Raw genomic sequence first — 136,588 nt, forward strand, 5'->3', positions numbered from 1 at the left:
AATCATAATAAATGGAAAGAAAAGGGAACAGTAGAGTGGTAGAGGTAAATTGTACCTTGGTAGAACATTTATTTAGTTTGATTTTAAACAGGTTTAGTTTAAAAAATGCAGGTATTTGACATTTGCCTATTTTGTACCGACAATAAATGTAGATTACATTACTAAGTAACTGGTGAATTCATTTAGTTCCCCAAAAATGGCACACATTGGGCCAGAGTTCAGTTGGTGTAAGTTAGCCTAAATCCATTAACGTCAAGGGGGCTTCACCAGTTTACACCAGCTAATGATCTCACCCATTTGGCCCAAATTCAGCCTAGGATGAATTTTGACTTATTACCAGTATTTTTTTCAGGGCAGGTTTTGGACATCTGAGTGCAGAGCTATTGATAGCACCTTCATGCCGGGATGTACATTCCTCTCCTTCAGTGATCCTTATGTTTTGCTCTCTTTAAAACCATAAGTGAATTTAGTGCTGGATTGACAGCCTGGGAGGTTATAGTCCTTTAGCCAACAAAACAAATAACAGCACTACTGGCTCCACCGCCCTCCCCACCACCACCCTGCCAATGTGTCTCAGTGAAGCTCTGTAGGGACCACCTCTATGCTTGTGGGGATAATTCACTCTCAGTGCCCATTAAATCCTTAGTCTCTCCATTGAGACTGCAACAAAGGCTCCAATTAATGTCAACTGGAGTGGTGATTTATGTGCCAGGAAAACCTGCCCACCAGGAACTGAACCGAGATCTCCATCTAGCTCATAGAGTATTGTATGCATCTATGACGCTACAGTATAGAAAGAATTTCACAGGTTACCACACAGCCATCAGATGGTCACAACTTTCAATCATCACCGGATGTGAGCTAGAGTTCAACTGAAGGAGAATGGCTTTGTAACTGAGTTCCATTCCATGCAGTCATCTGATCTTTCTGTAGCCCTTCTCATAGAGTGGGGTTAACCATGGGTAGTTTTATTCTTGGCAAGCTCACAGGAGTCATCGCCTCATCTGTAACTATTATTTTATACAGATTTGTGGGTCAGCAGGCATAAGTTAGGCCCATGCAAGGCCAAAAAAGACTCTTGTTTCTTGTAAAACTAGCCAAAAACCATGTTCCAATAAAAATGAAATGTTTGGCTTTTTGCCTCAAATTGGTCAGGTTTCCACTATGTCAAGGAGCAGTTTGTTCAGGTGGAAACTCCTTTTAATATAAGTAAATGCCCCCACTTCTGTCTTAATGTATAGCAAGGCCCACAACATGCCCTTCCTTATCTCCTCCCATCCCCAGACTCTGTAGAACCTTTTCTGTAGGCTGAAGATCCACAAATGGACAGGGATGGACCAAAGGCAGAAGATGGGTTGGGGTCAATAGGGATGTACATCTTCTCCCCGGAGAGCCTGACAGAGATTCCAGAGCAGAGTTGTTATTGACAGAGTCAATAGTAACTTTGCTGTACAACCCTCCAAGCTCTGGCTGTTCCAAAGCAAGGCACCAGCTGCAGAGCCACTGATTCCACAGCAACACAGCTCCATCAAAGAGAAAAAAGTGGGATCTAGAGAAGCACAAGACATCCATTTGGAGCCACTAAGTTCCATGTGGTTTGGCGACAGAAATTCTACCCATTCTGTATGCAGGCAAACATCATCTGCTCTGAGAGAACACTAGAAAGGAAACTCCAGGAGGGGAACCTCCCAGAGCTTTCCTGCATCTTTGACCTCTTTCTGTAGGCCTCTCTGCTGGACGGGATGATCTACACATCAGATACTAGTGTTTGGATATGGAAATAAAAGAATACCGTCATTAGGTTCTGCATTTTATGGGATTTTTACTAGTATTGTATTGATGCCTTTCCTTTCAGGAGAAATTATTTGCAACATTAAGGTCATGGACAGTGATGTCTGTAAACAATCACAAAAAGCAGCAATATGTTCCTCCCAGCTCAAAATACATCACAGTCCCTAACCACAGTGACAGCAAGGCCTGCTGCAGAAATGCACTAGAAAGAAGTGCAGATTTTTCTGGATGCCAATCATCTCTCTCCTCATTGCATTTCCTGCTTGTTTGCATGAGAAGCACATGAATGGTGGATGCAAGAAAATTGTGAAAATCCTGGGCCAAATTCTGCTCTCAATTATATTCTCCAAACCCTACTAAATTTGGTGGGGTTGCACATGTGTAGCTCAAAAAAGAATTAGACCTATGATATGTAGAAAGGGGGCTTCTGGGACCATGAGCAAAACCTCAAAGCTGATAGCAGCAGCAGCAGTCTTCTTTCACCAAACCATGTGTTTTTAAAGATTTTTTTCCCATTATTATATATTATCTTTGTTTTTTACCACTTTATCTGATTGCAATGTAGACTTTCAGATCCAAGAAGAAAGTGAAGTCAATGTACTGAATGTATAGTTATCAAGCAGTTGTGTGTTTGAATGTTTGGAAGGTCTCAGAACTACCTTTGCTCTCTAGCGTTCATAGTAACTTAAAACCAAGGCCCTGATCATTTGCAGTCATTTAAAATTCCATGGCACTTTTTGCAAAAGAATGGTGTTGGTTCCAATGGCTGAGCTGTGTTGCAATTTGGGCAAATACATTATGCCTGTGTAAACTCCTCTTCTCCTTAAAGATACAATATTCTTCATTTGCTGTCCTGAGCTACTGAGCAATATTACTGTCTAAGGTTAAAGAGCTGCATCATTTCAACCCAGAGTTGGATGGGTTTCTGTGAGGAGGAAAAAGGATTCCAATTGCGTACAATCAGGTTAGAGAGTGAAAAGTTTGGGATCCATTTGAATGAAAGCCACAATTTAAATGTAGCACTGAATGAGCTAGTGGGCACATTCTCTTCCTCGCTCACTCAGATTGTTTCTAAATAGCTCTAGTTCTGCAATCCACAGAGCTGGCTGAAAAATTGTGAGGATTTTTCCACACAATGTTTTCCCTCCCCCCCTCCAAAAAAAAATAGTGGTTTTGATTTTCCGTGAAAATTTCCCAATTTCTCAATGAAAAAACTTTTTTCTGTTTTGAAAAACCAAAAAATGAAAACTTTCTGAGTTCTATTTTTGCATATTTTTTTAAATCTACTCTTTTAGTTCCCTTTCTTCCTTTTCTCTCCTCTATCCCCCTTCACTTTTTTTTTTTTCCTTTTTGCCACTGGAAACCAGTGAGAAAGGAATAAATGGAGGGGGGGGGCATTAAAAAGTTTTTTCCCCACCAAAAAAAACTGGAAAATGTAAAAAACAAACAAAAAAAAAACAAAATTGTCCATGAACACTTTCTTGTTTTCAAAATTTTCTTGATTTTTTTTCTCAAACAAAACATGTTGAGCATCTCTACTGAACCTCAGCAACCAGACAATGAAATAACATGTGGATGGCGTATTTTGAATGGTAAGTTGTTTGTGGTGAATGAATTGATTACATGGGATGAGACAAACATCCTTATCTCTACAAATATCTTTTCTTTCTGAAGAATTTTCATGCCACTTGAGTATGGCTCCAATGCTTGTCCACATTAGCGTTCGATACCTCCATACCAGATAGAAGAGAATTACCTGAAGAGCTCTCAGTTGTTACAGGCTGCGATTCCTAGAATAGTTATTGGTTTATTAGAAAAGGGAATGACATCATTAGACAACAGCTCAATTAAACTTCAGATTTCCACATTTCATTCTATAGTGACTGTTCCTCAAGACACTGTACACCATAGTCACTGTATGTGCATTGTGTTCATTTTCTCTTGCATAGTGCATCAAAGAACTAAATTAAAAGAGCAAAGTTTCTCAGGTTCATTTCTAGAGGTTATTTGCTCTCAGGTACATTTCAGAGGTGCTCACTAATCTTTAACACCTCCATTTTTGGGGAGCCAACTGATGCTGGATCCTCAGCTGATGTAAATGTTAATGTAGTTCTGTTAGTTTCCGTAGAGCTCTGCCAGTTTATGCTAGAAGAGCCCTTGTGTCTGATAAACAGAGGAGCTGAGGACCCACAGCCTCCATTAAAATTAATTGATCTCCCCAAAGATCCGTAGCAATTTCTTACCCCTTTCTTCACTCCAGTGGGTTCCCAGCCCCACTATTATTGAAGTACTTGTCCCCTATTGCTAAAGGTGCTATTCAATGTTACTCAATTTTCCAGTATTACTGGAACAATATGAAATTACCAGTGTGTCCGAAGTATGACAATTAAATGTATTCCTTTTCTTCCAGTCTGTCTGTCATAATCAGGTTCTTCTCCCATGTCCATCAGCATGGCATCTGACCATCTGTCTGTCTATAATCTAAGACAACTACAGAATGGCAGTACAAATATATAATTGAATGCATGGTGTAGTTACTGTATGCACCAGAATCTGAGTGGTATCATTCCATCATTCTGCTGTGATAATTACAGAAGTGCTGATGAATTAGGCATCTATGAGAATGAGATTCTATTTGGCAAGAAGCTCCTTAGAAAGATCAAAGATTTTGGAGGGTAAAATAAAAAAAATGTAATTGCTGAATATTGATGTTAGTACACACACCCAAAAAACATATCTATTTATACAAGAACCTGTCTGGCATGAAAGAGATCTGTATTTTTAACTTAGATTGTAACCACCTCAGGGCAGAGCCTTGTCTTTGTATAGATCTGTATGTCATCATGAGTCCATTTGCTGTTATGATAATGATAATAATAATAATAACAATCTCACCGGTACAAATGTCATATCTCTGCTAGCATCTCTCACAATTACAGTGCCATCTGTCTTGAAAAATTAATATTGGTCTTCTTTATTGGTCAGGGTATTATTGCATCCTTTCCTAAGGAAACAGGGCACCTTTGCTAGGATGAAAGGTTTGGTTTTTTTTGTTTTGAAATTATCACCTTAATAATCACGTTTACGTTGCTGCAATGTCCATTTGTAACATCAGCAACCAAATGTTTTATGTATTCTAGGGAATGATGTGACGGACAACAAGAGAATGTGCTTGTGTTTATTCTGTATTGTAAGGAGGTGGAGTTCTCTCAGTCAGAAAGTGCAAGGCTACTGAATGGTTACGGATGCATAACTGCAGTTTTCCCTTTAGTCTATTCCTTGCACTCTAGTTGTGGGTATATAAATTGCACAATGATTGCACAATTATTTTTCCAGTAACCATACGATATGTGGAGCCCTATATTCTAGCCATAATGTAACTGGTCAGAGTGAAAGGTTTTCCATAATCAGTTTATGGCTATGTAGTGCAGCACAAGTGGCCTCACTCCAGTACAGAGAGGGTTGGGCACAGCTAACCCTGCCCCCTTCAAAGGAAGTGCCAGGGCGGCACAGGAAGTATAAAAGCAGAGCGCTGTAGCTCAGTTGGGGCCGGACCAGGGAAGAAGGCAGAGCCTGCGACTGGTGGTGGGGAGAAGAGGCAAGCCACCATCTTGGGAGGCAGGTGACACCGTGGAAGGAGTGGAAGAAAGACTGTCAGACAATGACACTGAGAGCCAGGCCCCAGCAGTGACGGAACAGCTCCACCAAGAGCCAGTAGGAAGTAGCCCAGGGAAACGAGACTTTGGTCCTATTGTGCTGCCAGGGAGTGAGGCAGTGACTCCATGTTTCACCCGCTAACCCCATGATGGGACCGCCTGTCCCTCCAAGGGCCCTCGGCTAGCACCCAGTGGAGTAGGGCGGGCCTGGGTCCCACTACCCTTTGCCCCACATGTGAGGCTGGGTGCCCTAACCTTTAGGCCGGAAGGCCAGAGATAGTGACTGTTTATTTGTTCAGCCCTCTACCAAGTGGTCCAAGCTATTGACTGTGGCCAGCTCAGCCCTCATCCTAGAAGTCCTGAGTCATAGATTATTGTTGTTTGCTCCAGCTAGGAGGCTGGAGCTATAGACTGTTTCAGTGCTCAGTCTATCCAGGAGGCCAGATGGCATTGCTTAATCTGCCCTTCCCTGGGAGCTCTGAGCTATAGACTGTTTAACTGCTCAGCTCTCTACCCAGAGCCATAGACCATACAGGTGAGTCGCATCATACACGCATTTAACTTACATGCATTCAACTATACGTGCTCAGCAAAAAAAAGAAAAACAAGATACCTGTAAATAGTGCGGGCGATTCCACCCAATGAGCGTATGCCCTGGAGTGAGCGTGAGATGGGAGACGTGAATCTGCTGTTCCCTCAGTCGGTCTCAGTTCCCGCGTGCCTATCATACTATGAGCATCTCGCCACACTGAGTGTGATTCTAGTGTTTAAAGATACATATTTTTCATACAACATGGCCCCTAAATGCAAGCCAACTACTTCATCTGGTGCTCACCCGAAGAAACAGTGATCTGTTCCAATGCTGGAGGAAAAACTGGCTATGTTGGACTTATTGAGAGACAGTATGTCGGTTTCCAACGTGGCGCATAAATATGGCCGCAACGGATCTAGCATCCGTGCCGTCAAGATTCGAGAGAGAAAAATTCATCAAGCCGTGGCATCAAGTGCTCCAATAATTGCTAAGGTGATGAGCCAGATACGTGATAAGACTTTAGTGAAGACTGAAAAGGCATTAAACTTATGGCTGGAAGACATGAACCGTAAACATGTGCCTATCGATGGCAACATGTTGCAAGAAAAGGCTCTTAGCCTCTACACGCTTTTCAAACCTCCTGCCGAAGAGGGACAGCCTTCTGATAAGAAGGAATTCAAAGCCAGCCAAGGTTGCCTTAACAGTTTTAGGAACCGCTTCAACCTCAAAAACGTGCAGACTACTGGTGAAGCAGCATCTGCCAATGAAGAGACAGCAAAAGCCTACCCCGAACAATTAAAGAAAATCATAGAAGAAAAGGGCTATCTTCCGGAACAAGTTTTTAATGCTGACAAGACTGGGCTCTTCTGGAAAAAAATGCCCAACCACACTTACATTTTGAAATCAGAAAGACAAGCTCCTGGCTTCAAAGCAGCTAAAGACCATATGACTGTATTGTTTTGTGGCAATGAGGCTGGGCATTTAATAAAGCTGGGCTTGCTCTACAGGGCTGCAAATCCCCATGCCCTAAAAGGCAAGAACAAAAATCTCCTGCCTGTGTTCTGGCAATCAAATAAAAAGGCTTGGGTGATGGCAGCATTATTTCTGGATTGGATCCACAAATGTTTCATTCCAGAGGTAAAGCGGTACCATGAAGAGAAAGGACTTGACTTTAAAGTGTTGCTAATCGTAGACAATGCTCCTGGCCACCCTGCGGCACTCCAGTTTGCACATAATGACGTCGAAGTCATCTTTCTTCCCCACAATACCACCTCCATCCTCCAACCTCTCGATCAGGGCGTGATTCGCTGTTTCAAGGCCACGTACATGAGGCTTATGTTCTCACGGATAAGTGGCACTATGGATGCAGATCCCAATCTTAATGTGATGGAGTGTTGGAAGTCTTTCAACATTGCTGATTGCATCACTTATAGTGAACAGGCAATGGATGCAATCAAGCCTGAAACAGTCAATGCATGTTGGCGAAACCTATGGGAAGAATATGTGAATGATTTTAAGGGTTTCCCCACCATTGACAAAGAAGTGAAACGCATTGTTCAGGTGGCCAGGCAAGTGGGTGATGATGGTTTCATCGACATCCTTGGGGAAGAAATTGAAGAATTAATTGAGAGCCATAGAGAAACATTGACTAACGAAGAGTCAGAGGAACTGATAAAATCGTCTACAGAAGATGAAGATGATGATGATGAACAGGAAGAGCCAGCAAGTTGGAATCTTCATAAATTTGCTGAAGTGTTCCAAGCAACGAAACACTTAAATGGTTTAATTTCTGAATATGATCCCTCTATGGAACAAAGCCTCAAAATCACACGTAGTATTACAGATGATTTGAGACCATATCAAGAAATGTTTGAGCAGCTCAAGAGACAACAGCGACAGTTGCCGATCACCATGTTTTTCAAGGAAAAACAACCAGCAGCAGATGAGCCTACACAATCAACTTCTCGAGCTGAACCAGAGCCAACCACTTCGTCTACGACTCACTCTCCGTCACCTCCGTCTCCTGGGTCGACATCAAACCCTGACGGCCCCCTGTAATTACCCCGTAATTAAAAATACAGTACTGTAAAATTATATTTTGCATATGTACTCTTTATTATATACTGTATATTACTGTATACATTATCCATTTATACATATTACCATACAGGGTTGTATACACAAAACCATGTACAGTATATTGTACTTTATGGGCAATTTAAGGGATTTTCAAGGGTAATTTTGACTATACGCGATTTTCGCCTTACACACTGATTTAGAACCTAACCCCCGCATAAGATGTGACTCCACTGTAGTTGTTTACTCCAGTTAGGAGGCCTGAGAGACTGTTTAATCACTCAGCCCCCACCTAGAAGGCCAAAGCCGTAGGCAGCTTGACTGCGCAGTCCTCAGCCAGGAGCTACAAACTGCCTGTTTGTGTTGAACCCTCACCCAAGTGGTTTGAACTGCCATTTACGCAGTTGTGTCACCTCCAGCCAGGCCACCCAACAGCTTTGTCAGCATACTAATCCCCCACGCCACCACAGGGGGTGCCTTGGCCCTGAGCCCCTGGAAGGCTACAGGCTATTTCTTAGTCACTATACTGTGACTATGCAAATTCTGATTGGTCACTATAATCCCTCGATTCCAATTTGTTTCTTTGCCCTTTAATTTTCAAGTTGTTTGCCAGTGCCAATGAAGCTAAATCCATTTCTCACTCCCTTCAGCTGCGGCAGAAAAATTCAAAAATCTACATAAAAAAAAGAAGAGAAAAACCTACCCCAAAACAGTGAAGATTGGGCTAGTAAACCGTGGAAAGGAAAGTGATTTTTAAAAAATTTAATCTTTGGATTTATTCCCTCCTACTTCCCTTTCCTGCCTTTCCCGATCCGCTCCACTACCTTCCTTCCCTGAGGGCAAAACTCTTGTCCCCAGAAAAACTGGTCTGTTTGTGTTTCCTTGAGAGAATCCCTGCCCTATCCTCCCACTTCAGTTTAGATATGCAGTATAAACAGTAATATAGACAGCTACTCTGAAAAGAAAAGCTTTTCTGATCTGTAGGGAAGGTGCTCGGGAAGACACAAATTCAGCCATCGGATAAGCAGGGGCAACTCCCATTGACTTCACTGAATTTGGTCCTTGTAGCACAGAGCACCATGTACGTCCCCGCTGAATTTCGCCCATCGAATCTAATCAGCTTTGCATTACTGGTCACACTGCAACATATATTAAGAATGTGCACCAATTACACATTATAACCCACCCTGTTGTCTTGTTTTACCTACCTTTGTGTTAATTTCCCTGGGTAAAATCCTGATCCCATTAATATCAATGGCAAAATTCTCATTGGCATTAATGGGGATAGGATTTCACCCTATGAAGGTAGATAAATGTTTGTGGTTGATTTTCCTCTCACACCAATTTTCTCCTAGTGCTTCCCCATTGACTTCATCTGAGTTATTCTTAATTTACATGAGTGTGAAAGGAAAATCTGCTCTTATGAGTGTAGAACTAGTGGCGGTACCTGTCTAACCAATGAGTTTACTAAGAACACAAAGTTATTGTGATATTGAGGTCAGGGGTTAAATCTGAGATGGTATTTCAACCCTAGAGATAATTAGTTTATTTTTGAAAGACATATGGCACTGCCTTCAACTCCTAATGGTGTAAAAGGAGTTCATGTTCCAACTTTTGAGGTCATAAGTCAAATGTAAGTCATTTGTGACATAAAGACCTTTTGCAAAAACTCAAGGGAACATTATCTTGGAAATAATACATAGCATAACCTTCAACTCTTAAAAATCTAAGAACAGTACACCTCTGACTGGTCAAACAATCATACATTTTGATTCCCCACATTTTATTATGCCACAACAGACTGTAATCCATAATTCCTCAGTAAAAATCTACTTATCTCTAAAGCACCGATACATATTGTCAACAACTTTTTTGTAGAATGGCAAATTCTTACCACTTGCAGGTATGTTAATGGTTCTGCGACTCAGATATTTACTGATCTGCCTTAGGAAGAATTATGCTTCAGGCACAATTTTTACTTTATTGCTGTCTGTAGTGGGCAGATATTTTTCTTGCAAGGGATTTCCTGCTATAAATACCATTGTCATTCTGACTGCAGAAGTTGTTGCCTTGAAACACCTCGTGCTGAAATACTGCCTTTGCAAGCCATGATTATATCATTACCACAGCTTTTGACCAAGTTACACAAAGCATACAGGAGGCAGCTCTTTTATTTTCAGAGTTTCCAAGGAAAGGGCTAAGAAAAATGTTCTCTGGATGAAAAATGGCTAATTTAAAGCCACCCTTGAACAAGTGCAAAGGCTCTTTGAATTGTGAGCTGAGGCATCACCCACTATAGCATAACCCATGTTGGTCTGTGTTTTAGTAACAGGAAATCAATGAGCAAAGTACAGGAGAAGCATGAACGTGAAGAGTAAGGGACTGAGTTATACCCAATATCCACTGAGCACAGCAGAGCATGGGGTGGCCACAAAGAGACCAGTTGCAGCTTCCTGATTGTGGACCTAGTTCTACACTGGGATTGCTTTAAAGCATACCAGGCTCATAACAGCCCCCCCGCCCTTCAAAAGGGCCATCTGCCAGCTGAGAATAGTCGCAGTGTAGTACCAGTTAAGATATGCACACAATATGCCTTTGTCAGACATCGTATGCCAGAATCCTTGGAGTGGGGTGGAATAGGAGGCTCTACTTACTCTGTCTGCCAATGACTCCCCGATACCAGGAGATTCTCAGCTGAGAAGCTCTGACTTGTTACACCACTAGAGTAGCACAAAGGGAAAGATGCTGGCTCATATTCTCTTATTTTACAGGATCAGACCATTTCATTTTATATTTCCAACTTCTTATAACCTTTTCCGGGTTTTTTTTCCAAGTGGCTATTATTACTGTCTGTTTGTTCATGACTGCATTTTAAGTGTTTTTAAGCATGCTCAGTATTTTATAAAACGTGGAATACACTAAGAAATGAATAAAATTCCTGCTCTGAAGAGCTCACAATCTAAAGATGTGAATGGATACAATACAGTGAACTACAACAGAACGGTCTTTATGGAATCTAGTATTTAAATACAGTGAAAAATTAAACAAGAGTATATATAATGACCTGCTGTAAACTAAGAACTTCTTCACACAACAAATGCCTTTTCTCCTCTTCGAAAATCATCTCTAATGTTACCTACACTCTAGTTACTCACATGTCAAAAAGCAAAATTTAAGAAGTCATTCTAAATAGAAAATGGCCCAAAGCAAACTCCATGCTCTAAATATATCTGAGTTTTATGTTTGCAGTGTTGTAGGCATGTTGGTCCCAGGATATTAGATAGAGAAGGCAGATGAGGTATATCTTTTATTGGACCAACTTCTGTTGGTGAAAAAGACAGGCTTTCGAGCTTACACAGAGCTCTTGTTCAGGATTATAGGACAGTGTTGTCTGTGATAGCAGGGAATTGGACTCAATGACCCACAAGGTCCCATCAAGTTCTATGTCCTATGTTCTGATATTCAGAATCAAATTTTGCAAAGTGCCACAAGTTTACTATTGCAAAAATGAAATAAACAAAAGTTAATTAAGAAAAAAGAGGTAAGGTTGCTCAGTGGCAATAATTTACTCTAGTTACCTATCACATCATTTGCAAAAAAACAAACACTTCAAAGCAAGGAATGGAAAAGTGAAGGCTGTCCTAATCTTACACTGCCAACATAATATGGTGATTTACATTAGCTGAAGATCTATTCAGTCATCAAACGTAAAACTTTAACACGAACCCACTGATTGTGTTGGAATTTTTTTATTTATTAAATGTCATTTAAAGTATTAATATTGATATCAGAAAAAATATTCTAGGGACTAATGTTAAGAGAAAAAATATCATTATATAAATAATGCTGAAATTTTCCTCTTCATTATCCCCAGAAGAATTTTTTTCTGCTATTGATATATATATAACACTAAATTATGTATATTGGACAGAATTTTGGTAAAGTACTTAGAATTACTTTTCCTTAAGAATAATGTTGTGTACATACTTGGATAGGAAAGTTTAGAACATTAAAGACGTATGTTAAAATTCTGTATGTAAGTTTGAGGACTTACATTTGAGGCTGATCCAACTGGTATTAAACTGCACATATAAAAGGGTCTATCATTGGCTCCTGCCCCTACAAATTTAAAGGGGATAGAAAGGTACCTTAACAAAATAGCTAGGGATTCCCCCTTGCATGGAGAAATCTCCCAGTGTCACAAGGTTTCCATAGCTGGCTCTATGCCGCCATTCCTTTCCCCAGAGAGCATACAGAAAACATGTTGGGTGAAGGTGTGATTGGATGGTCTTGTGCTGTATCATTGTCCACCAATGTACCAGACCCTAGGTGGCCTTTACCCTGAGGACACTCTACTTTACACTGGGGGGTACTGGGGGCCTTGACATTCATGGGGTCCGGGAAGTACAATGGTGACTATAAGCCAACTTTTCTACTCACCTCAGGTCCTATACCATCATTTCACAGGGTACATCTACACTACAGCGGGGAGTCGATTTAAGATACGCAAATTCAGCTACGTGAATAGCGTAGCTGAATTCGACGTATTACAGCCGACTTACCCCGTTGTGAGGACGGCGGCAAAATCGACTTCTGCCGCTTTTTGTCGGCGGCGCTTACTACCACCTCCGCTGGTGGAGTTAGAGCGCCGATTCGGGGATCGATTGTCGCGTCCCGACGGGACGCGATAAATCGATCCCCGAGAGGTCGATTTCTACCCGCCGATTCAGGCGGGTAGTATAGACCAGGCCACAGCGGAGCCAGACCTGAAAACCTGGTCCAAAAGGGCTGTGTCTTTTTCAGACATAATAAGATGCATATTTTTAAGTGAGGAAAATTAACCTTTGGAAAAATTGCAAGGTTGTGATGGATTCTTCACCACTGGATTTTTTTAAAATCCAGATTAGTTGGTTTCCTGAAAGATATGCTCTATTTGAAGCAGGAATTAACTCAGAGAAGTCCTATGACACATGTTATACAGGGTGACAGACTAGATGATTACATTGGTTCCTTTTGCCCTTATAAACTGACTATATTGTGTTTCTATTTTGAGATTATTGATGAATGAATAGTATCTATTACACGTCAGAGTCAAAGTTGTCCTGTTGTGATGATATATGCATTTATCTATAGTTGGTAAGAGCAATGTGGTTGTATTTACTGTATGATTTTCCAATGACTGAACCTCAAGAACAGTCTGAGTATTCTCCAGTCTTTGCAAATATCTTCTTTTCTCTCTTTTGGCAACCTCCGGACCCAACCAAATTTCCAAACCAAAGTTATTGGGGGGATGATTGTAATAGACGCTAATTGCAGCCTTAATGATGGAAAAGATAAATCTTCTTCATAAAAATGTACCAGACCCTGGATCTGAACCCCACTGGGCTCTCATGGTGCTTGAAATCTGGATCTAGATCTGAAATTGTGGCTAAGTATGTGTGTCTTTGCAGTTGAAATTATGGAAACATGAGTAGGCTAGAGGCACAGCCAAAAGGTCTCTGCGCAGTGGCGATCCCCTGGCCTAAAACCTTTGGCAGGACTCATAGCAGCCAGCTCCAACCACTATTCCCTATACCTGGTGGTAGTACCCCTGCCCTAACTGTGCTCTATTCAGAGGACCAGAATGTTACACTTTACATCAACCAAATAGGTTTCTCATTAGTAGGCCCAACATCACGGCCAGTCAATCAAGCAGGAACTTGCATTTGGCAATGACTTTTATTTGTCTTTGGGAACTATGCTAAAAATTGTTGCCAAACTAGACAAAGTTTCCAACTGTCACTGAGAAAACCGCCTCTCTGGCTGCACAGCCTGAAGCACTGTTCTCTTCCCCCTCCACCTATTTGTTTCGGTGGGTATTAAATAACTTTAATACAGGATTTGAAAGTAATATCTTCTTATAATGCAACATGCGAAGGATGCTTTACCAGCCTCCCAGCGCTCATTGCAGTCGGCTAGTTTAATTTGTTTACCCAATGCTTCCTTCTTTTGTTTCCTAAATATAGTTTTCTTATTTGGATTGCTGAAGTTTAATGCTTTCTAAATAGTGGAAATCACCCCCTTTTAACCACATTTGTTATTAATAAAAGTTTCAATGACAGACAAGTCCCTGCTTAATGCCTCTTTATTTTACCCTGGGGAGACAGTTAAGATATATTGTTTGATTTGTATATATTAATGTTATGATAAGCTTGGGCATTTATATTTGAGTCAGAGTAGAGTTAAATCCCTCCCTGGTTCCTTATTAAACATTCATTCAAAATTTCTTATGAACACTTGATATCTCATATTTTCTAATTTCTTGACTACAGCTCTAAATTGTATTGACATTGTATAATCTCATTTACAATTCAAAATACAGAAAAAAATAACTCATGTGTCTGTTTTTTCCCCTAGCTTGCCCAATTCTACCAAAAAAAAAGTTACCATAGAAATACTAAATGCTCTTAAATCATATATCTAACATGCCTTAGTAATTAATTTCTTATCTCCCTTGAAAGTTAAGAATTGTTTAATCACCTGCCAAAGCCAGCATCAAGTAAAAAAACAAACCTCCGCAGTTTATTTGCGTGTGTGGCAACAAACAGGTGGGTTTTAGATGAGTCCTAGTCCAGTTCCCATTAAAGTAAACGGTTGGACTCCCACTGACTTCAATTCTGAGCATCTGTGGCTCCCCTTGGGTTCAGTGAGAGATGCAGGTGTTCGGGAGTTGTCCAATATTTCTCAGGATTTGGCCCTTTGTTAATTGCATTCTGCAGCCATACTGCCTTGAGCTATGATCTCTCAAGTTATGCAGTGCCCTGAAGATTGAAAGTGCTTGGATGAGTCATCCTCATGGAAAACTCAGGACACTGTAGGTAGAACAGGGGTTCTCAAACTGGGTGTCAGGACTCCTCAGGGGGTTGTGAGGTTATTACATGGGGAGTCGTGAGCTGTCAACCTCCACCCCAAACCCCACTTTGTCTCCAGCATTTATAATGGTGTTAAATATATTAAAAAGTGTTTTTAATTTATAAGGGGGGTTGCACTCAGAGACTTGCTATGTGAAAGGGGCCACCAATAGAAAAGTTTGCGAGCCACTGCTGTAGAAAGTGTTGGTGAATCAGTAGGTAGCCCTACCAAATGTCCTTTCCAGTTCCACATGGATATGATATTCTCCTTTACTTTCTAATGTTGCTTTGTGGTGTTCAACAGCTGCCATGTGCACCCAAGAGATAACTTCACTTCTGTTGCACTGATGGTGCAGTGGGGTAGAAAGGTGTTATTGGGATGGTTGCATTATTCACAAGCAGTTAAGTCAGGAGTCGTTTATGCTGGTTATCCTAAAGGGGTGCCAGTAAAACCTTCAGATCACCCCACAACTTTATGCATGCAGGGTATGTGACAAAGAAGCTGTGTTAGAAATATTTTAGTGTCCTTAAGAATTCTGTTGTGACTATTTTTGCAACCCTCAAATTGAACCTGCTGCAGAGGATATTCTAGACCCACCCCCAGGCTTTTGCCTGGCCTGCCCTTGCCACACTGTATTCGCTGTGCAAGGCGTGCACAAACTGTGCATCTCCCCAAATCCAGCCCCCCACTTGCCCAGCAATGCTGCACCAGTTCTGCTGCCAAGGACCTCAGCAAAGTGTGAAGGTGGATGCTGGAGTTGCTTCCTTAATGAACTATAAACATTCTATTTCTTTCTTTCTAGATAGATATAGATGAAACAGTGTGAACAATCTAGCTATATCTATATCAGGTTGCATTCTCTTGTGCTCTCTTATTGATGTGTGAGGACTGAATTCACATACAAAGCTAAGGAAGGTGTAATTGTAGTATGGTATTTAGTGTAGGCTCAAAAGAAACATAAATCTTAGTTCAGGCAGCTTTGGTGTCACTCCTGAGCTAGTCTTGTAGTTGGTTGCTAACAATCAAGCTAGTCTCTAGACACTTTCTTCTTTACTGTGCACCATTTTCCTGTGGCTATGAATAATTTACAGCATGCTCTGTCTCTTTTCAAATACATTCATGCCTAAATCTTTTATGTGATCTTTACACAGGTCTATGTATGATAAAAGCCAGTTTCCTTATATCCATAAATGTTTTCAGCCCATAAATAGCATCACTTTAGCACAGGAGACATTTGTACTCACTTGGTAAGTGTTCTACTTGTTTTCCAAAGCAGCAACATATTATTATGGAATGAAAATTCAAATATTTTTGCAGCACTTCTGATTCACACTGGTGACTTGGTATGTGGCTATTTCCAAAGGGTTTTTTGCAAATGAAGCTCCAAGGGTCAGATCATGCAATCCTTGCATAAGCAAAACTCCCGGTTGAACTCAAATCCCAGGCAAGAACTGACAGTCAGATCCTGAAAGTCAGTTCAGATAAATCAGAAATGATTATTACTGAGTGATGAAATAACTATTTTTGTGCAATGATACGTACACATTTGGCTGTTCTAGTTTTTGTAGTTACATTCACTTCAGTCAACTTGTTAAATTGAAAACAGATGCCAGAACCAAGTATTAAAGTTCATAAAGATGGATTTTCAGATTTCTTTTAGTGAGTTTTATCAATAATACACATGAAACAGATCTGTGAAGTTTTATTACATTAATTTAACTGCCATAAATCAACAGAACACAAAATACATTTAAATTACCACCTTTGGGCCAACATGGAAATAATGAAGTGCTATGTTCAAATCCTTACGATGGGATTGGTGATACTTTTCTTTTCAAACATGAATGCAGTGCTCATGAAAGGCACTTGGCTGACAGCCTTTGTGGCAGCTTGGCTCTACCTCTATTTATCTACAAACCAGGTAAAAGGATAGGCAGGAGCAGTGCATACCAACCCTGACCTAAGGGGATCACGTTTGGATGTGTAATTGCTTCTCCTTGTCCATTCAGCCCCTTGGACTCTCCACTGAGAAGGCCAACAAAGTAGTCAAGTGCAAAAGTGTTGTTTTGTTTGGTTTGAATGTGATCACATGTCTCCTAAGACCTGGATGTGACACCATCAATTTGTTTCAGACAAGACACTGAAGCACCATGAGATCGTAGTGACTTCTGATCCATGGATTCAGGCTACAGACCTAGAACTGACAAGCTTTATGCAATAACATCCTCAGAGCCAGATCTTACCCATTTTTCTCTCTCCCTCAAGCTGTGGTTAAACAGACTCATCAAGATGGTTGGAAACTCTTTTTTCCAGTCCCTTGAGACCTACTGTCTCTTTGTTCTCTATTTTCCACTTCACAATATGTTTTAGGATGATCCTCCAACCTTGTGTTTTAAACCTAATTGGGCAGGACCATCATCAGGGGACTATACAGAATGTCATGTTTTGTCTCTTCTCTGATCATTACCATATCCATCTGAAGGAACTATTTCTTTTGAGAAGCAGTATGCTAAAGAAGCACAAACGTTTGGGAAAGGAATGAGCTCCAAAGTGAATAGACACTTACCTCTTAGGCATATTTTGCCTATTTTCCTGTGCTTGTTTACTTGCAATAGTTTTATAAAAGTTAACAACAATTTTTTTCAGTTGCAGCCATAGCAACTGAGGTCATGATCTTTGTCTAATCTTATAATTTAGACAATATTAAGACTGGTCATTACTCGAAAGGGGCCCATTACACACCCAAGGAAAATCTAAAAATGTTGCCTATTCAGTAAGTGTCACTCTTCCCTATCACTTAGTGCTGAATTCATGCCCTAGCCTAGTTTTAAGGGAATACGTGCTGATAATGCTATCCCTTTTTATTAGAGTTGCACAAAACAGAGGACCAATTTGTCATACAATTTATCCATTTGTTTCTCAAAAGAAATTTGAAATTCACTGTTTGGAAAAAGGGGGGGAAATTCACAGAACTTTTCACAGAAAAATTGATCTTTTATCACTGAAAAAGGTTCACTTTTTTGACAAGCTGTACTTTTGATTGAAATACAAAAGCAAGGTCATGACTACTTATGGCCATTAAAGATCCTGTGACACTTTCCAAGGAGTTTAGAATACAGCTGGAGACCAATCCACAATGAACTATTTATCCAGTGAATTTAGACTTCAAATTGTCCACAGACAGAGAGTGACATCTACAAATTTGGAAGACTACCCATCATAAGGCTTTGTTTTCTGTACTCAGATAGTAGCAAAAACACAACGAACCTCTTTTTATTTTAAATAAGCAGACGGCTGGGCTTGATAGTTATTGAAGCCATTCAGACAAAATTAAAACCCCACAAAAAAAGCAGGATCACATTCTGTGATGCGGAAGGCATAGGAAAGTAGCAGTCCTTCCCGGGACTGATTAGTTCAGTAGAGGACTGCGTGGTGATGCTAAGTTTCAGAGGCTGTGTTCAATTAGTTTGGGAGCAAGAGAGAACTATAAGTTCTTTCCTATGTCCAACAGACTCATCCAATAATTTTTGTTACATTTATTACAGCTGAGTCCTGAGAGGTACTAGGTAGCAAAATATTCACATTTGGATCATCTGGATACAAACCCAAGAGCTTGTTTGGAAAAATCTGTTTGAAGAAGTTGAAGCACATTCAGATATTTTTTTCTAACGGTTTGCACAGAAGTACATAATATATATTCATATATTCAGCTTGAATGTCCATACAATGGATGGAACAGGCTAAGTAAATATATAACTGTATTTCAATTTTACACACCAAACAATTATTAATAATATTTACCAATAAATCATTGCCATTCGAACGATGTATAAAACTATTGTCATGAGCTTTCTTAGTCATATATATTCAGGGTGAAATCCTGAACCTATTGAAGTCAATGGGAGTTTTGCCATTGACTTCAGTGAGGCCAGAATTTCACCCTGGATGCATATATTTTTCATGACATTTAGTATGATGAAACACTCCTGGCTTTGATTAGTCCAGGGTATAAATAGCATCAGTCAACTACAGCAAAACTGAAATTAATGCATCATGCATCTTCACTGATGTTCTTTGTTTCTGCACATTCTGGGATAGTGAAGGGACCCTAGCTGGCTATTTTGAGTCAAGAACCTCTTCTAATTGGTCTCCCAGTTGGAAAGCCAGTTCTCTGTGGATTTGCTTTTGAATATAAATCAATGGTGTGCAAGAGAGAGAGCGTTTTAGTGGACACAAGTTGTGGAGGCATTTACCTTTGTCTCATGATCTACATTTTTCTAGAGTGAATTCTCCATAAATAGTGCCCTTTATGAGTTTACAATATGTTTCAGAACAGAGTATATCAGTCTCCACATTTATAACAACCATGTAAACAACAACGTTATAAAGAAATGTGCTAGCTATTTTGACAGGTTTTATTTTTTGACTATTTTATGCATGACTGTATGAATACATTTTAACCTGGTGTGTCACATTTGAATAAAAGTAGCTGTAAGAAGTTTATGCTATTGCCTGTCTTCTGGGACCATTCAAGAAATTGTTTACACATTGCATAGCAGAGAAAAAAATACTTCTAACTTAGCCCTACAATTTGGACACTACTTTTCAAACAAAACAAAAACATAATTGTTTGCATGCTGCAGTCTGGAAATATAGTGGAAGGACAGTTTAATAGATTTCATAAATATTCAGTGTCCAGAAGGGATCACTGTCATCACCTGTTTTCATCTTCTTCATAACTCAGACAGTAGAATTACACCTAATTATTCCTACGGTGATGGGATATATTCAGTAAGGTGGATTCTTGTAAACAAGAAGTTAGAAAGCTATTGCACCTTATCTCTCCACCTCTTTCTTGCATGGCTTTTGCCTCTCTCTGCTGGTCTTCAACACTGCCATTTCATGAATTAACTCTGTAAAGAATTTGGGGATACAGTCTGTTTGAAAGACACTATAAAAAAAATAAGGGCCTAATCTTAAGTCCTCATTCAGACAAAGCTCCCATGAGTATCTATGGCCCTTAAACTGTACAGTATGATGCAAGTCAAATTGTTTATTGTGTTCTACATAAAGGAGAACAAAGCCAACTCTCCCTGCTGGCTCAGCTACACAAAAGAACACACACTCTTTTCATCACACACTGTAACATTGGGCCCATTTCTGTTTCTACTGAAGTCAATGGAGACGGGGCAGGGGGAGGAGGTCCACCATCTCTGAAACCTTACCCTATGTAAAGGCAGACAGAGTGCCTATCAGACTGATACGTTCCAAGCAATGGGCCAGATGCAGAGGTGGTGTAAGTGACACGTTGTGTGTGAGAAGGTATAAGGAGGTCTGAATCTAAGAGAGTCTTCACTGATGTAATTTGCACTCAGAAGGAAGGTGAAATCAATGGGAATGTTCTGCCTAAAAGCTGATGACAGAATTGGACCCTTCATATGCATGCAAAGATATTCTGTTTTCCCATAAGTATTCTATGTTGTGTTACTGAAGGTATACATGTTATGTAATATTATACCCAAACATTTGCTTATTTGTAATGATGATCTGAATTAGATCCACAGGTAATATGGCAATTCACTTTGCTTTATAAGCTATCCTAGCTGCCTTGCTCACACATTCCGCATGGGAATGCTGCCTGCAGCCGGTAGCATTCTTGTTTTACCAGTGTTAAAATTCACCTTCTATCTATTTCTTGCTAAGTACAGGTAGACACAAGACTCTTGAGTCAATATGATGTAGTGTACTTGTGAAATGTAGAAGGAGGTCAACACACAACTTTTGAAAAGAACTGTTTAGGGTAATTAAGCAACACATCCCTAACATCAACAGTTTGTTTTATATTGGAAGGCATGTGGTTAGGGAAACAATAGCAATTCCCCCCGCCCCAAAGAATATTAATTAAATTGAACACCCCGGCAAACTGCAATGTTCTTACCACAACTATAGATCAGCGGTTCTCTTTGCTTAAAAGAGTGCTTTGCTATCGCAGTTGCACTGAACTGGTCCAGCCAATCAGTGCCAAGACACTCGCATGATGAGCACTTTAGAACTGCTGATCGGTGATAGATGTTAAAGTTGCAAGGCCAGATCCTGATATCATTTACACCAGAATAACTAAGCTCAAAACAGGGCCTATGTTGTTCAGAATAACACATAAATAATAGGAAATGAGCTTTTTTATAGATATTGGATCATGGTAGCACACCTAGAAGCCCCAGTCATGGGCCTAGATGCCATTGTGGTAGGCTCTATAGAAACACAGAATAAAAGATTTGTTTGTCAGTTGTATGTAGCCACTTCTAAAATATTTGTCAGAAGTCCAGATCCTGCTTGAATTATATGGTAACACACTGGGCCCCATTCTCGGCCAGCATAAACCCACGTTGCTCCATTGACTTCAGGACTTCAGCTCAGCATCTGAACCACTGCGCAGAATTTCTTTCCCTGCTGTCATCTGGGTAAGAGTTCTAAGTTGTCTGCATGACCGTGTGCTTTGAATCAAATTTGTATGGCTTTGTCTTCTGAATGATGCTATTTGTGTCTCACTCTGTCATGCTACTCACTAAGCAATCCTGCCATTTAAGAGTTATAACGATTCCACGGTGCTGCCCTCATCGAGTTTTTAAGAGCTGGTTATGCCAATGACTATCTTTCTGTTCACTTAATGGACTTTGAATCAGGTGCCTGATGAAGAGCTCTGCCATTTCCATGACATTCACACACATGCATGCATACCAATTCACTTCAAGGAACGTCACAAAGCTGCCACATACTGTGTCCCCCATTTGGGCCTTAACAGGTCAACAAGTGTGCATGTGTGGTATATTTAAGGAACCACACCAACTATTTACAAGAGTATGCTCACCCTTTGTTCAAATGATCAGCAGAGCAGTATCTTTGAGGGAGACGCTCCTTAAATGGGAAAGGTGCAAGAGACACAACTGATAATAGTCTTTCCAGGAAATGTTCAAGGCCTTGTATAGAGCACACAGCATAGGTCTGGACAGCAATGTAAGAGTCGAATAATCTGTAGAGTAGAAATAGCAATAGGTAGTTGGAAGTGGGAGGGAAGACTTGTGAATAGAAGCTTAAATTCCCCAGTGGTATGTCTGTGTACCATTAGCTGAAACATTCCCAGTGGCACTGCTGCCTTGCAAGGTCACTCACACTGCCACCAAGCACAGAAACACAAAGGTTTACTACACCAGTCAGGTCACAAGGCAGCTTCATTTATCACAGCTTAAAAGTCCCATTTATTAACACACAAAAATCAAACTTCTTCCACCCATCTCAGCGTGGTTGCTATTTGCTTTGCACAAAGTGTGTGCAGGTTTGCATGCAGAGATCACTTGCTGCATTTCAAATCACCCCCTTTGTTCTTTGACCAGAAGGGAAGGTTTCCAAAGTTTGGAACCAAGTTTCCATTAGAAATAGAGTTGAACTAAAACTAATAAATATGTGGTGACAATGGAGAGAAAAGTGTGTCATTTAGTGCAACCTTGGAATAAGTGCAATATACTGTGCAATGCTGACAAATTGTATGGTTTGTAAACATACACATGGTTCTTTTACATCTTTCAATGATCAAAATTAAAAAATATTTTGTGGGACTGTTTTTTTCTAGCATATAAATTCTCCCCAGGTTTTAATGGACTTTCAAATTCATTTAAAGAGTTCTACCTACACCTGTTGGAATTGAATTCTCAAATGTTTAATTGGTTATAGAAGAAATTACAATTATTTCTTGTAAAAGGGAAAATTTCAGAACAACAGGGACTTACTTCATTAGAGGGAGTTACTCAGAATTTTCAAAAACATTTAGTGTACCCTTTCAAGCCATAGAGTTATTTTTAATTCTCTCATTTGTTTAGTTACTGCTCTTGGACTCCCTCAAAAGATTCCTGATACTATGTTATTAAAGAAGGGGCCGTTTGGAAACTACAGCTGTTCGCCCTGCGATCAGTCATTTTATGGGAAAAAATGAGCTGTTTTTCCATGCTCATACTTTTTGACCCCTCCCACATGGCATTATCCATCCTAATGAGTTGAATAGGCTTGCTCTTCAGTTATATAACAAATATGGAAACAATGAAACCCATCTGTGTAATTTGTTCATGAATTTGGCATTAAGTTCAAGTAAGTGTACTAAGTTGCGTGTGTGTGTGTGTGTGTGTGTGTGTGTGTGTGTGTGTAGAACAGCCTTGTAACAAGCAAAAAGTCTTCACCTTACCTGCTCAAAATGTCTGTAAATCTCCTTTTATGTACCCTTTGCCTTCATTTCTCAGGGTTGTCAACTTTTCCTGAGTAAAGACCATAATTTTGAGTTTTAGGTGTGTATTAACAGACCTCATTTTTACCAATGAATTGTTCCTCGGTGTCAACTCCATAAAACTGGAGGAAGCTGGAAGGCTGGAGTAGAAGTACTGTATAATAAAACAAAACATGCTTAAAAGCCTGATTTTTCCCTCTCTAGTTTACTACTACAAAACACATTTTGCTGATGGTATTTTGTGTCCCACTGGCTGATAAATGATGGTTGTTGGTCCTACCCTGAACGCTCCGAAACATCCTGATGACTCTATCTGTTGTGATGTTTGGATTCTGTTTTGTCGTTCCTGTGGCTAGCTCTTTTTTTCAGATACAAAGCAGTATTGTGAAGTGATTGTTCTTTAAACAGTTGTTTCTGGTCTCTTTCTGTTTGTTGTTTACACCTCCAGCCATTGTGAGTGTTTGGGAAGGGATCCAGGCATTGTACAAAACCTTTCACCCAAGCAATCCCCCGTCTGTGTAAACTGGACAGGAATGAGCTAGACACTTTATTATGAATGAAGGAAAGAGCTTGTTTCTAGCCAAGTCTGGAGGCACCATAGAGAGTGCAGGCCCACACGTCCCTCTGCGACTTGGGCCTTTTCTAAACTCATTGGCTGAGAAAGTGAAAGTTTGGAGATGCTAAACAGTGCTCACTGCTCCACCGAGACCCCACGTTCCTCCTTTCCAACACACCGGTGCCAAACCCTTCCCTGATCCAAAAAAACAGGAGAATAAATTAAACCATCGGCCGTAAATTACACTCAGCAATTGGAGTAATAATCTGATTGAATGGAGACAGGTTCCCCCCTAGCAAGCCCTTCTCTCTTGTCAAGTTGAACATTAACAAGCTGGCCAGGCCTGAGATAAGGGAAAGACTATTTCTCCACCGTGCAGCTATTTTTCCCCTGGTGGAATGCTAGTGGCAACAGATTAACAGGTCACCGGACTGGGTCTGAGAATTGCTGCCAATTACCTTGTCTGTGCTTGTTGCACTACAGTCTAATGGCATCATTTAACATGCACTTTTCCTCCAACACCCCAGCTGGTGACACCCTATAAAAGCTTGATTGATAGATACGGGTGTGTATACACACACTCGAAAAGAACTCATCACTGAGTAGTCAAACAATCTTCTCCCACCACTTTCTCTGCCCCCCTCTCCACCCAGGACAGTATAATCAGGTTTATAGAAAGACTATTTGTTCAGGGTTCTTAAAAACCTCATTATCACGCTTTCAACCTGTTCAAACAATGAATCAGTGGCAGATAAATTTGGAGCCAGTTTATAGAATCTCTCTCTCCCTCTTCTCTCGTTCGGAAATGAACCCTCCTCTGGTCTAACCCCCTTTCCAACTTCAAATTAAAGGCCCTTCTCCCTCTCCTCTCCTCTCACCTACATTCTGTGTTAATAAATCAGCACCAAATCAGGGTCAGCTACAAGCCTGACTGAGGGTAGCCTGTGTTTTCCCCCCAGACAACAATTATGGAGAGAAACATCTGAATAAACACAGGCTCATTTCCTTAAAGAACTGACAGCCCTTCCACTGGAGCTGTTTTAAATTATTTGACGCCACTTTTTTGTTGCGTTTTTTTTTTCATAGAAATCCATAATTACGGTCATTTACCAAATTGAATCAGAAACGTCCCAGCGAAGGGGGGAGGCTGCGCTCAGGGCTTGCCAAAGAGCTCGGATCCTGCAGACGAGCCCTGCTCTTCCCTTCGCCTCCCCCCGCAGCACCTCGCTTTCCAATGGGTAGTTTGGCTCCAACCTTCCTCGGGCTCGTGGGAAATAAACATCTTGGTTTCAGCGGGAGGCTGCTGCCCCCGATGCCTGGTACTGATGCATTGATGGGGAGGGGAGCTGTCGGCACGAAGCTGCGTTTTCGCTGCAGAGGGGGAATCACTTGATCCCCTCGGGCGATCGGGGCCTGCGTGAGGACAGACCCGCGGATGTGTTAGGGGTAGGCAGGGCACTGGGTGAGTGAGCCCGGGATTGTCCGGTACAATGGAGCAGAGTTTCGCCAAAGCTGTCAGCTGCCCATGGGATGCGCCCGGCTCTGAAGCCATGGAAGGGTGGCTGGCCCAAAGGGGCAATCTCCACTCCCCCCATCATCTCCCACCCCAAACCTCTGAGTGTCCCGCACCACCCACGCTCAGCCGCGGCTTGCAGGTCTCCAGGCTGGAGGAACTGTAGAGCAGGGGAAGAGCGAGTCGGCTCCCTCCTAGGGGCAGCGCGCGGGGCCGCTACCCCGGGTTTGGGGACCGCAGTTAGTTGGCGTGCACCACTTCGGGGGAAAGTACTGCGCGTTTCCAGGGGCGTCAGCGTGCGTTGTTTTCAGATCTACTTCGTACCTAGCCAAACAGACAGATCCGCCCACGTAAGTCCCAGGAGTGACGCAACTGAAGCGCAGGTGTAAGGAGAAAACTGGGGCGCGTGTGTATTCCCCAGGGACTCGCCTAGTTAAAGAGCTGCGGTATTTCCAACGCCTCGTTTTCTTGCGGGTACCCTGCCTTCCGGGGCTTTGCGTCTGGAAAAGCGAGGCTTTAAACGAGAGAGAGAGAGACCTTCTTGGGCACCAGCAATGATCAAAAGAAGGAGCTCGGGAAACCTCCTGCAGGGATATTTCACTTTTAAACGGTGCGACTCCCCCGAGCGTTGAAGAGTCGTTCCCAATTAAATCGGTGTAAATGTTTCCTTTTACTCCTCTTTCATTTAAATCACTGGGGGGGGGGGGAGTGTGCTTTATGGTCGGACCAAAGAAACTCTAGCTCCCATCTCTGTGATCATTATTTTGGTCCTGGGATGTATACCTAGGCTGCCTTAAGGAAAGCTCCCCTATTGAGATCAAAGAGCACATTATTGTGATGGTCCCTGAAGAAGCTCTCGACATAATGAGTAAAGCGTCAAGGCGCCGCAGAGCGAAGGGCTGTGCCATGCTAAACGGGGGATACACACATCCACAGCCTGGCTTCTGCTCAGGAATGTATTTCATTCATTTTCTGCCTTTCTGGAAATCGCTCTTTTCCCTCCCACCTCTGTTGCAGCCCAAATATTGAAGCAGCCCCTGCCAAGGAATGGAATACACAATAAGAAGCCATAGACAAACCTTGGAGTGTGGAAGTTCAAATGATCCCAATTAACTGCATCCCCAGAGCTATGGAAGTGTGTGTGTGGGGGGGGGGGGGGCGGACAATCTCCTTGTGGAGTTGCCTTGTGAACTTCAGCGATTACATGGTTTATAGGGGTCTTCCTGGGAGCCCCCCAACTCATAAAACCCCTCATGTTCCGTCTCTTTTATATTTAGAGAAGAGAGTGATGGAACCAGAGCACTCTTCTGCGCAATGCCCAATGGAGTGGCTGTGGAAGAACGACAGCTGAACAGAGAGCGAGGACCCAGCAGGATAATCAGGCTTCCCAAGGGGAAAAAAGTGACTTACAACTGGGAGAGGTGCAGGTCTATTTCTTCTCCGGCCCCCGGAATGTAAGAAGTGGTGCAAGCAACGCTGGGTGGATGGGAGCTATCGCGGTGACCTCTCCAGCCCGAGCGTTTGCTGCAAGTTAAGAATGACATACAATACCAGAGGAGGGGAAGTCATGCTGCGGGAAACTTTGATCTGCATTTGCAATAGTTACCATGGCAATGTGTGTGCGGTTAACACAAACAGAATTTAAGATGATAACAAGAGAAGGCAAAGGCATATGAAAGTCCAGGGTGGGGAAGCCTATTTCGCCAGGGGCTGGAGGGAAAGGGATTTGCACTAGAGCCAGACCTGCTCGCCTTTGCAAGTGAGTCGTTGCCAACGGGGAAAGGCTAGCAGGATCAGGCCCCAGTGCAGCGCTCTGGTGATGTCACAGGAAAGGCTGAGGTGCACAGAGTCGACTTCCTCGCACCTTGATTCTAACAGCTAGGTTTTTTACAAAAAGTAAATGCCCCGCTCTGAGCCAAATCTAGCTCCCCTTGAAGTCAATGTGACTCCAGCTGGAGAAGGCTCGGGCCCATTGGCGTTTGTATAAGAAATATATCAGAGAGAGAGAGAGAATATTCTACTGCTTAAATGTGCCGCATAAAGAAACCCACGTGCTTCCTTAACTAGAAAACGGACCGTTTCTAAAATAGGGTGGCGGTACTGCAAATAAACACAGGTTATTGTGAAAAACATAGGCATGCATTATACTGGTAACATACAGAAAGTAACCACGATCCCTCTTGACTGGATACTTTTCACTCGTATCTCTCTTTCGTTCTTTATGTTAAGAGTCTGCATTGTGCTCGGGGCTGTACGAAAACACACGAAGAGTTCCTAACCCAAGTAGTTCACAGTGTATTACCCCCCCGCTCACACACACACACACACACACACACACACACACACACACACACACATTTTAAGCAGAATATTACAGAACTATACTAACTTACACCTTTCCCGAAGCTTTCCTAACTTTTTAATTACTTAGCTCACGATCCTTCGTCATATTCCCTGTGTCCGAGTGTTTCACGTTTTCACTTTTTGTCACACTGCGACCTTGAAGTGACCTTCCAGCCATGACTTTTAAAACAAACAAAGAAAGAAACAAAATGTCCGCTTGATATTTTTAGCAAAGAGTTGGCTTATTATTATTTTGCAAATGAAAGTAATCTTGTTCTTATAAAAGTATTAGTTTAAAACTATGGCCATTACGTTTTCAATATTCCTCATCTTTGTTCATTCTTGTTTTTTATAGCACTACAGAACAAAATCTACCAACACACTAAAGAATAGGCATGATTCGTATATTATGGACCCCTTCAAAGAGTTCAAAAATGTTCTGACAGTGTAGCGGTGAATATGACACGAGACGAAACCTCGCTGTAACAGGTTTACAATCTAACTTGAGTTCCAAACAACTGATAACAGGACATAACACATCCAGAGCACCAATATGCCAAGTAAAATAACTACGATTATCTAGATTATGAATGAGATCATAGAGGAGTTTATCTAGGAAGATCTCATTCTTGCAGCTCTCAAGAATGCACTTTCTTCCCTGGCTCTGATAGCAACTTGCTGATCTAATGACAGAATAATAATCACATTTGTATTCTTTCTGTATTCTCCACTGTCCGGCCTTAGGTGGAAAGTCAGGACTTTATGCATTCTGTGTACACAGCAAAATCACAAAAAGGTTGTTCAAACAATGTTAAGGCTATGAATGAAACCCACGAAAGCAAGGAAATTCTGACACTTCTTACTTCTTTGGTGTTAGATAGTCAAATACATTAGATTATCCACTGTTTCCAGCTCATTCAGTATCTGACAACTAAATTTCACATTATATCTAAATGATCTGTGCAGTGTGAGGTCACCTATCAGGTGTATCTGACATTATTTTGAAATGCAACCTTCAATTTATTTTGACTTTTTATATGCCAGAAGAGGGACAGGTAGATCGAGAACGCCATTAATAGTTAGAATGATTTGCTCCCTTGATTCTCATTGGCTCTGAATGGGATTCTTTAGAATGTTTCAGTGATGGTTATTATTTTATTATTATATTACAGATGATACAGACCCAGGCTTTGGGAATGTGCTAACGATGTGTAGGCATTACATTTTAAATCAAAATAAAGTTGCCTGCTTTTACAATCCAGTAGCAGAAGCGCGTTTGAACTCAAGGCAGTTCTGATTTTAGTTTGGAGCGAACCGAGTGGAATTCTTTCCAGAGTTAAAATTCACAAACTAGATTTTTAAAATTGAAACTGAGGGCGTGAGGTGCTTTTTTGGACTGAGATCTTCTTTGCCAAATATTTGCCCTGAACACATTTTAGAGCCAGGGTTTAAACTCCTGATGGAGGTTTACTCATATACCAATGACTAATTAAAAAAACAGTAAAGGTCCATCTTAAAACAACAAAAGCCAGGAAATTCAGATTTAGGACTGAAGCTCAATCCTTGGCTTTCCACTTTGTTCATAGGTCTTCTGTATGCACACATCCGCTGCTGAACCTAAACAGTGAGTGGCAACCTTTTTAGGTTAGCATTTCCTTGCTTTTGGACAGTTTAATTCCATCCTTTAATATTCAAACCTTTAATTTTGTATCTTACGTGTTATTTTTATAAGGGATGAAATATTTCATGAAATGGGATAAAGACTCTCGACACCAACTTCCCAAAGCAGAGTCACCGAGGAGTGGCCACTCTCCAAAATTCAAGTAATCGCTTGACAATCATCATTTGTGAACAAATCCTTTTAAGTTTTATGCTCCAGTGCAAAAATAAAAGCATTTAAAAGAGGATAACCTCTGCTATGACTAATTAGCGGGCAAAGAAGAGAGAAATCTCTCGAGTGCCAAGTATCATCAGCCCCTCGGAAAGTTTTCTTTTAACAGTAAGGCTCATATCACCTGAATCCCAGCACAAAAGAGACCCGTGGACACTGATGCTTGTCCAGTAAAAGCTAAACATTCTTTTAAATTCTTCAACTTCCTTCCCATTTCAAAGTTATTCTCTTGGTAGTTTCATTGCACTGGTGAAAAAGCCAACAGGGCTTTACAATAAAGTAAAGGACCGTGAGGTGAGGGTGGGGGGAGGGTTGAAACGTATAGAGTATTTGTGGAAAAGGGTGTTTTTTAAGACATCAAAAAGAAAAGGCATGATGGGATGGACACTACCTTCCAATGCATTTTACACGGCTGGTGACAAAAACCCAGGACATGCAGTGAATGCATAATTACCCCCAACCGAAAATTCCCTATCTAATTTGATATTTGGTGCTCCGCAGAAGCTAGCCTTCGTAAATAATATACAAAGTAAGAAACCTAATCCAGCAGGCTAGAATGTTTAATTCATCATTATGCGAGCTAATTGGAAGGTGATTATATGGTAATTGCTCATTAGTGGTGTATATTTATCGCTGTACCTTATGTCAAGGCCATGGGAATTGTGTAGAGTCTGTTCTCTCATTTCAAGGATCAGTTTCAGAAGCAGGAGCGAAGCAGGCTAGATCAAGTTCTTCCTGACGTCAGGTCCAGCCAAGTGCAATGGAGCCCTGGACTATAAATATGAGTCGGGCTCCCCTCGATCTGGACGGGTTAGACTTAGGGGCGCCGTTGCGATTGGCAGAAGAGCTGAGGGCACACCGGTCCAAAGGCCAACCTTGCATGGCCCATTGGGGTCTAAGTGTTGGCAGGGAAAGGCCTTTGTTAAAGGGCGAGGGAGGAAGTAGCTAGTCAGGGGTCTGTCCCACTAGAGAGAAAGAAAAAGGTGATAGCTATTGAGAGGGGGCAGAGGAGGAAAGGGACATTTTAAACGACCAGCCCAAGGGATGGGAAGGGTGTTAACGGGGTTCTCAACCCCCAAGCACCTGCGAATAAGAAAGCAGCTATCTGAAGACTTGGGTGACAGGACTGTAGTGTGCTGCTGGATCAGTGTGGTTGAAATAGAGAGTGCCTATTTGTGTGTGTGTGTGTGTGTGTGTGTGTGTGTGTGTGTGGATGATGATGATGTACAAAATAATTTTTAAGATTGAAGGTATTTGATATCCTAACTAATTTTCAGAACCTTTCTAGCCTTTCTACGACATGGGCTCCCCTATTTCTTGTTTTAAAAACTAATATTGAAAGAAGAAGGAAAAAACAAGAGCAAAATAAATCTCGTGCTGACTTGGACCGGGGCTGGGTCATATTTGGCCAACGGCTTTCTCCTGGGAGCGCTTGGGGACCCCCAAAGCGTTGGGAACCGCTCGGGTATTACCGCGATCACTCCCCTCCCCTCCGCGGGGCACACGAGAGGTTGAGTTCGGCTTCCTCGCTCAGCTGGAGTTGGGGGAAGAAGGAGCCCGGGTCACTAAAGCCGCGTGTGAGCGGGGCTGTGCGAGGGAGGATTGAATTCAGAGGAGGTGTCAATAACACCAGCCTCTTTGCCACCTTCTCCACCACCCCCGGGGTTAGAATTTTCCAGGTGAGTTTACCAAGGCGGCACGGGACTGACGTCCTTAGACAGAGGCGATCGGCGGCTCCCGCGAGGCGGAAAGAAAGCGTCAGGAAGGGGTTCCCCGAACCCCGCACCCAGGGCAGCCGCGTGGGGAGCGGGTGAACTGGTTCCGCGCCAAGGTGCGTCGCAGCGAGGAGCTGCGGGGCCCGCCCAGGCTCGCTAACTTCTGACCTCTCCTTTCCCCGGAGGCGGCTGCAACAGGCGATAATTACAAAAGGCCAATTTTAAAAAAGCGAGCGAGAGGAGATGCTGATGAATCGACCCTTTCGCTTTCAAGTGTGACAGGGCCTGGGTTTTAATGGCTGAGAGGGTCCCACCAGGGGAAGGTATCGCAAGGAGCGAGGTTACGGCTAGGGGTCAGTAGGTTCTCTAAACTCCCACTTCCAGCTCGCAGCGGGGACTATTTGGAGAAGTAAATCAATTGATATATTAGCTCTAAGTGGTTATGAAGCACTGGTGCAGAGGGAGCAGGGGATGGGAAAGATCCCGCTTATCAGGGAATGGGATCTAGATGGAGCTGCCATTTCTTTTCCATTTCCTACTAGCCAGGCGGGGACTTTTTGCTAATTTCCGACAAACTCTGCGAAGTGACAAAACTGTCCATCAACGGGGGGGACTAAACAGCGCTTAAATTAAACGCAAAACACAACTGCAGCTCCCAAGTCTTCTGCTTTCCCCTGGTGCAGCGCTCTGGGCATTTCTGCTGCCCGCCGCGCAAAGGGCTGAGTTGCAAAGTGGGTGTGCAAAGGGGAAATCACATACACTTCATCTGAACCGACGTGGGCTCCCAATACAGCCTAGGCCCGAGTTTGGCTCTATGGGAACCGTCGGGGTTTAAAAAAAGCGTGGGGCAGATTCTGACCGCAGTGACACCGGTGCAAATCTGATCCCGGAGTGATCCCAACGAAGAGAACCAAGAGTGACTCCGGATTTACACTGGTGCAACTGAGACCAGAATCTGACCTAAATGGCTCCTAAAACCTCTGCTCTGGGCAGCTTGCACGGCACTTTCAAATTCCTGCTGCAAACTATCCGCTGAGCCGCTTCCAACAACCGAAGAAAAAGGCACTGACAGATGGACACTGCCGGAGTTTCGGTTCTAGAGCAGCAGCTCTGGCCATGAGATGGGGTTTGCAGAGCCTTCATTAAAAAAAAAAAAAAAGTTTGTAGTCATCTCGATTGCTTGCAAAACCCACAAACCACTGCCGTGTCCGCACCCTGCGAAGTGAACTTGCCCTGAAATCACACGAACAAGGTTAGCTTCCTGTGCGCTGAAAGTTCTCCCTGGAGCATGGATAGACACGCGCACATGCGAGAAGGAAGGGCACGCCTGGTTAGCTCTGTGGTCTAGTATCTCGGTATATGTCCCGAAGTATTTCCAGACCGATCTATTTCCACCACACACACACCTGGCCAAATCACCGCCAGCGCTCTGAAACAACCTTCCCTGTAGCCTTTTTAAAAAATATTATTTGTCTCTATAGACTTTGGCACCCAAATATGGAATTCAATATTTTTCCCCTAACGATCAGGGCTAAACACAGAACAAATGTTTCACTTGAACCGATCTGGGAAGCCGTAACAAAAATCCTCTAGAGTTTCTGTTTCGCCAATACGATCCCCTTCCCTGAGCCATTTAATATAAAATATATTTTTAAAAGCCCGCTCGGATAGCATCTCACAAATATTTATATTTCAGTGTTGCCTGGCACCCAGCGTCCACATTAGACTCGCTAATCCTGCCACTTTAAATAGATGAATTAATAAAGCAAATGAGGGTCTAATAAGCTGACTGTCCTGCCTTTTGAGGCAGGGGGAGAGAGACTAGAAAGTGCGCCAAATTTGTTTGCAGTGGATCAAGGCTAGCCGCCTTTGCTTCACTTTCTTTATCTTAATTCCGACTTGAAAAGATATAATTATCTAGTTTGAACAGAGCTGCTATCAAATCCTTCTTTAGGCAGGGAAGGGAAAAGCTGGAGTGGATTGCAGTGTTCTGAGCCGCTCGGTGCTGCCTGAGATAGTGAGTAATGAAGTTGTGGAGTCCTGAGATACAAAGGGCATTAACCTCATTAGCATGAAACCTTTTCTTCTAACCATTGTGGGACCCTTTCAGACTCCTAATCCCCCCTATTTTCAAAGCTTGGTTTGTAATAAAGCTTTTAGGGTTTTTTTTTCAAAGCTAATGGCATTCTCTGAAGATTTTATTGCTGTTACGCTACATAGGACGCTTAAATTTTCTCTCTCTCTCTCTTTCCTTGCGGTGGAAAAAAAAGTATATAGCTCCTGCAGAAATAAGCCTTTTATCAAGATGGGAAACAATTTATAGAAAGGCCCAAGTCTGCTGTTTAACTGCGATCTGGCCCATTTGCATGGGTTTGAAGTAGAACTCAAGCGAAGTTGGGTGAATTTGAGGTGACAAATGCGCCCGGATTCATTTCAGGATCCGCACAACCAGCTGTTTAGGGGGGAGGATGTAGCGAGAAGTTTACTTGGGGACTAGCTCCCGTAAATAATGATCTTGGGTTAGAGATAGGGAACTGCATTGCGACATGCATCTCACCCTCTCTGGGCCTCTGATATTTGAATGGAAAGTCACCATTATTGAATAAAGAGCAGCGGTGTTTAAAAAATAATAAGATCGGACTTTTAAAAAAAAACAATGACATAGTACCCTATAGTGCCAACACGTGCCTGGAATGTCTAATCTTAAATTTTCAAGGCAGGATGTTTAACAAAGCTCGTATTTTCGCGATGCATTGTAACTTCGCCTTATCACAGCGTAAAGGGTAGTGAGATTGTCCTAAATTATGTCCAACTAGCCCCCCTGGACCCACGGATTAAGAGATTAAAGGAGACCACTGGGCAATGCCTCCTCTTTCCCCTTCATATTCCTGGTATGATAATTGCCTAAACTGATTTGCACTTTCACAAAAGCTTGCAGGATTCTTTGTAGCTCGAACAGAGCAGACGAGGTTTCTCTATCAATGGAAATAAAACTGATTAATGCAGTCTATCAGGCTAAGGAGCAAATGAAGCATGAAAAAAACAACTGTGTACCCCCAGAAAACCAGCTAGTTTCCTCAAGGATTGGTTGCAACTCCCCCTCCCCCATGCGTCCCCCAAAACACACACTTTAATGTTCGAGTTTTAACGTTTTCCCCAGAATCGGTCCCCGCGACAAACATACGACCCGCCAAATGGTCACTACATACATCTCTCGTGTCCTATTTTCAAAATAAAATTAAAAAAACTAACTTTTTAAAAAAAATCAGAAATCCCGCAAAAAAACAAACAAACAAACAAAACAGAGGATTCTATGTTGGCTGCAATTGGCTGAATTATTTATCGATTGCCCTTTCTGTATTAGAAAAAAAGTGGCTCTGATCTCTGGGTTATTTTGTTTTAACGTTCTATTTATAAGCGACTGAATTAATGAATAAAAGGCCAGTCAGTGCACCGCGTATGATGAATGGTTCATTGGTGCCGAAATTGACATGACTGTTTAGGGTGTGAAGTCACTACAATAATAAAAAATAAAAAGGTGGGGAAACGAATTTGCAAGGTTTAAAAAACGTGGAAAAATATTGCTTAAAAATTTAGGGCATATGGATAAATCTTTATTGACAAAATATTGACAATGACATACTTCTTGGAAGTATATAGTGTGTTAGAATTCTAACAAATTAAACACAAAACACAAAAATATTTACATTCTGGTATAGAAGACATTAAGGAAACATTTGTCACTTTTTTTTAGTAGCTCTATAATCTTGGAATATTATAAGCTCAGTGCTTGAAACTTGCCTCCAATAAAGATGGCCATTTAGTATCCATCCTTTATACAAAGTCCTTTACATCGCTACTGCCAGGTTTGGAAGTTTTGCCAATTGGGGACCCTATCATCAAACGTGGTCATTGGACTTAAACAAAAAAATTAAGCTTCATAATGGGACTATTATATTTTAAATGATTTTTTTTCTGCAGCAAAAGTCAAAACCATCCCCACCCCATCCCACCGTGTTGTCCATTTGGGAGGAACACTATGGTTACTGCTACTTCATTTAGCTTTCACAATCACTTTGACGCCAGAAGTTATCATAAAATGTTTACAGACGGCACATTTCTCGTAATATAAAATTAAAAAGCACACAGAACCTGTCTCAAAGGGAAAACAAATGACAATCCATTTCTGTCTTTAGGAACTTGTTTTTGCCCACACGGCTTTTACACATGCAATTCAAGTTTCTGAAACAGGTGTGGTTCTGGGCTGTGTATGGAATTCTCTTTTAAAGACTGGACAAACCGTGAAGTGCAATATGTCCTGTTAGGGTTTTGTTTTTTGTTTTTGTTTTTCTTTCTCTCGTTATTTTATTTTTAAAAGTGGACTGCGAGAAACGGAATACCTGTCAATCATCTTGTCTCGGTGGTTTGGCTTTGATTGACAGATCCCCCCTTTGCCAGACTTGTGCCAGCAGTGCCACATTTTGGATCTTTCGCTCGTTCGCTCTCAGCTGCTTCCTAGACGAGAATTGCATTTTGATGAAGCCTTTATGTATCTTCCCTGCAACGCCACTGTCTTGTATGTGATCCTTTTAACACTTTTTTGTTTGGTTGGCTGAAAGTCCAAGTGCCAGTTTTTAATCGTCTGAAGTGACGTCTATTTCTTCTGGACTGGCTTGTTTCGTGGCAATTCTCCACCGGTTAATGTGATGAGTCCCTTTTTTCTTCTGTTGTGAGTCTGAACCTTCCTCTTCCAACTTTTGTCGCTTGAACTTTGTCCTTCTGTTCTGAAACCATACTTTTACCTGCAGATGGGAAACAAAGTTGGGGATTACTTGGCTGGTTTCACTTTAACACCCCAGAAAATCGGTGAGGTCTTTACACTGATTCCATTTGAAGATTTCTGCCCCCCTTAAAGAATGTTGTAAGGGGGGGGGGAAATTAGGTCTATTTTCTTTCTCTATTTTCTCAAGGGGTTGAAGAAATCTGCTTAGAGGGGGTCCGGAACTCTGCGTCTATGTGTGTGTGTGTATATATACAACGTACGTGGGTATATATAGAGACAGACACTCGCTGTGTGGCATACAGTTTGCCGGTGTCTATATAGGGTTATATATAAAGAGAAAGTGTGTACGTCTATATACCCACACCCACAACGTATGACTACATCCAGGTATATAGACCCCCCACACATATATGCTCTCTCTAAACGCACGTAAGCTCTGTATATTACGCATGAGTTTTCCATACACCGCATTACACATGAAGTATCTTTGGGAAAACAACTACTAAATTCTACAACCAATTGCACATAATCTTTCAAAAGAACCAACTGCTCCAGTCATAATACAAACACATCATCAGAACTTCTATTTTTACATACCCCCATTTGAAGTGTGGAGTAGTAGTTAACATCTGGGACGTGACCATTTGAACGGCAATGTCTTTATTCAATGTAGGCCCGTTGGAACAGAGTCTTGGATAGATCGGTTTAATCGCATTTTGGAGGGGTGGGGGTGAACGTGTATTGGAGCATCGACTGTTCTTTAACACCCTGGACCGGCTGAACCTTGGAATAACTATTCTGAACAGTGAAACTGTTCAAACTCCTTTTAAAATTATATTAATTAAAAAGAAGAGATGACGATCCTTTTAAAATCCCACTAGGGCCTTTACTTTCCCAGGGGCGCAGGATTCTGACATTATAGAGGCGTCTCCTTGAGAACATTTCTCTTCCCCCCCACTCCCCACCCCCCGCCAAAAAAAAACCCCAGCAAACGTTACAAACCCGAAGCATTTGACACAGCGGTTGTTTGTGCCAGTGGCGTCCAGAAGCGATCGTATTAAAGCGAACTCTTCAAGTGCCGTAAAAAAATGCCTCTCTGAAATTTGTTCAGAGTCGAATAAATCTGACTTAAATGTACGCCAGATTACTTCAGTCATTTAATTACAGATAGTATTGATCCAGAAGTTTATCTCGAGAGCTGGCCACACTCCTTGGAGTGGCCAAAGGTAAACACGGGTGGGTTTTTTTTTTAAAGCAGTTCAGACTCTAGTTCTGTCTGAAAGTGCCTGATAAAGGCCGCAGAAATGGGGGGGGGGGGAGAGAGAGAGAGAGAACTGGAGCATTTTAATAAGCTGGTTTAACCCGCTTCGCTGGGTCTTCAGAACAGAGCTACTACCATGCCAGGCACACATCTCTGCTGCATTTTCATATTCTCCAAAAGTCTCCCATTAAAAAGCTGAGCGGGGAACAAGGGGTGAGTTTAATTTGCTTTTAGTTTGCTAATTGAAGAGGAGGACGGTTCATTTCTGCCCGCTGATCTCCAAAGGGGAGCTCGTTTGTAGGGAACGAGGGGTTTGACATCTGGACAAAAGACCCCAACCAGCTTCGGAATCAAGCAGGACAAAGACCACCTTAAATACAGCTTTCCAGTGGAAATAAGCCTGTGACCGGCCCCTTGTTCGGAGAACCTCATAAAAGTGGCGATCCCTTTTTATTGTTTTGTTAGGGAGACATTTTAAAACAAAAGCTCCAACCTCTTTATTGCTTCCCCCCGAAAAGAAAAAAAAAGTGTTACCACTTAATCCGCACAGAGAGCGTTACTGTTTACTGGGAACTTTGAACTAGGCTGCGACTGGAGATGAGTTTTTTCCTCCCTTAAATACAGTGCCACGTACTGTAGCAGAGACAATCCCCTCCGAAATTCCTCACGGTGAGTCTCCCGGACACCCCCCCCTCCACCCTCACCCCCCGAAAAAAACAACTCTCCTATGGCACTAACAAAACCGCGTGAAACATAAGAGACCTGAGCCGCAGAGTTCAGAAGAAACTAAAAATCTATATCTAAATAACCCATCTGGCTTTAAACACACGCCTTAGACAGTTCACATGCATCCTAAATGCGAAATGGCTCATCCACACCATAAACTCTTACGGCTGGATCATTAAGAAGCCTCTGAAGTAGAATTAGCCTTGCATATGCTTCAAGAAACCAATATGAGCTGTCTTGACAATTCTCAAACAATGCAATTATTCCAATCTGTTTCCGTCCAACATCTTTGATGCAAGCCCAAATCGTTCAGATTGACTGCAACAATCTGTCTGTGGTGTCATCGGAGGTACTGCTTGCTTTGCACACATACAACGGAAGATAGAGTTGTAATTGTCACTTGAAATATACTGATCAGCTAAACAAAATATATCCCACGTTCAAATTCTGGACCTCAGCCAACCGACACAGAGATATAATTAAAGTCATTTTTGGTTAGTAAGATGTCTATGCTTAATTTTTATCTTTATATCTCCGCTAGTTATATATCACAGTTTTGCAGGAGCTCTATACAGGGATATAGTGATAGAAAATTCGCCTTATAAACTATGTCTCTTTCCCTAAAATAAACCGTTTTAACCCAAATGTTACTCAAATTGGCACGAAAAACTCACACAATTGACCAAGAAGTTGTCCTTCGAAAATGCAAATCGAGATTTTTAATATTAACACTGATGTAGTAATTCAGTTATCATCTTAATGTATTATGTATACAGCGATCGTTTAGAACTGAATGACCACAGATAACCCACAAGGAAAAAATGAACTATGGTTTACTTTGGACATTATTCATAATAATAATAATTGTGACCCCTGTAATTTTTAACTAAGGTGGTTGTTTTAATAAATAGGACGTAGTTTAGATAAACCAGGCAGTGGAAAGCCATACTGAGCTAGACATACACCTCCACCCTATTTATATTAGATATGAATCCCTGCATTTGCAGAAACTTTGTATATCTTTTACTCTGCACCTTGCAGTTTGCCAACGTATTTTTTAGTTACATGATTAGACCTAACATTCCGGCCCCAGAAACTTCCTGTCTGGGTCCTTACCTGAGTTTCCGTGAGGCTGAGGCTGTGTGCCAATTGTTTCCTTTCTGCTCCTACTACATAGTGATTCTTTTCAAAGGCATGCTCCAGTCTCAGTAACTGGGATGGCGAGAAAGCTGTACGGATCCGTTTGGGTTTCCTGGCCAGTGCATTGTGCAAGAGGAAGCTCTCTGGGCTGGTTTCATTCCCTGGACAGCAGGGCAAAACAGAGATTAGCAACACACCTTTCCACAAACACACTCCATTCGTATTATTTAGCCCTAGCGTTACTTTCCCACTATTATCCGGTGGGGGAAATTCTTACTCGTTTTTTTTTTAAACTCCTTCTTTATATACTGTTTCCCCTACCATGCAGAAAAAAGGCGAGACTCCAGATCAGCACGAGAAATTAATCAATACAATAAAATCCACCTTTATGGGTGTATTAAAAACTAATGGATGGAGAGACCACCGCTGTCATATCTGTGTTACTTATTTATTGTAGTAGCAGTTAGGAATTCACAATTGGGTGTAGATTAAACCGATGGTTATATTTTAAACCTAATAAGAATGGCAAACTATTCACAATTCGACCTGTCCAGTTATTCCAATATCATATATTCCTCAGATGCGCAGGGGAGTGTGTGGTGATCTCTATGCAGAAGTCGGCTGTTTAGAGACAGCTCCATATTCTTCAGATCTGACCCTGGTTGACCCTCCAAAAACTACATTCCAGAGTTTTTTTGGTTATCCCCCCACACACTTTTTTTTTTAAACGGTGCGGTATCTTTTAAATAGTTACACACCCGTTTATAAGCCGGCACTACAGCAGTAACTACAGCATACGTGAAAAGTTAATGCCAGCGAGGGGCTGGTTACCCTGAAATCTCTATGTACCAACCCCTTGCGATTGCAGCAGCAGGACTAACACATTTTCATAAAAATAAACACACAAACAAACTTTAGGGAGCGTAAATCTGAATACGCGTTTTGCGGGCGTGAAGGGCTGGTCGGTTGGTTTGTTTCCCTAGGACGGATCGCCATTTTCGACTAAGTGGAATCGTTTCTTGCAAGGTTACAAAACCAATGAAGAACCAGCAAGGTCCTTTTCAGTTTTCTTTAAAGATCGCCCCATTAGGAGGTTGTGACTTAAACCAGTCTGTAGCATAACACTGGGACATTTCTGCCCGCTCTTTACCAATCTGCCGATAACTGGGACAAATAATTTGGTCAGCGAAACCTGTAATTTTGTTCTGAGAGGCTATAATCCGTTTTGAACCACGTCTCCCTTTCTTCAGAAAGGCTCTCGCTCTCTGCGGAGGGACATCGGGGGTTGCATTTTGCAGTTTAAAAAAACCCAGACTGCTGCTTTCAGAATAAATAAGATTGATTTTTTTTTAAACGGCTTGAACTAGTGAACGTCAAAAAACACACACACAAAAGTGAATGGGACATCGTAGAAAAGAAACCTGATCTTTCTTTGGGGGGAAACAAAGCTGTTAGCAAAGGGTTAAATTAACTGGGGCAAGGGGGGATTTGTTTATTGATTGTGTGCCATAAGTGTATTTCCCCTCAACTGGTTATTAGTCATTTGGCAACTCTAAGGAACTCTGTGTGAAATTCATCTTCCCCCCCAGAAAAAAATGTGCTCACCCTCTCTTTCTCATCTGCGTTCCTTTTAAGACAATAACAGCCCACTTTGTTTGATTGTTATTATTATTGTTTTGTTACTGTAAACAATAGGAAGTCAGGGATTTTTTTTTTTTTTTTAATAAACGGAAACTCTTCCTCGCGCCGGCTCTGCCTTGGCGGAGCTCATCTGGCTTGTCAAGGAAGAAATACAACGAAAATACGACGAGGTATATTGCGTGTCTAAAACGACGTGTGATGTTCCCCGCAGCCCTGTTTGGCTGGATGTTTCTGGCAGGCCAAGATCCGGAGCGGGCTTGCCAACTTGCGACAGTTTTTAGCGGCGATTTAAAAAAAAAAACACAACTTTTATGACTGATCTTTAAACCACTTTAAAACAACTGCTAACCCCCTGCCCCAGCTTGTCCCCCTCCCCCAGCCGCCCAGCGCACGCCGCTTCCGCTGACAGCTTCTCCAGTTCGATAGCGGGGCAAAGAAAAACAAGAAAACAAGAAAAACTTCCCTAACAAGAGCCAAACCTGCGCCCACTTTGAGGACTTTAGCAGAGCTCTGATCCTGTCTCCCCTTCTTCGACTTTTAAAAGGCGTCCTCCGTTCCCCACACCGCAGACCATAGACTGGGGTTGGTAGCCGTCAATTTCACCCCTACGCTTTCCAGATCCCCCCCCTCCCGCCCCACCTGGCCAGGGTGTGGGGACAGGATCGATCCGGCGCATGTTGGGTGCGCGGCTGACAAAGGAAGAGAAGTGGCACGTACCTTGGAACCGGTGGCCCAGATATCGGTATCTGTGTATTAGCCAGGGGTAGAAAGTGGAAGGGTCCCTTTGCTGCGAGGCAAACAGCGGGTGCGGGGAGTGAGAGGAAGGCAATGGGTGGGCGGCCAAGGCGTGGGGAGGCGGGACGGGGTGCACCGGCACGGCCGGGTTAGGCGGGTGGGAGACGGCCTCTGCAAAGACCAAGTCCGGGTTGGAGTAGACCCCTCTGCCGGCGGAGTGGAAGCCGTTGAGGAAAGGGTTCATCGGGCTGGAGTTGGCATAGCTGAGCGCCGCCGGCCGGATAGGGTCCTCGGAGCGAGACGCGGGCAAGGGGCTGTCTTTGGCCACCAGCGACTCGATGGTGAAACACCGCTTGGGTGTGGGCTGGAACATGGTGCGGCGGCTGGAGTCCCCCGGCCAAAGCTCTGTCTGTCTCTGGTGCGCGAGAAGCGGGCTCCGCAGCCCCCCAAGTCCGCCCGGAGCCGGGGAAGTTTGCAGCGGGGAGTGACTTCAGGAGGGCTAGATACACACATAAATAGACAGGGGCTGGCGGAGAGGAGGCGGCGGCGGCAAGCGGCACCCAAAAGGGAGAGAGAGAGACACACACACACACACACACCCAAAAAGTTGCTGGGAGAAGTTTCCCTCCTGCGGAATGCGGCTACTCTAAGTCCAAAGACAATCCATGGATGTGATCGGTCCCTTCACAAGTTGTGCAAACGATTTGTTAGTTCATGAGCCTAATTAGTGCTGGGATCACATAAACAGCTTCCTCTGAAGCCTGGTAAATGGCTTGATGATTGGTCGCTATTACTCGCCTGGAGGTTGAAAGGGGGAGACTCTTTAAAGTGCGTCAGAGGGGAGGCGAGCTCCGGCAGCTGGGATCCTGGAGGGATGGATTCAGGGCCCGGAACGGAGTGTGTCTCTCTCCACTCACTCCAGAGCGCTGGTGTCCCAGCCGGGCTCCTCACCTCTCCAGCCACTCAGCCGCAGATCCGTCCTTCCTCCAGCAACCCAGCCAGATGCAGCTAAGGTAGGTAGGAGCTCAGGGATTTTCCACCTCGAATGCTGGGGCGGGAGGTTATTCCTGATGCTCTAAAATCGGCTGAAGTGGATTCGCTCCGATTCAGCCTTTCAGAAGACTGATTGCATGTTCAGCGTTGTGTATCCTGCCAGCCTGGAGCATGCCCCGGACTCGCCCGCCTAGCCTCTCCCCTGATGCAAAGGTGTTTCCAAAATCCGATATACGGATGCCTTGATCCCCAAGAAGCCAATCAACCCTGGGAATGTCAGAGTCCCCCTGGGATGCCCCCACAGTTAGAGGCATCCACTTTTGAAATAGTTGTTTGCAACGAAAACGCCTGGGATGTTGGTGTTTTGTTTATGTTTGTTTGTTGCGAACTTCCTTATGGGCGATTACCTACTTACACTCAGTCCACCGCGGTGGGCACAACGGGGAGCAGCCCCGGGAAGATGCTTGCAGTATGCAAAACGAGGACACGCGGGGTTATTGCAAGGGGACAGGCGAGCAAGTCAGAAATTCCAGCCCTATCCGTATTTTCGAGATTACCTTTAGGTTTGGGGATGATTTTAGGGCCGAGTTCTCCCGCTCTTATTGGCTGGTGCTGTAGCATAATTATGATCACATCCTAATACTGCTGGCTGCTGCTTACTGTTTATTGGTAGTTAAGGATCTATTATCTATTCATCAGCCTCCTATTTTTGCCAATTACATTCTTCTAAAGTGAAGTACCAGCAGGTATTTTGCACATTTACAATTAATGATAAAAAAATCTGGCGTACTTAAATCTATTACGCTGCTGTGTAATTTATCTTAAAGATGCAGAATTGCTAATGTAAATGAGTGTTTCTGTTGAACTAGGGGTTGGAAAAAGCCTTGGAAAAGCAGCCTTAACATTTCCTTCTTTTCTTTTTCCTTTTTCTTTCTTCCTTTAAATAAAACTAATCATTTACTCTATTGTGTTAAAATATTTTACAGTCGTCATATAGAAATATACATGCTCCTTTCCCAGTAATTAGCAAGCTTAACTCTCTCGCCCTCCTCTTCTCCACTTTCTGTGTTAAATAGTCGATTATTTTGCAGCCAACTGATACTTTCAGGAGAATAGCAAATAGTTAGAATTGTGTTACATATATATATATATATATCAAACATTCAAGTGTCTGTGTATAAATATTCAAGTGTCTATATGTATAAATATTTACCAATGTATAATATATACTGTATAGGTGTACACTGTATATATAATTTTATATCTGGTGTAACAATATTATACACATATATGCCTTTATAAATGTGCTTGAATATAAAAACACACAGAAGAGTTTGCATGTCTGTAACACAATTCTACTATTAGAAGTTCCATCACTTATGTTAAAGTTACACATATTTGGATAAATCTCTCTCTCTCTCTCTCTCTCTCTCTCTCTCTCACACACACACACACACACACACACACACACACACACACACACACACAGATGTATACGTGTGTATAGATTATAAATATGCTGAGCTGCGTTTGTTTCAGAGGTAGATTTTTTTCTTCCCTAACCTAGTTGTGTGCCCCCGTGTTCTGTGCCCTTTGAATCACTATTATGTCGTGAGAATAAGTCTTTTAACTTTTTTAAAAAAATTAATTAATTAATTATGACCGTGAGTCTCTCTCTCTCATAATACAGTGCCATGGTGACTGTTACAGAGATCTGGGTTCCTTTTCTGTTTATTAAAATCAGTGTCGTTGACAGTGTGCACTAAAGATGACTGTGATTTGTCTGTTTAACTGAACGGGGGCTTGATCATTGTCACTGGGCATTCAAAATAAAAGGGAAACTTCCTCTTGCTCCTAAGACCAACTTTCCTCTGTTTTATGTGGGTGTTTTTAAAACCAATTCACGTTTACCTGAGTTTTCAGGCTGAATCTGCCTTTGAATGCTTTATCATTCTTCAACTTTAGGTTCTTAGTTCCATCCATCCTGACATAATCGCGAGGATATTTTGGAAACAGCATCAAAGACCTCAGCAATTTCTCTTTCTCTGTGTGTGTGTGCAGAATTCACACACAATAGAACCCTATCATGAATTATAAATTATCATCATTGTTATGTTATGACGAAGAAATGCTATTTAGTCCTAAATTCCTTCCTAAAGGGGCCCTTTTCTCCGCCGCTCGGCGAAGGAGGCTGTGTCAGTCTCTGCGGTCGATACCTAAAAGGAAACCCCAGCTTGGAAGGCAGTGGGGAATCTCCACTTTAAATTCCTGATTTCGCACAGAAAACCTGATTGTCTGGTCCAACAATCTTGAGGTCCAGTTTTCCTCTCCTTACTCACGCGAGAGGCCTCCTCCGTAGAAAGTCCGTAGGAAGCCTCGGGCGGGTAAAGTCAGCGGGATTTACTCTGGGATAGCGCTGCCAGATGTAATTCGCTTGCCATTAGCAACTGAGCCTTTTAGTTTTAAACAGACCGGAGCTCTGGGTACAGTGTGTCATTGACATTCTCCCGGGCCTGGCTTTGGAATCGGAGGGCAAGCTGTTCTGAAAGGCCACCGGCCTAGGCGATTATTTATTTGTTTTGTTTTATTTTATTTTACTTTGGGGGGAGGGAGGGAGGAAACCACCGCTAACACTTTCCCCTCCCCAAGAATTGTTTAAAACCTGGGAATAGTTTCCCTGTTCATAATCCTGGGCTATTCCTCGATTGCATCTTTATAAACGTTTACGGTCCAGAGTGTAGCGGCATACCTGCAAATTAACACAGGGCGGGTTTCAGATATATACTGTGCATATATGCACACTAAAGGCTACAGCAGTTTTGTGTGTATGTGTGTGTTTCTAAGGGCTACATCAACTATATATATATGGAGAGAGAGAGAGAGAGAGACTAGATGTAGTCCTTAGAAACACTTTCTGTGACTTCTGTGTGTAACCCCAACTCTCCTGGTAACATCTCGAAATTCCTTATAGTGCGGTTCTCTCTGAACTTCTCATATAGAGCTTGTTGCTTCTTGATTGACTAGTCTTGATGTTTTCTTGGCGGAGAAAAACAGAAAATCTGGCATTGACCCCGTGATAACAATCCACGATTTGCTTAAAATATTCTTTAAGGCAGAATAGCTCGGAGGGAGTGGTGCACTGGATTTGCAATCAAATTACATGTCTGGCCTCAACTGCATTAGCCTTGTGTTTCCAAAGTAATGCTCATTTCTCAAAGCAAGAGACAAAAGCGGGGTTGGGGGGAGGCCTCGGATCTTTGCCCTCTCTGGGGCAGGAGGGCTGTTTATGAACTGAGACCGGCTGAACTTTAGGAACGGGGGTCTGGCTCCCCGAGTATGAAGTTAGTTCTTCGTGTTCTCAGCTCAGCCCCGTTGGCGATCCAGGTTTTTCTCCCGGGAGTTATGTGCCTTTAGCTAGACGTTTCGGTGACAAAGTAAGTTGGCGGTGGCGGTGGAAGGGAGAGGACAATTAGTTGGCTAAACACACAACTTAAGTCGGTGATATGAGCCCTAAATATCGATAAATAGATTTAAGCGTGCTCCAAGCCCTTTAAAAGCACATTAAGCGGCGTAATCTATGGTAATTCATGCACCCAGAGCCTGTACAGTGGAAATAATATAGGAGAGATCACACGGGAAGGGGCCTGTGTCGTGCCGAGGAATAAAAGAGACGAGTTACTTATTAAAGGAGAGACACCGTTTGCAGGGGAAAGTTTAACACGCCGTGCGTGCAGTTCGCACGGGCTCCATGGAAATGGAGTTCGGGAGCTGGACTCTGGCCCCAATTGCTCTCGCTAGGTCGGTGGGTTTCTGGTTTCAATCCGCTCGGGTCTCCCGGTGAGATTCACAGCGAGCAGGTGGATTGCGCCGCCAGGGCCCTCCCCAGGTTGGCTGCTGGCCGTTTCAATGGGCCCTCGGTCCCTGTTGCGTGAGCTCTGCGTTCTGTACAGCGTCTAGGAGCAGAAAATAAAAACGCTGCATCTCCCGGCAGCACCCAAAGCGGAGCCCAGTGCAGTGTGATGAGGAGCCGCTCCGGTTTGGAGATGCGCTTCCGGTGCCCCATAGACACACACACACACACACACGACTGTTTGCAATGGGGAGCCATGCCAGAGGCCTCTATCTTGCTAGTTCCCAGGTCGCTGGGTGTAAACAAATCACAACCCCTTATATGGTTTTTATGCACAAAGTTCTGTTCTCCTGAACGTTGTTTAGGCCCGTGGAGGGTTATCTGGCGACGCTGGCTTGACTTCCCAAGCGATTCTGTATTGTGTTCCAGGTAATCGGACAACTCTGCTTAAACAGGCCTGCTCTGTGTGTGTGAATATTTACACCGAATAGTTTGAGGCAATGCTAATAAGAGCGCGCCACGAAACTACGGGGCCCTATCCTGTAGTCCTCGCTCCAGCAAAACCCCTATTCACTTGACTGCCTGTTTTCTCCCGAATAAGGACTGCAAAGACCCGGCTCAACCATGGTCCGTCAAACTATCCTGGGGGTCTCCATGAGTGCTGGCGAGTAAGGACTGGCGGTGGCCGGGGTGCTAATAGCTGATTTCATGCAAGACACCATAGTAAATGCGGGAAGATCCTGACTGCTGGAATTGCATTGCCGGGCACAGGTTTCACTGTGGAAAAGGATAAAGGGAGTATGTGATGATCTTTGATATGATTACATTGCACATTGAATAATATTTGCGCCCTTGCCAATTCACAGCCAAAAAGAAAGAAAGAAAGCAAGCATGCAAAGCAGGACATCTCATTGCACAGCCAAGCAGAAACATTAGCTTCCTTCGTTAATAAAAATATTCATAGTAATATAGACTAGTGCATAAATGCCTCGCTCAGGATCAGCGCCTCATTGCGCTAGGAACTGTACAAACACACACCCAGGCCCAAGAGCTTGCAGTCTTTATGAAACCCCAAAGGAATGTTTTACAAATCACCTGCCTCTGGATAACATTTTTGACTTGCGGTTTAAAATGCCATTAGTACCACAGTCAACTACCAACATAGCTGGTTCTCCAGCTTTACACGGGAATCCATAATCTGCCTTGAGTGCTACCAAACACTAGGTGAAGATAGTTTTTTAATGTCAACATATAAGGGGAGATGGGGGGGGGAGAGGGAGTATCATTTTGGTGTGAAAATAAAATGAATAAATGAATCCAAGCAGCTCACCGACCGAGACTATTTTACAAATGTATTCGGGGCTTAAATTATTTCTAACGTGTGTGTCTATGATCAAGTGTTTAAATAGTAAATAAATAAATAAATACTGTCTAGTAGTGTTTGATGTTCTGTCAATGGGCTCTTACAAGCAGCTTCGCCATACGCCAGTTTCTTAGAATCTATGTGTATGCAGCGCCACCTACTGGCTAGCTGGTGGGAAAGCGGCAACGACTATTTACCATTGACCCCCGCAAAGAGAAATCACGCTTAAAATGTCTGTTGTTTGATTTTAATGACCACCAACAAAACAACCCCCGTCCCCCATGATTTTCAAAACACATCCGGACCGATAAGTGGACGTTGCCTTACGAACGTCATCAAATGAATTCTAAAAGTAGATTATTTCCATTTTGGGAATTGTATTTAATCCGACTTTGTCCTAAAGACAAAAGTTCTAACGATATACAAATAGTATAAACAGAGTTTTGTTTATCAAGGAAATCTAAAATTTAAAAACACCTTCCAAAATTCGAATATATTTGACGTTATAGATTTAGGGAGATATTATTTTAAAGTGACGATTACCTATGAAAAGATCAGCTGTATATCTAAAGTGTGTAACTTCCAGAGAGCAAGAGACAATGCTTGGCCAGTGACACATTTCAGATTTTTCATAACTAATTACATATCCCTGCTATAGCATAAGATTCATGTAAAAATACAATCGTAGCTGTATTCCTGATGGGGGGGGGGGGATTTGAAGAAATGTCAGTTTTAAAAATTGTATCTCATCTCCCATAAATCCCACAGTTGCGGCCTATTTCCGGCAGTGTTTAAATACCGATATTGTTTAGCCTGGAAAGTGCCCTGTACCCCTACAACGTTGTATGAAAGAGAATTTACTCATTGTTTCTAGCAGCAGAAAGGCTCCCACAGTTTTTTCCCTAGACTAAAAGGCTTTCTGACTGTCCATCCACTGGGTAACTGATGGAGAGAAGACAGACATGACAGAGAGCGAGAGCCAAATCTGCTCTGTAGTGTGTGTTTCAACCACAGGAGGAGCGCTGTGTGACCCACCAGACCCAACAAATAAACGAATACCAGGGGCAGATTTCCAGGCCATAAGGAAGGTGCATTTGTGCTGGGATGCTCTAGACATCACACGAGACATTTGACTCTGTTTCCTATTAAATGGGCTGTATCTGACTAGGAGACACGAGAAAACACACTAACTGGTGGAGCGGAGGGGCGGGGGGAGTTTGCATTTCTAGAGAAGGAGCAAGCATGAGCGAGAACCTAGTGCACCTGGTACTTATTTTCCTGTATGGACGGGAATGCATTCAAATATAGAAGCGCATCGTTCCCTAGGTAAGGTTACAGGCACACAGTCCATCGCAGGATGAGCTGAACTAATAAATGCCTTTAGGGGCCCGATCCTGGAGTTCTCACTTAGGAAGTCCGCGAGCTCTGTTCCTCTTGTTAATTTCATCTCCTAAAGGGCAGCGCAATGCTGAGCCCTCGCTTTTGATGGAGAGACATTCCTCCTGATTTTGCATTTCTTCCCGAGTAATAATTGCCTTATCTCTTCGACTTTGTTCTCCCTCATCAATTAGCATTTCCCATCATTTGCATCCCCTCCCCCGGCCTGGAATACACATTCTCATTGCTTTGAATGTATATAACCTTCTGTTTTGCAAACGCCGCGCAGTCCTGTTTTCATGCTCTGGGCTGTACCATGCCATCATTTATTATTATTATTATTTATTATTATTTATTAAAAGTCCCGCGTTGAAATCAATGATGCGGAATGACTCTTGTCTTTCTGAAGATGGCCTGTAATAGCATGTTACTTTTCGAGGTGAGTGGCACCTGATTTTTTTTTAAGAGTTGGAAAGATACCTTATTTTCCGAACAGACTAGATTGAATTGCATCGGTCAGTGAGATCCCTGTGTAAACATTCTCCAGATCACATATGTCATAAAAAGGGGATAGAGAATAAGAAGAATATATTATTGCCCTTAAATAAATGCATGGTACGCCCACATCTTGAATACTGCCTACAGATGTGGTCTCCTCATCTCAAAAAAGATATACTAGCACTAGAAAAGGTTCAGAGAAGGGCAACTAAAATGATTAGGGGTTTGGAACGGGTCTCATATGAGGAGAGATTAAAGAGGCTAGGACTTTTCAGTTTGGGAAAGCGGAGACTAAGGGGGGATATGATAGAGGTGTATAAAATTATGAGCGATGTGGAGAAAGTAGTTAAGGAAAAGTTATTTACTTATTCCCATAATACAAGAACTAGGGGCCACCACATGAAATTAATGAGCAGCAGGTTTAAAACAAATAAAAGGAAGTTCTTCTTCACACAGTGCACAGTCAACGTGTGGAACTCCTTGCCTGAGGAGGTTGTGAAGGCTAGGACTATAACAGCATTTAAAAGAGAACTGGATAAATTCATGGAGGTTAAGTCCATTAATGGCTATTAGCCAGGACGGGTAAGGGATGGTGTCCCTAGCCTCTGTTTGTCAGAGGGTGAGGATGGATGACAGGAGAGAGATCACTTGATCGTTACCTGTTAGGTTCACTCCCTCTGGGGCACCTGGCATTGGCCACTCTCGGTAGACAGGATACTGGGCTAGATGGACCATTGGTCTGACCCAGTACTGCCGTGCTTATGTTCAGAGCTAAAATCTGAAGCAATACAGCGACTTGCTGAGCTACGCTGTTTACTGCTGAAGTAATACTCCACTTTTTAATATTAATGGAGCAGTTTTCATTGCCACCCCAGGCATCTTTTTTTTTTAAGTAACAAAACTGTTCACGCTGTTAATGCATACACTGGCATGGTTCTCTTTCTCTTCCTTGGGAGTTTTGCCGGAGCGAAGAGAGCAGCTTTGTGCTGTAGACGCTCACCCATCTCTTCAGCCAGCTCCAGTGTGTTTGTCGTTGTCATGGGTTTATTAACACCAGACGCAAATCCCATGCTGGTCGTACCTGATCCTCTACAGTAGTGTGTCTATAACTTCTCCTGCAGGAAGTTCTAACAGAGAAACCCAGCTGTACAGACAGTGCTTACCCGGGCGACAAGGGTCGATCGCTGGTCGCAGTTAGTTGGAGACTGGTCACTCAGCTGTGTTGACTTTAAAGTCAATTTCCAGCAGTGTTTGTGTTTGTTTAAATATGATAGAAATGCCCCCCACATGTCCTATGATTTAACTGCCCCCTCCCCCGCAGTTCAGAATTTCAGAGTGATCTGAACACTTAGATACTGTGTCTACTACATCTCATTTTTGACAAGTTTCAAACCCTAAAGAATGGCGTTGGTTGTGATGGGTGAAAACCCCCTCTTTTTTGCCTCCAAGCAACCTCCGTTTGAATTACCGGCTTCAGAAGGAATTTGGGGGAATGAGACAGAATAAATCTCAAATAATTCACCAAACTTCCAAAGTCGAGATTCAATATTAGCACATTAAAGTGTCATTTAGTATACTAATTATTACGTATTTCTTTTTAAATCGTGCATTTTTCAAGGACTTCAAGTGCAGAATTGCTTGCAGTGGCATCTTAGAATAGAAACATAAGTATTCTGCTTTGACACGCAAAAATTCGCTGAATTCTGTCTCTAGCTGATGTCTATTGCCAAATAGTCAAGAATCTACACGCTACAGAAGCACGTACCGCGTGTCATAAAACAACTCCTACAGCAAAGCAGCTGGTTCCTTGTATATTTCAGGCCTATAGGACCCCGTATAACATTTTATACACGCTTAATTTATGTAAAACACTATAGGGTTTTTCTTAAATTGGATGCGAATCTATCAGGTTACAGCCACGTTACGCTATGTTGTATGCGGCAACCTAAACAGTACATACACCCTACAGTATTGTCGGTGAGTGTACAGTCCATTTGTCTGAAGGACAAAAATCTGTCCCAGCCTTCTAGAAAACTTTAATTCTGAACACAGAGCGAGTCCCACATTAAGGAGAAACCCAGCTGAGAGGTAAATACTCCGGAGAGTGTTCCTAAATATGCTTTCTACATATCCTATTTGTAGGACTTGCTAAAGGGAGTACAGATCGCTAGACGTGTACAAAGATCTTATCGCAGGAGAGACAGAGGGAGAAAAGTCAGGGAACTCAAGGGTAGCCATAACAAAGTGTTTCGCCCACATTACTGTATAACCAGTCTATTCCACATGAGAGTGCCAGAGAGGACGCAAACAATAGATATTAAAGGGAATTTTGAATTCGGTGATTGAATTATTTCTAAAAACGGGAGGCCGTTCATTTTTTTTTAACCCAGTGATAGGATTTGATTAAATGAGCTTGATCTACCGGATAGTTGCTAGAACGTTAGTTTCTCGTAGTCAGAAACAGCAACATGGTTTCTATATTTGTGCCACGGCCGTTTTGCAAAAGGCATTGAAAGGTGTAAACTGATCAACTAGAATCAATTTTAATAAAATGCCTTTCTTTTCATTCCAAAGTTAGTGGCGGTTCTGATGGTACCAGATCTCTATTGCTACTGACCGGCCTTTGATTGTAACAGGTCATCATTAGCTGTCAGTGATCCGGTTCTGATTGTTCGAGATCACCATTGCGAACCGGCCGCCCTGCATGACGGCATTTGAATAAAGCAGATCTCCACTGGAGACAAATGAAAGAATACTCCCATCCCAAGGAGCATAATTCACAACAACTCCAATTCTTTGGCCACTGGCTCTACTCTGAAGAGAGTCAGGAATCTAAACTAGCCCTCTCTTTAACCTGGGCAGGATCTGGGCTGTGTGTAGTTAGATATTAGAATACAGCAAAAGTCTGTACTCTTGGTTAATGTGTTCCATATGGCTAACTAGTGCACATAACGTGTTTTCTCCCTCGCTCTGAATTTTCCTGCCTCCCACTTCTTTTCGCTTTCTATACTGGCTTTTTTTTTTTTTCCCCAAATCATACAGTAAAAAAGAACGTGTGTTTTCTTCAATAGTTCCTCGATCATTCTCAGGTCAGAGGAGGAGATTAAAACCTGGGTGAAAGGGCGCGTTACACACTCCTCGGTGGGTCCTTCAAAGAGGTGCGCGACCAACATGTGTACATTTTGCACCCAAGAGAGATGGGATCAGGGCTGCCCACGAAAGGGTCCTGAACCGGGATCTCCTGACGTATTTGTTTTCAATCTATATACCGGAGCGAGAACTCCCACCGAGGCAAGTACTCTTCAGGGGTGATACAGCACTCCGGATCTCTTCTCAGGAGTGTGTGTGTGAGGCTGGGGCTTCCGAGAGCTTGTTCCGCAACGCAAGGCAGCCTTGGATCCGTCTGCGGAACAAAATCCTGCTGCTGAAAATACGGTTTACAGCTTCCCATCCAGGTCCCACCAGAGCAAACCAGCCTCTACCTACACTGCGGCTGCCGCTGAACTAGGTAGAGCTAAGCAACAGAGGGTCCTGTGGCACCTTTGAGACTAACAGAAGTATGGGGAGCATAAGCTTTCGTGGGTAAGAACCTCACTTCTTCAGATGCAAGACAGTGCAGCTAGAGGCTGGAGAAGGAAGAGACAGTGCCGCTGTTCCCCAAAGCGGCCGTGCGAGTCAGAGTCGGTATGAACAGTTTATAGCATGGCGTTAATAACTGTGACTGGTAACCGTGTGGCTGATTTGAAGGTGACCCGTGGTGCGTTATTAAAACCTCATTTGCTTTCTATGCTCCCGGGGCGGTAGCGTGGGTACTTTAAACCCAAACTAGAAAATAGGAACAGGGGCGATCAGTTGGCAGAGTAGTGGATAGTTGTTTATTGGAAGATTGAAACTCCGCAAAGGCACCTGAAAGGATCCATTTGTATAACGAGACTAAACCCGAAATCTCAAAAGCGACACTAACCATTTCAGTCATTTCTTTAAAAAAAAGCAGCACCGCCCACCAGAGATATGAGTCTAAAAGAATTGCTTAAATATCCAATTAACTAGTACACACCACTCAAGAGGTACCTACACAGCATCTATATATGCAAGCATCTATAGGCAGATACCAAATCGGGCACTTCACATAGATACTTGCTAAATAATGTTCAAAATGCTCCAGGGTTTAATCCCTCAAAATGATGTTGGTTCTTTTAAAATACACAAGCCTTATGTGCAGGGGTTGTTTTTGAAAGAGTTGTGGGTCAGGCATAACGGTTTTTTGCTAGTTATAATTTAACTGTGAAATACTCTGCCTGGAATTACCCCTGACAGCCACCCGGTCGCAGTGACATTGTAATTATGGAAATACCACAAGTGTTATTGCTGTGTTTTTTGGAATTACTTCTCATTTATTTTTATTTTTTCCTAAATTACATGCTCACCTACCCAAAAGAGCCGGGCAAGGGATCTGTATACCCTGGAGCTGTAACGTGAGCGCGGAGATACTTGATCTCAGTGATTTTTTGAAAATGAAATTCTGGCCTCATTTTACACGGGGAAGCAAAGTTAATCTGGAAGGTATTGAGAATGAAGGGTGTTATTTCCTAGAGGGTAGGAATTTAATTTGTTAAATATTAGCTTTTAATTACAGCTTATTTTTTATATAAAATAATATTTATAGTAAAGTCAGGGCAGATAGTCGATGGAATTTTCAAACCATCCTCTGGCCATTCTTTGCACAACGGATGATACAAAATAGTCTATCCTGTAGGAGTTTTAAAAATTGGAGGTTTAAGAGTATATTGCGCGTCTCTGTGTGTGTGTGTGTACAGACACAGGACAAATGCTAATGTTTAGTACTAAGCAAGGGAGAGGAAGACTTAGAATGCCACAATCTTTACAACAATAGACTCAAGAGCAGGGATAGATTCTGTATCTCTTGCTGACATGGAGTAGGATCTTATTCTGCAAATTGTCCCTATGAAATCTATTGGACAATATGCAGAGTTAAGGTGCTTCTCAACCTTAATATGAATGGCAGAGTCTGGCTTTAGTAACAACACTATTGTCAGCTTGTCTCTTAGGGGGCCATTACTGCAGAACCCTGTAGTGTTATTTTTTACAAGGGTAAATACAAACTATGGGAAGGAGCAAAATTGCTCTCAAAACTGGTTCCCAATATAGTTTGAAGGGTTTCAATCGCAATACACTGAGGTAACTAGAAGGGGTTCAATTTGAACTGACCCCGGGCATCACAGACTGAATTGTTAGTGCCCCACAAGGTCATTGAGCCCAACCGTCTCTCCTCGTCCCCCATCCCAAATCTAATGTCAGCAGAACTGTAGTAAAATAGACAATGTGTGTCTTTGTGTCAATACACCAGCATCTGTTTGTCACTGAACTGTTTTGGTATGATGATGATGTTCTAAAACCTTAGACAAACTTTTTTGCCTATGTGTTTGAAACTCCTTTCCATGCTGTAAGAAAAGCAAATAGCTGGAGCAATTATCAAGCTGCATGGCTTGGATGTGCATATTTGAGCTATGATTTACTGCACATGTGGAGTGTTTCTCAGTATTTCTGAACAGCTAGTACTAAATTGTTCTGAGCTGTGAGGTGAAGAACCCAAACAAACCCTTATCTCTTAACAGACCCCTATGAATGAGCCAGTCTTCAGCTGGTGTAAAGCAGCCTCCTTGTATTGACTTGAGCTGACACCAGCTGAGGATCTGTGCATAAATATTTAAAGGTCTTTGGTAAGGAATATTTCTTTGTTTCATATGTAAAATGCATGATTCATTTTTCCTGAGCTCTTTTTCTCTGCAACTATCATGGCTCCAGTAAACGAAAAAATATCATTTTCTCTTTTAACCTTATTTTGAATATGCCCTTTTGCCAACAAATTCAAATGGATACACATTTTTTTAGGCAGCCATTTTGCAAAATTTCAGCTGGCTAGTTGATGCAGAGGTCTCTAGTTATCTGTGAATCACTCCAGACATGGGGGAGCTACAAACATCTACGTTATTTTCCATTCTGTTTTATCTAGATTCCTGTACTTGCGCCCATTCATGGTGGCACTGGAACTATCTTTATCGTTGACAAGATACAATACAACTTTAGGGGCCAAGCCAACAAATCCCTACTCCAGTGAGTCGTTTTTCCTCTTGTGAGTTGTTCCATTGCCTTGATCAAAACTACTTGCTTGAGTAAGAACTCCTTGATGGTGTAAGAGTTTGTAGAAATGGCCTTTGTTTTGTATAGCATTTTTCATACAAGCCATATCCTAATATGCTTTGCAAAGTACTAAAAATACAGGGCCAGATTCTCTACTAGTGTAAATGGGCACAGTTCCATGGAGTCCAATAGATTTTTGTCCACTGACACCAGCACGGAATTTGGCCTATAGATAAAATAATAGCAGAGGAAGAGAGAAATTCAGAAGTGTAGCTGAGGAAGAAGAATTTTCAGCTGAGAATGGAAAGGAGGTGGCATGTGCACTGTATAGAGAAACTTGTACAGAGTCACTAAAAGCATGGTAGAGCGGCTGTGAATTTGGCTTAGCCTGCTGTTGGCTTAACAATATCAAAAACTTGTGTTGTGAATTAAAAGCCCTAAACATCTTTCACTCCAAACAATGGAACTCAGTTTATTTTTATGTATTTATTTATTATGTGGGAGCAAGGGGATTTGTTCTAATCTTTAACCTCGGTAATGGATGTTGACTTTTATATCCAGGACAGCTCTTCTTTTTTTAAAAAACAACATTACATAAAGGCTGGGATCTAACCATCTGCCACGGGCACTGAATACTGTATTCCTGAAAAACAGATTTCTCATACTTGCCAGGGTGCCATTTCAGTTCCCTTAAGACCAATTGGATACAGAGGGCCTGATCTTCCTGTTCCTTACACCAGTTTTACACTGATGTGACTACACTGACTTCCATGTAGTTGCTCCTGATTTACACCAGTGTACAATAATGAGGGCTAAAACTGGCATCTGGAATAACACGTAAAGTTGCTTTTAAAATTGTAACACAATGTAACACATTGTATAAACACATTACAATCTTAGAAATGATGTGCTATGTTGTGATTGTCTCATTTGTGTTTTATAAGGGGGAAAAAAATCTCATAGGCCCAAATATTTCTGTCCTCCATAAACGGGTGTAATGAATTAAAATGAACATGTGTAGCTCAGCATATGTTTATCTGGATGTGTCCAGTAGATTAATTCCGGCCTTTCACCTCTAGGTCCTAAATACTAAATAAAAGGAGTCTATTCTGTTTGCAATTGCCTAACATAGGAATAAAGAGACCTTCTTTTCATTTACTGTCTCTCATTTAACTGTTTGGAGACCATAGCTAGAAAATATTTGCAGATAAGGAAATTATCATTATACGTGATCACTTGCAGTTCAGAATTATAGAACTATAACAACAAATCAATCGTCTGGACCAACGCTGTCTAAAAATACCACCTAGCCACCAGGAGCCTAGTCTGCTATACTGGACAGCATGGACAGTTTTAAGAAACTAAACTCCCAATATATGTTAAAATCAACTCTTTGAACATAACTGTGTGGAAGATTTATTTGCTAAAAACATTACTACTGGCTAAAGCATTTCAGCATCAAGAAATGGGAAACTTCCCGGTAAAGGCAAATTCTGCAGTCTATGTGAACAGAAACCGAATGAAGCATTAACTTCAATTGATGCACTTGAATGGTAGAGGAATGAACAGTTGGAAAGAGGTATAAAAGTCTGGTGCAGCATGCACTGTGAAAGTATGTTAGAAAAGTACATCCAGCAGTGACTATTTTGTAAATTAACGTTGACAAAGAAATTAGCATAATTTATACTTAAAATAGTTTATAATTATTGTTGCTACCGTATAGCAGGACACTTTCATTTTAAAACGTACCTACTAAAATATGAGGTTCAATCCTGCAAGGTGCTGAGCACTCTAGTCTGTTCAGTATGTGCTTAACTTTAGGCATGTGAATATCTCACAGTGGGACTGGGCTAGATCCTGGCTCACCCTGAGTAGCTGGGCAAGGCAAGAAAAGAGAATGCAAAAAGTCCCTGCATTAACCACAGTATGACCGAGAAGTTCAGTGCTTGTACATGGCGAGAACCATGGTTGCATCACCCACCCAAAAGGCATGGGGAGAGATAAAGGGAAGGCATACCCCTTCATCTCTATCCGAAGGTGACAGAGCCCCCAGTGTTGTATGTACTCCCCAGTAGGAATTCTTCCCCAGGAATGCCTGCTGCAGCCTGGTCCCTCCAGACATCCCATGGTTGTAATACTCAGCCTAGTCCACTCCGTGCAATCATCTACAAGCCAGCAGAGCTCTGAAGCCCTGGAGTCTGAAGATCCTTATTTTGAGTTGTTTGGTTGTTTATTTGCCTTGTGGTAGCACCTAAAGGCGCAGGCAAGAGCCAGGATCCCACTATGCTAGGCACTGTACGCATGTATAACAAATGACAGTCACTGCCCCCAAAGTTCTAGGGAAGATTATAATATGTGTCTTTAAAAGAAAGAGAGAAAGAAATTAAATGTAAAAAGTATGTTTTGAGCATGTTGAAGTTGCCTCTTGATGCAAGCAGGATATGGTAAAGTTAAGGATGAATGACCATCCTTAACTCTGTCTGCTCCTGCTCCCACTAAAGTCAATAACAAAATGACCATTGATTTCAACAGTGCAGGATCAAGCTCTATTTTAGTATGGTTAAAGCAGTCAGCTTCACAATCAGATATTAATTCTCATATAATACCGTCTAATAGCTCATTTTTTCCTGCAGTCTTAGATAGACCTACTATGTGATATTCTGAATATAGACAGAGCCCACCATGAAAGTCATTTACAGGAAAGTACAAAGCAAACTGTACTGGCACAATATATGATGGATGAAGCGTAACACAGAGTAGTAGTGAAAATGTGCTTGCAAATTGGTTTAGGAATTAAATTACAATATTAACTCTTCCCGTGACTACATCACTGTCAATTGTGCTTCATTGATACATCTTACTATGTAAATACTCTCTTTTTACTTAATATAACTAAATATTTAGCATCTAGAAATATGTCATCCACCAACAGCTATGTGAATTATTTGAGCTTGATATCAAAGTTGCTCTTACACTCTGGGTTGAGAATATTGTAGGTGTGAATTCTCATTCCAATGCTAGGGGAAAGTCAAAAGAAAATGTATTTTGCACAATTTTGGCTGATTCATAGAATCATAGAATCATAGAATATCAGAGTTGGAAGGGACCTCAAGAGGTCATCTAGTCCAACCCCCTGCTCAAAGCAGGACCAATTCCCAGCTAAATCATCCCAGCCAGGGCTTTGTCAAGCCGGGCCTTAAAAACCTCCAAGGAAGGAGACTCCACCACCTCCCTAGGTAACGCATTCCAGTGTTTCACCACCCTCCTAGTGAAATAGTTTTTCCTGATATCCAACCTGGACCTCCCCCACTGCAACTTGAGACCATTGCTCCTTGTTCTGTCATCTGCCACCACTGAGAACAGCCGAGCTCCATCCTCTTTGGAACCCCCCTTCAGGTAGTTGAAGGCTGCTATCAAATCCCCCCTCATTCTTCTCTTCTGGAGACTAAACAATCCCAGTTCTCTCAGCCTCTCCTCATAAGTCATGTGCTCCAGACCCCTAATCATTTTTGTTGCCCTCCGCTGGACTCTTTCCAATTTTTCCACATCCTTCTTGTAGTGTGGGGCCCAAAACTGGACACAGTATTCCAGATGAGGCCTCACCAATGTCGAATAAAGGGGAACGATCACGTTCCTCGATCTGCTGGCAATGCCCCTACTTATACAGCCCAAAATGCCGTTAGCCTTCTTGGCAACAAGAGCACACTGTTGACTCATATCCAGCTTCTTGTCCACTGTGACCCCTAGGTCCTTTTCAGCAGAACTGCTACCTAGCCATTCGGTCCCTAGTCTGTAGCAGTGCATGGGATTCTTCCGTCCTAAGTGCAGGACTCTGCACTTGTCCTTGTTGAACCTCATCAGGTTTTTTTCTGCCCAATCCTCTAATTTGTCTAGGTCCCTCTGTATCCGATCCCTACCCTCTAGTGTATCTACCACGCCTCCTAGTTTAGTGTCATCTGCAAACTTGCTGAGAGTGCAGTCCACACCATCCTCCAGATCATTAATAAAGATATTAAACAAAACCGGCCCCAGGACTGACCCTTGGGGCACTCCACTTGAAACCGGCTGCCAACTAGACATGGAGCCATTGATCACTACCCGTTGAGCCCGACGATCTAGCCAGCTTTCTATCCACCTTACAGTCCATTCATCCAGCCCATACTTCTTTAACTTGGTGGCAAGAATACTGTGGGAGACCGTATCAAAAGCTTTGCTAAAGTCAAGAAATAACACATCCACTGCTTTCCCCTCATCCACAGAGCCAGTTATCTCATCATAGAAGGCAATTAGGTTAGTCAGGCACGACTTCCCCTTCGTGAATCCATGCTGACTGTTCCTGATCACTTTCCTCTCCTCTAAATGTTTCATAATTGATTCCTTGAGGACCTGCTCCATAATTTTTCCAGGGACTGAAGTGAGGCTGACTGGCCTGTAGTTCCCCGGATCCTCCTTCTTCCCTTTTTTAAAGATGGGCACTACATTAGCCTTTTTCCAGTCATCTGGGACCTCCCCCGATCGCCATGAGTTTTCAAAAATAATGGCTAATGGCTCTGCAATCTCACCCGCCAACTCCTTTAGCACCCTCGGATGCAGCGCATCCGGCCCCATGGACTTGTGCACGTCCAGTTTTTCTAAATAGTCCTGAACCACTTCTTTCTCCACAGAGGGCTGGTCACCTTCTCCCCATGCTGTACTGCCCAGTGCAGCAATCTGGGAGCTGACCTTGTGCGTGAAGACAGAGGCAAAAAAATCATTGAGTACATTAGCTTTTTCCACATCCTCGGTCACTAGGTTGCCTCCCTCATTCAGTAAGGGGCCCACACTTTCCTTGATTTTCTTCTTGTTGCTAACATACCTGAAGAAACCTTTCTTGTTACTCTTAACATCTCTTGCTAACTGCAACTCCAAGTGTGATTTGGCCTTCCTGATTTCACTCCTGCACGCCTGAGCAATATTTTTATACTCCTCCCTGGTCATTTGTCCAATCTTCCACTTCTTATAAGCCTCTTTTTTGCATTTAAGATCAGCAAGGATTTCACTGTTTAGCCAAGCTGGTCGCCTGCCATATTTACTATTCTTTCTACTCATCGGGATGGTTTGTTCCTGCAACCTCAATAAGGATTCTTTAAAATACAGCCAGCTCTCCTGGACCCCTTTGCCCTTCATGTTATTCTCCCAGGGGAGCCTGCCCATCTGTTCCCTGAGGGAGTCAAAGTCTGCTTTTCTGAAGTCCAGGGTCCATATTCTGCTGCTCTCCTTTCTTCCTTGTGTCAGGATCCTGAACTCGACCATCTCATGGTCACTGCCTCCCAGGTTCCCATCCACTTTTGCTTCCCCTACTAGTTCTTCCCTGTTTGTGAGCAGCAGGTCAAGAAAAGCTTTGCCCCTAGTTGGTTCCTCCAGCACTTGCACCAGGAAATTGTCCCCTACGCTTTCCAAAAATTTCCTGGATTGCCTGTGCACCGCTGTATTGCTCTCCCAGCAGATATCAGGGTGATTAAAGTCTCCCATGAGAACCAGGGCCTGTGATCTAGCAACTTCTGCTAGTTGCCAGAAGAAAGCCTCGTCCACCTCATCCCCCTGGTCTGGTGGTCTATAGCAGACTCCAACCACGACATCACCCTTGTTGCTCACACTTCTCAACTTTATCCAGAGACTCTCAGGTTTTTCTGCAGTATCATACCGGAGCTCTGAGCAGTCATACTCCTCTCTTACATACAACGCAACTCCCCCACCTTTTCTGCCCTGCCTGTCCTTCCTGAACAGTTTATATCCATCCATGACAGTACTCCAGTCATGTGAGTTATCCCACCAAGTTTCTGTTATTCCAATCACATCATAGTTCCCTGACTGTGCCAGGACTTCCAGTTCTCCCTGCTTGTTTCCCAGGCTTCTTGCATTTGTGTATAGGCACTTAAGATAACTCAATGATCGTCCCTCTTTCTCAGCATGAGACAGGAGTCCTCCCCTGTTGCGCTCTCCTGCTTGTGCTTCCTCCCAGGATCCCATTTCCCCACTTACCTCAGGGCTTTGGTCTCCTTCCCCCGGTGAACCTAGTTTAAAGCCCTCCTCACTAGGTTAGCCAGCCTGCTGGCGAAGATGCTCTTCCCTCTCTTCGTTAGGTGGAGCCCGTCTCTGCCTAGCACTCCTTCTTCTTGGAACACCATCCCATGGTCGAAGAATCCAAAGCCTTCTCTCCGACACCACCTGCGTAGCCATTCGTTGACTTCCACGATTCGACGGTCTCTACCCCGGCCTTTTCCTTGCACAGGGAGGATGGACGAGAACACCACTTGCGCCTCAAACTCCTTTATCCTTCTTCCCAGAGCCACGTAGTCTGCAGTGATCCGCTCAAGGTCATTCTTGGCAGTATCATTGGTGCCCACGTGGAGAAGCAGGAAGGGGTAGCGATCCGAGGGCTTGATGAGTCTCGGCAGTTTCTCCGTCACATCGTGTATCCTAGCTCCTGGCAAGCAGCAGACCTCTCGGTTTTCCCGGTCAGGGCGGCAGATAGATGATAACCTTGTTCGGATTCTAGAGGAAGCTTTCTGCCATCTTCTTGATCCTGAAGAGAACAGTAATGTATAGGCCTGTTTATGCTAAGGAAAAGAATATGTCTCACAAAACCATGAGACCATCCTCCTTGGGTCAGAGACAGGTGGAAAACTGGCAATTCTTGCAATGAGACCAGTAAATATGGCTGAGATTGTGACCACATTGAAATCAATGGCAAAACTCCCAGTGACTTCAGTGGGGCCAGAATTTCAGTCTATAGATTTCCACCTTCAATAGTGGCTGTATATATCCTTATCTGTGGTCAAAGAGAGAAAAAATCAAACCTAGGATGGGGGGCAAAAAATGGTGCAGATTATTCTTTTGCTTTGGCCTTAATTTTTTTTTTTTTTTTTTTTTTGGTATTAGCTCCACTTTAGTAGTCATTAATGCCTCATCTTCTGTTATCTCTGGACTTGAGTGTCTCTGGGATTGGGTAATGCGGTACAGAACCGATCACTGTTTCAAATTCTACCTAGGACTAGCCAGAAGTCGTTAACAGCTAATTAGGGTCCTGTGCCTATATAAAATGAGAAGGGCATGCTATCCTGTGGATGGGTGTCCACCTAAGAACAGTCATCCATGTTGGCCATATCAGCATAGAAGCTAGTGATTGATAATTCTAACCACCTAATCTCCTCTCACACTGTCACAGGTATTCCATTTGCAACAGGCCAACACAGTTTGGCTGGGTGGTATGGAGAACATCACTGCTACTGCACTTCCTTAGAGTTGCTAGTCTGGCACCTTTTGTGAGCACTGAATCCACCCTGAACCTTGTGAATCTCTAATAAAAAATATACCACACATACATGCTCTGAAACAAAGTAAACAACCCAACAAAACCCCAATAGCCAAATACTTCAAAAAAGATGGTAATATTCATATGCTTAAAGTTAAGCACATGTTTAAGTGTTTTGCGGGACTGGGGCCTATATTAATTGGCCAACACATTTTACCACATGAGCAAGATACTTTATGTCAAAAATGCCAAAAGCACTCTGGGGTTATAATGATGGCTTCTTGTTGTGGTTTGGCAACAAATATAAGGTAAGAATGTGTCTTTTATTGTATTTATATGCCAAGGGAAAATATTTAGCATGGCTTTCAAGACCCCTTTTATTGTGACGTTATTATGAGAAAGAAATGTTTGTCAAAAAAAGAGGAAAAACTCATGAATCATAAAACTTTTCTGCTAGTTTCAAAATTGTCAAGGTAGATGATTTGGAATGATCACTTTTAAAGAATCCCCCCACCCCATCTATTCCAACTGCAATTTTTGGCTCAATTGCTTAGCACAAGTATCAGACCACACCATATTCATTGAGTCTTCTTGTCAAACATAGGCACAGAGCTCCTATTTTATGCAAGCAAATGCCAGATGTGTGTGTTCGAATCAGGTCAAGTTAGGAATCTAACTTGTTGTTTGTAAAACATATCCTGTAAAACTGCCTTTAATTTAGCTTTTTTTTAAAAGCATCATGTGCTTGAACTCTAAGTTGCTCTCAAGCATCTTTCTAAAAAAAAAAAAAAAGTGTTTACACTCTAAATGCATCGTGTTTAAAATCTGTGTGGTGTAATGTGTAAAACTTGGTAAAAGATACCAGTGCAAAGAGGAGATTAAACACATACACACACACACACAACTTTTTACTTAAACCATCCGTAGGGTCACACACCCAATTTGAGCAACCCTCATCCTTCTTGACCCTATCCTCTCCTTACTGATGTAACCCTCTGCTCACAATGTGCTGTGTAAAATTAGGTCCTGATTCTGATATCATTACTGGGTGTTAGTCCCACTGAAGTAAATGGGTTTCTCACAATAGTAAATATTCTTTCTGGCAGAAAGAAGTTGCAGGATTGGACCCATAGATTATCAGTTTTTCAGAGACCTTTGTCTTTTTATTCCTTCTGTAATGTACCTAGCATATATGGGCCACTACAAACTAATCATTATTATTATTAATAATAAAATACAGACTCTTCAGTAAATAAGGGCTGAATTCCACTTGTGGTTGCACTGGTGTGCAACTCTTATTGGAGTTACTCTGAATATTCTGTCTTTAGGCCAGTGTGGGGAGGGGCAGAATGTGTCCTGACTCAGCCATATTAGAGTTCAGTGATGCTGGATCCCTGCCGCACCCCCCTGACTTGAAGTAGTAATAACCAACAGCATATACATGGTTTCCATTATCAGCACCCCCACTGTAAAAATTGTTCCAGCACCCCAGTGAGAGTTACACGTCTCTTTCACTTCAAACTTCTCAAGATTTTTTTTCCTTTGAAAAGAACGGTTTTATTTTATTTTAAAAGGCAATAAGATTATGCTACATAACACAACTGATTACTTCATAAAGTTTTAAGATGGACTCTAATTGAGAAGACTTCATTCTCCCACCATTCTAGAAGGGAAATTGCCTCTAGGCATGTTAACACTAGAAGGAGATTACAATAAGAGCTAACGCAGTACCAAAGACATACCAGGCCCATAGACTCAATGGAAAGTCTGTCTTTCAATAATTACATAGTACGGATGCTATAAATAAAATCAATCCTACATTTTCCTGCTTTCTACTCATATATATTGATCTGTAAAACATTGCGTGCCTGAGGTGGATTTCACTATTTGCTATTTGAATGACTAATAGATCAAAATGATCACTTTTTAACAGTGGTGCTGGAACTGGGGGTGCTGCTGTACACCCTGGCTTGAAGTAGTAATAACAAACACCAAATACATGGGTTCCAGGGTTTCCATCATCAGTACCCCCACTATAAAAATTGTTCCAGCACCCTTGCTTTTTAATGTTTTTTTTTTATTTTGGGCCATTGATTTTTCCTTTTTTCCAGTTTTACCTACCTAGGAATTACTTTACAGATGTTCCCAGTTTATTATCGGGGGGTAGCCGTGTTAGTCTGTATCCACAAAAACAATGAGATGTCCGGTGGCACCTTAAAGACTAACAAATTTATTTGGGCATAAGCTTTCGTGGATAAAAATCCCACTTCTTCAGATGCATGGAGTGAAAATTACAGATGCAGGCATTGTTATACTGACACATGAAGAGAAGGGAGTTCCTTACAAGTGGAGAACCAGTGTTGACAGGGCCAATTCAATCAGGTTGGATGTGGTCCTCTCCCAATAATTGATGAATTATGTGTCAGTATAATAATGCCTGCATCTGTAATTTTCACTCCATGCATCTGAAGAAGTGGGTTTTTTACCCACGAAAGCTTATGCCCAAATAAATTTGTTAGTCTTTAAGGTGCTACTGGACTCCTCATTGTTTTTCCCAGTTTATTGTTAATCTAGCCCATTTAGGAGAACCATGCAAGAGTCTATTGCTAATACCATGCAAAAGCAAATACTGACATATAGGTCCTTTTCTTTTCTGTTTCCTTTTCTTCCTAGTTTGTTTTTTTTTTTCAAAAAAGCATTAACATAATAGACTAATTAAATACAATAATTACATCCAGTATGCACAGCATGCATGCAAAATATAATGAGAAGAATCAGGGGAAGCAACATGTACACACATGCATGCATCCTTAGTGAAAGTAACCATATCTTGCTTATGACAATATCTCAGACACAGATCATTTAGCATACATGATTTTAACACTCCCAATAAAAATGGGAGTGGTAAATCTTAAACATTGAACCTAGGCATATCAACCAACCCTTAATAATTAGTCCTAATCCCCAAAGAGAACTGACCAGACTCCTCCAACCTGTTGTTCAATTCATATATTCCCCCACTGGAGCTTATTAGCTCACTCATCCCTGTGTATTAGTGTGGTATGTTTAACCTCATTGTGGCGTGCTAGTTGTGTAAGATAGGTGCCTTTGCAATAATATAGGCTTGCAGTTAAAATATATTAGCCTTAGAATTGGTGTTTGTGGGCAGCCACATGACCAAAGATGAAAATCACTATATCTCAAAATGTATATAATTACATTGTATTTTAATATTTCCCTCTAGAATACTGAACTACTACTACTAATAATAATCTAATAATGATACTGCAACATGCCCAGAACATGTGAACCCATTGTGCTGTTTGAAGCCACATCTCTCTTTCAAGTATCTGTTCCCCACCCCACCCCACCCCACCCCACCCCTGTTTGCCATTGTCATAATGGATTTGTCAAGAACAAATCATCCCTTATAGCTTTCTTTGACAGGCTAACAAGCCTTGTGGATAGGGGGAAATGATAGATGTGGTGCAACTTGACTTTAGTATGGCTTTCGATACTGTCTCGCATGACCGTCTCATAAACAAACTAGGGAAACACAACCTAGATGGAACTACTATAAGGTGGGTGCATAACTGATTGAAAAATCATTTGAAGAGAGAAGTTGTCAGTGGTTCACAATCAAGCTGGAAAGGTATATAGAGTGGGGCCCCGCAGGCATCAGTTCTGGGTTTGGTTCTGTTCGATAACTTCATCAACGATTTAGATAATGACAGAGAGAGTACACTTATAAAGTTTGTGGACAATACCAAGCTGGGAGGGGTTGCAAGTGTTTTGGACGATAGGATTAAAATTCAAAATGATCTGGACAAACTGGAGAAATGGTCTGAAGTAAATAGGATGAAATTCAATAAGGACAAATGCAAAGTACTCCATTTAGGAAGGAACAATTAGTTGCACATATACAAAATGGGCAATGACTGCTTAGGTAAGAGTACTGTGGAAAGGGATCTGTGGGTCATAGTGGACCACAAGCTAAATGTGAGTCAACAGTGTAATGCTGTTGCAAAAAAAGCAAACATTGTTCTGTGATGTATTAGCAGGAGTTTTGTAAGCAAGACACGAGAAGTAATTCTTCTTCTCTACTCTGCACTGATAGGGCCTCAACTGGAGTACTGTGTTCAGTTCTGGGCGCCACATTTTTGGAAAGATGTGGACAAATTGGAGAAAGTCCAGAGAAGAGCAACAAAAACGATTAAAGGTCTAGAAAATATGACCTGTGAGGGAAGATTGAAAAAATTGGGTTTATTTAGTCTTGAAAAGAGAAGACTGAGAGGGGACATGATAACAGTTTTCAAGTACATAAAAGCTATTACAAAGAGGAGGGAGAAAAATTGTTATCCTTAACCTCTGAAGATAGGACAAGATGCAATGGACTTACATTGCAGCCAGAGTGGCTGAGGTTGGACATTAGGAAAAACTTCCTAACTGTCAGGTTGGTTAAACACTGAAATAAATTGCTTAAGGAGGTCGTGGAATCTCCATCATTGGAGATTTTTAAGAACAGGCTAGACAAATACCTGTCAGGGATGGTCTAGATAATACTTAGGCCTGCCATGAGTGCAGGGGACTGGACTAGATGACCCCTCAAGGTCCCTTCTAGTCCTATAATTCTATGATTCTATGATTCTTTGGTTTTACTTTGGATTTTAAAAAATGATCTTCATTGGAATGAATTAATTTCAGTTGTAAATCTATGGTGGAAGATATAAGAATAGTACATATCTGGATCTAAGTAAATCCCAGAGATCCCAGTCAGGATAGGGGCCCCATTGTGTTGGGTAGCTTATGAACAAAATATAAGACAGTTCCTGCCCCAAAGAACTTACAGTCTAAGGCCCAGATCCTGCAAAGACTTAAGCACATATTTCACTTTATGCACTGTGAGTAATCCAACTGAAGTGGGATTGAACACAATGAAGGGGGAACACAAGGGTCACAGTGATAGCTTGTAGAAGCCATTTGTGGTGCTGATGTTTGCAAAAGTATTGGCCACAATTATACATCACCCTAACACTCTCCATAGGTATGTGAGATGGGGTGTATTGACTGGCATGGCCTACCCTTAAGGGGGAGTTCCTGGCTCAACCATGCTATTCTTGGCCATTCAACCTTTTCTGCCTTGTTTCTGTGTCAGTGCATCATGGATTAATGCTGCTTAACCGCCTTAGCTTATGGGACATTTACTCACTATGTACACACCACACACATACACAAAGAGATTGCTGACAGTTGCAGAGATAGCATGTGCATGTAATGATGTCCCTGGTTGGATCATCTGCAGAGACTAAATTTGGGATTTATGGATCTAAAGGCATGTGTCTCAACTGCTTGAGCTAACAGAGCAGGTGCACTCTCTTGGAAGCAGTGGTGGACTCATAAATCTCTTGTATGTTCCAGCACTTGGTGGGGGGGGGAGAACGACAAAGGCCCATACTAGGTTACATGCAGTAACTGCCGAGCATGTTGACTACCCCCATCTGGCCATAGATCGCACTATCTGTCCACAGAGACATCCTGGATCCTTTTGAATGCTTTAGCAGTGAATGTAGCAAAGCACCGTATCATTTAGGCCTCAATCCTTCAAAGACTTGTCCATGAAGTCAAGGCTCTGCTGATGTCAATGGAACTATTCATGTATGTAAAGTTAAGCCCATTTGTAAGCCATTGCAGGATCAGAGCCTTAGCCTTTTTCCTCCTATGCAGCACCTTCTACATCCTATTCTGGCATAAGTTGCTGTTTTCACGTCCCCTCTATGGCATTCTAATAGCCTCTAGAATGAAAATGACAGTAATAATTTCATCAAATACTATAATTTGTCTGTTCTTTTACAATCCACATCTAAATTTCAAATGGCACTTGGATGGTTAATAAAAGCTATTGGGGTGGTTTTATTTGGAGACAATGGGCCTGATTCACTTACACTGGTTTTTGCTTCATTGTAACTTCTCTGACTTAAATGGAGTTACTCCTGATTTATACCAGAGTAAGTGAAAGGAATAAGGAAGGAAGCCAGGTCTATGGCTGATATGACTTGGTGTAAGTCCATTGAAGTCAACTAACACACCTGGAACCATAATGGGGATTGATAGTGAATCGTCACTAAGAAAAATATGAATAAATGTAGAGAATATTATACTTATCTTTAGTGCTGAACTCCTTATCAGTGGTGGTGACTGAAAAGATGATTTCATGGCATTGGAGTGAATCTGATAAAGTTTGGATAAGAAAGTTAAGTAGGGAATCCTTTTTAAGGTGTATCTGGAATATGGTTGGTGACAGGGTATGGAAGAAGACAGGGCTCCAGAGGAATTGTGGTTCCTTCAACAAGAGGTGTGTACAGAATGATGCTAGGACTCCCGCTTCATTGTTTCTGCATAGTGTGCGGAGAAGAGTGTTAATTGCACCTGATGTAATTTCTCTAGGGATTATTTTTGTTGTTATTTAAAAGCTCCTCACTCCTAGGAAGTTCCATGTTAACCTGCATTAAAATAACACTAAGACTGAAAAGTAAAGTTTAGAAATGACAACATTTGTTGTATGATACAGCACAGGCACCAACTCCATGGACCTGGAGCACCCATGGAAAAAAATAGTGGGTTCTGAGCTCCCTCTCTCCCCCACCAGCAGCCCCAAGGATCAGTTCCCCCTCTCCCCACCAGCCCTCCCGGCATGGGTGGGGGAGAGAGGGAGGGGAGTGGCAGGAAGGGGGTGAGAAGAGGCAGGGTGAGGTGGAGTAGGGGCAGGAAGAGGTGAGGCAGGAGTGAGGGCTTGGGAGAAGGGTAGAGTGGGAGTGAGGCCTGGGGTGGAGTGGGAGTTGAGCCCCCCCCCCCCCCCCGGAACTGGGTAAGTAGGTGCCTCTGTAATATAGTCTCTGATTATATGATCACGTATGTATGGTGAATGGTGAGTCAGGTAGAATTGGCCAGTCAGAGTAAATGAATTCGGAAGAAGCCTTGTTGGAACCACTACAGAGGTTGGAGGGTATATAGCAGAGGTGGCCAACCTGTGGCTCCGGAGCCACATGAGGTTCTTCAGAAGTTAACATGCGGCTCCTGGTATAGGCACCAACTCCGGGGCTGGAGCTACAGGCACCAACGTTCCAATGTGCCAGGGGGCGCTCACTGTTCAATCCCTGACTCTTCCAGAGGCCCTGCCCCCACTCCACCCTGTCCCACCCCCTCCTCTGAGCCTGCCATGCCCTCGCTCCTCCCCCCCCCTCCCCCACCCAGAGCCTCTTGCACACCACAAAACAGCTGATCGGGAGGTACGGGGCGGGAGGCGCTGGGGGCGGTGTGGGAGAGCTGATGGGGGGCTGCTGACGTATTACTGTGGCTCTTTGGCAATGTATATTGGTAAATTCTGGCTCCTTCTCAGGCTCAGGTTGGCCACCCCGGTGTATAGTGTATAAGATGTAGCCACCCAGCAAATAGCGAGGATAAAAATAAATACTGAACAGCTGCCTCATTTGCTGAGCACAATCCATCTTGTGCATTGAACAAGGATGGTTTGCTGTAGAGAAAATAGCACATGATCATATTAGCTATATATACACATACCACTCATAAATACATTAATATCAGGTACTTGGGGAGGTGGGGATATATTCTGGGCTCCAGACTCTCATAAGAATATAAGACATTTTAGAGTAAATTGCATTTCTGGCAACATAGGTTGGCTCACGAGAATTGTAAAGGAAGTAAATAAACTACTACTATTAATTTATATAGTTATAGCACCTTTCATGAGGATCTCAAAACACGTTACCACATATTAAGCCTCACAATACCACCGTGAGGCTGATAAAAAAAAATGTCAAATGGGTCAACTGAAGCACAGAGAGGTTAAGTGATTTACCAGAGGTGCCAAAGCCAGGATTAGTACCAAGAACTCCTGACTTCTCAGCCCATGTTCTAATCACTAGACCACCCTCTCTTCTGTAGAAACATCTAGAGATATACTGATTTTCACACTCTTGCAAGTCCCCAAAATCTAATCCAGCAAAGCACTAAAGCATAGACTTAATTTTAAATACAGGACTGCTGGCCTAAGCCTCTGAAAAGCATCAGAGAGAGAAATGTATACATTTTTGGAGAGGAAAAATATATGCTTGCAACACCATTGGACACCTTATCAACTGTGCCTAGAATTACCTGCATAACCAGGCTGTGTTCTGAGGATACCGTGGGGGCCTGGAAGGAATTCTCCTGCTGTAGGCTGTGGAGCAGCAACAAAGCATTTCTGTAGCCATTCATAGATTCAAGAACTGGAAGGGACCTCGAGAGGTCATCGAGTCCAGTCCCCTGCCTTCATGGCAGGACCAAATACTGTCTAGACCATCCCTGATAGACATTTATCTAACCTACTCTTAAATATCTCCAGAGATGGAGATTCCACAACCTCCCTAGGCAATTTATTCCAGTGTTTAACCACCCTGACAGTTAGGAACTTTTTCCTACTGTTCAACCTAAACCTCCCTTGCTGCAGTTTAAACCCATTGCTTCTTGTTCTATCCTTAGAGACTAAGGTGAACAAGTTTTCTCCCTCCTCCTTATGACACCGTTTTAGATACCTGAAAACTGCTATCATGTCCCCCCTCAGTCTTCTCTTTTTCAAACTAAACAAACCCAATTCTTTCAGCCTTCCTTCATATGTCATGTTCTCAAGATCTTTAATTATTCTTGTTGCTCTTCTCTGGACCCTCTCCAATTTCTCCACATCTTTCTTGAAATGCGGTACCCAGAACTGGACACAATACTCCAGCTGAGGCCTAACCAGCGCAGAGTAGAGCGGAAGAATGACTTCTCGTGTCTTGCTCACAACACACCTGTTAATGCATCCCAGAATCATGTTTGCTTTTTTTGCAACAGCATCACACTGTTGACTCATATTTAGCTTGTGGTCCACTATAACCCCTAGATCCCTTTCTGCCGTACTCCTTCCTAGACAGTCTCTTCCCGTTCTGTATGTGTGAAACTGATTTTTCCTTCCTAAGTGGAGCACCTTGCATTTGTCTTTATTAAACTTCATCCTGTTTAACTGAGACCATTTCTCCAATTTGTCCAGATCATTTTGAATTATGACCCTGTCCTCCCTCCCAGTTTGGTATCATCTGCAAACTTAATAAGCGTACTTTCTATGCCAATATCTAAGTCATTAATGAAGATATTGAACAGAGCCAATCCCAAAACAGATCCCTGTGGAACCCCACTCGTTATGCCTTTCCAGTAGGATTGGGAACCATTAATAACTACTCTCTGAGTACTGTTATCCAGCCAGTTATGCACCCACCTTATAGTAGCTTCATCTAAATTGTATTTGCCTAGTTTATCGATAAGAATATCATGCGAGACCGTATCAAATGCCTTACTAAAGTCTAGGTATACCACATCCACAGCTTCTCCCTTATCCACAAGACTTGTTATCCTATCAAAGAAAGCTATCAGATTGGTTTGACACGATTTGTTCTTTACAAATCCATGCTGGCTATTCCCTATCACCTTCCAAGTGTTTGCAGATGATTTCCTTAATTACTTGCTCCATTATCTTCCCTGGCACAGAAGTTAAACTAACTGGTCTGTAGTTTACTGGGTTGTTTTTATTTCCCTTTTTATAGATGGGCACTATATTTGCCCTTTTCCAGTCTTCTGGAATCTCTCCCGTCTCCCATGATTTTCCAAAGATAATAGCTAGAGGCTCAGATACCTCCTCTATTAGCTCCTTGAGTATTCTAGGATGCATTTCATCAAGCCCTGGTGACTTGCAGTCATCTAACTTTTCTAAGTGATTTTTAACTTGTTCTTTTTTTATTTTATCTGCTGAACCTACCCCCTTCCCATTAGCATTCACTATGTTAGGCATTCCTTCAGACTTCTCGGTGAAGACCGAAACAAAGTAGTCATTAAGCATCTCCGCCATTTCCAAGTTTCCTGTTACTGTTTCTCCATTCCTGCACTCTTGCTCTGCTGGGATAGGAGGGAAGCATGGCAGGTGGATCCACAGAATTGTATATCCACGGGCCTAGCCTGCTGCTCCCTGGGCCCCTCTCCACTGCCACAGAAAGAGAAGCCATGGGGCTTGAGCCTACCTCACATGGTGTGTGCAACCCAAGGTATCTTGGCCTTTTCCTCAGCCCCAGTGCACCAGAGTGTCACTGGCTGCACTGCAAAAAAAAGCCCTCTGAACACATGGTTGGTTTGAGTGGGCAGACTTTACTCATAAGCGTACAGTAGAAGAAATAACTTCTTGTGAGACTTGCCTCAGAGTTAAGTGAGCATGAATATCTAGTTAACTTTTACATCCACAGACTGGACAAGGGGGCTTCAAAGTAGATTGTGAGCTGAGTTACTTATTTAGATTTTTAAATTTGGCCGGGGTAAGGACTGTCTTTTTGTTGTGTGTGTACAGTGCCTCAACCTTGATTCCTAATGGGGGCCCCAAAGGCACTATCTCCATACAAAAAATAATTAATGAGGTAGTGCAGGAAGATAGTTGTTGTCCCATCCTAAAGTATAAAATGTCTAGCGTACAAATCAGCAAAGATCGCTGGGACCATAATCTGCCATTGAGTTTTAGCATAACTCCCATTAACTCTGATGAGTTTCAGACACACACAAAGCAATGGCACATTGCGACCCTTAGTTCCCCGCTTTGCCATTTCACTAACAGTGCTGCAAGCTTCGAACATTTTGAAGTTTACACACAATGTCTTGCAGGATAAATGTTAAATGTTGCCTCTTACACTCTTGCAGGGTCTGAAAGAATAAGACAGCTCTATAGACGGAGGCAAGTTTTATTACAACTACCTTATTAAATCTAAATTGTAATGGCATTCCAATTAGCTCATTGTTAGGAATCTTTCATGTTTGACTTTCATTTAGACTGATTACTGAAATAATGCAGACCCTGCATAAGTAATTGGCACAAAATAAAAGCATTTGAGCTGCAAAAACCCCTCTTGGAGGCTGAGCTCTTTAAAAAAAATATATAAATAAAAGCTTCCTATCTCTCCAAACTCATGAGCTGTCTCTGTTTGCCCCTAATAATGAGACAACCCATTGAGTCTCCTGTGGGTCTACTGGTATCACACTTGCTTTTTTACCTAGCCCTCTGTTCTCAGAAGCAGTGGGGAGGCCTCTTTCTCTTTTCTCTTCAAACTTGCATTCTCTGCTCCCACCACTGCAATCCTCTCTAGTGTGTTATTTATCCTGTTTAGTTGCGGATTCTCTCACAGCCAGCTCACACGCTAGCCTCGGTCTCTCCTTCTCTCTCCCATGCCTGTCCCCCCTCCCACAGCCACATGTTTAAGTCTCTCCAGGATCATGTAGGCAGCTGGGAACTTGCCTTTCAGTTTATTGGACTACTGTTCCTTGCAGATAAAGAATATTTTCCTTTGAACCTAGGCCTCCGTGAGCCTGACACAAAGCTAATGGGCAACGCTCGTTGCTAGTGTTCTGAGGGCTTGTTCCAAGCAGGATTATGCTAGTGCCCTGCACAGACCTCAAGATTGTGATTGCGTCCTGTGGCAGAAAGTCTGCCCGGAGTGGAGTGGAGTGGAGTGAAGTGACGAAAGTACCCACAACTCTTACTCCACAGGGGAACCCGGAGTCAGCCAGTCCAGCCCAAAAGAGGGTGATGCTGGTCAGGAAGACAGTCTGGCGAGGGCAGTCAGTGGATGTGCCACTGGCAGAGTCTCCAGGGGAATGCAGACTGCCATATGAGATGGATGGATAAACTGAGCCCTGAAGGCCTAGCCAATAGCTGGCTGTATATTGGATATGAAACGTATTATAAAGAACCTGCTGGCTCTGTGTTAACCATCAGGGCAACATCCAGCTAGTACAGGACTCCATAACTTCCATCGTATAGGAAAGGGAAGTTCTGTCAGAGGGAACCCGCATCTGCCTGTGACCAGGAGCAATTGGTCATAGGGAGAAGTCAGGGAACTAGCTGCAGAGGGAGGCCTAGCTATCAGGCAGACTGAAGGCTGGGACTGGAGGACCAGAGAACTTAGCAGAGATACACCCTATTGCTGGAACGGGGGCAGTGGTAGCCACTGCCGGAGGCCCCAAGGCTGTAATCTGCAGGCAGGAGCACAGTGTGAAGAGGTTACACCGGAACTCTGATATTTTCATCCTCCTGGACTGGACTGCCCATAGGGGCTGGGTTGGAAGGGAACTGTTGGTTTCTCCTCTCTTTTATATTTTGTTAAAGCAAGTCTGCCTCATGTGTTTGCACCTTCTATTTCTGGCAGCCTCAGTAAAGAAACCCTCTATTTAGTGTGAGAGGGTTTTGGGGAACTCTTTAAGGGCTGGAGTCTGGAAAGGCTAGAGCTTAGAGCACCCACAATGCCAGCCTTCAAGCTCATAGGACACTCAGCACACTACCAAATATCTAGGAGACTGCTGTATCACGGCATTTGCAGAGACACCCTGCACTGGGGTTGATTATAATACATCTACTGGGTTAACTATTGCTCTGATCATTCTGCTTGTGTGTTGCATCCCTGTCTCTCTCTTGTCTACTTAAAGTCTGAGCCAACTCCCATTGAAATCAGTGGAAAGTTTCCCATTGACTTTAGCAGCAAATGCATCAAGGCCTTCGACTTTAGAGTAGTGACTGTCTTTTACTAGGTGTATGTCCAACACTTAGCGCAATGGGGCCCAGTCTTGGTTGGGACCCTACTTTAGTCCACATACTAAATAATAAAGATTTACTAATAACTATAGCTCCATTTGAACATAGAGTGTTTTTGATGGGAGTTATTTCAAAATTGCAAATAATTAAGGTCCCAACTTAAGTCCATCCCTATTCCACAAAGCACTTAAACACATGCATAACCTTATAGTTAAGTGTGTGCTTAAGTGCTTTGCTGAATAAGGATGCTTTCCTGAACTGGGGTCTCAAGCTGTTCCATAGCTACAAGACATAACCACAGCTGTGTGTAAGAAAAGCCTTTATTGTGTGAGTAAGACAAATTCCCATGGATTGCTGTCTATTTTAAATTAACTCTGATTTTTTATGGGACTCTTTGAACCAGTAACCATCAGAGAAGTGTTAAACGAAGCTGGAAGTCATCTAGACATCTGTGTATTGTTGGGAATATTTATCCTGGCCACGTATTTGTAAACGTTTTATATTGGCTTGTCACGTTAAAATAACCAAGAAATCACTTTTGCATTAGTCGACGTTGCGTAAGTTACTCTGATCAGGCAAGTACAGATATGTTCCTTACTATCTGTCTGCAGTAATAAAGATGAAAAGTCTGAAGACATCCCAAACAAGTTGTAAACTAGCGCAAACAACTTTGAAATAACTAATTTCTTTTTAATGGGTAAAGGCTTGCTGGCGTCAGTGTGAATTAGCAACTCCGGCTGAAACCGCGGCTCTGTTGAAGTCAATGGGAGTTTTGAAATCTTCCTTCCTCTTCCCCACGTCTCAATTTTTCATACAAGGAGAGAGCACTGCCCCATGGTTAGAAGACTGGATCAGAATGAGGGCACCTGGATTCTAGTCCCAGCTATTGATTTATTTACATTACAGTAAACCGAACACCCATCCTAAGTTTTGGGAACCCTCAATAAACTTTAAAACACGTCTCACACAAAACAGTCAGACTCCAGCAGTTACCCCCAGATAACACTACCCTGGCAGAAACCTAAGTAAGAATTCAGGAAATCTCAATAACAAAATCACCGGAGTGCCTCTCCAGCCATTCCCTGGCGTTACCTATCTCCCAACTCCCTATGAGCCAGGATGAAGAACTGAGCTTTGAATCATGCCCTGAAAGTTAACAAGCTCAGGCTAATACAAACTAAAGTGGGAAGCAAGTTCCAAAGAAGAGAGGCCCTAACAGTGAATGCCCTGCTGGCAGGCTCCCATTTGTTTCAGACCAAATAGGTTCTAGCCTCTGCTGAAGGCAACTCAGAGGGAGAGAGGCAATCTCTTAGATAAGTAGATCCCAGGCCATTGAGGGCTTTATAGGTCAAAGCTCTGTGATCTTGAGTAAGTCACTTAAATTCTCCAGGTCTCAGCTTTCCCAAATGTAATAATTTTGCTCTGAGCAACTTTTTAAGTTGTTTTTCATCTTGCTTTCAAGATGCTCACTCGAGCTGGCTGAAAAATTAGAATTTTTTTAGGGGCGGGGGGTGGAATTGTGGAAATTTCAAACTTTTCAGCCAATGTTTTCTCCTTCCAAGAAGCTGCATATTTTACATTGCTCAGAAACTACTGGATTCCCTTTCGTTATTCTGTGCCCAATATCTTAGAATCACAGTGCATTATCACAACTTGGACCAAAAGCCTTCCCCACGATAGGCTTCCATTGTCCACATCATCGCAGTATCGGAGCTCCTCACAACCATTAATGAATGTATTCTCTTAGCACTCTGCGAGGTAGAGACTGATCCCCATGGTTACAGAAGGAACTGAGATACAGACTTGCCAAAGGCCAGAGAGGAGTCTGTAGCAGGGCCAAGAATTGAAGCCAGCTCTCCAGATCATTGCCTTAACCACCAGTCCACCCTTCCGACCTAGTTTCCAGGGCAGGAAAGACAACCAGTGAGTTAATAATCCATTCATATAGGGCCTGACTCTGCACGATGCTGAGAACTTTCAATTCACATAGGAATCAAGCTGGGCTTTGTGGCTGCTGAGAGCTCCCTGCCTGGCTGGAATGGGCCCTTAAAAAAAGAACAAACCAATGGACACACCATTTTAGGACTATAAAGCGGACATTTTCTTTTCCTTAATCCCAATACGCCTGGTTAGAGTCTCTTCAACCCTCTCCAAACAATTCCTTTCCCTCCTTGGTGTTTATATCCTCTGTGGTTTGGGAGAAAATTAAAGGGGGGTCAGTTGTTTTATACCCAACCTACACAAATTTCACTCTTTTACTATACCAGAGGGCTTCTCCTAATGAATACTTGGATCAGAGCAAGCTAGGGTGTAAATCTACCCCACACTAGACTAAGCAGCTGCGTACTAGGTATCCATATGGACCCTGCTGCCACGCACTAAAAGTTCTGTAGTGCGCTTTGATCTACACCGCTTTTAAGTGGGAGCAGATTAAAGCACATCTGGGAACATTTAGTGTGCGACAACAGGGTCCACACAGACAATTCGTGCACAGCAGGCTAGTTTGGGACATCCTTCTTCTCACAAACTATGTGTCCGTGTAAACAAGCCCAGAGTAAAAAAATCCATAGGTATCTTTGGACTTCATGGCTGTCACTCTGCTGCCCAACATGATTATTCAAAACTCCATTGTGACAGCACTGATAGGAATCATATTCTCCATGCTCCAAGAACACAGCTCCATACCATTTAAAGTAAAGAAGACTTTCCCTAGTTGTTAGCAGTACAGGGGCTATGACCACAGCTAATTTGTTCTGATTCCTTTCAGTAGAAGTCAATTGTACAAATAGCCAGACCATTATAATACTTATCTGCCCCAGTTAGTGTTATGAGGCCTGCAAAGTATTCTGATATAGTACAATGAAAGGAGTTACATAATGCAAAACATTATTATGTTTTTATATAAACAAAACCTTTATTAATGTCAATAGGAATTTTGCCTTCATAAGAAGAGCTGGCCTGAACCAGTCATCAATTAAATTTAATAACCAGATTTTAAAAAGTATTCTTGAGTCCATGAATCAAAAACAGCAAGTCAAGTTAAGCTGGGAAATGAAGGAAGATTAAGGTTTAGATTTCCAAAGATGACTATGGGATATAGCCACACAATTCTTATTGGAATGAATGTGAGCTGTGCAGCCAACATTTTAAAAATCTCAACCTAACAGTGCTACAGACAAAATGAATGCAGTTTCCATCTCTCTTTCAGTTTGTCATTTTGCTCTCCGGTGTCCTCACTGCAGACCCTCTGCTGCATGTGTTACGCATAAGCATTTACCACTAGCTAATTTCACACTTTGTTTTTGTAATTAAAAAGAGATAAAACACTGTGACCTAAATTAGGATGATTTTCTTTTGACAAACAGGAAACATCTGTGGAAATGTTTAAAGTTGGAATGATGGGTCTGGAAGAGGTAACTGGCTTTCAATTAAAAAAACTCTTCTGAACAACCTAGGTATGCTCCTACCTAAGTTTAATCAGAAAAGGAAAATGTATAAGGTTCTTCCTGCAAAATTATTCAGAGTAAATTCTCCCTGTTTAAAACTCAGAGGCTTTACAAAATGTATTTACATTTAATTAAAAAGTAGACACATTAGCCATTTTTCTATACTTTTTGCAGACCCTATGTTGGTTCAGAATTTCTCCATATGACGTTTAAAGATAATCTTTTTATAAATGATAAGATATTTAGACAGGGTTGCCTCTAACCCCAGGGCTTGATTTGCAAGCTTAATAAGTTCCAAACACATGATTAAGAACTGCAGAATAAGAAGGAAAAAGAAAACTGAATCAAGGAGTGTTCTGATATTTGATTAAATAATATACTGGAGCCATAGGGCTTCCATATTAAGAGACAAATTGTTTCCTTATTAATACACAGCATTGTCAGTCTCACCTATTTCAGAATTAGATCAGTTTCCTATCTATTGTGACAGACCCAGACCAATGGGGTACAGGAGTCTGGTAGAGAGCAAATATACTGGTCACTGGATGAGTAGTTTTCTGTTCCCTGAGTGACCAGCGCAGGGGCTGCACTAGAGTAATCAGGAACCTGCTAGAACCAGTTAAGGCAGGCAGGCTAATTAGGACACCTGGAGCCAATTAAGAAGAAGCTGCTAGAATCAATTAAGGCAGGCTAATCAGGGCACCTGGGTTTTAAAAAGGAGCTCACCCCAGTTTATAATGGGAGTGTGAGGAGCTGGGAGCAAGAGGTGCAAGGAGCTGAGAGGGAGAGGGTGTGTTGATAGAGGACCGAGGAGCACAAGTGTTATCAGACACCAGGAGGAAGTTCCTGTGGTGAGAATAAGGAAGGTGTTTGGAGGAGGCCATGGGGAAGTAACCCAGGGAGTTGTAGCTGTCATGCAGCTGTTACAGGAGGCACTATAGACAGCTGCAGTCCACAGGGCCCTGGGCTGGAACCTGGAGTAGAGGGTGGGCCTGGGTTCCCCCCCAAACCTCCCAATTGACCTGGACTGTGGGTTCTTCCAGAGGGGAAGGTCACTAGGCTGTTCCCCAAGCAAAAACATGGTGAATCTCTGAGGCAAGAAAATCCACCAATAAGCGCAGGACCCACCAAGATAGAGGAGGAACTTTGTCACACTATTTATACCGCACCCATCACCATGTATCAGTGCACCATACAAATTCTAAAAGTTATAGCTTAAATTTCCAGTAGTGACTAGTGATTTGGATGCCTAATATGAGATATCTTAAAAGGGGGCCTGAGTTTCAGAGTACAGATGCTCAGCCCTTCTGGAAATCACCCAGAATCACTAGTTACTTTTGAAAAGTAAAGTCCATGTTAATGAGGATTGTGGTTTATCTAATTCCCCCCGAATTGGGACCATTTATGTTTAACTAGTAGCTGAAAGTCCATGCTATTGTGTGGGTATCACAGTTGGGCCAAGTAATCCATCTGTGCAGTGTCTGACATACAATCAATGCAATTGTTGCATGCAAATTAGCTGGAAAGTAAGGGTGGTAACTGGCCGAGTTACCTCTGATATCACAATGGTTTAGGACTCTTAGCATGTCCTAGATATGTCCCTTGCAGCTGCAGTACACTGCATGGGTGCCATTTGTAAAGTCAAAATGGTTGATAACTTACAAATTGGGTGGTAAAGCTTGTGAAACCCAGTGATGATTGAAGCTGGTGATATTTGAACAAAAAGAGCCCTCATCCATGCTTGTAGCTTTTTAATGGCTTCACACTGACTCAGACTTTCTACGCTTCAGAGTGACAAACGGACTGGTCACAGTCCTGGAATCTTATTATATAGATAGTGGGAAAGCTCAGTCAAAGCGAATTTTACATTTATTTCTGAAACTAATGAGATTCATGGTCAGCCTAATCGCTATGGAAGTGAATTCTAGTCATTGGTCAAATACTAGGCAAGTTTGGTCTCCCACATTCACAAGTATCAACCCCAGTGGTTGGCAGCCCTGACATGGCACTTGTGGGAAGTCAGGGTTCCCCGAAATAAGGCAGGCTCTCTGATAACTCGCGCCGATTGCCAGGAAAGACTTTGGAGATTAGGATCGAAACCTTGCTCAGTGATGAGAGCAGAGCATTGGTTTGATGTGCTCTCCTCCGAGAACTACTTTGCTAAGTAAGCAAGTGCATTCTGAGCCAACAGAAGATTTTTAGGGTCAGTGTTTTGCAATAATAAAGCTTGAATGAGTTATCATTTTTATTAAAACACTAATTAATACCTAGATTACATTTTCACAATATAAGCACATACCCAAAGGGCCTCTGAGTTATGTAATACAGCAACAGAATATAATCTACAGTGGGAAAATAACAAGGTATTTTCATGTGGTGCACTGTGTGACACATGGTGCCTCGGGCAACCCTCACTGGAAATGCCAAGGTCAGGGCAGGCTGCTAAAGGGAGAGCAGATACTCCCAAGACTGGTGGATAACACTGAAGATAAACTCCTCAGCCAGTCACGAACTGAGCTTCTGATCCCACAGACTGGTTATCAAGAAGCAAAAGAGAAGTCACACAGCCCCCTTTCAAAAATCTTCCTGTCAGTTACAGATAATACAGAGGATTCCCATTTATACTTTTCTGGGACTGGGTTATAACATTACCCTGATTAAACATTGTTACCACATCATTATTAAACAACATACCAACATTCTGATAAACTGAAAAGACTCTATCTCCATCATTGATGTAGAGAGGAGCTGGGCTTCCAGGATAACACAGTTCCTGCTGTTCTATCATTTTAATTTGGAGTTTGTCTGGCAACTTCGGTCTCGGCTTGCAGCAGCTCCATTCACCTCCTGTGAGAGTCTCTCTCTTCAGTTTGCTTGGTTCTTTCCTCAGCTCGCCTGGCTCTCTCCTCAGCTGCTTTTTCCAGCCGGGCCAAGGCTTGCTTCTCTTGTATTCGAAGTTCTGCCATTTCTCGCTCATGCTCAAGACCCTGGCTCTCTCTCCGGGCTTGCAGTTTTGATTGTGGATCACTCATGGTGACTAACTTTAACCTTTAACACTCTCAGTTTTAAATTTCAAATTTGGAATAACGTGGGGTTCTGATCCCAAATCTGATTCTGTGGGTCCTGTTGACTACGCCAGTGTGACCCGTGGTGCCTGGGGCAGCCCGCACTGGAAATGCCATGATCAGGGCAAGCTGCAAAGGGGAAAGCAGATACTCCCAAGGCTGGTGGGTAACACCTAAGTTAAACTCCTCAACCAATCACAAACTGTGCTTCTGATTCCCCACATCAGTTATCAAGAAGCAAAAAGGAAATCACACAGCCCCCTTTATTGCATACCAGTTCTCTGGCTCCCAGGCAGCACCTAGATCCAGTACAATGAGAAATTATTAAAAAAAAACAACTCTGCTCACCTATACAAAATGTTCTTCTGACCCCAAAGGGGTCAGTATAGGTCTGGATCTGACCCCAAATACCACTCTGCCAGCCAATTCTTTTGTGTCTAAAACTAAAGGTTTATTATCAAGAAAAAAGAAAAAACAAGGAGAGAAATGCTAATTGGTAAAACAGTCACATACATACAAAGACTTCAAAGTCCATATATCAGGTTCCTAGCAGTACTGGTGAGTTTGCTGGCTTGAAAGTCCCTCTGGAACACATCCACAGCTTGGATGGGTCATTCAGTCCTTTGTGCAGAGCTTCAGTTTGTAGCAAAGTTCGTCCAGAGGTAAGAAGCAGGATCAGAGCCAATCCTTGGATACAGCGAATCGGGGCCACTGCCCCGGGCCCCGCACTTTGGGGTCCCGCAGGGAGGTGAGGTGGGAGTCAGGTGGGTGAGCAGGGTGAGGAGGGAAATGGGCAGGCGAGCAGCAGGTGGGCAAATGGGCAGGCGAGCAGAAGAATTGGTGGGGGGGGGTGAGGAGGAGCCCCCCTATCAGAACCTTTCCCTCCCCTCAGCGCCTCCTGCCCACTGGCACGCCCCGCTGATCAGCGCCTCCCCCTCCTTCCCAGCGTCTGCTGCAGATCAGCAGTTTCACTGCATCAGGAGGCACTGGGGGAGAGGAGCAAGGGTGCTGTATGTTGGGGGAGGGGGCGGAACGGGGCGGGAAGAGTTGGGCCAGGGGCGGGAAGAGTCAGGACAGGAGTGGGGCCTTGGGGGAAGGTGTGGCATGGGGATGGGGCCTGGGTGGAGCACTGAGGGATAGGTGCCAAGTTTCTAACGCCCCGGGCCCCACACCCTCCTAGGGATGGCCCTGAGCAGGACTGAACACAAAATGGAGAAGATGCAGTTGCCTTTTATAGTCTTTTGCCATGTGGCCTGTGCTTCCTTTGTTTCAAACACAAGCTGCCCAGCACATGGCTTGGAAGCCTTTTCTGCCCGTAGGCATGAGGTGAGTCATGCTGAGGCATGAGGTGTATCCCTTGCCTTCTTGCAATGGGTCAGTTTTATAGCTTATGGTCCTTAATGGGCCATCAAGCAGGCTAGGCAGTGCTGGTGCCAGACTGTCTGGGGGTGTCACCAGAAGCATAGGACAGGTTTGTAATACAGACTGACATACATATCTATAACCCCAAATACAAAGGTGATACAAACACCTATATGAGATTATCATATTTGGCAAATTATAACATTTTTGAAGATATCTTACAAGGCATATCTGGAATAACTCATTGCAGTTTTACAGTGTTGGTATTCATAATATCTTCAAGTGTCCCACAGATTCCATAGAGCATCATACCAAGACATGCCCATGTATTGTGCTTAAAGCTGTCCAAGTGATGAGTATGTGTGAGGGATATTGGACCAGAGCATCTCATAACAAAACACAAAATGACTTAAATTGAAAGGAAAGACAGGTGAGGGGAAAGGACAAATTGTTCATCTCTTGTTCCCAACACAGTAAGTCACATGTAAATTCAGAGATCAGTAACCTTCCTATGGAGATATAGCACCATAGAACAAGGGTCTGATGGGATGCACCTCTGCAAATGTGTAACATGATACAGTGCACATAATATTGTCTAAGTAATGTACCCACAGCACTGAACAACTCGAGGGGGTACTGGTGACATTTATTTAAGTACAATGCAATGATTGAGCAAATCATGGGAAATATATAGTCCTTGAAAGAAAGTAATTCACTAAAGTCTGTTTTAACTTCCATTATTTAGGTTGAAATCTGCTTTGGAAAAATAGTCATCAAGAAGGAAGGGGAACACTAAATTCATCACAGTCCTGTGCACTAAACACTCCTGTTTTTACCGATCAGCTAACACAAGCAATTATAACTCTCAGGAGTTAAGACCCAGCATTGATCTGAATATTTATGTCAAAAACAAAAAAGGGAAAATGTCTAATGATTTTCTTTTCCATTTTTGGTGAATTTTTTTGTCAATTTCAAAAGTTCTAAAAATGTTGACAAGCTCTAGATATGAAGTGTAAGTTCCACCGTGTCCAGGAAAGCTGGAAGGCAAGTTATGATCCTGTAGGCTTTGCTTGTGTAAATCACAACAAAGCTAAAGATGTGACATGGATTTGACTTTCCAAGGACAAGTTATGGTGGGTCTAGTTTGTAATGTGCCAAGGATGCACACACAAAATTAGCATCTACCAATCAGGGAAAACCAGGCCATAGCAGACCTGCTGTATGTACATTCATTGGGCAGTCACACATTTCATAGCTTGTGGAGGCTGTGCACACACCAGCTCCCTGTGTGTCACCCTCCCATTACCTTCTATTTCAGGGACTCCTTGCAACTCCATTCTGAAAAGGGTTCTGTGTATCTCCCATTTCTCCCATCTCCCATACCAGGGTCCCCCATTCTCCCCTCATACCAGAGTCTGTGTGCATGCATCCCCCATTACCTACCTTCCTCCATGTCCCCTCCCCTTTGTCCTCCCCACTATTATGATTTGTCCAGAAGACATGTCATTCAGGCTGTCACCATTTTAGGCCTGGTCTGCAGTAGAAAATTAGTTCACCATAACTACAGGAGTGTGAAAAATCCATACCCTGAGCAGCATAGTTAAACTGACCTAAGTCCCTGTGTAGACAGCAATAGATCGACGGAAGAATTCTGTGGACCTAGCTACTGTCTCTGGGGGAGATAGATTATATACGCTGATGGGAGAATCCCTCCCACTGGCATAGGTAGGGCCTACACTGACATGCTCCTACAGCACAGCTGCAGAGACACCCTTGTGCTACTGTAGCATTTTAACAGCTTGTCTACACCGTGCCGCTTTAGTGAAGACACTAGTATTAGTTAATTCACCTCCCTGGGGCTTGTCTTCACTACCGCGTGACATCGGCACAGCTGCATCGATGGCGAAGATGCACTGTGTTGACTCCACTTCACCGAGAGGCAGAAGCTAGGGGCTTGTCTACACTACCCGCTAGAACGATGGGCAGCGATCAATCCAGCAGGCATTGATTTATCGTGTCTAGTCTAGACGCAATAAATCGACTGCCGAGTGCTCTCCCATCGACTCTGCTACGCCACTAGGGCAAGAGGCGCAAGTGGAGTTGATGGGAGAGCGTCAACCGTCAATTTACTGCAGTGAAGACACCACAGTAAGTAGATCTAAGTACATCAACTACACTTTTCACATAGCTGAAGTTGCTTAACTTAAATCAATTTTCCCCCTCCCCCCCATCCTCCCAGTGTAGACCAGGCCTATGTCACTGGACAGCGTCTCCCGCTGACATAGTGGGATGTAGACACTGCTTTAAGGCGATGTCACTTACGTTGCTCAGGGTGGTGGTTTTTTCACACCCCCAAGCAACGTAAATTCCATCCACTTTAGTGGTAGTGTAGACAAGCCCTGAGAGGCGGTAGTTATGTCTATGGGAGAGACTCTCCTGTCGACATAGAGCTGTGTACAGGGGAGGTTAGGTCCATATAACTACATCGCGCAGGGGTGTGGATTTTCACAAACCTTGAGTGACGTAGTTATATCGATATAGGTCTGTAGCATAGACTTGGCCTAATTTTCCAGTGTAGACCAGGCCTAAATGTAGACAAATCCTTAAACTCTATGGGGAGGATAAGCAGCGATGAGATTAGTGTTCTGTTATGCTGTAAGGTGTTAATGGGAGCCATCAATCACTTGTTTGATCTATGGACAATTGCAGAGGTGCTTGAGGCTGTGGTCATGCTAACGAGCTGGCTGGGGCTGTAGGTGTTCCCCCATTTTCCCTCTTTTTTGATTTTCCCCAAAAGCAATAGAGTTCTGGCCCTGGATGCCTGGAACCTTTTCTGAAATCTGCTTCTCCCATCCCCACCGCAACGGGTGGAAGGGACTTCCTCACAGTTTGTGAGTGCTCCTCCAGTATTTACTTACCACTGGCAGCAGCCTCGCTGTAGCAACGAGGGCAGGGGGAATGGCAGGGCACAGTTGCTCCTGATCGTGAGATCAGTCCCACCTCTCCAACCCCAATGGCTGATATTCATATCCAGCCCATGCCCCTTCTTCCTGTAATCTGAGGCAGGGTATGTCTTGGTGCTGAGCACGGTAGACCAGCATGTGATCTCAGCAAAGCAGCCCTGCGGAGAATCCAGCTTGCAGGGTGTTGGGTCAGGGTAAGGATTTAGCTGCACAACTCACTTTGAGAGGAGGGTTGCATGCACAGCCCTTTAACTCCAGTGAGCTCTGAACCAGCCCCACGCGCCTTACTCTGCTGCGGAGCAGCGTGCAGCATTGCCTCTTTTCAATATGAACGAGAAACGTTTCCAAGCTACTCAGGCAAATTCATCTATTCACTTCAATGGAGTTTGGCCAGCGACCAGTCTCTGGCCCACTTTGAGCATCTGATTACCAAGAGTCGTAAGTAATTTAGCATGTGTCAAAGTGCAAATGGAGCACACATGGCCCCGCATCTCCCCCTGCCATGTGCAAACCCCAGCAAGGATACAGATGTCAGGAGATGCTCTGCTTTGGAGCCAGACCCAGTCTGCCAACTGGGCCCCGTTGGATGCAGTGTGTGGTATCAAGATGCATATATTAGTATTATTAACAAAACGTGTGTGCGCGAGTTGAGATTGCTGGAAAGCTTCAAGCAGATTAAATTTCAGAACCGGCAAGCCAATAAGGGAGAGCAAACTTCTGAATTTCCCTCGCTTCGCTTTCCCCAGAGAAATCCTGTGCGGCCGAGCAATGTGTGGAGTAAGGGTGACAGCCTGTGGCAAAACAGAAGAATTTCAATACCTTAATCCTATTGATTTCCGCTTTCTTTTGATCTTCTCCATACTTCCTGCTTGTCAGGCAAGATAAAGGTGGTAAAGTTTAGGTCAGATTCCGCCAGTTGCTACAAGGAAGCTCTGTTTCAAGGATGGAAAATTGGCCTCCTTTCCCACCCACTCCCTCCCCTGGCTCACAGATTACCACTTGCCTTCAGGCACTGGGTTATTTAGCAACCTGCTGGCCAAAGGAGTGCAGCATTTTCTGGCTGCAGATCTTGTGTGCACCTTTCCAATAAGCCTCCTGTAGTATTGTTCTGGTGACCTCTCAGCCTGCGAAGCGGTTCTCTGAGCAGCCAGGCTCTCAGACCCACGCTCGGGGTGCATTTAATTCTGCCCCGTTACTATTCTTCAGTGGCATAGGGCCTATCGGCTATTAAAGCCAATCCCGAGCTGAGGTCATCCGGTTAGCAGGGCAACAATCTGCTATCTCACCACTGAGGCAGCAGACTCTGCACTTCTAATAACATGTTAGACATTTTTCATTCCTGAAATGTCTATGCCGTTTCCCCCCCCCCTAGAGCAGTAGGACTTGGGGGGAACCCTATAGTCTCTCCATATTCTGCCTGAATTAATCAAATAAATCTTCTTTAAAGCGATGCTAAATGAGTCACAGATGGTTTCGCCTTTTTACAGGTTGCAAAAATCACCCATTACAGTTCTTTTAATTTATCAGAGGAGGAAAAAATAAGATGCCCTCTTGCTCCTTTTGCAATAATAATCAGAAACAGTCTATTTGGGGGTCTAATTTACCTGAAATATGCATTGATAGTTGCAAGGAGGAATATGTGACCTCTTAGGAAGTCACTCGTGGATGGAAGGTGGATAGCTTTTAGAAAACCACATTTAATAAAAAAGAGTGTTATATTAAGTATGTTTGCTGGTGTATTTAAGCATATGGTTCCCATATCAGGAGCTAAGATGGCAAACACATGCTTTACCTTCTGACTAACCTTTCTTATACTCTCCACCCCTTGCAAACAGAAAGCGGTGTGAGTTTTCTTTCTTTCTTTTTTTTTCAGCCATCATTATATGAAAACGCGCTGAAGAATTTTCATAAAGAATTTTCATAAATGCAGGCCTTTCTCACTTCCCTACTTATTCAAAGAGAGGGGGGAGGTGATATTTAGCTTGTCTCTGAGTCCTACCCTCATTAGCCCCCATTTACTCGGTATTTCTGCCAAACTGTGCAGAGTAACTGTCTCACCGAAGTACCTTCAAATCCTACCCCACCATTTTCAAACTTGCACGCTAAAGTTAGTCACCTAAATCCACATTCAATGAAGGGTCTGGTTCTCTGAGCACCCAGTAGCTTCCATTGCAGGATTTGCGGATGTTCAGCCGGTCATTGGTGCCTTCCTATGATCAGGCACCTACGTTTGAAGATTTTTGCCTTGATATTTATGTTTTCTGCTTCACTCATATGACGTACTTGACTTTGAACTCAAACTACAGTAAAAGTGTTAAAAGCAGGAACCCCAACTTGTCCACCAACCAAAGCCCCACATGTAATTAACCAGGCAGTTGCTGGAATGGGTGGCTACAGCCAACTGCAGCGTAGCTCTGCCAACGGGGATTGCAGTGAAGCGAGCATTGTTCGGGAGACAAGAGGGTTGGTTTTGATCGGGGTGTTTTTAGTTCTTCAGTTCCCTGGGCAAGTTCAGCCCCAGCGCGGAGAGACAATGAGCAGGGACACACTTTGCGCGAGTTGGTGTTACAGGAAGAATTGCGCGCACTGAGCGTTAAATGCTGGCTTTTGACACTCGCCTGGATAGCTGTTGCTTCGCCTTAGCGAGTAATAAATCTATTGGTCCCATTGCTTTTTCGTCACTTGCCTAATCCTGTGCCCTTCTTTTCATGTGTTGTAATGACTAACATCTGCTTTCGGAGGCTGGGCGGTGCGGACTTTGCAAAGGCAGTTTCTATCCAGAACAATAGCACCAGCTGTTTCATTTAGCCTTGGGCCAGCACTTCCTGTTCAGTCTACATCTGCCCTCCTGCGTCCAATTTATGTTCATGAGGGTTTTTTTTCCCCTGTGACCTCGCTCTATGTTTAAGAAGAATTTCTACCTTAACACTCCGGCTAGTGTTTCTAACATCCTCGATTATTAGATTGACTGTACTTAGGGAAGATACTTAGGGGAGATCAGCACCATACGCCTTGGCATTGGGTACATCAGGGCAGCCAAAAGGAAAGGGGTAGGTTGGAATAAGCGACTGCGATGCAGAACACTAGACAGGGGAACTTGGAGTGCGCCCGTCATAAATGTAAGAATAACGAGACGATCAAGAGGCAAACATGGGAATTACAGACGTGCTGGCTGTTAAATTGGGTCCCATTCTCCCCAGCACAATGCTGTTTGACTCCACAGGGGAAAGATAACGGGGAGAAGGAGAAACCCACCGAGAAAACGCTGTGACTGGAAAACATACAGACACATGTTGGAATGCAACTGAACCAAAATGGGCTCGCATGCGAGGATTCAAAGAGAATGAGCTTCCATTTTGCTCCCCTGGCAGTCAAGGGCAAAATTCCCATTGATGACCCCAAAACAAACAAAGAGACACAATCAACCGTGCCTTAATGGGAGCGGGATGATCCCTTAACCCGCAAAATACAATGCAGTTGCAATGCAAACCAGAGAGGCCATGCGCCAATGGAGCGAAAGCAACCGAGGGGATTTGCTTCACTCACTAGTGAGCAGAGCAATCTAGGGACCGTGCAAAACGCAGACGATTATATTTAAAAAACAAACCGGTCTTAAAAAAAAAACAGATTCGGATCCCGATTGTCTGGGAAATTGGGCGATTCAGTCCTTTGTGGTGGAAGAGCTGATTCCCCCTCACCCCCAGGTTAAAACATCCCCTTCCTTAAACACTGCCCTGACTTTCCCTAAAATCGCAGCGCCTTGCCGCCAGAGCTGCGGTGCCGCGAAGGATTTGGGACGGAAGATCTCATCTGGCGTGAGGGTGGGAAAGGCCAGAGATGGGGAGGGGGAGCTTGTTGCTGGGTCTTTTTCAAGCAAAAGTGAAATGAAATGGGCAAGTCTGTTTTGCGGGGCGAGGCAGCTGGTTCCTACTCCCTCCAACCCGCCCGGCGACCTGCGCCCCGCTCTGCTCCAGTCCCTGCCCAAGAACTCCTGGTTTCAATCTGCAGTATTTATTACTGTTTCTAATGACCGTTACAATCCTGCAGTCCACTGTAGCTTCGACATCCCCGAGATGGTTTCCTTTGGAAGATTCACATCTGTCCCTTCTTAGGGCAAGCAAGGAATTGTTAAGGGGAGAACATACCCCCCCCCTTATAAAAACTTCCTTCTGTTGACTCAGTGTTATCGGGAATCTTCATCGAGTAGACAACGGGGGCTGTCCCAGAGACAGCTGAGGGGGGCTCCCCTTTCCCTGAGGGCCAAGGGGGAGTGGGACCAGCCCTACACACGCAGAAAGCCGTGCCTCGGGCTGACTTGCATTTGCCTTAGCTTCCTACCATGCAACCGCCCACGAGACCGATCTGTCCCGGGTTGTCGTCGATGCCCTATAGAAGTGTATTGTGCAATGAAACGTCCTCTTGGGCTTTAGGAGTGTGGTTCTTTCTTTCTTTCTTTTCTGGTGGGGAGCGGGGCGGAGGAAAGAAGTGGGGAGAGGAAGGAAGAACAGAGACATCGCGTCACCTCAGGCTTTCCACTTTGCAAACCCTTTGTCGTTTCGTGCCCCCCTTTTCCCCATGTTCAGGAGAGGCAGAGCCTCCTAGGAGGTTGTGAGCTGAACCTGCCCTCGAGAAATCAGTGTAGACGCTCTGAACCATTGCTTACGTCGTGCACGTGCCAAAGGAGAACCTCCCTGCCCTTCCCCCCAGTTTGGCCTCCGCTCGCTGGCGGGTTGTTTGGGCCAGACACACCTGTCGTGCTGCTCTTGGGGAAAACCCCGCAAGACCCACTTCTGCGGGGTCCGCTCTTCTAGCGAGAAAGGGTCCCGCGGAACCTACCTGCCGCCTGTTCCGGAGAGGGGGAAACACCGCTCAGAATAACTCCAGCCAGGCGCAGGAGGACGCAGGGCAAAGCGAGTTGAAGGTGCCCGATGAAGAGGGTCGGGTGCCGGGGTCCAACCCCAGCTCCTTCTTCTAGTCCCGGGGCGCAGTCCTCACCGGGCTGTCCTTACAGAGGGGATCAAAAGGACCGAGATGCTAGTGAAATGCTCCTTTCAAGGACTATGCCTGGCCCTGGCCCAGCGCCGACAAGCAGCCCACTCTCAATCGGACTGCCTCGCAGAATGAGCTTTATTTTACCAAAAGAAACGCAGGACGGAGTTTCGGGGGGTGGGAAGCTTTAGACCAAAGTGCAAGGAACTCGTCCTCTAAATCCGATGGGTGACTCCCTGCAACCCAGTCGTGTATAACGTACGGTCATTACTCACAATCCGAGACCCCTTCATGACACACACCGGAGTCCATATTTATGTTCCAGGCTTTTGGCTTTTACCCAATCTCAATTTGCTCTAAACTTTGAAGTCGCGCAGTTTCATCTCCCGAGCGTGTGCGAATCTGCGGTTTGGAGGGAGCCGTGCTCCGCTTCACTATAGGAACTCATTAGAATTCACTTATGGATTTATCATGTCATTACACCAGTAGGAACTAACTTGATCTACGTTTTTGGTCTTACGCTGCTTCCAAAGGTTTCCCATCAGCACATAGATATTTACACACACAGCTGGGTCTCCAGAATATAAACTGCTTCTGCTCGCTCAAGTTTCAAATATACACCCTCCCTCCAGATCATATTTTTATTTCTCTTTGTTTAAATGTTAAGTAAGCGCTTCAGAGACAAGATGGGTAAGGTAATATCTTGTATTGGACTAGCTTCTGCTTTGGCGCTGACTCTGGGCTCTTCTTCAGGTCTGAGCCTTTCCTCCTTATAAATAACTATTCAGTACATTTTATTACACCAGGGTTATAAAAAATGCTGATTAGGAATGGCTGTATATATATAAAAAAAGACTTCGGGCTTAAGGTAATTTAATGAATTCCACCTACCCACACATCCAACCATCCTTCCAAACGAGGGTTTAATATAGAGTCTAGTGATACGCTAATCACAGCTAAGCGGAGGTCAGATTACATGATATTTTACTCGGAAAATGGTCCCTTTGGGGCCAGATCCTGCATTCCTTATAAACCTCAAACCCTCACTGTAGACTCCAGGGAAGAGCTGGGTGCACAAGCAATGCTGGACAGGTTCATTGCAAGGATACAGACAAAGCCCTTCTCTTTCTTCGGTTGTTTTCTTTTGCAGTGAAGCTGGATCGTGCTCCATCCCAGCCGGTAGCCTGAGCCGTTCCAGAGATGAGCGTGGGACCCAGTCCGGGGCAGAGCCCAGAGCGCGCTCCTAAAAGTTTTGTGTCGTTTTCCACCCTTGAATTCCGCACGGTTATTTGCGCCTTTCCCCGCGGGGTAGTTCTGGGGTGACTTTCCTAACCCTTCTATTTCCCACCCCCTTCTACGTTTCCCGAACCAACCCCTTTTACAAAGGAGGAGACCTGAGGTCCGAATCCAGGGCTGGACCCCGACGTAAGGTTCCGCAGTGTACAAAGCCTGTTGGCGTTGAAGCCAATGGGAGTTGACTAGACAGGATCGGGCCCCTGAGAACCTCACTTACATGTTCCCACCTTGCTCTCCCAACCGCGCCTGGTTTATTTATGTGCGTGTTTATGTAAGGCGCAGACTATTTTTAGCAGAGGTTACGGTAGTAAGGAAGACTCCGGCCGTAAAAAAAAAAATCAACTTGAAAGAAGGCACCTTTTGTGCGTGCGAGCACACACACCCGCCAGGCTGATCGCACGCCTGCAATTTCAAACCGATTCTGCGTTGGAAACACCTCCACTTTGCCATATTAAAAGTGATCAATCTTCAGTTCTCAAAGGCTGGAGACAATCCTTCATTATAATCCTCCTCTGATCCATGAAAAGGTCGGTTTTTTGTCACACACACACACAGAAAAGCACTCTCCCCGCTGAAGGATCAAGCCATTAGCGGTTGTCCCTGAATAAACAGAATTTCACAAGCCCCGTATTTCATCGAACACTGGTAGTTTGTGCGCGCTTGCTAAGTCGGCCCAGTTTTCCTTTAGCCTAATGATTATGTTGGAATTTTTGGACTCCTCTGGTTATTAACCCAGCTTTTCATGGCTTGCTAAGCTGCATGGCTGCTTGTTAGAGCTAGTTGATGAAGTGACCAATCAAACACTCTTTACTTAAAAAAAAAAATCCATTGACACCAATAGAAAATGTCTGCCTGAGTCAGAACTGCAGGATTGTGGCCCTAAACCCCCAGCGTTTTCTGAACGGCGTAGGCAGTAATAGGTACATAAATAACCGGAATGGAGACAGAGTGGCATTTTGTCAGGGAAAGGCTGGTAGCGGATCTGGATCCATATGGACATGTTGCATACAGATCCCTCCGGGGAATGCCATGCCAACAGCACTCCCTCCCCCCCGCCCCCCGAAGGGTTCCCAATAGAGTTCTTTGGAATAAAGTGCTACTCTGGCCTTTAAATGTATCTTGTATGTTTCTTTTAGTTTTCTCATTTGCAATTATGGGGCCCGATCCCGCTTCCAAGGCAAAACTCCCATTGATTTCAGTGGCAAGGGGGGAATCCAGCACTATGGGAACGTAAAGGAGAATTATTTTAGAGCCCGATCCTGAAAACACCTAGCTCACATGTTTAGATATTGCGTTCAATGGTAATCTTCACCTGAGTAAAGTTATTCACTTTAATAAGTGCCTACAGGATCAGACCTTCATGCTTCCCCTTTGTAACACAAATTCTTCCCTTCATATCCTTTTCTCTCCGAAGACTGTTGCATTCCCCCCAAGTTAATTGTATCTTTTCTCTGTTCTGAGCTGGGTAAGCCATATCTCATTAGAGAGGGAGAGAGATTTGAACTCAAAGCAGTCTTCTTGACGATAAAGACAAGGAATCCCTAATCAGCACCGTATATATTTTGTATAATTGCTCCTTGGCATTTCCCCCACCTCCTTTCCTTGCTCATTAAAGTGAAGGAAAACTGGAGGGGGGGATGTTCCAATGTGTTTTTACAGGACAAGAAAGCTGGTTTAGGGTTATAAATACATGACATTTTAAAGATCTGTAGAACCAGTTCTGTTAGGTACCCCCTGATAAAAATCATTAATTATTTAATTAATTAATTTTAGGTGAGAATTAATCAGATCTAAAGTCAGGGGTCAGATTCTCAACGGGTGTAAGTCAGTGCAGTGCCACTGACGTTAACATAGCAGTTTCTTTTTACAGTAGTTGACGTCAATGGAGCTTCGCCGATTTATACCAGCTGAGAATCTTGCCCCAGAACTCGAATACAATTAGAGCTGTGTGTTTCGCTGCACTGTTACAGTGTCCAAAGGCCCCTGGATCAAGATATTTTTGAGTAAACCTTCAATTTCACAAGACACAATAATACTTGCCTTCCAAGAGCTCCCTTTTATAAAGAATATGCCATTAAAAGGCAAACATTGGTGGTTAGACTAGATGACCATTGTGGTCCCTTCTAATGCTACGATTCTATGATTTTGGCTTAGTTTTTAGTTACTGCTAGTTATTGTAAGTGCTTTGGAATATTTTAAGTGTTTGGTTTTGTTCAATTTTAAATTGTTTCCATTGTCAGATATCTCTTAAAAGGCGATTCTGAATCTCGTTCTAACACACAGACACACACACCCATCACCTTTGCAAGATTCATGCATAGAGAAGACCCGCTGTGTGTAGATCTTCTCCCTTTTGCATGGAAAGGGGGCTTAGCCAACACTGCGGCATTGCATCCACCTATGTCCAGACCCCGTGGAAGCAAGGAGACTGGGTAGGCCAGAGTCAGGAGTGAGTGTCGCAGAACAGGCCCTTATGGCTGCAAATTGTCCCAGTGCTCCAGTCCTCTGGGCTATATATTTCTGTGGCACTCCCCTCTCCACCAAGGTCCTGTGGGGAGCTGCACCCCAGGGGAATTGTTAGTGGAATTGTATGATGGAGCTGCACTGCAGAGAGCCAGGAGATAGTTGGTACTCAGGGCCAGAACTGTTACACAGACACATGGCTCTGAGCATACAGATCCAGCCTCCTACCCATCCTTGAAGATCCACCAGATTGGGACAGAATTTTCCAAGGGAGAAGAGGGAAAACACTGCACCCTTGACAGGTTGATGTAGGGGGATCTCCCCAAGGAAGTCTTCATGGAGATTTTTTTCCCTTGACTCTCCTTCGCTTGGGTTTTTCATAAAAGGGGATCTGGGACTTGTATATCATACAATTAATATAATGGTTACCCTCCTACCTTCCAGTTTTTCCTTGGATAACTACAGTGTTGCCTGCTCTAGTGATTTTATCCCAATCTCACGATATTTGGTGTTTTTCCTAAAGCCCCAGCTCTTCGAGTCATGTGATTGTGAGAGCTCAGTTTTCTTTTATATATGGGCTAAAGTTTCTAACTCTCATGGTTGCAGAGAAAAGCTTGAAACCATGACCCCTAAAGGCTCACAACCCAGAAAGCAAATACAGAGAACCCCACATTTATTATTTCTTCTAAAATCTCATGATTATTTACACCAGTCTCATGAGTTTTTAGGGACCTGACTCATGATTTGTGAACATCTGGGGTTGGTAATACTGTAATTAGCTCATCCTTCTGCAGTATTTGTGCTACTCCCTTTCTTTCTCTCTTCTCTATATGTGAACACCGTGGTGATGTTATTCAGTTACAAAAGCATCTGAAAGATTTTAAGAGCAACTGTTCTATATTAGATACTTGAATTTCTCTGTATGGCACCATGCATCTTCATGGTGTCAGTATGTACTAATATTAATAGTGAGAGATTCAAGGTGGGTGAGGTAATATTTTTTACTGGACCAACTTCTGTTGGTGAGAGGGACATGCTTTTGAGCTCCAAAGACCTGAGGAAGAGGTCTCTGGAGCTCAAAAGCTTGTCTCTTTCACCGACAGAAGTTGGTTCAATAAAATATATTATTTCACCCATCTTGTCTTTCTCATATCCTGAGACCAGCACAGCTACAACAACACTGCAAATAAATAATAATAATAATAATAATAATTAATAAAATAACAATAATACAATAATAATGAAAATTATTATTATTAATTATTAATAAAGAATAATGTGCTGATGGGTTGCTAGCCATTTCTTCCTGCAGGTGATGGCAATATATTAGTTTAGTCAGTTTAAAAATATTTATGTCTAAGGTTCTATAATGACATTTCCTGGTGTCATGTGTGGGATGGTACATGGCACTACACAAAATTCTTCATATATCAACTCTCATTTGTTGTGTGCTCTTGTTTATGCAATATACTCACAGTATCCGGAACCAGATTGTGCCCCTTGTTCTCATGTGTGGAAAGCAAGCCAGGTCTTAAACCCTGCAAAAAACCCACTACGTTAGAGAGAAGGGAGTGGAGTCTCTACTGCTTCATCTACCTTGTTTCCTCCCTTGCAACCTCTATGGATCACCTCTGTGTGTTTGGGGCTTTGCAGTTCTGTGGGGGCATGAGGATTGTGAAGAGGATGGTGCTGGGAAAGGGCCACTCTATGGTATCGTGCCCTTCCAAACCCACTGGGATTTTCCCAGAAAAGATAGTGAGTGCTAAAACTTGCAACGGCACACACTCCATTCCCACTAACCTTGCTGAAGGGGTTATTGGCCCAAGCCTTGCAGGGGAAGACTGCGGGCATGACTCCAAAAGAATTAATGCTGCCATGGTGAACAGGGTATCCATAGAACAGTGTGAAGGCATTAACCTTTTGTGGACACCCTGAGATTAGGTTATTTCCATGGATTAGAAGAGTATCTGCAGAGCTACTCCACAGGGGGAACAAACTCTGCCCCCTGAAATACAAGCACATTACATTTTCCAGGTTTTTATGATTTGCACCTGAGATGCTTAGTCAAAATCTTTTTTTTTTTTTTTTGGTAATTGTAAAGATTCAAAGATAATGGGCTGAATCTTCAACTATAGCCAAGCTGTGCTTGGCACAGCTGAGGAGGGGTAAATGTGTTTCTTATGCCAACTTTATGCCTCCATTATCTGATCATGTGGCTCATTTGGCCATCAGTGCAACTTAGAGCAACCTCTGAACTGCTCTAAGTTGTGTTGGCTGGTAATGACCCCCACCCCACCCCTAAAGGGCCATTCTACCTGATGGAGATCATGAGTCCAATAGCACTGAAGTCATGCCACTTACAGAATGATCTCTATGCCAGCAATATGCCACCTGGGAATTCCCCCCCCCCCTATGCACATGCGCGCGCACACACACACACAAGCCAATGTAGTATCAAGGTGTGATTTTCTGTTGATCCTTGATGTATCCTGAAATTGTAGGTCTTGTCCTTGCCATGAGACTGTCAGTCTGAAATCTGAAGAAATGATATGCTGTATCTGAAACACAAAGTACTATATTGATTTACCCACATCAATTTTCTGTCTCTGTAAGATTTTCCATGGGAGAAAATGACTGGGTCTAGGATATTAGTATCATTTGCTCTGTAGCATTGTTTGTTTCACAGCTGATATAATTTTGGATCAAGTGGGGTTTATTTTAAAACAAATAAACACCTACTGTGTAACATATAAACTATGAACTTTGCGGTACTGTTTCAGTCCAGGAAAAATAAGTCATTGTAATAGGTATTTCATATTTTATTTATTGAATAGGTGCCCATGGCTGGCAATAACGGAGACTTCTTTTTATTGACAGACCATGTACAGTCAGGCAGCTGCAGTGTGAGTTTCCCTAAGCTGCCCTGTCAGTAACCTTAGTCTTGACCTGGAGGGACCACCCTCTGAAGGGGTCAGAGTTAGTTCATTGATCAGACACTAGCTCAGTCTGAGATTTCTCCTGAACCAGAGGCAGCCGCTTGTGCTGAATTGTATGATCACGCTTTGTTCTTATTGTTGACACCAGATCACAATGTTACACTATGTGAGAAACACAGAAGTATATTCAAAACTACTGGCCACATAATGGAATCAAGATAACTGGTTGCTGACAGATTTATGGTCATAGCCCAATTAAGATGCTGTTTATTGCTTCTAGAAGGGGTCCAAGTTTGTTTCTAATTTTAGAAGTAAGTGTGGGAAGTGACTAGTTTGGCTACACAACCTGTGGAAGTGAGATCTAGTAATTGTTTGCATTACTACATTATTTGTGGTTTGTATTGCTATATCAGGTAGGAGTCCTAACCCTGGAGCGGGACCCTATTGTGGTAGGCAGGGTACAAACAGAGAACATAAGGACCCTGCTGTAAATGGTTCCACTTCTTTCATTTTAATCTAGTTACATCTGTTTGACCCAAGGATGTCTCTTCAGTTCCTCTAGAAACAGCCCATTTCTTGCCGCACTGCCCTAGTGTTCTTCCTTTCTTTGTTTTAAGATCAGATGGTAGTAACCTCTGCACACCAGGCATTTTGTCAATTTCCCTCTGTGGTAGTGTCACTAGTAAACAAGTTTTGGCAGAGCCAAATGTACAGCCCTTTAGAGGAATAGGGGAATTATGCTTATGGTTGCCTGCAAATTCCTCCTGCACTGTGGGAACGTATTATATTTACCCATCTGTCTTATGCTGTGTAGTTTGTCATTTCATTATGCGGTAATTCTATGTGTCTTATCAGACCATCCATTCATCCTCCTTTTACACTGCCAAGCTCAAGCATACTTACTTCATTCCAAATGTGTTCCTTGTTCTGATTTGTCCCTTTATTTAGGACAGCTTGTAATGTGACCCCCTTCCCTCCTACATTCATATACTGCCATCTGCTGCCGTGATAGAGGAGTTACAAGCACACATATCAGTTTAATTATTCAGACAGGCATTTTTAAAAGTGCCCACTAATTTGGGGGCTTCAGTTTTTAGGTTCTCAACTTTACATGTCCAGGGGATGGTTTTCAGAAATGCCAAGCAACTGTTGTTCAGTTCAGCTGGCGTTCTCAGCACCTTTGAAAATTAGATGTCTCAGATTGGGCACCCAATATAGGAGGCCACCAAGGTTAATACACACTTTTGAAAATGTAGGTTTGAATAAATGCAATCATCATTTTAACCTGACATTATTTTAGGGACCACTCAACCATTTTCCCTGTTGTATGAGCTGTATGCTATTCCCACGAGATTATGCATTTTGACCTGCTAATTCCTTTTAGAGCATGCAAAGATTTAAAAAAAAAAGAAGAAAAGAAAAGGCAAGAAGCGTTTATGTTCTTTAAAAATGTTGAACAGTAATTTAATGCTGTGGATGTCAATGTGATTGACTGGATTAAAGTGGAAATCTGTGGATAAATTGTGATGACGGACATATGTGAACAACAAGCTGTGGTCAAGAGATTAGAGAGTCATGACTCCTAGATTCCATTCCCAAGTCTGTGCAACTTTGTTATGTGACTACAAGCAGGTCACTCAATATCTCAATTTACCTTTTATCTAGAAAATAACCTTTCCCAACTTGACAGTGTTGTTGTTAGCCTTAATTATTTAATTGCAAAGTATTTTGAGAGCCTTTGGTGAAAGTTCCCTTGTAGTTTATGAAATATTGGTTCCATTGTGTCCTCTCAGAAGTAAAGACAATATATTTTAAATAGAGATGGGCTCAAACCAAAGCATGGGAGACGTACATCTCCAAATCTCTGAGCTGTTTAAATTCCAAATGTGGATCCAAATTTTGCAAATGGCCCATCTTTATGTCGGGCTAAATAAAAACTCCACAGCCAAACAATGCTACACGTTAAAGTGTTTGAAATCTGGATGAGGATTTTGTAGTTTGAGCTCATCTCTAATCTAAAAAAAACCAAAACCCAAAAACCAACCCCAAACTCCTGATGGACTATAACATTCCATAAAAGACTTTCTTAGAGAGAATAAGGGAGACAAGTGTCAAAACATTTAAATTATGCCCTCTGCCTCCTTTGCCATGAATAATCCTGAGCAAAAGTCATTGGAGATTATAATCATAAAGCCAGGAACTGAAGAGATATCTGGAATTTAAAAAAGGATGTAAGGGAGGCTGACTCCAGCCAAAAAGACTTATATGGCAGCCAAGGCTTTTAAGGATGCTTAAAGATTACTTAGATTGTCACCTCTTTGAAGCAGTGACCATCTTTTTTATTATATATGCGTGTACAGTTGAACTGGGTGGAATTTTTTGTTCCTACAGAAAATTTTGACTTTTCATCAAAAAACAATTTTTGTTTGGCAGAACAGAAAATTCTCACGCAAAAACTGAACATTTTCAGCTAAAAATGGCTGAAAACCAAAAATATTTAATCTGAAAACTGATATTTTTTCAAGTTTTTAGTTTTCTGATAAAAGAAAGCAGAGGAAAGCAGACACTTTCCACAACTTTTTTTTTTTTGCTTAGTCAAAAAGCCAATTTTTCTCCTAACAATATTTATAAGGGACTTTTTTTTTAACCAACTCTAGTGTACAATGTCTCACTCAATCGGGCTCCAAACCCAGCGTGAGGCCCCTAGACCTGACTGGAGGCTTTAGGCACCATTACAGTGCAAATATTATTATTAATAATAAGAATAATTAGAGACGTCTGAGAATGCCAGAAGGGGGGAGAGAGAAATCAGCTCACCATTTTGCTTTAGCCTTGTCAGGACATGTCAATGGGTTAGTTGCCAAGAAGGTTAAAATATTAATGGATCCTGCCCAGACCACAGCAGATGGGAAAGGTCTGAGCTGAGCAAAGACATTTTTGTAGAAGGTTGTTGGATTGTCAAGTGAATTCTTTTCAGCAGCATAAAGCAGCCAGTGAAGGAGCATCTTGTCATGTGTGTGATATTTTGTATTTCCAAAGAAGAATGAATTATTATTTGTAATGTCACGGCTGTGTATTTCTGCCGATACACTCACTTTTCTGCCTATATACTCACTGTATACTTTTCAATGACATTTTTGTCTCAAAGGGATTTTCTTGCAAACTATTTGAAATAAGGCATTTCCACTGAAATCTGTGCCTAGCAGCTACAATTGTTTAGTAGATGTCACCGAGGGGAACAGTTTTAGGACTTCTCCATGTGCAAAAGATTTGGAGGAAGCAGGTGTGCTGGGGTTTTGTCAGCTATTTGGCGAAAGCTTACGGCAGCGGAATCTGCCAACCCAAAGCCCAGCTCTGGTGTCAAAGCCACACCTCCGTAAGCCTTCAAGAGCAAGTTCTGCATCACTGTAGTGCTTCAGTGTAGACACTACCTAGGCCAATGGAAGGGGTTTTCCCATCGGCGCAGATAATCCAGCTTCCCAAGAGGTGGCAGCTAAGTCATATTTCTAGCCATGCTCTCTACATCACATGTGCAAAATGGTGCACTTTCAAAATCCCACATGCCATCCTCCTGACATGGCCCATGGTCAGATATAGGGTGCAGGCATCCATGCAGCCCTCAGACACCCTGCATACAATGACTGCTGGATTCATCTGTCAGCAGCGATCACAGGGCTGTCATGACAAAGGGTGAAATTCACTCCCCTAGTGGGAGGCTGGCAAAAGAAAGGCCCTCTGCTCCACTTGAGCCTCACATAGGGAATGCATGGGAGGGGGGTCAAGCGTATGAGTGGTTGGGCCAGCATGTCTGCACATTCTCTACATGCTGTGGAACCAGTCTTGGCACTGGTCTAGGGAGGTCTACCATAAAAATGTCACTTTGGGGATGGGCGGGGGATGGATCAATGGGACTGACATAGCATTAAGGCAGCTCTGCACGTTGGCTCTTTGGTGAGGGGTTGGATTTCAGGCTTATTTGTCCAGGCTTTGTGTGTGCTGGGTGTGGTGGTGGCAATAAGGGTGTAGCATCATGGGAGAGTGCGGGAGATTTCTTTTGTAAATTATTGACTATCTTAGGTATGTTTTATTGTTATGGGGCTGGGTTATCTGCAGGGGTTATTGTTCCTGTATGAATTGGTTATATAGTTTGTTAAATGGTCAGGGTGTCTACAGAGTAGGAGAGGCCCTTCTTGGTTCTAAAAATAGCAAAATAAAAATATATATGTATCAAGTCTGCTTTAAATGCAGCGGTGCACAAACTGAGAGGCACACAAGAGGTTCTGGGGGGCACAAAGAAACTGGGAATCCACGGGTCCCACAGGACCTGGTGCCATAATACCAGGAGCAAGCTAAAAATAGAGTGGGTATTGCAAGGCAGGACAGGAGCAGGATTAAAAAAAATCGTCCTCCCATGCCACAAACAACATGCATGCCCCAGCCAGCAGCTGCCGCTCTCCGGTCGCCAAGCTCTGAAAGCAGCGCCACCACCAGCAGCAGCACAGAAGTAAGGGTGGCAATGGGGTGGGTGCATGACAAATTCCATGCATGGTAAGGGGGGCTTGACTCGAAAAGTTTGCATGCCACTGTTCTAATGCTCTGAACATGGACCAGGAGCCAGGACTGTTGAGTAATAAACCAGACTGTACCGCTGACTTGCTGTGTAGCCTTGGGCAAGTCCCTTACCCTCTCATGCTCAGCTTCCCTATCTGCAAAGTGGAGATAATAGGGGTGATGTGAGGATTGAGTAATTATTGTTTGTACAGCACTTAGGAAAGGTAGAGTGCTATAAAGTATTAAGGTATCCACAGGAAGGTAAATATTAGTTGGCATGTGGCGGCTAAAGATTTCCATTGAAATCTCAATACGAGCAAGTGGACAAGAGCAGACATCACCAAAGAGATAGGAGAGCTGGATGTGGGGGGTTCAGCTAGGAAGCAGGAGGAAGTGTTAACCAGAATGTGGATGTTTGAAGAGTTCCATTATGCTACTGTCAGTTTTTATTGCGTCGTGTCTCACATATATCTGTGTTTTCTTGGTAGCAGGTAAAGAAAATGATCCCAGGTAAGTATGACAGTGAGGCTCACACATGCCCTGAGTAAAGAAACCTAACACTGCCTAACAAGAATGTTTTTCACAGTTGGACATTTATGTGAAGACATCAACTTCATTTGGCAGGTCAGTGGATGATGGTTTAGGATCGGCTGGAGCCAATGGGACCCAGTGCTGGGCATACATGAGAAGTTATCTGAGAGTGTCCAAATTCCTGGGCACCATGTGTGACACACACAACTGCTGATAACAGACTGAATTTTATTTCCTGACTCAGTCATCTCATCTGACATGGATCAGGGTTCCAAAAGTCACTTCCTCTCTCACATGATTGTTGCCAGTATCCACTGATTCCTAAGGCTACTGTTACACCTGGCAATTGTGTAGTGTTCCTGAGTTAGAATTCTACAGCCCAGCCTCTTTGTGGTGCCTACCAATTGTGGGTACAAAATAAGAAGGGGTTCCACTTTGTGCGTGTAGTTATTTGTGGACACAAATGATGTCTACCTGCCACATTGCACCCAAAACCAAATGACATAAATCCCTCCCACAGATAGTTGTAGACGCAAAACCGTATATGCAGAAAGGGAGTCTAGGCTAAAAACTACGTCTTCCGTTCAAAAGACTTCACACACATTCTCTGCTTAATTTTCAAAGCAGCCCCACACAGTAGGCAAGTCTGACTCATTATCCCCATTTTATAGAAGGGGAAACCGAGGCAGAGTTTAAGTGATTTATATAGAGACACAGAGAGTCATGGTAAGAGTCAGGGTTAGAATTCAAGAGTTTTTAATTAGCAGCAGCCCTGTGATCAATCCTCTGCCTGCTACCTCTCTTTGAAAACTCCTATGCAGACTGTAAGCTCTTTGGGGCAAGGTCTTTTTGTCCTGTTGTGGCAGAGTGCAGGAAGTTAACAGGTGATCCTATATTCCCATAATTCTGACACCAATTAGTTCCCCCTCCCCCCTCCCCCCCGCAGAAGGCTGATTTGGGTAATAGCTGTTAGTGATCTAGTCAGGTGTGAGCAAAAGAGCCAATTATCCCATCAGCTCAAGACTGATCAGAAAGATGCACGAAGGAAGTGCAGGAGGGAGGAGTAGGGCTAACTGAGCCCAGCCCCAGAGAGCTCCTTAGAAAGGGAGAGTTCTTCTCTGGCGCTGGGGAAAGGACAGAGGATACAAGGGACATTGTAAGTAGTATTGCTGCACAAAACTGTAAAGGTGTTGGTGGAGGGAACTTAAATGAACAGCATGGTGTGGAGATCCAACCAGTGGAATCTGAGCAGGTTTCTGTGATGCAAGGTGCAGTCTGCTCCTGCCTTCTTGCACCATGCTTTGGGTCCAGGTCCAGCACTGGGGCTTCTCCTAGTGCTACAGGAATCGAAACAACTAATAGTTCTGAGCTGACAAAGATCTCCTATCTATCAGTGTTGAGGTGTATCGAGAAATAGTAGTACTGAATCAATCTGACACGTGGAGTATGGAGACCTGTGAAAAGCACAAAGCTTTAACAGTGTCACTGAAATCAACAGCCCTGATTTTCTTATGCCAACTTTATGCCTCCATTACCTGATCATGTGACTCATTTGTGCAACTTAGAGCAACCTCTGAGCTGCTCTAAGTTGTGTTGGCTGGTAATGACCCCCACCCCGCCCCTAAAGGGCCATTCTACCTGGTGGAGATCATGAGTCCAATAGCATTGAAGTCATGCCACCTACAGAATGATCTCTATGCCAGCAATATACCACCTGGGAATTCTCTCCCCCCCCCCTTTATGCGCACTTGCCCTGATTTTCTAATTTTTACAGAAGGAGGGCTGGGCAAGACTGAGGTCTGAAAAAAAATCTCTCACACACACACACACACACACACACACACAGAGCAGGTGTTGTGTTAACAATGTCTGTAACCAGGATCAATCAAGATTATTGGAAAAAGTCCACATGTTCAGAAAGAGTCCATCTGCTTTCTTATTCCAAATTGTCTTCTGCCTTTCCTGCTGTGTTTAATTGCCCCTCTTATTATGATCATATTAAGGGCATGTCGTGCCATAATGATTTAAAGGCCCCTACATGTCATGATATAATGCTGAAAGTTTCAGACACTGCCATATGAAATAAAAGCATCATTGTCTCTGCATTTTTATTTGTTCTATAAATGCTGGAAACACTATGAAAGCTTTCAGAAAGATAAATTGGCATTTGTATTAAGTGAACACTTTACAGTTTTTCTTTCTACTTTAACTTGGCAAAAAACAGTGTACAAGGTTCAGAGGAGGAAATATTCCATTACTATACTAGAAATAGGAAACTTCTAGTAAAAATTGCTGTAGTACAATATCCTAATACATCATTAAAATTAGCTTCTGAAATTGTGAATTAAAATGAATTTTAGAAATCATGAATGTTCTGGAAAGGACAGCCTTTCTCTAAAAAAGAGACTCAGTGTTGCCAAGTCTATGAGTCTTGCAATATTTGGTATCTTTCTTAAAGCTCCAGCTCCTGGAGGCATGGGATTAGCTGAGAATCTGAGTTTTCAAAAAAGTAAGTTTCAGTTAGAGAGAAGCTTGAAAATGTGAGCATACCCCGAAGGCTCCAAAGTCGGAATGTGAATAAAAAGAATCCCACATTTATTTTTAAGTTTCCTCATTTTTCAAGCCAATCTCATAAGTTTTGGAGACTTGACTCATGATTTTTATCACCCTCCGGGCTGGCAATACTGAAGACTACCTCTTTCTATGGTACAATGGAGGCGGAGCAGTCTCATCAGTGAGCAGGCCTGGGCCCTTCCAGTATTATGATGGGATAGATTTTTTTACTCATGGTGTGTACCTGCACAGGGACCCAAAGGGGATTAATAACCCCAATTACACCTCTGCATGCCCGTTCACTACACTCCAGGAGCAGGTGAGCAGGAGAACATGGGAAGAGTCTTGGCTCTGCCCCTAAATGCACTAGTAAACGCAGATGAGCCAATGCGGGAGGGTGGGTAGTAATTTACCACTGGTACAGGTCAAAAGAATATTACTACCTCCCTGAAGGAAAGGAGGGAATTGTGGCTCCCCACATCATAGTTCCTTCCCTAGGCTGCTTGTATGGTGCTGCAACAACATACTGCCCTTTATTACCGGCTGTGTCACAGTGACACAATATATGTATTTTTAGAACTCTTGAGCTCTTTAATTAGGATCGTTAAAGTTTATAGAGCTCATTTTAAGTGAGAGTATTATAGGCAAGTCAAATTTGCTAGGGATTGTTGAGGTTATTTTTACAGGTTTCCTATGACCTCTTTAAAACAAGGAACGTGCATTTGGACTGTGTTACTATGTATTTATTATATACTGTTAGAAGTTTGCTGCTTGCTTCTATTGTAGGTGAACTGCTATTTAATGACAGGTTTCAGAGTAGCAGCCGTGTTAGTCTGTATCCGCAAAAAGAACAGGAGTACTTGTGGCACCTTAGAGACTAACAAATTTATTAGAGCATAAGCTTTCGTGGACTACAGCCCACTTCTTCGGATGCATATAGAATGGAACATATATTGAGGAGATATATATATACACACACATACAGAGAGCATGAACAGGTGGGAGTTGTCTTACCGACTCTGAGAGGCCAATTAAGTAAGAAAAAAAAAACTATTTAATCAAATTATTAGCTTGAAGATAGTCTCCTGGGTCAACATCTCCAGCTTCTGAAATGCAGTTATTATGATTATCAACAAAATCTGCAGAAAACTGGATATTTGGGACATTATAAGAAAACTGAATTTAATACCAAAACAAATGACACAAGGGACTGCATGACAGTTTTAGTCCTGTTCGTATTTAATTCACTATAATTCTGTATTTCTCAGTTGATTTGAAGCTGTTGTAGTGTTTACATCTTGCTGCAGAAGTAAGCCCCTGAATGCTGCATGAACCAGAGGGCATGAGTGCAGAATTTAGTCCAGTCTTGCCACACTGAATTTGTGGCTTGACTATGAGACTCCATTACAAAGCAGTTTTTCTCTTTACTGTAATGTCATGCAGGTACGGAACCTTGGGAAAGAACAACCTACTTTAAGTTTAGAAAGTTAATAGTATTAATCTATTCAATTGGGAATGTAATAAACTGGTTAACTCCACGGCTTTGGAAAGGTTAATGTCTCCTTAAAGGAGGTGCACGTTGACAGCTCTTTTAGGGACAGCAAAAGGGAAGCAGAGGACAGAAATGCAAGCAATGCGGAGGGAGAAGTCATGTGACTGATCAGCTACTCAGTTGTGCCCAGAAAAAGGCCAAGAGAAAGCTTACACAAGCAGATAACTGAAGTCCTTTACAATGAGGAAAATCAAGGACAGGAAGTGGAATAAACAAAGCTGGAGGTAAAAAAGGAATAGCTTGCACTGAGCCTGTCCTACCTGATCGGAGCCAAATGAGGGGAGAAATCCTGTTTGTAACTCTCATGACAGAGAAATCTGGATAATAGTGAAAATGCTCTCAAGTTGTTCTCTGGAAAATGTCAATGGTTCATGGGTAAGGGTGCATTCCTTAGCTCTAAGAACCTATCAACACAGTATTACTGAGGCTTGCATACTAGTCATATGATCTGGGACTGCTAAATTGAGTTGTCCAGTTAATAAAGGAAGACATGTTGGAACATCTGCAGTGCTGGATTGATCTTATGTATTTAAAATATAGCATGTATGTGACAGCGTCAGAAACAAAACTGCTTTTATTACTGTCTGAGAGGAAGTAAGTGTTCAAGCTGCTGTTGGAACAATAAAGAGGAACTCTGTCATCCTAACTATCAAATGGGTGCTTATTTCTGAAGGAAAAATTGCAGAAACCTGGAAAGGAGGCTTGCTGAGGTTTAACGTATTGTCTATAGTATTGGGGTTTTCTGAAACCCAATGCTTTGAGAGCCTCACCATTGCTAACATGGCAGGAGAGAAGGTATTCTAAGGGGTGATTCTGATCTCACCTCATCTTAAATCAGAGGTAGTGCCATTACTCAGTGGAGTTACACAGGTGTAAATGGGGTCATACGTGGGGCCAGGTTGCATAATTCCGTCCTATGGGATGATGATGACAGACCTAAAACTAGCAAAATAAATGAAAATTTTAGAGATGTTGCATCCCCAAGTTTAAAACTGGAAGTGGAAAGGCAGAAATCACAAACTGGTTGTAATAATGGAAAGAAATGAGTCTTGAGGAGCCATGTGTGGAAACATGTAAATGCAAACAAGCCTTTTGAGCTTTGTGATACAGCTCTGAATCTGGACATCACAATGGTCCTCCTGCATCTCCCTTCCCTCCACTCTGACCAAATAAAACTGGGGCAAAGTGGAGAATCAAAGACCTGGTCTTAAAATCCAGTCTAAAAATGCGGAAGCCAGGAAGCAAAGGAGTGTTTCAAAGATTCATGGGTGAATTCATGGATCTGAGTAAATGCATCCAAATCTTCTCAGACAAGCTCTCCACTTCAAATCTATATTGAAAAATAGATGGGTTGGCATTGCTGTACCCCAAAATCAAAGCTTTTAGGAATTAAAATAGGTGCCACAAGTACCCCTGGAAGCATGTAAATGCAAATAATCCTTTTGAGCTTTCAGTGGGTATGAGTTCACATGGCTTTATAGCAAAGCTGCTGCCAGAAGGCCACTCATTAGCATCCACTTCCATGGGGTCACAACAGAATTATACAACAGTAGAGAAAATAAAAAAAATTGTTGGTGACCATGTGGTTTACCATATCTTAGACTTTGATTGCTTTCTGGACGCAAATATATCTATAGAATCTAAATAGACCGTTGCCCATCAGAATCCATTTTCAAAAAAGAGCTGCATAAAACAGTCTTTTCCCAACTGGTGTGCCATCCGGCCTGAACAGGTGTGCCATGGAATTTTTAAAAAAAACTACAAGGGGGGGGAAAGCCGCCTTCTGATTGGCCATCTGCCTCACTGCCCTGACTCCTCCCAGGGCAGAGCAACCAATCAGAGCTCAATCTCCCTCTGCTTCCCTCCTGTGAGAGCAACCAGTCAGCTCCTCTGCCCCTCTCCTTCCCTCCTGCAGCCACTGGCCAGGGGTTGGGAGAAGAGCCCCTGGAGCTTGAGATGTGCTGTGGCAGAGAAAAGGTTGGGAACTACTGCTATAAAGTTCCATTATGGATACTGTTATTTATTCACTGACCACCCAAGAATCTGCTAGATGCCAGCCAAACATCTGAGAAAGACACTGTTCCTGCCCTGGAGAACTTGGTCTAAAGATTTAGACAAGAGGCAGTGGGAGAAAGCAACAAACAATAAGCTGGAAATAAGGAGAGGCAATGGACAAAGGTGATACTTAGACTGTAAGCTCTTTGGGACAAGGACTGTCTTTGTGTTCTGTTTGTACAGCACCATGCACAATGGGCCTGTGACTGGGGCTCTGAGGCACTACAGTAATACAGACAAATAAGGTCAAGCAGTATCCTAAGCGCAAACTGTTATGTGCTTGGGGTTATTATAGATGGGCACAGACACAGGTGCTTTGTACATAAAATATGGATTATTTCAATTAGTTTTTAAAATAGTTGAAATAAACCTCTGGGGATTGGTTTCTTTGAGTCTGCAGCAATATTTACTCCACATGTACTGTAAATATAACATTTATGCTCTTTGCTGCATTATTCTGTTAAAGACTGCCTTGTGTACGTTTCTTTAATCAAAAACCTGTTTTATTTCAGATTTCTTTCTACAGTGACTGGATCTGATCTTGCTACTGTCCTCCAGCAAAGTGAGGAACTTTTTCCAACATGGGCTTAAGGGTAGAGAGACTCTTACGCAAAGGAATATAAGGACTGCCATACCAGATGGGGCCCAATGGTACGTCTAGACTGGAATCCTGTTCTGACAGGGTCCAGTTCCAAATCCTTCAGAAGAAAGTGTCATCTCCCTGCGGAGCTCTCCTGCCCCATACACACCTAGTGTGCAATTATGCAGTAAATGCTTATGTGTTAATTTACTGCCTGGTCCTTATTAACTTTTAGACTCAAAACCATCATGTTATGTAGCTAGCCTACATAACATGTTTATATCACTGCTACCCCTGTCTTCCCTACCCCTTTCCCCTCTATTTGCTCATTGTACCCTTGTTGCATCTTGTCATAAATTTATATTTGTACAGATCTGGCACAATAAGTGCCTGATCCTTGAACATAATAGAAGTCATAAATAATAGTAATAAATTAGTATGACTGTGGATGATATTCCTACTATCTATATAATGTCCCTCTAAGCTCTTTGGCTCTGTATCTTGTAGCAGTGAGTTCCATAGGTTGATACATTGTGTATAAAAGTATTTGGTTTTTCAGCAGTTTAATTTTCTTCATATTTAGGTCACAGATAGGTAAATGTTAAATCGTTTTCAGTCATGCAACATATAGGAAATCAACCTGAAGACAGCAAATTGTTAAACAGGTGATCATGAAAGAGCTAAATAACAATAACCGTTCAGCAAGCTCCCAAATGCATCATCATGGCACAGAGGTCAAGCATGTTAATAAAAAAACAACTCCCTGCCCTCCCGCTTCCCTCCTCCCCCAAACACACACACCTTTTCAGTTACTAGCTGCATGGTCTGGCTATTACCAGTTGTCATTTAGTTTAAAATTCCTTCTTGAATTAGGATCAATACAATACAAGCACTTAATTGTAAGTGCAAAATTGTGCTTGGGAAATTGGAGCCCAAAGTAGGATAAATTCTCCATAGAAAGAGGGTAGGTCAGGATAGGATAGGCTGCAGCAATGATAGAGAATGGCTGTGCAAGGGTTAAGTATTTGAAATGTGTTCTATGCTTTAAATTGAAACAGAGGGCCGTTTAAGCCATAGAGGAGAAGCGTTGAGATGGCCTGTAAAATGCATAGGCCCTCATTCTGTAAGCAATTCCAGGTGGGTGGACCCCTGCAGAGCGCCCTTTCCATGATCAGGGCCTAAATAAGAACAATAATGTATTCCAATCCACGGGAACTCCTCCTTGTCTAAAATCCAGTAGTTGGATGTGCAGTTTCCTGAATTAATATGCTGAAGGTAACTTTTGAACAATGACAGATCTTATATAGTTAATAAAAGTAGCTTTCTTTCTGGTTTCCCACTGAATTGAACAGTTTCCAAAAAAACAAACTAGTTGAGCAAAATGGAATTTTGGCCTAGTTTTGCATCACATTTTCCCCTGACTGATTTGAAGTGGATTATTGTAATGATACTAAATTATGCTATTTGTGAACAGAGCAGCTCCTCGCTACTCAGTGTTGTCTCCAACAATATCCCTTGATTCAGCACCACTACTGAAACTCCCCGGCTAGACTTTAGGGCCATTGGTCACAGAACTAGTTCATTTTGTACCTGTTTTATTTTGCACGATGGAGGCCAGTTGCAAATTTGCTCTGGTTTTTTTGTATTACTGGACAGCTGCTATTGGGAGAGAACAGCAATGCCCTGCTAGCTGGCTCTAAGGGAGAGCATTGTATTGGCAGTGGTGCCCCAAGAACTCTTTGTTGCCAACTGGCCTCTCGTCTAAGTGACCCTGTCCAACTCCTCCCTCTTGTTTTTACTTATTCTCATTTGTTTTATTAAGTCTAAACTCTAGAGGGTAAGCTTCTTGAGGCAGGGACATATCTGTTTGCTCTGTGAGGTACCTAGCATGCCTTTGGGTACCGTACAGATACAACAGCAACTATTAAAATGTCTTGGATCAGTCCTCAGCTTAAGCTAGACAAGTAAGAGTTGGTCTCATGCAGCTGGGGGAGCAATGCGGAGACTGCAGAATGGGAAAATCTGCAGCAAAACTCTTGTCCCCCCCCACATGATTGCCACACTTAGCCTATTCAGCACATCTGTAGGGAAATAACTAAGAAGATTTCCACCTTCAGATTAAGTGATCTCCAATGATCTCACCCACAGCAAATCAGCAGGGAGCAGGCAGTCAGGGTAACTATATTTTCTGTAAAATGGGGGTAGCAGGGCACGTTCATTTGAAAATCATCAGCTAAATTAACAAAGGCATGAATGTGCATTAAGCTAAAACCTATTTGGCTTATTAAAGGCTCCTCTCTCAGATCACTTCCTTCTGCATGTGCCTCTTTATGTATTTTCTTTGTGTTTTACTTCAGAGCCTTTTCTGTTTGTCGTTTCCAAAGTTAAAAACAAAGAGATTTGTATTTTTTTTTAAAGGGCAATTCCCAGCTTCCAGCAGTAAGAAACAGTCAGCCTAAGATGCTATGTATTAGGAAGATTAAAGACTACATTGTATAAAGTTAATATAACAGTATGTGATTATAACTGTATTAACTAAAGAAAGTTTACTTAATGATGTTTTACTTTCTCTTAGAAAAACATCTACAGGAATCTTTGTTTGCTCGGGGTTATTTTACTTTACTGAGGAAAACATTTAACTTCAATTAGTTTGACTCTCATTGTCAGTTACTTTGACTGCCATTGACCTCACTGGGCTTTGGGATCAGGCTAGTGTGACCAGACAGCAAGAGTGAAAAATCAGGACAGGAGGTGGGGGGTAATAGGAGCCTATATAAGAAAAAGACCCAAAAATCAGGACTGTCTCTATAAAATTGGGACATCTGGTCACCCTAGATCAGGCCCTGATTGAGGAAACAACCTTTTTTCTTTTTCTAAATTCTCTCTTAGCATAATTCTCCTATCTAATGAACAACTGTAGAGAATGGACACAAATTTGATCAAGGAAATATTGTAGCAACAACTGCAGGTGATAGAAAATAAAGAAGCTACAGTCAATAGAATATAAGCCATTTTCTGGGAGAAACTAGTAGATTTTTCTACAAAATCACAGTTTTGCTCCTAAGAGTTTGAAACTCTTACATGAATTATTCAGATAAATTATAAAAATCGGATTAGCACAGAGTGAGCTACAAACCCTTCTATTTTCCCCATTTACAGCTACTTAGAATCCTAAGAAACACTTGTATTTGGATTTATTTGTACTGAGACTGGTAGGTGGGATTTTCAAATGTCTTTCCAGAGATGGCTTACTGCTGCTCCCATTAAAGTCAATGAAAGTTTTCCCATTGGGCCATCACTGAGTTCTTTGAAAAATTCACCCATAGAAGTCAATGGGGACTTTTCAATCCCTGTCCCCAGTGCTACAACTAAAGTGAAAGGAATGGGTCTGTGTCTGGGCAGAGTGGTCTGCCATGCAGAGGGATCTTGCCCATTGCAGTACCTGGCCCCAGGAGAGTGAGTGATGGATCCTGGACCATTCAGGAATTCTACTCTAGCATTTCATCTCTACGAATCCTCCTTTGGTAACATTTTTTTAAAATAGCGTCATCCTTGTCAAACTCCAGCTTCTCCTTGTAGTTTGACACCAAACCAAGAAAAAACCCTCTAAGATAATCTATTTGTAATTGATACTTTCCCTTTATTTTAGTAAAACAAGAGAGCTTTCCTACAAAAACAAGCTTTAGTTATTCAGGTGTGACTAGTACTTAATCACCATTTTACCTCTTCTGTGCAATAGTGCACTCATTTAAAAGCTCATTTTTAGAATGTCTTCTTTTGCTGACACTTAATATTGTTACTCCTGTGCAAAATTATAAGAGTCCAGGTGTAAAAATATTACTTATAATAATGATTCACTGTCCATTAACCTTTAAAGCCCATAAAGGCTATCATTAATGCTCAAAATTGAGTGGACTTGCTAAATTTAAACATTTATGAAGAATCATCTAATTTCATACTATTTTTTTCTATCAAGTGGTACAACGTAGTATAAAACCAAGTAAAGCTTATGTCCTATTCATTCCTCTGCTGGTGTTGGTATTTTTTTTTTTTATAGTGCCGCCTTTTTAAAGTAACAGAACAAAGAATTTACAATCTAAGGTGTAAGAGTTGGCCCATAAGGTGGTTGCAATAGGAAAAATAGGTTATGGTATAACTGAAGATGCGTTATGTGTGTATATATAGAGACTTTCAAAATGTTCAATACTTTGTAAAGCTAAAACAGCTTTATAGGGTTTCCTTCTCTTCATTTTCAGAACGTCTTCCTTTTAGGATCCTCTCTTTTTCTGCAGTCTTGTAGCACATTTGGTTATTTTATATTCCTCTTTATGCAAACAGATGCTGTTCTTATTTCTGCCCCAATTTCTCTCAGAATGTTTCTGTACTCTATGTGTTATCTCTAGCTTCAGTCTATACATGGTTGCTGGGGTTTGGGGGTTTTATGTCCTGCTGCACTGTAAGCGGTTTGAGTGGTTGTTTCTCCTCTTCTGTGTTTATCAGCCTTCACGAATGAGATTCCTGTATTGGCCCTTTTCTCTCTGGCTTCTCATTGCCTTCTGTTTTTGCTCTGTGTGTGTTTTATTCCCCCCCCCCCATAATTTGAGAGTTTTTTGCATTATTTTCTCATATTTTTACTTTATTGAAATGTGGATTTTTCCTCCCTGTATTAGATTGTTAATGCAAAAAATGTTGGCATTTTTTATCAGATGAGAAAAAATCAAAAACAAGTAGGAACATTCTAAGAATTTAAATTCCAGTCTTCTTTCTACCACAAGAAACCAAGAATTCCTTTTCTTTAAGACAGTCACAGATTTTTATCACCATGACTGGTTTCCATTAACTTTTTAAGTAGAAAGACATTTAGTAAAGCTGAAAGCTGTCTCTTATGTGATGACAGAATTGTCTGTTTTAGTATTTTTACTGGTTAACTACAAAAGCCCAAGTCTATCACTGTCTACAGCCAATATCCAGTCCTTACTGATCCTCTGGCAGCCCATGCGACTTCATCTTCCAAGCTAAGCTTTTATGAAAATATACTATTTTGTTTTATTAAAGTTTTAAAATGTGAAAAGAATTGCTCCAGCAAGGGACTTCCTCATCTGGGTACATCTCATTCAATCAATTTCCTACCACTGCAGGGGCCTCAGGCACTGGTGTACCTTAGTCCTTCCTGTTCTTTGCTTGACACACAGTAGTTTAGTCTCCTGAGGTCTATAAAGCACTGATCTAATGCTGGTGGATGGGCTTGGTGGGGTGACAACTGGGTGACGTGTACAGACCTGTGATATACAGGAGATCAGACTACATGATCTGGTGGTCCCAGTTGGCTTTAAACTCTATGACGTAAGAGACAGGAACACAGAAAAATTGTAAGGGTGAGATGGAAAGTTTGATTTGCCATATAAGGCCTTGATTACACTAGAAAGTTGCACTGCTTTATATATATTGGAATAGTTAAAGTGGTGCAACTGCCCCTACTGTGGTTGTACTTATACCAGTATTAACAATACTTTATCCTGGGATAGCTTATTCCCATATGAGAAGGGGAAGAAACTATGCTTGTCGAAGGCACCTTTAGACTGGTACAAATGCGTCCACACTAGGGTTGACATGGGAATAACTATTTCAATAACGATTCATACCCTTAACCAGTTTAGTTATAGAGGTACAAAAACTGTGTGCAGACCAGTGAAAATGCCATGCTGGGACACAGAGGTAACGAGCATGCTGCTATTTCTGATAGTTAGGGCCTGCTCTTGCTCCCATTGAAACCAGCGAGGGTTCTGTCATTATCTTCAGTGGGTGGAACAGGGCCTTCTGGACCAGTTTGTCAAAAAAGCGCTGTACCCATTGAAGGCACCTGAATGAAGTGGTCAGATTGTCAAAGTGCTTGGTATGCAGCAGCTCCCACTGGCCACTTCATTTTGAGTGACAAAATGGGAGCGGTGCTCTATTGAAAATACGGCTACCTGACTTTGGAAGAGACATCTAGGTACATCACGTGCTACTTTGGCTGTTCTCACATCTGTTTCAATCCCTGGTAATTTAGATTCTACATAGAAAGAGCTTCCTTAAAACTTCTCTGATTTACTTCATAGTCACACTAAGGGTATATCTATACTACAAAAAGAACAGGAGTACTTGTGGCACAAGTACTCCTGTTCTTTTTGCAGATACAGACTAACACGGCTGCTATTCTGAAACCTATCTATACTACAGGTGCTACAGCACCAGCACTGTAGCTATGTCACTGTTGCACCGTAGCGTAGATGCTTCCTACATTGATGGAAGGGTTTTTTTCCACTGATGTAGGTAATTCACCTCCCTGAGGGGTGGTACCTAGATTGATGGAAGAATTCTTCCATTGACTTTGCAGCCTGTACAGTGGGGGTAGATCAGCTTTAACTGGAGCTCAAGCGTGTGAATTTTTCACACCCCCTAAACAATGTTGCTAGATTGATCTAAATTTTAAGTGTAGACCAGGGCTCAACCTTCTTCATCACATTCTTTCCCATTCTTATTTCCCATTCTTGCTCTGGTAGGATTGTACAGGTATGGTATGATAATAGACATGAGGCTTAATATCACCCATTTGCCATCAGCTGACTGGTGCTAAAGAGGGATGAATTTGGAGTGGACACAGGATCACTCCCCCTCAGCCCTTTTCTTTAAATGGATTTCTGTTCTCTGTGAAAGAAACCAGACTGGTAGGTCTCTTTTTATCCACAGAACATCTACAGTCTGAGCAGTGGCAAGGAAAGTCTCATAGTACCCTACCCATTCCGCCCTGCCAATGTACTTCAACCCTATCTTGGAAGGATCATATATAGAGGTCACATATAGTAGTTCATTCTCTATGGCTCATTCAGTTCTTGGTTTTTCTGCTGAGACTGCCAGTAAGGAGGTCAACTGGTGTCAGGTCTAGCACTGGTGATATATGGCATATGTGTCTCCTAGGAGCTCAAATGCGACCACCCCAATTCTCCTCAGATAGGTCACCAAACAGCTGTCAGATGATAACTTTAGGTTACTAGCAGGCTAAGATAGATTGGAACAGGTAGCCTAGAGGGAAGAGGCTCTTCCCATTAGACATTTCCTAACTGTACAGCTTTGTTCTAAGTTATTTGGAAGAGAACTATTGCCACAAAAGTTTCCATTAAAATTCTTCCCCACTCTGTCCCTGTCCCCCAGTAGTTGTACTTCTGACAGACTGCTCTTACAAAATCCAATATCATGAGTTTCAAAAATCAAGACTTGAGTTTGCAGATGCATGATCACCATGGCCAAGCCTGTGTCCGATTTGGAAAGCACACAATTACTCACCAGTCACAGGGAGAAGTAGATAACTTTTTTCTGCAACTTAAAAAAAAAAAAAGTCTCGGATCTACCCCTCCTGTAGAAATAGTTACAGGAGGCGGCCAAAACAATAAACATTCTAACGGCAATGGCCTTCACTAGCTCACCCATCCCTTTTGAGTCCATGGGGGAACATCTGGGTCCAGGGGGCAGGCCAGGAGTCCCCTGCTTCATGAGTAAGGCTACAATTTTAGCCCAGAAGCTCTTTAGTAAATTTCACAGCAGAGGCGTGGAGGGAAAGCCATAAGTTAGGGAAAGGTCTCAAAATAATGCAGTTTTCCTTCCATCAACATACACAAAAGTATAATGGGGGTGCTGAAAGGTGAGGCCTAGGGAGGAGAGGGGTTGGACAGTGAGCCCCTACCCCTACCCCTACCCTCACTTCACAACAGTGGCTCCTGTCCTGCAGGGCTGGGCCCAGCTCCCTGCTCTGGTGTTGTGGCCTACTGCATGGGATTGCAGCACCCCTCAGTTTTGGCCCACCCACCCTTCCACAGAAGGCCTGTGGACACAATAGGCACCATCTCACTACGCCTGTACTAAGTGTGAGGCATGCAGAGGGAACTTAAAAGGAAGAGACACAGCTCAGTTAGGGGCTAACCAGGAAGGAAAGCAGGGCTCTGCGTCTTCCTCAACAAGAGAGGCCTGGCTCCAGCCAAGAGCCTGGGACAGCTTGCTACCTGGGCAAGCCTCCCAGTGAATGGGCCGGTGCAGCCCAGGAAGATTAACAAAAAGGATTGGCTGCATGGAGATGAGCCCTGAAAAGGAGGGCAGGGTCCTGGTGACAAATCCTTTTATTTTAGACTTTAATATCTCGCGTGTGCTATAGCCAGAGGGCTAAGGCACTACAACGCCCAACATCTGGGACCCGCAGCTGGGTGAGTCACGCCCTGATGAGCCCCAAGAGAGTGCTGCCTAGGCAACCCGATTCCATAAGGCAAAAGGCTGCACATTCAAATTGGCGTTGGTAGCGTGACACGGACACATAGGGGTCATAATCTCACACTGAATTAATAAATTGTACAGACCTATTTTCAAATCGTTACGGGGGGTGAGGGTGGCTTTCTTCCCTACTCCCTTCTCTAAAAGAAGCAAATACATGGAGATCCCCATGGAGCCACACAGTCAGCTGGAGAAATATAGCTCAGTAGTGATTTCAGGGCCCCTGGCAGGCAGCATAGCTACATTAAAGCCATGCTGTTAGGATTTCCTCATCCAGTGTTTTCCCTAGTAACCCTGTCTGAAGAGGCATACCCCAGCACAGCAGGACTCTGATAAAACATAAATACAGCCCCAGTCTGTCCTGCCTGGCACCAGGTTTGCTACTGGGTGTCAGGGATGATGCATGTCCTTGCAGCACTCAAATGCACAGATCCCTGGCCCTACAGAGAGACCTCAGCAGACTGGTAATGGTGGTGTCATAAAGGTGGTGACCCTCCCTCCTCACACTGTGGCACAAAGGCAAGATCTCTGAGTCCAGAGTCCACTCCATACACAGATTTAGAGGGAACAATTGGGCTCAATATTATCTAACTTTTCTCTATGCTCTATTAGCTAGCATTTAATCCCACGCATTTACTTGCATGCAGATACAACTGTTGCTAATTTCATCCTTAGTTTATTATTGGAGAAAACCTCACATAGTTATTTATTAGGAACAGAGAATCCATGATATATTCAAAGCAGTGAAAACTGAATCCTGGATAATTTTTATTCCCAGAGGAAAGTCATCATGACTGATATATTCTTTCAATTAAAAACACCCATTTAGTTTATTTTTAACATTCCTTTCATTATGTTATGAGCTCTTTAAGGATAATGAAATAATTGCTTGTCTCTTTGATCTTTGTTTTGAAAGGAAACTTTAATAGTGTTATTTCTAGAGCAGGCTTACAGTATAAAACAATTAAAGAAAAAAAACACAAAATTAAAACATATTGAAGTACACGTTCCAATAATTAGGCCTCTAATTCCAGTTAGCTGGAGGGTTCTGTGGAGAGAAGTTCAAGCTAATGTTTATTACAGATGAATTACAATTATTTATTGTTTGTATTGCGGTAGCACGCAAAGGCCCTGTGAGCAGATGCCTTTCCCACTCTGCTCTGAAACACAGTGTGCACATTATGTAGAATCCAAAATCACCCCCTTCTTGGGTTTTAATTTAATACTGAAATTAACAATAAAGTAAAAAAGGTCATCTGAAACCTTCTCCCCAGGACTGACTGTTTCTAAGGTTCCTCTCACAGGACTGCTCTGCCCACACCCTAGATCTTCTCTTCCTAAAGAATTCTGCCATCTTTTTTGTACCCAGCTGGGAAACAAGACATCTGCCTCACTGAGTTAACAGAACTCACTTGCTCCATTCCCAGCAGGATCAGCCCTGAGAACAAAGTAGGTATTTCGTTATCAGCATATACAAACATTCAAAGCACACAAATATTTCAGCTTTCCTGGGACAGATTCTTCTCCTCAGCAAATATCCATGTGGATTCTTGGCTGCTGGTGTTTATGTCCCATTTTTAAAAAGGTATTTGTTCACATACTAATCAATACCCTGGCTTTAGGGCATATGTGGTCATTTGCAATGTTCTGCAGATTGCTACTCTTCGTTAATATCATAGAAGTGCCTCCTCAGGACACCTTGCTTATTGTAAATAGATATAGGCTAGATCTTCAATTAGTGTAATTCCATTGACTGCCATGGAACTGATTCACGCCTGCTTAGGATCTGGCCCTATATTTGTACCCATACATAGGAAAAAAAGCAGATGTATATTTCATGGGCATTTTTAGCTGCTAAAGATGTTCAGGAATAACACATGTACCAATTGAATTAACGTAATGAATGTTACAGGAAAGTATTGCCTATAGTCTGTGATATAATTCGTCACACTGTACACAGGAAATCTCCTTGGAAAATGCTACATTGAGGAAAATTCCACCACTTTTTATTACACAGTTTGTTTGTTTTCCAGGTGATTACTGACATATCATCCGTCTGTACAACCAATTTTCCAGAGGGGAATGACAGAACTGCATCAAGAATGAAAGAAGAAGTTGTATATACTGAAGGTTGTGTAAACCAGAAATACCTACTCTGTTTGAGATGTTGGATAGATACATGTGGTAGACAGTAAGTGCAGAGAAGGTAAGACCTGCCAGTATAGGTTACTGAGCTGCATGGATTTTTAGTAGAAGTCCTTGTGTAGATGAATATGTGAGTAACCTCTCTAAAGTCACTCATCTTTTGCTAACTGTAATGGTCCTTTTCTTGCTGTCTGCTATGTATCTGCTGCCGTGGCAGATTGGATGTAAAGATGTACTTTATGAATTGTAACTTTTCCAAACTTTATTCAGCCAAGAAACAGAGAGAACCCCTAAGGTGAAGTGTTCATTAACATGCTAACAGAAGCTGTTCCAAAGAGGATATATGCTCAGACATGCAATGGGAGGTGAGGGTGCTTTAAAAGGCTCCAAGGCGTTAAAAGTAAAATGTCTGGTCTTCTTAACTAGTGTTTCACAAGGCGTGCATACATGGCTCTCGCTGTTTAGACAGGTTCAAAGACTTCATTATCATATGGGCAGAAGAGCTTTTGTAAAGTGTAGATATGCACCAATGCAAGATAGAAGATGGAAATGAAAAGAATAGAGATACTCAGCCTATACATATTTGGCATGACCTTGAAATACAATTATCTTTGTGTATTAAGGTCTGGACTACAGGATGCGGTAATACATGAACATTTAAGACTGGGAAGGCAGTATGGCCTAGTGGATAAGCGCACTAGACCAGGACTTAGGATACTTGTGTTCTATTCCCAGCTCTCTTGCTGGGTAACCTCGGGCAAACAACTCTGCTGCAATTTTCCCCACATATAAAATGAGGATGATCATACTTACCTCATTGGTAAAGTGCTTTGAGGTCTACTGATGAAAAGCGCTATTCAAGAGCTATGTATTTTTTATTATAAGAAAACTGAGGTAGGAAAGCTTTTTTTCCCTTGCTGGAACTTTTCACATATCTTTCTAGGACACTGAAAGACAGACTGGCAGCAGGTGGCTGAGACAAAGGACATTTTAAGATACAATGTTTTCACCTTTTTGGTTTGTTTTCTCGGTAACTTGGCTTGGATCCCAGCTAGTTAAGGTTTAAGTCGGATTTAGTCTAGTTGTGCTTACATTCAGCTTAATGTTTTGTGATTTTTCACAAAACCCTATACCAAATAACCTTTGCTTTTATTTAAGACCCCTGAAATTACTCGAACGCACTGCTAGCTTGGCCAGAACCACCGCTGGACAAATAACTTGTCTTCTGACTTTAAGGGATGTGGAAGCAGAGGTGAGGTAACAGATTTGAGCTCTCTGTCTACAAACAAGGGAGTTATGACAGCTCTTCTGAATTGTCCTTCTGATGGAGATTGCATAGGCCAATGCGGGCATAAGGAAAGCTGAACATATGATGGGTGCTTGGCTTGGTAACAATTTACTTTTCATTCAGTGGGATCCCAAAGTGCTTTAAAAGTATATGGGGAAGATCCTCAGTTGGTGTAAATTGTTGTAGCTCCTTTGAATCAAGCTCTGACAATTTTACACCAGCTGAGAATTCTGTCTTTATATGAATAATTCCACCAACCACTGAAATGTGGCAGTATCAGGGGGGAAATGTGGTAGCAGTTGTACAATGCACTGCAACATCACACTGCAGATTAGGACATGGAATGAAGAATTCCTTATCCAATTGAAAATACATAGGAAATTTCAGTAGTGTAATTACCCAAACAGGAATTTGATCAGGATACCAGGTTTTAACATTTCTATTCTTGAGGTCCTGAGCCAATGGTTCAATATGGACTCTTTGGAAAAAAATGCCTGCCACATAATGACTCATCAATACCACTTTCTGCAGCCATTTAATTTTCTGAACAGGCGCAGCTCTGCTTAGTTTATGAGAGCACAGCCCAAGGTCATGTGGCTACAGGTGTGTGTTGAACTAGCTTTTGAAGGCTGGGACAATCCGGACTTGAGGTTCACACTGAAATAGTTCCTGTACTCATTTTCCAGGATTCCAATAAGCCTGAGTTAGTAAATACAGATGATGGCAGTTGTGACTTTGGGGGAATCTTGGCATATCAAAGTGGGCCACATACCGATCTAGAACTTTGGTAAAAGCAGAGACCTTTATGGTCAAGCTGAGAGAGAACATCTTGAATCTGTTTATGGATATATGAAAAATTAATTGAATCTCTATGGGCTGGATTCTTTCAGAATGATAAACACTCAGATGGTTTTGGTACCCTCCATAAAAGGGATAGTCTGTTAAGTTTTTTAAGTCATAATAACTTTAAATGCAGGATTGTGGAGCACATGTAATGAAATGTCAGCACAATAAGCAGCTTAAGAGCTTTGTCTGTGAACTAATTTTTAGCTGCATTGAGACAGCTATGGAGCCACTTGGACTTATTCTAAACTGTTGGGTGCTGAAACGTAGGGAGTTTCCTATTACCTTACTGACAAAGCCCGGGTTGTAAATATTAACCCCATTTCTGGGCTCAGCTGATGTTTCCAAAGCTCAGAATTTGATCTCCATGAAGATAGTGCTGTGTGGTCTCTGGATTCTGACTGTGAAGTATGTTCTATGGCAGTTGAGCCAGGGGAGATTTAAGGAGGATTAACAGACCAAACTGTGGAAATGATGTATCGTTTTCTAATAAAGAGAGCCCAAACCCAAAACTGTGTGCTACCAAAGCAGGCAATATTTTGTTGTAAAAGCAGGCCTCTTCTGGACAGCTGGCATTCTAATGACTCAACTTTGGCTCATTTGTGGTTCAGGATCCAATTTTGACTCATTTGGGGCCAAAGAGCTTCTACGACTGATGGGATGACGGAGGCTCCTAAGGCCAGCTGGGGGATTGGGAACCCTGCTGAACCTTCTAAGGTTCACTGTGGGTAAGAGCGGAGATGAATTCACAAGCAAGGAAAGAGGTGGTTCCTCCATGAGGTTTGAGGAGCTGCAGGAGATATAGGCAGGTGGTTTTTGCCCCTCCTTCCCATATTTCCTGCAGATCTTAGAAGGAGAGTCCTAGTCCTTCAGACGTAAAGCCCTGAGAGAGGGCTAGGTGACTTGCCCAAGTTCACACAGGCAATCTGGAATAAAATCTAAATCTCCTAGTCCTGTTTTAACAATATCCTTCTCAAAAAGCAAAGTATCTCGAACCAATCTTGTAAGCCTGACATCCTTCATGTTATATAGGTGCCCTCTTGGCTTGGTCACTTTTGGTCATTTCTAGGTCAAACACTTTATTCTAACAGATAAAACGGTTGGTCCAAGGTTTCAAAGAATGGATACCTAGAATTTGACTCCTAGGACCTTATTTAGGCCCCTAAATAAGTAGCCTTATTTTCAAATGTGCTAATGACCCAGCAGCTACCACTAGCATAAATGAGAGCGGCTGGGTGCTCAGTGCTTTTGAAAATCAAGCTTCTTATTTAGGTGCCTATATAAAGACTTTGGGCTTCAATATACAAAGGTGCCAAAGGGAGTTAGGTGCCTGACTCCGACTGAAATGGGAGTTGGGAGTTTAACTCCTTTTGGATCATTTCAAAACCCCATTCCACGAACCTAACTTTTAGACACCCATTTTTGAAAGTCTTGGCCTTAATGTGTATGTGTATGGATTACTTGGACAGATTTTATCCATTTGGCATTAAGACACCTAGCTTTGTCATATAATCCAATAGGAACTTGCAGTATTCAGTATAATGTGTGTAGTCTTTCTTTTGAAAATAAATCACTCATGTGGAAATATTCAAATAACTGGGCACATATCCAGATGCAGTGTGCCTAGCTTAGTGGCAGAAAGTTGTGGCACATATCCTATATTATCAAGGACAGTAAATGTTTTGGCTGCCCTAATAGAAAAACAATAATTCAATTGGGTATTATAAAGGAATTTCCTGGAGAAGTTTGGCCCCACTCAATCATCCTGTTAGATTTTTCCTTAATATGGAAGAGTGGCACATTAAATTCATTAAATAAATTGGCCCAGCTACATTTATTTCCAGATGGCTTTTCCTAACGGGGCTTAAAGATTTAAAATTACAAGTAATGGAAAATGGCTTTTTGAAGAAGCCTTTCTGTGTATCTCATGTAGGATGATAATGATACAATAAGCAAGAGAGGGTCCTGTGGCACCTTTGAGACTAACAGAAGTATTGGGAGCATAAGCTTTCGTGGGTAAGAACCTCACTTCTTCAGATGACTTGCATCTGAAGAAGTGAGGTTCTTACCCACGAAAGCTTATGCTTCCAATACTTCTGTTAGTCTCAAAGGTGCCACAGGACCCTCTCTTGCTTTTTACAGATTCAGACTAACACGGCTACCCCTCTGATACAATGATACAATAGTTACACTATTGTATTTGCAATATTTCTAATCAAGGATGGATCTAATGTAACTGGTTTTAAATGCTTTATAAGTCAATAGCAAAGGGTGCAAAATAATTGAAACCTCACCGTTTTATTTTGCAGGGATGCAAAATAAGGCTAGGGTATTGTACAAAGACAAAGAGGGGGCATGTGGGGAAGCTGTCTTGCTGATAGCCTTTGCCCCTTGGAGTAAGCTTCTTAACACTGCACATATCCATGCTTCATCAGTGGCGCCAAATGATCTACACCTGTAGGTTCCAGCGTGTTACATAAAAAAACATTTTGTATCTACAGTGTATTAGGGGTGGGATTTTCCAAAGTGCTCTGCTTTGGATAACTTTGCTCCCACTGAAGTGTATGGGAGTTTTACTCTGGATTTCAGTGTGGACAGAGGTAAGCCAACGTTGAGCACTTCTGAAAATCCCACCACAAACTTTCTTTATTTACAACTGATTCTAACACAAGAAGTTTGACCTTGCTAGAATGGTCTGTTTTAGCTCTACTCATGAGTGCAATGCTGATTAGACTATTGAAAAGGTGTGTGGGCCCTACTCTTCCATCACAGGATATGAGTAACTTCCACTGAAGTGGTGAAAAGGAGGCCCTCTGTGTGAAAGTAAATAAGACCCATCAATTTTGCAGTGCAAGATCCCTTTGCATCCTTTTCCTTACAATCTTAAACAAATTCCCTTTTCAAAGACCAGAATCCTCCTACACTTGTGAAGACTGTCCTGAATTACCTAAGCTTCTCCCATGGGCAAGGTCCCAACTGCCATCACATCTATTAAGCCTTTCCTTAGTCGTCAGTTCCTACACAGCCATAAACTTTTACTAATCATTTAAAAAAATCCATAGAATTTCCAAGTGGAAAATATTCACTCTGGTGTTAGGCCCCTTTCCACCTCACTGAAACTGACCCAGACAATTAGCTTGATCACAACCTACCACCTAGTTGATATTAAGTGCAACAACTCATGTTAATGCAAAGCTAAGGTTGAAATGTAATATATGTAGTGAGTTGGCAAATGAAAAAGTGGAGTTTTCTCTGCAATATTAACTGACTCGGCACATACTGTACTCGGTTTATTAAGTTACATGTTTAATAGTTTAACTATGTATCAAGAATACTGTATGCAATGTGGAAGAGCTAATATTGACCGTAATGAGACCCTTAACTACTATTTCATGATTTTTGTATGCTTTAAAATTCTGATTATTATTTTAAATTGAGGATTTGTCAACCACTAGAAAGTTGTAATCCTGTACCAGTATAGTTACAGTGGTACAAACCTTCTAGGGTAGATGCAACCATGCTGGTATAGCTTATTCCTGAACAGCAGAGGTTCTCAAACTGTGGTCCGTGAGATCCATTCAGGTGGTCCATGGATAGTTCCCTTTCTCTAAGGTGCGTGCCTGGGCGGCCACACACAAGAGAATGAAGGGCCACCCACCTAATTAGTGGAGCCACGCAGGCGCACCTGCGTGGCTCCATTAATTAGGTGCCTGGTCTCTGGAGAAGACACACATGTAAGGTGAGGTGGTGTCCTTGGCGGGAGAAGGGGGTAGGTGGTAGGGGGCAGTGGGGTGAGAAGAGGGAGTGGGGAGAATTTGGGATGTGCAGAGCTGTGGCGGACAGAGAAAGAGGTGACTTTCCCCAGCTCCAGGGCTGTGACTGCCGTGGAGAGATGGCCCTTTTTCCCAGCCTGAGCGATGTGGCTGCTGTGGTGGGGAAGAGACCCTCCTTCCTTCCCAGCCCCATCTCGGGGCCTGCCGATGTAGGGGAGAGAGGGCACATCCATCGCATTAGAAAGGTAAGACTACTGATATTAAAATATGAGTTGTGGGCTTTTATTTGTAGAACAAAAAATGTTAATTATTACTAAGGGTTTTTTTATATAGCGCTTTTATCCAAAGCGCTTTACAATGGTTAGCTAATGGTACAAACAACATTTGGAAAGATCATTAAGTGGTCTGCAGAGACCCTCAGCAATTTTCAAGTGGTCCGCAAGAAAAAAAGGTTGAGAACCACTGCATACAGCATGTGATGTGGAATAAAATATACTGCAATAAGGCACATTTTTACTGTTATAACTTCATCCACACGAGGGATTGTACAAGTGAAACTATTTCAGTTAAAAATCACACCCCTAACTAAAATGGTTATACCAGTACAAAAACCATGTGTAGACCAGGCCTTGGCTATAGTCCATATACTGTAGCTACATAAGAAATTTAGCAACAGCACTAAATTTGGCACAGCTACTTATCACTGCAGGCAGTTGTGATAAAACAGTATACGGCCCAGGTCAGACCAGGCCTATGACCAGGGCCCTCAAGAAGGACATTGATAAATTGAACAGGCTTCAGAGAAGAGCCATAAAACTGATTAAATGATTAGAAAACATACCTGATACTAATAGATTCAAGGAACTCAATCTATTTAGTTTAACAAAGAGAAAGTTAAGGGATGACTTGATCACAGTCTACAAGTACCTATGTAACCTTTGCGTGGGCTAGAGTTCACTTCATTTCCCGTCTCCAGTGCCTTAAAAAAAAAAAAAAAAAAAAAAGCCCAACTCCCATAGAAAGTAGCTGGAGACCCAGAGTTCAGTCTCTATGAATTTTCAGCAAGGATTGCACAGGGTCAACCTCCCCACATTCAAGTCCCAAAAGGAACAAAAGAAATTAATTTAATTAAATAACTTTATAAAATCTTATGATCAAGAAACAATTAATAATCTAATTTTTACAACAAAACATGGCTATTTTACAATTCACAGACATTACCTTCACAGTTACACATAAACATAAATTAAGAACACAAATTAAAATCTGAACAGTTCAGTCCCCACAGAAACACAGTGAGAAGAAACTGAGAGTTCCCAAAAGCTTAGGTTTAGTTCACCTAAGTCTCAGTTAGTCTTTGATCACCAAATCTAGACAGTCTGCTGAGTTTAAAACAACATCTTCCCTCCACTTGCTTGTAGGGATCTTCAGTTGGAATCCAGGCAGACTCTTTCTCTGCTGAAATCACTGCTAGCCAGCCAGCTAACTGATTAACCAACCACTCAGTTAAGTTTACAGATTTAAAGAAAACCCTGCTGCAAAATGTGTCAGAGTTGGGGGCAATAGCCTACTTCCTGGGCCTGGGCTCAGCTTCTCCCAAGTCACAAAGGCACATAGCCTTCTGCAAAACAGCTGACCTGACTGCTCACCCTCATGGAGTCTGACCCCAGCAACAGGAAACCTATTGGAGCATACCCAAAACTACCACACCCAATTCCAGAAGTTTCTGGATGTGGAGTGTTTAATTCGCCTAGCAACAATGACCCAGACACAACTCACTCCTACCTCACCCCAATGGATCTCTTAAAGAGATATCTCCCTATTGGGCACATGGGTTACACCTAAATGGGGAACAAATATTTGATAGCAGTCTCTTCAATCTAGCAGACAAAGGTATAACAAGATCCAATGGCTAGAAGCTGAAGCTAGAAAAATTCAAACCGTAAATGAGGTGTAAATTTTAACAGTGAGGGTAATTAATCACTGGAACAATTTACCACACGTGGCAGTGGATTATCAATCATTCTCAATTTTGAAATCAGGAATAGATTTTTTTTTTTAAAAAAAGATATGCACTAGTTCAAAAGGAATTATTTTCGGGACGTTCTCTGGCCTGTGTTATACAGAAGGTCAGACATGATGATCACAATGGTCCCCTCTGGCTTTGTAGTCTATGAAACAGTGCAGAACACAATTTGGCCTTGTCTACACTTGCAGCTCAACTGTGTTCAGCATGACTGCAGCTATACTCATTTCTGACATCAAGTTCTCAGTAATGGGTAGTTTTTATAGTGCAAGACTTCAATAGTGCATACTCGTAATGCACCACATGTCCACACACAGAAGAGCTTGCAGCTCTGCATGTGTTGCCAGCACCACTGCGAATGCACTTGCTAATGTGCAAGATTTACCACCACTGCATCAGGTAGCTCTGTTTTGTTGCAGTGCCACATAGGACAGAAAGCACTGGGTGTTTCAGTCGTACCAGTACAAATAGTTCTTTCAGAACATTCTCACAGTGCCCCACAGTGACCTCTGGTCAAGCCTTTGCACTCCAGAACAGATATGATATTGCATGTTTAAAATATATTTACCTTTTTATATGTGTAGACATATGTATAACTCTCAGTCATGTCAATTTTATAAATATAATTTTTATATGTATACAATTAGCATGGGTACCAATGTACAGGTATGTGTTTTATATGTTTGCCAATTATACTAATAAAATGCAAGTGTTTATTTTTCAGGAAGGAAACTGAATTGGGCAGTGGATGGGAACTGTCCCAGGAATTGTGTGATATGTAACCACAATGTATGGCTAGTTGCAATGGTACAGGGCATGCTGTGTTTGAACACGGTGCATTGTGTGCATCCTAACCAGGACAGGCTAGTGGGGATAGTCTTCACCATTGCAATGGTGCAGTTGTCTAGTGTAGACAAGGCTTGTAAAGAGGGTATGTGTGATGCTCAGTACTACTGGTACAATTTGCTGAAGTGGGGGATATGTAGTGGGATTGCCTCCAAAGTCTAGGTGTTTGGGAAATGTTAAACATATATTTGGTAAAATTTTGGGGTACCCAATTAAAATCATTGTGTCAAATGCACTGTTAGGTACCAAGAATGCTTCTCTTCTAGTCCAGCTGAGCCTTTTCCTTGTTAATTTCTGCCAGATTTTTCACTGTCCCAAAGACCCAATTCTTGTGTACCAATTGTAAATACTAGTTCTGTAAAGCTGGGGTATCATGGCTCTGTTGAAAAGCTCACAAACTACAAATATAGACTCTATTCAAAATATTTTGTTATTTGGTCCACTAATTATGCTGAATCTAGTGTTCCTGCTATTAAACCAACCAACCTTTGGTATAAATAGTTCCATACAACTTTGAATAACCCATTGGGATACTTCGTTGTAATTGTTACCTTTATTATTTTACCCTCTGTACTTAAAATGTCCCTAATGCTAGATTTCTGTGCCCCTTCTTTGTAACTGAATTTCATCTGTACATTTGTAAACTCATAATTTTCTGCAGCTTTTTAAATGACCAAAATCCCTTTTTTCCCTCTATGACTTCCAAAACAAAAATAAGCAATGAAAGGCAGAGAAAATCCTGTTGGATATGTCCTTACTAAAAGTCTTTTTGTGTAGCAATTAATTTACACTATTTACAAGGCAAAAATTATGTAATGCTATTGGAAAGCTTTATACAACTTACTAAATATCTCTCTGTAACTAATGCTCATTGCAGGAGTTCCTAGCCTTCACTCTGAATCAAGAGCTCGCAGGCATGCTGGAGATTGTGGACTAGATTCTGATTTCCATTACACTATTGTAAATATGGCACATGCTGTTGACTTTAGTGGAATTACTCTGGATTGATACCAGTGTAATTGGGATCATCATTTGGTTGCCTGTGAGTAACTAAGTGTGTATATGTGTCATAGTTTTTCAGTTTGTCACCCCAGTGCCTACACCTCTGCCTGAAGAATGGGTAGTTTGAACCAACCAGCCTAATAGAGTCATTTAAAATTCTTCATAAGTATAAGTACATAAAAGTCTATATGAGAACAAGTAACTGCTGTCCTCATGTGCTTGGAAAATTACTTCTTAAGGCTATGCAAACTTGAGGGGAAGTTTAAAGGCGAGGCTGCTGCATGTATCTAATGAAGTTTTGCTAGGGGTTAGGGCAAACATGACCTCAGAACTCCTGTGTCCTGTTCCACTGCTGATTGACTATGTGATGTTGGACAAATTGCCTAACCTCCACGTCCCTCAGTTTACCCCTCTGTAAAATGGAGACAGTATGTACTTTACAGGGGAGGGAAGGAAGGGCAATGTGAAGCTTAAGCTTAACTCAGGTCAGATTCTGCCACCTTTACTCACACTGAAATAGTACCATACTCTGTGACAAGCCCCATTGATGTCACTGGGATTATTTTCAGAGTAAGGCAGTACTCAACATGAGTAATAGCAGGGATGCTGTGATACCACAGCCATGTGGAACATCGCTCTAGGACCTGAAATCGAGGATAGAGCTATGCTCCAGAAAGCTATTCTCCAGCAACTCTGCCTTGTCATTTTCTGATCCTCAGGTTAGATCTTCACTGCAGCTGGGAGGTGTGATTTCCAGCACTAGTCAGGCAGACTCGTGCTACCTCAGCTCACGCTAACATGCTAAAAATAGCAATGTGGATGTCGTGGTCCAGGCAGTGCCTTGGGCTAGCTGCTTGAACTCGGACTCAGGGGGTCAGGTAGACTCAGGAAGCGAGCCCAAGCTGCCGTCTGTGCCGCAACGTCCGCACAGCTATTTTTAGCATGCTAGCTCAAATGGAGCCAGTGCAGCATGTGATGTGGTATGAAAATGAGGCTCCTGCCAATATGCTTAGAAAGCACTTCAAACAACAATGTGTTCTTCTCTGCTTTGCTTCCTGTTAGAAATATGCCATTTTCCTGGTGTACTTTATGATGCGGCGGTGACATTAAGTTGATGCTAGAAGATATGCTAGGAAACAGAATTTAAATTAGATTTTTAATCTTCCCTCCCTTAGCGTCAGGGGAAGCTGGATCAGGCCCTCAATGTAACAAAAATCCAGTCCTTGTCCCATGGGGTATACCTTACAATGCAAATTAAGGGCCAGTTCATGTATTCTTCCTCACATTAAGTAGCATCTTACTCTATGAGTAGCTTGAATGAAACCAGTGGAACTACTTGTGGAGTTAAAATACTGTTGGGCACGAGTAAGGGTAGCAGAAATGGCCCCAAATACCTATTTTTTGTTTATGTGTTGAAATGCCTTGACTTGCTGTGCCAGATTGGGAATGCTGCAGGGAATGAAAAAACACTGCATGTCTGCCTTCTGCCCCCATACTCCCCAATGTATACAAAGACATCCAATGTTGAGATCAGATGAACTGGAAAGCCTACTAATCCCACAAGCTTCTAAAGTAAAAACAAAACCTATATTTGTTGAGTATTTTCCACTTTTTCTTTCCTATAGCAATTCCCCCAGTTTTTTGGGTATTGGAAGCCATTGAGAAAGAGAGCTGTTTTTCATTAGTTATTGATTTATGAGGAGAAAAATAACTTTTCTACTTTCAGATGAGAAAGTAGGTACCTAAATACAGTTACTTGCTTTTTGTGGAATAGGCTTGGCCAACCATCTCAGCCACCCACTATATCATTTTTACTATGCACTATTACATGTAGGCATGTGATCCTCTGTCTTCCAATCCCCACAGAACTAATACGACTCCACCTACCAGGAAGCAAAAAGAGCTGTCTTATCATGCTAAATTGAGGAACTCCAATTCCACTTATTGTCCCATAACAAATACATGTCTACATGTACAGCACTGAAGCGGTGCAGGTGTACCAATGCAGCTGTGCTGCTGCCGCCCATCATGTGAAGACGCTCTATGCCGAGTAGAGAGAGCTCTGTGGTAGGCATAATAAACCACGTCCACAAATGGCAGAAGCCATGTCCCCCCAACATAGCACTGTGCACACAAGCACTTATGTCGGTGTAACTTATGTTGCTCAGGCGGTGGTTTATTCACATCCCTGAGGAACATAAGTTATAACAAGACAGGCTGTAGTGTAGACATAGCCTTAGTCTTCACTTTCTCTGGAGGCATGAACAAGGTCGGCTCTAGGCACCAGCGCAGCAAGCAGGTGCTTGGGGTGGCCAACGCAAAGGGGTGGCATGCCCGGGTCTTCGGCGGCAATTCGGTGACGAGTCCCTCAGTCCCTCTCGGGGGAAAGGACCTGTCACTGAATTGCCGCCAAAGAATGAAGTGGTGGCGGTAGAGCTGCCACCGAAGTGCCACCGATCGCGGCTTCCCCCCCCCCCCCCCCGCCGCTTGGGGCAGCAAAAACGCTGGAGCTGGCCCTGGGCATGAACAAATAGCTGAGCCCTCTATCGTGCTTGAATGTGTCTTGCCTTTGGAAGTGAAGAGAAGTGTCTTATATTTGATATGATAGAGAAAAGGGAGCCCATGGAGAGATGCAAAGAGACGGGTGACATGATCAGAGTGATGAGGTAGGAAAATTATCATTGCAGCAGCATCCAGAATGGATACGCACAGGGCAAGACAGCATTTGTCAGGGCCAATGAAAAGGATGTTTCAGTAACTGTCATGTGGGATGATGAGAGCCTGGATAAGTGTTTTAGATATGGATGGACAAGAAAGGCCAAATCTTTCAGCTGTTATGCAGAAAGAATTAGACTTAGCATGGATGTGAGGACCTAAAGAGAGGTCCCCATCAAAGATAACACCCGGGTTATGGTCCTGAATGATAGGCAGAATGGTGTTATTGTCCATAGTGATCAAGAAAGGAAGTAGCAGGGAAGGTTTCTATTGGGGGCGTGGAAGATTAAAAGCTTTGCTTTAGGGAGCAAGAAGGTGGCTTAAGGCTGCTTTCTTTTACCTTGCCTCCTCCCCTGTGGTTGGGGAGCAAGCCAATTAATATAATGTATTGTGAAATCACAGTGCATCTTTTTCACAGGAAAGGCATTAGAAACCATATATTTATTATGCAAAAAATTTGTATTTACAGTACTGTATAATACACCAGTGCATCATTCTTAATACTATAAAAAGCAACAGAGGGTCCTGTGGCACCTTTAAGACTAACAGAAGTATTGGAGCATAAGCTTTCATGGTTGAATGCCCACTTCATCAGACTCAAGTAATGGAAATTTCCAGAGGCAGGTATAAATCAGTATGGAGATAACGAGGTTAGTTCAATCAGGGAGGGTGAGGTGCTCTGCTAGCAGTTGAGGTGTGAACACCAAAGGAGGAGAAACTGCTTCTGTAGTTGGATAGCCATTCACAGTCTTTGTTTAATCCTGATCTGATGGTGTCAAATTTGCAAATGAACTGGAGCTCAGCAGTTTCTCTTTGGAGTCTGGTCCTGAAGTTTTTTTGCTGTAAGATGGCTACCTTTACATCTGCTATTGTGTGGCCAGGGAGGTTGAAGTGTTCTCCTACAGGTTTTTGTATATTGCCATTCCTGATATCTGACTTGTGTCCATTTATCCTCTTGCGTAGTGACCGTCCAGTTTGGCCAATGTACATAGCAGAGGGACATTGCTGGCACATGATGGCATATATAACATTGGTGGACGTGCAGGTGAATAAGCCGGTGATGTTGTAGCTGATCTGGTTATGTCCTGTGAGGGTGTTGCTGGTGTAGATATGTGGGCAGAGTTGGCATCGAGGTTTGTTGCATGGGTTGGTTCCTGAGTTAGAGTTGTTATGGTGCGGTGCGTGGTTGCTGGTGAGAATATGCTTAAGATTGGCAGGTTGTCTGTGGGCGAGGACTGGTCTGCCTCCCAAGGTCTGTGAAAGTGAGGGATCATTGTCCAGGATGGGTTGTAGATCACTGATGATGTGTTGAAGAGGTTTAAGCTGAGGACTGTAGGTGATGGCCAGTGGAGTTCTGTTGGTTTCTTTTTTGGGCCTGTCTTGTAGCAGGAGGCTTCTGGGTACATGTCTGGCTCTGTTGATTTGTTTCCTTATTTCCTTGTGTGGGTATCGTAGTTTTGAGAATGCTTGGTGAAGATCTTGTAGGTGTTGGTCTCTGTCTGAGGGGTTGGAGCAGATGCGGTTGTACCTCAGCGCTTGGCTGTAGACGATGGATCGTGTGGTGTGTCCGGGGTGGAAGCTGGAGGCATGAAGGTAGGCGTAGCGGTCGGTGGGTTTTTGGTATAGGGTGGTGTTAACGTGGCTATCGCTTATTTGTACTGTGGTGTCTAGGAAGTGGACCTCCCATGTAGATTGGTCCAGGCTGAGGTTGATGGTGGAGTGGAAGCTGTTGAAATCATGGTGGAATTCTTCCAGGGTCTCCTTCCCATGGGTCCGGATGATGAAGATGTCATCAATTTAGCATAGGTAGAGAAGGGGCGTGAGTGGACGAGAGCTGAGGAAGCGTTGTTCCAGGTCAGCCATGAAAATGTTGGCATATTGTGGGGCCATGCGGGTGCCCATGGCGGTGCCACTGGTCTGGAGGTATATATTGTCACCAAATTTGAAATAATTGTGCATGAGGATAAAGTCACAGAGCTCAGCAACAAGTTGCGCTGTGTCATCATCAGGGATACTGTTCCTGACAGCTTGTATTCCATCGGTGTGTGGGATGTTTGTGTAGAGAGCCTCTACATCCATGGTGGCTAGGATGGTGTTTTCTGGGAGGTCACCAATGCATTGTAGTTTTCTCAGGAAATCAGTGGTGTCACGGAGATAGCTGGGAGTGCTGGTGGCGTAGGGTCTGAGTAGGGAGTCCACATATCCAGACAGTCCTTCAGTGAGAGTGCCAATGCCCGAGATGATGGGGCGTCCAGGATTTCCAGGTTTGTGGATCTTGGGTAGTAGATAGAATAACCCCGGTCGGGGCTCTAAGGGTATGTTGATTCGTTCCTGTGTTAGTGTAGGGAGTGTCCTGAGTAGATGGTGCATTTTCTTAGTGTATTCCTCAATGGGATCTGAGGAAAGTGGCCTGTAGAATTTGGTATTGGAGAGTTGTCTGGCAGCCTCCTTCTGGTAGTCAGACCTGTTCATGATGACAACAGCACCTCCTTTATCAGCCTCTTTGATGATAATGTCAGGGTGGTTTCTGAGGCTGTGGATGGCATTGCGTTCTGCACGACTTAGGTTATGAGGCAAGCGATGTTGTTTTTCCACAATTTCTGCCTGTGCATGTCGGCGGAAGCATTCTATGTATAGGTCCAGACTGTCATTTCGACCCTCAGGAGGAGTCCATGTAGAGTTCTTCTTCCTGTGTTGTTGGTAGGAGGGTATCTGTGTATCAGTGCGCTGTTCAGTGAAGTGGGCATTCACCCACGAAAGCTTATGCTCCAATACTTCTGTTAGTCTTAATGGTGCCGCAGGACCCTCTGTTGCTTTTTTACAGATTCAGACTAACACGGCTACCCCTCTGATTCTTAATACTATTACATCTTGGATTATGGCCTGGTCACAAAAAGTAGAAATGTGCTAATGAAATGTGCTGATGACACGAAGTTGGTAGACACCATCAATACAGTTGAGGATTGGAATATTATGCATTAAGAATTGGACAACCTTGAGGACTGGACTAATAGAAATGAACTAACGGTACAAAGTGCAAGACCATGCACTTAGGGACTAATAACAAGAATTTCTGCTATAAGCGCCATGCTCATTAATTGAAAGCAACAGAAGAGGAAAGAGAGACACATAGGTGTGTTGATCGATCATAGAATGACTAGGAGCCGCCGATGCAGGGCAGGTGCAACCCATTAGGTGACCTAGGCGGTCAGCTAGGGCGCTAGCATTTGGGGGTGGCATTTTGGGTCTTTTGGCGGTGACCGCGGCAGCCGGATCTTTGGCCGCCCCACTCTTCATCGGCATTTAGGCGGAGGGAGCTGGGGTGGGAGGTGTGGGGAGGGCCACCTGCAGCCAGTAAGGTGGGGGGGCGGCACGCAGGGGAACTCGCTGCCCCAGCTCACCTCTGCTCTGCCTCCTCCCCTAAGCACGCTGCCCCGCTCTGCTTCTCTCCCTCCCAGGCTTGCAGCGCCAAACAACTGATTGGCGCCGCAAGCCTGGGAGGCGGGAGAAGTGGAGAGGTGACAGTGTGCTCGGGGAGGAGGCGGAGCAGAGGTGAGCTGGGGCGGGGAGCTGCCGCACGGCTCCCCGGGCCGGGA

The 136,588-nt window shown here is 42.8% G+C and overlaps 1 protein-coding gene and 1 long non-coding RNA gene across 3 annotated transcripts; one reads left to right on the top strand and one right to left on the bottom strand.

The window, feature by feature from the left end:
- Positions 1-34,835: 34,835 nt before the first annotated feature.
- Positions 34,836-43,009, bottom strand: EMX2 (empty spiracles homeobox 2). Of its 2 annotated transcripts, XM_034777011.1 has the most exons (3): positions 41,505-42,327; positions 39,123-39,307; positions 34,836-36,038 (listed from the first exon to the last, which is right to left on the bottom strand). In XM_034777011.1, the coding sequence occupies exons 1-3, from the start codon at positions 41,893-41,895 to the stop codon at positions 35,871-35,873; spliced, it is 744 nt and encodes a 247-aa protein (XP_034632902.1). In that variant the 5' UTR covers positions 41,896-42,327; the 3' UTR covers positions 34,836-35,870. The 2 variants fall into 2 exon arrangements, with proteins under 2 accessions (XP_034632902.1, XP_034632903.1); XM_034777012.1 differs by lacking the exon at positions 39,123-39,307 and having other exon boundaries at positions 35,935-36,038; positions 41,505-43,009.
- Positions 42,193-121,212, top strand: LOC117880652. Its single transcript, XR_004646568.1, has 3 exons — positions 42,193-42,535; positions 109,989-110,127; positions 120,388-121,212. It is a non-coding gene; the product is annotated as an uncharacterized LOC117880652 (long non-coding RNA).
- Positions 121,213-136,588: the final 15,376 nt, after the last annotated feature.

Source organism: Trachemys scripta, chromosome 7 (genome assembly GCF_013100865.1).
Source record: "Trachemys scripta elegans isolate TJP31775 chromosome 7, CAS_Tse_1.0, whole genome shotgun sequence".
NCBI lineage: Eukaryota > Metazoa > Chordata > Testudines > Emydidae > Trachemys > Trachemys scripta.

Bases quoted from the DNA above. Each gene is read 5' to 3' on its own strand.
- EMX2 (XM_034777011.1), bottom strand. From the start codon at position 41,895: ATGTTCCAGCCCACACCCAAGCGGTGTTTCACCATCGAGTCGCTGGTG. The intron at 39,308-41,504 runs GTACGTGCCACT...CCTGCTGTCCAG, and splicing joins TCTGGGCCACCGGTTCCAAG to GGAATGAAACCAGCCCAGAG. The intron at 36,039-39,122 runs GTAAGGACCCAG...TCCCATCTGCAG, and splicing joins TCAGCCTCACGGAAACTCAG to GTAAAAGTATGGTTTCAGAA.